Consider the following 144179-nt stretch of genomic DNA (forward strand, 5'->3'; position numbering starts at 1 on the left):
AGTAATGAGATACTGAGCCCCTGAGCTCTAGGTCACCACACTGAATCTGGTCCAGGTCAGTAGAAATCAAAAGCTGCTGCTGCTCAGCGGCCTTCGGGAATCAGCTGGTGGTCCCACCCCAGCCACCTCTGGCAAAATATCTATACCAACACTAATGATAACAGTTGGCAGCACTTACAGGGAAGGCTGAGGGCTGGCACAGCACAGGAAAAGTCTGAGCAGAGAAAGATGTCCCTGCAAGCACATTAGCCTGTGACTCAAGAAAAATGAGGAAACGAGATCCCTCATCTTCTACAGATTTCCAGTGACTTGGGGCATGAAATTGAGGATCCTGTTCCAGAAAACTCTATTTCCTCACTGCAATGGTCTTTACAAGGCATTTAATGCCTAAACATCTCTGAAGCTCAGACCCCCACCTTTAAAAGAAGCACTTTAAAGTGCTTCTGCAGGAAGATCCTGAGTAATGGGGGGATACAGAAGCAAAACAAGAAACCAAGACAGGGGAGCAAACCCTTTCCAAGTAAAATCAGCTCCCCTATCTCCAAAGCAAGGCATTTGCTGCATATGCACCCATTCACAAAGCTCTGTGCTTCAAGTGCTTTAAAAAAAGGAAAAAAACCCAAATTCCCCTTACAGCAAAGAGTACCCCCAGAAAACCCCAAATTTCCACTGCTGCCCAGCAGAGCCACATCAAAGAATCCAGCTGCTCCCAGCTTTTATCCCACCTAGGATGAAATTCTAATGTGTTGTGCAGGAGGTCAAATAGATTATCATAATAGCCCCTCTGGCCTTAAAAACTATGAAATTGGAGAGTGAATCACAAGACATCAGTCACCATTGAAGGCAGGATGGTAGGCGGCAGAGCTCAGAGATAAGGTGCGATATGGCAGAGTAAATCCAATGTTCTTAGGCCCTGTGAAGCTGGGAAAGTGACATTTTGCCTTCTTTGTTGCCCCTTTGGGACACAGCGAGATGTAGGTTATTATAATAATAAGCCCAGTCCGCTGTCAATGCAGCCTAAGAACTCTTACGGGAGTGAGTGCGTGAAGGATTGAGAAACACTAGTTATTTTCAAACTGGATTAAGTCTTTCAAAAGCTAATAGGTTTCCAATGAGCTGTGGTGTTGCTGCTGCAGCTGCTCTAATTTGAGAATAAAAGAATGCAGGCTTTGTGCCTAGGGACCTGTTATTGATCCGAGCAAGAAGGATGGGAAGGAAGGGGGTAGAGGAGGGTTATCCTCCTTTCAGCTGGGGCAGGGGCGTTCCTTTCAAAGTCACATTATCTGCTAGTAACAACAAAACCTACCATGACATGCTGCTCTATACAGGATTGCACTTGTTGAGAACTGAAAGCATCAGAGGAAAAAAACCTCCACTGGCAACCTCGGGCAGCAAACTGCATTGAGGGCCCACGAGACTCAACAGATGGGTCTCGAGACTCCCTCATTAGAAACGTGCCCATCCCCGTGCATCTGCTGCCCCGCTCCGTGCCACGCACTCATTAGCATTGCGGGCCCACAGATTCCTTAGCACGTGCTTCCAATAAATATTGGAGAGAAAGGAGGGGACGGAAGGCGCTGCTCGGAGCAGCGAGATGAGGGGTCACCCACCAGGCTGGGAAACCCTTGCACACACACACTGCCCTGCAGCCCCGCAGCAGGGAGGACAATAAAAGGCAGCCAACCACAAATGGGCAGTTAAAGGGACAGGTGTGGAATTGCTTCTATTCAAGTTGGGGCAGATCCTCATTCGTTCCTCTCTGCCACAGTAAATAAAAATCATCATTATATATAGGAAAAATCCCCACAATTCAGGGCAACACACAGATTGTGGACCTACAAGAGTCCATGGCCCCTTTCAGACAGAAAGCTGGAGCACACTTCAAAGAAGTTAATTGGTTTTAAGGGTCCAATTCTACAGCCAGCCTCTTTTTCTTTCACCAAGTTGTCCTGCTGCTACAGTGCCACAAATAAGGGATGACCTTCACCCCACCTGGAGTGGTCCAGCCTCAGGGCTGAGATCAGGAGCAACTGAAGAGAAAAACCATCTCCCCTGTGCTTGAAGACCTTGTGAGACAAAACAGCTGTCAGAGAGGAAGGAATGGAAAACCTTCCAGGTATTGTGGCAAAGACAAACCTTTACCCAGAGAGGCAGGGTGACTGGGAGCTGTACTTGCTCAGACTCCCAAGAATAAGTCCCTTTCTTTGCCACCTCTCCCTGACACCCCTAGACTGTTCTTATTCCAGTCCTTCTCTATTTTTCACTATCCTGCTGGAAGCTGCAGGCATTTTGACCACAGCTAACTCCAGAGTGGGACTGGAAGAGTCTCAAGTGATAAAATGTGTTGATACAAATCTTGTCCAAAATACAGATTTTCAACACCAAAATTCCCAAATCAGTGCAGACTCTGATTGTTCCAAATGCTGGTGGCTCTAACACCCAGTCTTGTCAGATCTCTCACTGCATGACCAGTGACAGAAAAGTCCTCAATGCACATCTGCAGGTAGTAGCACTGCTGTGCCATGCAGAATGGCCAGGAGGCTTTTTTCATTCTTGTGTAAAGGATGAACACAGAGAAAGACATTTTTTCTCCCCTTTAGGGCCTTGTCTTTATCTGTACTACCGAGAACACCAGCCACCCGCCTGTACTTTATCTAAAAACATTTAGCTGATGCAAAAAGGTTCCTTCCACCAGGGAGGCAGCAGTGCCAAGGGACCAGGTAAAAACAGGCCACTGTGCACATCCCTAGCTCCCTGAATAAAGGGTTTCCCCTGCAGATCAGCAGCACCACTCCCATGCACTGAACTTTGTGGCCCAACCCACTGGCCACTCCAGCAAGTTACTTAAACACATCCTTTACCTAAAGTTTTTCGTTTCTTGATTTAGGCACATCTCTATTTTGGGCTGAAATTGGATTCTAGAAATCTTAATGTCTTTAAAAGTTCCTTCAGGCCAAATGAAGCAACTCCCTTTATATCCTCCACACAGGAATAAGTAAAGTCAAGGCCCAGAATATTAGATCAGCCAGGGAATGATGGCAGGCAAAGGCAAGAAGTCATTTACTGTACATGCAAATTTAAATCTGCTAATCACAGCTCTCTTCTCTTCAGACATTTCCTTAGCTAAATGACACCCCTGTGTACTTCAGTCTTGCACCTGCAGGCTAATTTGTGATTGAGAACATATTGAACACATACTTTCACGTGCAATTAACAATGAAAGCAATCTGCATGAGAAGAGAAGTTCGGGCATTTTGATGCTGTCATGACAAGAAAATGAAACTTAGTCTGAGCACTTCCTCAACAAAATTGGCTCAAAGAAGCACCTTTGCAGAAAGCTGTGAGGAAAACACTACTTGAAACTTGGAGCTCTTTAAAAGCATCCCATTGTTCACTGGAGATGGGGCTCAGCCCAGGCTTCAGCGCAGCCTCTTTGACAAGAATAGCCGAGTTGCTGCTTATCAAATGAAAGTGTGATCTTGTCTGTGACAGACGTGCCAGCACTGCTCAGTGTCACAGTCTTTGCACCTACTGCGAGCTACTCCACCTTGATAAGCTGTACCCCTACCCAGATCTAAAACCGCAGTCTCAGCTCTTCCCTGCTTTTAGAAAGTGGGGATTTGAGATCACATCACTGCTGCACAGGAATCCCACCCCTGGGGAGGATAAGTGAAGGACAAAGCAGTTGGGTCCACAGGTTAATGTGGAGGCATCTGATCCTTGAAGGGTTAACAGAGAAACAGCCAGAGAGCAGGTTTTATGTGCATATAAATAAAGGAAACTGAAGGAAAAACAGCACTATTCTCTGGAATGGAGTAAGGTCTCAATTTTAAGCTGTGGCAGAAAGCAATAATGTTATGGATTCCCTTAATTACAGCTGGATAAAACATAAAGGCTCTATAACAGACGTATTTTTTGGTACAACAACTTTAACTCTTTCAGGGACTTTACTGGTTCTCACTGCAGTAATTTCTGAGTACCCCAGCATCTTTTTTTTTTTTTTAATTAAATTGTTCTCGGAGTATCCTCTGAAATAGACTTCGTGCCTCACTTTCATTCTGCGGAATGAAACACTTCTAACATACAGAAAAAACTAAGGCGGGAATTTCACAGTGACAAAATGCACATGCACAATTAACACAGTGCAGCTTCTAAATTTTAGTTGTCTTAAGCAGCACTCCAGGCAAACGGGAAAGTAAGGGAAAGTAAGGGAAAGTAAGGGCTTGTGACAGCAAACTGGATTTGGGGCTCTGGTTCCCAGAGCATCTCCTTCTCCAAAATCTTTTGTCACATTTGGAAAGCTTGTCTGAAGACACAGCTTCAAGAAATTGCCTGACTGGGGAGAACTGAAGCTTTCATGGAAGTGGGAATGCACTCTTCAGCGCTGGGTAGACCGTGCTCTTTCTCTAACCTCCGCCACTTGCTCAACTTTCTCATCAGTGGTAGTTCTCTCCCCTGCTCCATTTGTGAAATAGTCTAACACCGGGTGTGGCTTCCCCACAAAACGCTTCCTAATTAGTTTCTAAGCTTTAAATGATTATGGAAGCGCAATTCCCATTCCACTCAGGTGATGAAAAGCTTTACAGGAGTTCAGTCTCACTTTGTAATTAGAGAAATTAGCCTTCTAAGTTTAGATCACTCAACTGTGCAGATGGGTTCATCTGCTGGAATGTGTTGCTCCGAAACGCGTGTCAGCCGAGCGGCGCGGCGCGGTCCCTATCTCTGCTCCGCGACACTCGCCCAAGTGGGCAGGTCACTGCCACCACCGCCAGAGGAAAATCAAGCGTTGTGGGTGTATTATAGGAAAGGCCTTATCTAAAAGCTCACTCATCCGTGATTGACTGTGCCGATACGTACCTCTCCTTGCAACAGGGAAGCTTAACTCCTAGATAAAGGATTAGCCGAGTGGATGAAATTTCACTCTTCCACTCAGCTTGTCCAGGCTTACATCTAACACTGCAGCAAATTTATTTTATTGGCTAATTTCAAGGAGCAAAACTACTTTTTATAAAAATCTGGAGGAACAAAGGGCTCCTTTAGCCTCTTCATTTGCTGTGAAAAGAGGTCATTGAGCTTTATGAATTCTTTATGACCACAGATTCCACATGTCAACAGATTCTTTTCTGGTAGTCCTTCAACTAGTTTATTGAAGGCTGATGCAGTGTCAGTGCCCTATGATTATGCAACTGTCTTGATCTACATTACAGTAGTAAACAAAAGTTTAGTCACCGACTCAAAAATGAGATGCATCAGGTCCCTGAACGAAGAACTTTTCCAGGGGCGCCATTCCAAGCTTACCTTCAGGTATCACAAATCTAAGGAAATCCTGTGGGATTGTTCACAGCCATGGCTCCATGAGTCACTGAGCTTTAAAAGGAAATTACAACTTTCCTCACACAAAGAATTGACTTCACGACACCTGACCCTCGTAGGCCAGACACTCCCTCTAAAGGCTGTGATCCTGGTCCCACCGAAGTCCTGGGCAATCTCCCAGTGGCCTCAATGAACAGCTCTATATTAGGGAGCTGATCCAGGCCCAAAGCCTGAATTGAAGCACTGCCTGTAACGCTGGGCTTTGGCACACTCCATGTCTGTAAGGGCTTCTAATGTGGATGTGATCTAATTACGTCGGAATAGGAAGATTAGCAGGAAGTAACTTTACGCAATGTAAAAAGCCAGTGCCAGACGCTGAAAAGTTCTTCAGCAGCTACAGAGGAAGGCACGTCGGCTCCACACCTCATGAGACGTGCAGGCAGAGCCTTGCAGCAGGGATTTGATGTGCACCGGTCCCGGGCTGCTCCAAGCAACTGCAGTGCAGGCCCTGTGCACACACAGCAGTTTGCACGTTGCTGTGGCCCTAGTGAAAGGAGCATCCTGAAAAGATGCTCGGGCTGCAGGCAGTTGTGCAGTGGCTGCAGGCACCTGTGCAGTGGCTGCAGGCTGTGCTGTGCAGGGGCTGCAGGCACCTGTGCAGTGCTCAAGGGGGCCACTGGGTCTCTGGGCTCTTGACAGCCCGGAGGAAAAAAAGCAAGAGGTGGGACTCCATGGGGAAAATTCTAGATTAAATAAGTTTAGGGGGGTTTTACTGCTGACTTCCATGAGGTCAACATTTCTTTCAGGGCTGCAAGGGAGAGGGTTTGCAATGCGCTTCTGCACATGATTCATGCTCTGCCTTGCTTTACCTATCACTAATACCCTCCATCTCAAGACACTGGGAGACTTAATTCATTAATGCTTGCAAAGCATTTTAAGTTGTTGGACAAGTAATTCTGTTTGAGGGCAGCGACACTGCTGAGTCACAAGCACTGTGGGAAAGAGACCTCTGGATTTCCTAAACACTGGAGTCAAACAGGTGGAGTAACCTTTTACAGAAAGGCCAACTCCAGACCTGCCCTAAAGATATGGAGCATACCAGCAGCAGCAGGGTGTTTAAAGGCCCAGAGGAGCAGATGTGTGGCACTTGGGAATGAATAACATTTAACCAGGCTGTGGAAGCTAACCAACACGCACTGGGGAAAAAGAAGAGAGGCACTGGTATCACCAAACTGCAGCCACGTTGCAGATTAAACACCATGATGGTTTACCAGCCTTTGAAAAGTTAATGAATCCAGTGAGGTACAACCAACACTGCTGGAACCTGGGGGCTGAGCGAGGCTGGAAGGAGCATCCAGCACCTGCGCACCTCACAGGCGTGCCAAAATCACCAGAGTGTGATCTAAGCCGTGAACTCACCGATGGGAACAGGATCTGCAGGAGTCAGGTGAAGTCTGAGCACAGTTCTAAGGTGAGGGGCCCAAATACCATCAGCTTTCCAGCCTGGGGCACCCTATAATGGGACAGACCTCACCACAGCAAACAACAGGCACTTTGCTTTTGCCATAGGAAATGAAAACAAAGGATATAAAATTAGGTTAGAAATCTTGTTTTCCTCTGTACCACTGACTCTAGTGTATAAAATAGACATTCACACATCTACTGCGTTAGACCAGGGTGGAATAGATCGGGACATAAGAATAGCTGTTCTGGGTCAGACCGAACGTCATGTAGGCCAAGTTCCTGTCGCCAGTGCCTCAGGAAGAAAGGGACAGTGATGCAGTGAGTTCCCAGCACAGTCACCCAACTTCTAGACCCGCAGCCCAGGGACTTCCCAAACCAGAGACAAAGCTAGGGGTGGGGGTTTTTTGGGTTTTCTTTTTTTGTTCAATGCCCTTTGATGTGTGCCTCTTCCTCTGGGAACCAGTCTGAACTCTTTTTGCTACTGTGCAAACTTTTGGGCTTCTCAGTAACCTGTGTCAGGGAGTCCTTTAAGTAAATCACCTGGCTGTGTGGCTCTGGACCTTGCTCCTCAAAGGATGTGTGGCAGAACAACACCAGCACCCACCTGAAAACTGGGATGAGCCTCTGCAGCGCGGGCACAGGGTCCCTGATGGTCTCGGCACTCTGCCAGCACTGTGCTACCGGTACTGATCAGCTGAGGGATCTTTCCTCCCACTTGGAGCGCGGGAGGCCCTCGGCGCCGCGACCTCGTGTCGAGGCGGGCACGAGTCGCACGGTGGCGACTGCCACCTCCGCTTCCCTAAGGACAGCGGCCGGCCGGGGCTACCTGAGAGTCGCGGGCCGGCCGCGCCGGGCCGCTCCGGCAGCGCCCGCGGCCCGCCCCGCCTCAGCTGCCGAGGGCCGGGAAGGGCGGGCGGCCGCCGCCGGCCAGTACCAGGGCAAAGGTTTCACACCGCAAAAAGTGTCCCCCAAAATGCTTCGTGCTTTGTTCTTCCTTCCACCGGCGCCGAGGAGGCGCGGAGGAACGGGCTGCGGCTCCCGGGCGGGCAGGACCCGCGCGTCCCCTCAGCGAGCGGCGGGGCGGGAAAAGCCCTAGGCCGCGAGCGCCGCTGAGGGAGCGCCGGGGCCGCCGCAGCGCGGCTCCTCCTGCTCCAGGTCGCGCTGGAAGCACCTGCGGAGCGGCGCTTCCCCAGGGACGGACCCTCGGGGCGGCCGGGGCGCGCCGCCTCCCTCGGGCGGGGGAGCCGCCGAGCCGCAGCTCCCTCCATGTCCGCCGCCGCCGCCGCCTCCTCCCACCGGTACCTGCCGGCCCGTGCCATTCCCCTCCTCCGCGCCCTCCTCCTGCTGTCCCCCTCATGCATATGGATGGGCGCATGCGCCTGCCGCCCTGGGCTAGATGAAGCGGAGCGGCGGCGGCGCTCCCAGACGGGCGGGCGGCTGCGGGGCGGTGCGTGTGCTGCATGTGCGTGTGTGTGTGTGAATGTGAGTGAGAGTGAGTGTGCGTGCGTGCGTGTGTCTCGGGGGGGCCAGGGGCTCCGCCGCAAGAAATAAAAGGACTGGGATAATAATCGCCATAATAAAACAAAAAGAAAAAAAAAAAGGAGAGAGAGAGAGAAAAGAAAAGGGAAAGAAAAGAGGGGAGGCGAGAGAATAAGGCGGATAAAAGGAGGCCGGGCTGCTTTGCATTGAAGAGCGGGGCGCTATTGAAAGCGCTTGAAAAGCGGCGTTGTCCGGCGCGGGTGCGCCGCGGTATATTAGAGCGGGGCGGCGGCAGCGGCGGCAGCAGCAGCGGCGCCTCCTCCTCCTCCACCAGCTCCTCCGCCTCCTCCTTCTTCTCCTCCTCCTCCTCCCTCCTGGCCCTCCCCGTCCCGTCCCGTCCCGACCCGGAGCGAGCGGCGGCGGCGGCGGCGCTGCAGGCGGGCGGGCGGGCAGCGCGGCGGCGGCGGCATGCGTGCGCCCCGGCGGGCAGCCGCGGCGGCGTGCTCCATCCTCCTCACCCTGCTCCTGGCGCTGCGGGCCCAGGTACGTACCGGGCACGGCCTCCGCGGGGCCTGGGGACAGGGCTCCGGGAGATCCCGCAGGGCGCCCCTGCACGGCTCCTCCGGCCGGAGCGGAGCTGCTGCCCTCGCTTCTCTCTGGAGGTGGCCAACGCGGGAGTGCGCCTTGCAGCGAGGCTTAATTCCTGGCAACGAGAAACGCGATTACTGCAAACCGCTTTAATTTTCCCCCCAAAATCACTTTTTTCCCCTTTTCTTTTTCTTTTTTTAAATACCTATTTTTTTTTAATCAACTTATTAGCAGCGCTGCCGGGGTGATTAATGAGCGGGGTCTGAGTGTCAGCTGGGCAGCTCCGGCCGTGCCCTGCTCAGCTGCACCCCGGAGGAGGCACAGGGGTGGCCGGGTGCCTTTCCAGGCGCTGCAGTATGAGCTACTTCGTTTTGCTGGTTTGCTCCTCGCGTGTTGCACTCTTGGTTTAGTTTAGTTTTATTTCCTAACCGCTTGGAAGCCTTCCTCGCGCTGTTTTTTCGGAGCTGGCACTTAAGGTTGTTTTTTGGCATTAATGGCGTTATTTAGTTGGGCTGATTTATGAGCCCTTCTCATGGATGTCTGATACGGGAAAGCTTGGAGTGGTTAGCTTTATTTTTAACATTATGCATGTGCTTCTTGAAAGCACACTTAAAATTACTTTTTCCTGTCTTCAGAGTTGTTGTACATTGTGTTTGGGGAAAAAAAGTTAGGTAACTGTCTGTCTCTTGTTTCTTTTTTTTTTGTTGTTCGTTTGTTTTGTTTTTTTTTTTTTTTCCTTCGGTTCTTTCTTGGGATTAACAGGTGACTTTAGCGTCGGGACAGTTCGAGTTGGAGATCTTATCCATGCAAAATGTGAATGGTGAACTGCAAAATGGAAATTGCTGCGATGGCACCCGAAACCCAGGAGATAAAAAATGCACCAGAGACGAGTGTGACACCTATTTTAAAGTTTGTCTGAAGGAGTATCAATCGCGGGTCACTGCTGGCGGTCCTTGCAGCTTCGGATCCAAATCCACTCCTGTCATCGGAGGAAATACCTTCAATTTAAAGTACAACCGGAATAATGAAAAGAACCGGATCGTTATCCCCTTCAGCTTCGCCTGGCCGGTGAGTTGCTTGAGCTGCTCTGGCTCTGTTGGATGATGCTTGAGATGGTCCTTAGTGAGCTGAGCTCTAACTTCTTGTGCCAGGGGAAGAGGGAGCAGGATTTGGGAGGGAGCAGGCATCTTGGCAAGAGCGTCGGGAATCCGCAGCACAGAAATGAGTAAAATGTAGTGGTGTTTTTGTTTTTGTTCCCTGGGGCTCACAATGCACAGCCTGTTAAATTTGAAAGTCAGATGTGCAGTGAGGGGGATCTAAATGGGTCAGGGAAGCAAACCCAGTATCTCTGCACTTTACAGCATGAATAAGTCTCTTGAGACTTAGAAGGTCAGAAGTTCATTTTTTTTCTTTTTTTTTTCTCTTAACCAGTGAAGTCTTGGGCTTAAGCCAGAAGAGCAGTGGGTTAGGGGCTGTAGAGGGATCCCGTGTGAAAAGTGTGTGTCATAGCTGGCCTCCTTCCCCGGAGCGTGTTTGGGAAGGCTTCCTGCTTCTCCCAGGGGGAAATCTCACTGCTCTGCTCGCTGTGGATGGGAGCTGCTGTTGCTCTTCTGGGTGCAGTAGTTGCCAGCTTCCCTGGGAAGCTGGCTGTGTTTGGAGGTGCTCGTGGACTCCAGAGACTGAAGACTGAGAAAAGCTTTAGCTTTTGGTGCACTTCACCCACTCCTCCCCAAAGCACACCTTTTCCTGCCTACCTGCCCTGTGTGGTCCAGAGATTCTGGCTTCTCTCTAGTTGGGTGCAAAACTCGGTGGCTGAAGGAGGTGGAGCTTTTGGCCAGGCACTTTTCCACCTTGTCCACTCTAGTAAATACTGGTCAGCCCCTCAGAGCAGAGAGATGGAGGATGGGGGACCCCTTCCTTCGTCGGTGATCCTGCTTTGTTGTTGGCTGTAAAAAGCACTGAGACATCGCTGCTGCTTGTTTCTTGTGGGGTGCTCAGGAGGGTTGAGGCTTTGACGGCCAGCTGTGCAGAGGAGCCCTCAGCTCCCGGCAGAGAAAGCGAGGAGCATCTTTCCCGAAGGCCCATGGTGCAGGCCAGCCCCAGAGAGGCCGGCTCAGGGCCCGGGATGTGTGACATGGACGGTGCCTGGCCTCGGGTGGCAGGAGGTGCGTGGCTTTTGTGCCTGGCAGTGCTGCGTGCACTGGGGGGCTCCTGTCTGGCTCTCGAGCGCTCCCAAATTTCTGCTCCTAAAACTTGTATTTTGAGATCACCTAGGAAACAAAACTGTTTCCCCCTGCCACACACACCCCTTCTCCAAAGGCGCTGAGCAGACAATTTCCTACCAACTGCCTTGGGGTATGTTGATGCTCAGCAGTTTTGTAAATCCAGTCATCCTAACCTAGATGCCTAAGGTCATTTTTGGGAGGGGAGGAGGGCGCTGAATGTGCATGCAGGGGAGGGGTGAATCTCATTTCCTATTCTCTGCCACTATCGCTGCTGGCGAGGTGGAAGCGTGCCTGGGCCCTCCGAAGCTTGGCCCTCCGTGGTCTATGGATAAGGACTGGTTGCTGGGAGGGCCTGGGCTTTGTCTGGGGGGAGGCAAGCCCGCCCCAAAGCATTCCTTGTGCAGACACCCGCTCTGAGGTCCTGCCGCCAAGGGCTGCAGGCAGCCGTGCGCTCTTGAGGCGTCCTGTGCTGCCTCCTACCTGCCTCTGCTCTCAGCCGGACTGGGGAACCGCGGGGGCTCAGAGGCACAGGGCACGAATTAACTCTCCGTTCTTAAGGAGATAGTATTACAGAGTACAATAGCAGAGTTAACAAAAGTATTCTCTGTTGGAAGTACAAGTCTGTCCTTTATTTCTTTCCCTTTTCTTTCTCTTCTTTTTTTTTCCCCTAACATGAAATGAGATAAAACTGTTATCAAATATGCCATCAAAGGGATAAAGGGCTTTGTAAAAATCTGAGGTATTTGAAGCTCTGCCAATGGCTGCAGTGCTTGTGTTGCAGATTTTGACTTTTGTCAGAGAAGTCAGGTACATCGAGGATTTTTTTAATCTAGCTCCCAGTAATCTGACTGTCTTGAATCTATAGGTATGCATATAAAAATGGTGTGAAAACTAAACACGTTCCTTCTAGCAGCCTCTCTCTTCATAGGGTTGGGAAGGGAAATCTGTGTGTAGCGGGTGGGTTTGGGGGGTGGGGACCCTGGGAGAAGTCTCTTAAGCTTGCCTGCATCTTAGTAAAAGAAATGCTTCTATTGTCCTGCTGAATCTCATTCAGCACTGGAATCCTGGAGCAGCAGCAGCAAAACTCCAGTGCAACCTTTGAAATGGGTAAAACTCAACAACTTGAGACGCTTGGTTCATAAGCCTGGAATTTTGGAATAAGCTCTTGCATTTTCCCAGGCAGAAATGCACTTTTTGAGATGCTGATGATAGTCCCTGTGCAATTATCAAGCCTGCTTCCCAGCTTTAGCGTCCACAGGACACAGCTTTTATGCTAGCCATTGTGACTTCCAAATGGCATTTGAACAAAAGAATATCTAATGTGGCAAAGCTCTTATTTGTACTAAAATTGTGTACACAAATCATTTCAGGCATTTTCAAAGCTCTACGGATAAAGCAGTAAACTTAATTTAGTCAGCTCTAATCTGACGCTGAAATTTCAGAACTTAAAAAACTCTTTAGGTGGCTGAATACTGTTGACTTCAGTAAGAGCTTGAGATTAGCATTGCATTTACTCATGTGGCTGGTCACGAGAGGGGATCTTTGAATACATTCAGCTGAAAATTATAGTAGAGGTAATAAGAGCCAGACCAAAATGTTAATCATACTGCACTTGAAAATTCATGCCCTTCTCTGGATTGTGTTCTACTCTGAGGGAGCCTTTTCTTGGATGTTCCAGCTTGAGTCAGTAGTAACATTCAGAAGTCTTGTTGCCTTGACTACTTAAAAAAAAATTAAAAAGAAAAAGCCTCTTCCCATGTCAAGCTGCCCCCTTATGCCATTTGTGAAAAATAGTTGCATTGCATTAGAGGCCTTTATTCATCATGCAGGAGAGGAAGGGCAGAGAATGGGGTGCTTTAAAAGTATTGTTAGAGGGAGCTTGCAGTTGTAATGTAGATTCGAAGTGTCAGAGTCTTATTAATAACTTATGGGGTTTGCTCTTGTCAGTTTTGATACGTTCCCCTGTGAGTAATGGGTGTGGAGACGGTGGGCCATAAATTAATTTAAGTGATGGGAGGTTTGAGTAAGTTGCTAGGAAACAGGGCAGCAGCCCAGCATAAAGGAGCTGGAGTGGATCAGAAAGCTGCCCCTGCAGTAGCTGGTAATTCTTCAGTGCATTGAAACAATAGTGTTGATGATTAAAAAAACTAAAATGCACCAGGGCTTGCTTCTTACATTCATTTTGAGACTTCACTGACTTTCTTGACAGGCAAGCTTGGCTTTATGAAGCCGTATAAAAAGGTCCGGAACAAAAGCGTTTCCATGTTCCACTTGTCCAGGTGCTCTGTCTGAACAAGTCTGGTTCCGAGGCACACACATGCTCTTCTCTCACATGAATCAAACCTCTGGCCTTTCTTAAAGAAGCCCAAGTATGATGGGTGCTGCACCTTGAGGGAGCTGAGCATCAATTAACCAAGCAAAACTTAACAGTACACTTTGCTTTTATGTAAAGAAAGATCTTCTGGGGGTTTGGCGAGACTGAGTAAGAGGTCAAACTTGGCAATTCCTTTGGTATGCATAGCTCCAATTTCAAACAGCTTGTTTATCCCAAAATTATGCTCCTTGTAATTATTTAATATTGGGGCCAATTGCACCAACACACCAGGAAACTACTGAGGTGGAAAAAAACCCTCCAGCATCTCAGTGAGTTTAGCATAAAATAAAATTTAAAAGAGTTTTGAACATCTTATTTCAACTTTAAGATAAAAATAGTCAACCTTAAAAAAATAAAATAGCCCCTTTTTAATGTAAAATCTTAGTGGTCCTGATTCCTGAAAATGTAAAATATGTTTTCTGGGTAGGCATTGCTCTCTGTGGCTACAGAGACATCGTAAAAGAGCTTTAGTGTTTTTTAAGCTTTGTGAACTTATTCCCTCTCTCGATGCAAGGCGTCCAAAATACTAATCGGCAGCTGATATTTAAAATAACAGCCTTTTGAATCTGAGAAAAAATATCAGTACGCTCATCTGCTTTTTTTTCTTTTAAGCCCAGTATGTCACAGTCATAAGACTAAAATTTGGCTTTTGATTTTGTTTCTTCTCTCCTTCCAGTTAACTTCTTGAAAACTTATAGAAGCAAATGCTAGATTATAGTTCAAGCTTTTCTTGAACAAAAAGTCATCTTGGAGCATGGGCAGATCAGAAGAAATTTTTATAATAGCAAGATGCATATTAATTAAATCCATACTCTGTCATTTATTGTTGATTAATAATATAAGAATAAATCTTAGCACTCAAAGTGTAATGTTTTGCTTAGGATTACTATTCAGAACAGAGCTGGGAGTATTAAGTGACATCTGAAGCATAATTAGCATCACAGGGCTGTTTTTTTCCCAGGACTAGAGAGAAGTGATGCAGCCATTCAGAGGTTTTGGACTTCTTACATGTTTAAAGAGTTTTTTAATGTTCCAGCCAGTTCAGAGCTTCACCTTCATGGTAAAACCATTTGACTGTATTAACATAATATGTCTAAAAATAAATCCTCATCTTGCCTGCTCCTAGAATTTTTGTTCTTGTTATAATAAAGGCCTGCTCCAGTTTAACTTCAGTGGCAGCTGGATTGGGCTTGACACTGAAGCTTATTCCTAAACTTTCTCAGGCTACACACATCCAGCGCTGTCAGCTTGTTTATGCAGCTGGAAGTCAGCGTGGCTGAAAAGGAATTGCATAAAATCGATGCTTTATACTGAAAGTTGCAGTTCCCTCAAGGAAACACTGCTTCCCAGTGGGCTGGAGGCTGGAGTAGGAGTCAGCTCTAGAGCTGGGGAATTGGCTCTCAGCTGTTTGTTCCAGCTTCACTCCTAATGCAGTTGGGATGCCCTGCAAAGCAAAAGCCTTAAGCTACAGTTCTTAAAAGTACTTCTCTGTAGATAAGGAGAGGTATCTCTGTAGATAACACAAATGACAGGATTGGTTTTGAAAACTGAAACTAAGCTTGCCTTTGAATTTCTCTAGATGGACATAAGTTTAATATGTTAATTGACTCAGTTCTAATAATTTAACTCATAACCCCTGTGTCTTAACACAAGGAAAGATGTCAAAACTAGAAGCTGTTGCATTTGTTTCTTGTTAGTCTGTGGAGCTCATGGTTCTGTGGTCACTATTCTGCAGCATAAATTACACTCATTATTCTTGTAGTGTTCAGAAGAAACTGCAAAAAGTGGATAGAAGTGGTTAAAGTGGTTTGTAAATAGTCAAACATCCAGAGTCCTTTACCAGCTCAACCCAGTTCTTAGGCACTTAGGTAAATAAGTAGAAAGGCTTCTTGTTCAGGCTTGCTCCATGTGAACCTGACTGTTTTGCTTGGCTGGCTACTAGGTATTCTGTCTATTAACCTTGCCACCCTTTTGTAACTGGTGCATTTAATTATCAGTGGGATGCTTTAAACAGGTAGGGGGACTGATAAGGGCAGGTAATCTGCTTGTTGGGGAAGGTTGAAAGCAACCGTTGACATTTTGGCCTATCTGCTGCTCTTTGACAAGTGGGGCTCCGTGAGAAAATAACTCCGTAACTAGATAAGGTGCTGATTAAAATGCTGCTGTTGTATGAAGCACCCTGCTGGCTGAGATCACTTGAAATCATTAGCTAAAAAAGAGGGAGGGGGAAGGGGGAGAAAAGAAGCTACTATACTTTTTTGTACCTTTTTTTTAAAGAAGGGGTGGAGGGAAGACCCCAAGTCTCCCCCCTGAGCCCAGTACATTGTCCCGTTAATGCATGCTAGTTTTATGATTGGAATACATTGTAGTCCGGCCACCCAGACAGAGGCATTGACTGCTAATATTAACCAAGAACAATAGTGTGGCCATACTGACTGCAGTGAGGATTACAGAACATAATGGGGCCTATCCAAAAATAATGCTAATACAGGACAAGCAACAGGAAGCAGCAGTAGACTCAGCATTGCTCGGCTCCCAGACAAACCATGGACTTACTTCACACAATGACAACTTCAGCACATTATGTATTCACAGGATACTCATTATTCCAGCAGGCTTGCCGGATCAGAGATCAGCCTGGTTTACTGGATGCTTAAGCGTATGCATAGTTTGGATAGCGGTACTTTTGCGTCCTCCATCCTTTGGCAGGAGGGTGGCCATGCACCAAGGTCTTGACTTGGGCTGCTGCCTTCCCTTGCCAAGGCAGGACGGGGGGCAGGTCTCTCCTGGAGCTGCTGACATGGTTCGGTTGGTTTCCATGTCTCCTTTCTGTGGCACTGCAGGGTTTACTGGCACTTAGAGCACCAAAGGAGCTGCTCAGGATGAAGCCTAAAGGAGCAGCGTGCTGTGTTTTGCTGTGGGCATATTCTGATGAGGCTCTTGGCTGGGCTGCCTGCTGGGGTTCAGCTGAGCTCTTGGCCATAGGCATTGAGGCATGAGAGAGATTGCCACGGCTTGGGCTGTGTTTGTATTCACTGGGTTGAGGGAGTGACAGCTTTGTAGAGTGTTGCCTTGTCCTTACGTAGGCTGTCCCAAAGAGGAGCTTCCTGATGATGTTCCATTTCACAAAAGGTTAAGAGGGTTAGGTGGCTTTGCTCCTTTTCTGGAGTACACTTGCATATCCTCTGGGTGAGGAGCCGCTTGCCTTTAACTCCTTTGAAGGATGTTCGGTTGTCCAAGCGGACCGTCTGTGGCACAGTGTGGTGATGTGTCTGCGCAGTGTCATCGTGGAGTGACACTGCTGGTGCTGGTCAGAGGAAGCGGGTTTGTGGCTAGCTTTAACCCTGCTCAGACGCCCTCCTCCCTGGCCCCTGGGCACGCTAAGAGGTGCCTCAGTTTCCCTCGTGCAGGCGTCACAGCTGGACACCTCTGGCCTGCCGTGCCGGTGTCCCCGGCGTGCGCCCTGGGTGCAGACAGGGTGTGTGCGAGCGCCGTTCTCAGGCTGCTGCTCACAGCTGTGCAGGGCGTCAGGAGAGGGCGGCTGGGCTTAACCTGCTCTCCTTGTTTGGCAGAGGAGGAGCGGCGCTCTGAATGCAAAACTTCCCACTGCATTTGTCTAGTCATGGTTTCACATGCTCAGCAAAGCTCTTGCACGCTCTAACCACAGGGCTAGGAGGGAAAGGAGTTGGACGAGTTGTGAGCCCTTTGAAAACGGAGCAGCGCTGCAACGAGGAGCCGGGTGTTCTAATCTTGCTCTGGCCCACTGACTCGCAGAGTGCCTTCAGAAGGCAGAGCACAAAGGCACCTCCTTTGGGTGGATGTCTGGGTGAAGGCAGGGAAGAGGGCAATCAAGCAGAGAGCTTTAAACACCTGTTTACTTGCAGCTGCCAGGATTCATTTAAATAACCAGAAAGGAGATTGCACTGCTCTTTGAGATCCTTAAAAGGGACAATTTCTGGTGGGTTTCAGGTCTACACAGTCTCTTGAGCTGTGTTATCAGGGGATCAAGACACAGTGTCAGTGTCTTGTCATTGAGGAAAACACCTCTTGCACACTGATGCTTGCTTTGTTTCTTGGAGAACTTGACCATTTCCATCCTCTCCTAGCTCCACTCACAGAAATTCTGCTTAAATTTGGCCATGCTGCCTTTCAAAGCCCTCATGACTATCTGCAAAGTTTAAGAATTTGCTGTTCCTTTCAAGCTACCTTTCCTCTCAAGCCAGAATCCCTGCCTTCTGGTCAAGCTCAGGTTTACAGTGGCTAATTGGGTGTGACTCTGGAGAGTTCACTGCTGCCTTGTTGCCTAGACATGGCTTTGATGGAATAAGGTGCATGATGTGGAATTCTTGTGTCTGGATATATATATTTATTCAGAGATGGGCAGAGGTCATCTATGGGCATGGGAAAACTTAAACCTCCACACTGTAAGCAGTCATTCCTGAGATATCTGAATCCTTGATCTATAGAGTGGGGATGATATGCACTTCTAAAAAATCTCAACAGTGCAGCTTTGCACAGAGCTGCTTTTCTGGGAGGGCTGAGGGCATTAGCTAGAGGTATGTGATAGTTGGATCGTTGAAGGGGGTTTGCTACTGCTGTGAGGCTCTGGGTGTCAGTGTGGCTTTTGTTTAAAAGTGTCCCATTCTGAACACAAAGTCTTGGGTTTTTTTGGTCTTTTCCCCATGCTGAGAGGGACAGAGCCAAGGGATCAAATGCCATTCTTTGTATCACCCCTTTTCAGGACAGGCACTCTTCATTTAATACATTCAGACAAAATGAGAGGGGGCAGTTAGAAACAAGGGAATTGCCAGGGTAGTTCTGTTCCCCCTGCATTGTGTTTCCATCCAGGTCAGCTGAAGCATCTCCTCTGTTTTAACCAAACTCCTGTGTGGTAGTGGAAAGTGGTCACACAAGTATCTAGCAACAGTAGCACTCACAGCTAGGATTCAGCCTTTCCTTTCCTTAAGGGCTAGGTGTGTTGGTAAACAGTCCTGAGAACCAGCAGGGAACTGTTGCTATGAGTTTAGACAAAATATCTTCCAAAACAATTATGCAAGGCCGAAAGGAAAACATCCTTAACTTTATTGGAAGTAGTGCTAGTTGTCATAATTCATTCTCTATATCATAATATTTTTTGTCAAGCTTGCAGTAACATGTTGAGCTTGTGCTGCTTAATGTTGGTAATTAAACCACTGAGGAAGCACCCAAGATAGTGCAATCTGCATCTGTAATATGGCTCGGGAGTTCTATTCTGGTTTTGTTTGTTTGTTTTGGTTCTTTCTTTTTTTTTCACCACTGACTTGTGCAAGGACTTCTTAAATCTGTTTTAAGTGGTGTTAGATGATTGAGTTGCATTTCATTTTGGTTTATTTGATTTTCAGAGTTTCTTTCAGGTTGTCAGACTTGGTCTAGAATAGAAACAAGTAACATATAACTTTTCATGAAATATTAACCAAAAATGGTTCAGGCCAATGGAGCCTCTGTGTAGAAGTTTGGGTGCATGTCTTGGCTTGCCCAGCTTTGCTTACTTTTGGAAGCATTTTCCCACAGTTATCAGGAACGGAACGGAATCCTGGTTTGAATATGAAACATATTTAGGCTATACAGCGAGCCGGTGTCCATCACAAACTGGGTTTTCATTCAGAGCCTCATGCTGTGTCCAGTCGTGAGAAAGCAGTCTGCTCCAACTCTTGTTCTCTTTTTTCTTTTTTTTCCCTCCTTTCTTGTTTCCCCTCCTCTTCAGAAGTCTGAGTTCTACCTTACCCCCGTGCACCTTGTAGCAGCTCACTCTCAGGAACTGTATTTTGGTCTCTGTTACAGAGAGGCACTGCAGACCACAGATGAACAGCCTGTGACTGAACATGGACACAGTTAAGGAGAAATAAACCTTGCAGTGCACAGTTTCTATGGCAAAGCATCAGAACTCTTCACGGAATTTTTATTTGTAGTGTTGTTCTGCTCTCCAGAAAGATGTTACATTTATTGCCTTATCTGTAGGTTTTTTTTTTTTTTTTACTTTTCAAGTCATATTTTTTGCTTATTTTTCCTCAGCTCTCTCCCCCCCACCTTGCTCCTTCTGGAGAGGAGGTGTTTTGTTTTGGTTTTTAATCATTGTGTAAGTTTGGCTGGCTCAATGGCAACTTTGAAAGATACAGCCTGGATAATAATATCTCGGGGTAGAGCTGGAGGAGGAGATGTTTTAATGGGTCTTGTTCTCAAGTTAGGATTGAAGATAAAGGTGGCTTAGATGTAACAGCTGGCATCTTTCCAGCCCATGGAGTCACTTTAGTCAGTTTGTGCTTATGATTATTATTGCTGGAGTGCTCCAGAGCTCATTGGCAGCTTGGAGCATCTGTGGAAGGGACACGGGTGGAGAGCCGGCTTCCCTTTCCCGGCTCCTCCGAGGAGGCTTTCTCAGCCTTTGTTTTACAGCGCTTCTCTCTCACCCCACCCCCTTCCATATCCATCAGTGCTTCCCTCGTTACCTGATACTTGTGGGAGCTGCGATGGCCCTCGCGCAGACAAAGCTTTCAAAGGGGGTGCTGAAAAGCAAAGTCCCTGGAGATTGCGCTGTCAAGGCAGGGCACAGTAATCTCAGCAACACTCCTTGCTTTCAGGAGGGCTGGGGGAAGGGACATCCAGACTATTTTTCTGTAACTAGAATTCATTTGAAGCAGTTTTGGAGAGTGGGGGTTTGGTTTGGGGGTTTTGATGCTGCTGTGTTATCCTGGTGCTTCCTGTCCTCCATGTGCAGTTGTCCCACATGCTGCATTTCGGCTGCAGTGCAGTGTCAAAGGCTGCACTTCCTGGTTAAGTACATAAGATGCTTTAATGATGACAAAGATGAGCTATCCAAGGTGAAAGGTCTTCTAAGTCAGACTGGATAAGGTAGCTTACTGGGTTTCAAGAAGATCATGTTTGTCTCAAGCATAATCTTTTACCTATTTCTGTGTTCAAGTATCTGCTTTGGGGTAGAGACCGGAATTTTTCTTTTTAATTAAAATTGTTGACAGGTTTTTTTCTTTCCCTTAAGAGGGATGTGTGGCTTTGAAGTCATGTGTGGCTTTGAAACTAACTCTTATTTCTCTTTTGCAGAGATCCTACACACTGCTTGTCGAGGCGTGGGATTACAATGATAACTCCACAAGTAAGTATTCCTTCCTCTGGCTTATTTAGTTCTGACACCTGTGTGTCCCGGGCACTGGAAGGCCTCTGGGAGCCTCCCCAGGCTGCTGTGAGCTAGAGCACAAGGAGAGGGAAAAGCTCTCCCCCAGAGAGCTTGGAGCACTTCCTCCAGGCTCTGCAGCAGCCTGTCTCACTCACACTGCCTGCAGAGGGTGAGTAGCTTGCTCACCTAGGCACCAACAGGGTGATGCCTAAAAATAGATGCTGTTAATTCCTTCTTTCACCTCTGGGAGAGTAAAAGCCAAGGGATTTCTTCAGGTTTCTTTGTTTGGTTTCTTTGGTCTTGTTCTTTTTAATTAGGACCAATATTCAGAAGCCTGAGTCTTGTTCGCCTGAGACCTCTCTATAAACTCTATAAGCACGTCTCAAAACTGAATGTACTGCTTTAAAAAAAGAAAACAACTTAAAATCTGTGTAAGATTTGATATCCACATCCATCTAATGACTAGATGAGAAAGAGGAGTTACTACAAGCTCTTCCTTGGGAGTTGGATGTCTGGGGGTTTGTATGCAGGGGCTGAAAAAATATTTACCAGACACCACCTGGTAGGGCTGGCTGAAAATCAAGGGTGGGGATCTTTCCCCTGGAATGTCTCTGGTTGGTTTCAGAACCGTTCTGCTCAGCTTTTCCCGTGGCTAGAGGAAGCTGCACAGGGTCTCTTGGTACATGAGCTGTTCCGCTTTTTGCCTGCTGTTACTCAAGGAGGTGGGCAAAATCAGCTCTATTTCAACCTGGGGCTTTAACAGTGTGTGTGTGTGGTAAAAACCACAGGAGAGAGTGTGAATCTCAACTCATAAAGCTTTTGTTGACACAACAGACCTTTTCCTTCAGCAAGCAGGCAGCAGCAGTGTGCTCCATCTTACAGAAATCCTACAGAGCTTCTTGCAGTCTGCTTTGGAGTGCTGAGGTGGCAGCCGTGCAGGAATGAAATGGGCTTCCTGCCTCGTGAGAGGGAGGCCTTGGACAAGTGTGCGCAGTGGTGTGCTTTTATGTTTTAATTGGTGAGGGGAGCATAGCTTGGGAACTACTCTGTGCTCCTTATGTTTTTTTAGATGTACATGGGGTGTCCTGTTAATTTTTCATTCCAGAAAAAAAGCAGTTGTTGCTTGAGACAAATCTCATGGCCTGTCAGGGGTAGCCACAACCAGCCCCATTCAGCACTGCTGCCGTACCTGTGATTTCAGACTCTACCCCAGCACAGCCATGGAGCAGTGGCTGGGGGATTTCCTGGATACAGAGTTATATGGAGAAGAAAGTAGATGATGCAGCAGCAGTGAAATATTAAAAATGGAAGATGCTTGAATTCAAAATGAAAGTCTTGTTTATAGTAGGATCTGGGAGTTGTTTCAGACTGGGTCTCTGCCACTTTTACTATTATTAGAGCTCATCTTTTTTCATGAAACAACTTCATTTCCAAAGCTACACAATGAACCCTTTCTTTGCTTTCATGTTCTGGAAGTACAATTGTCTTCGGACAAAATTGCCTCATTTCTCAGCAGTGCATTAGACCAAGTGCAGACATGCTCTTGCATATGTTCCTGATCTGCATTCCTGCTCCAGCTTTGCTGTCACTTACCCATCTGTAGGTCACTCCAGTCACTGCACTGCACAAAACTTCTCCTTTGTGCTGCACGGCTTGACTTAGTCAGCTTTCCCAGAGCTGCAGAGTAAGGCTTGTAGAACCAGTGAAGAAAACGATTACAACAAAACAATTGTCATCATATAATGAGAAGAGTGGGGTTTTTTGATGTCCAGGATTTTCTTTTGCCCTAATTGCCACTGAATCGTAAAGACCCCATGAGAGCTCTCAACAATAAAAGTGGGTTTAGTAGGCCTTGTGTGACTTTTCAATAGCTCTGAAAGCATCCTCTGATCAATGCAGTTGTTAGAAAATCCTCGAGTGGATGCTTCCTTCCCCCCTTACATTCCACTCCTCCTACGTTCCTTTACCACATACTCTCTCTTGTCTCACTTCCAAGAGTGGCTTGCAGTTAAATTCTGGCCCTGTTGAAGTTGATGAGAATCGTGCTTTGTTGGAGCCAAGATTCAACTCAAATGGTTTTCTTACTCTGGTTCTTGTCTGGTTGCCATCTTGCTACTGTTGCTTCATACATAAAGCTAATGGGCTGACATTGCATCTCAAACTATGTCAAAGAGCTATTGTAAATTACTGGTATCAGTTGCATGTGAATTCCAGGCGGGCATAAGAGACTTCACAATGTAAACCAAGCCGTGGCTGGAAGTTGTCTGAAACAAAGACTTTCAAAAATAACTGTGCTGTCCTTGGCCACCCAAACTGCTCAGAGAAGTCTGGGCTCTTTCTGTTGTTGTTTTTGCTTCCTGATGCTGCATAGTTATAATTGCCAGACATTGGAGCACTGAAAGGCAAAGGTGGGCAGTCAAAATAGCTCATTTCCTTGTGTCTAAAACCTTTGATACAGTTGCCCACTGAATAAAAAGAGGGATTTATAGCTTTGAAGTGTAGCCACAAGAAGTGAATAAACCCAACAGAGTCTCTGACAGTGGAGTGTGGAGCGGAAGCCCGAGATGTACAGAAAGCCTCTCTTCCACTTCATCAATTTCTAATGGGTTAATGCTTCCTCTAACCTTTCTATCAAAGCATGGGGTTCTGAGTCAGATGAAGGCAGTGGAGTTGAGAAGATCCCTTTGTCTCAAGCCTGGCTGACTGCTCCTTTTTATTTACTTAACCATTCTGCAGTGTTGGGAGTGCTTCCTATAAAGCTGAAAGGGTGGCTGGTGCGGGCTAGGAATGGCAGGGTTGTTGCAATGCCTCCCCTGGAGTCTGGGTCAGCACCCTTGTGTAAGTGCACTCTGACAGGTGGGAATAGGCAAGGGTGGAGGAGCTCCAGTGCAAGAAGGAACATGCCAGCGCTTCATTGTGAAAACTGTGGGTGCTGGCTAATGGAAAGGGAGCTTAAACCCGTGAGGCTGTGTTTGAATTCAGCTGGATGGGGGTAGCTTTAAAACGTGTATCCAACGGGAGACATTTTATCCCTGATCCAGAGGGAACCTGCAGCTGGGTTTCATCTGAGCACCTGCAAAAAAAAAATGAAAGTCCAGTGGGCTTAAAAGGGTGTTTCCATTTGAGTTCAGGCTGTGGTTAAGGTCTCTAAAGAGCTGATGGCTGGAGTGAGAGGTCACAGACGTACAGCAAGGACGAGCTTCCTGATGAGCTGGCAGATAGGAGAAGAATGGAAGAGCAGAGGCAGAAGGAAAGATCATTTTTTCAAGGCAACTCCCTTTCTGATGCCAAGGACTGAAATAGTTGTCAGTGATGTGTTCCCAAGGGGGAACAGGAAAAGACTGGAAAAGCAAGAACGAGTGTGGGGGTGGAGGTGGGGGGGCTGGTTTGCAAAACTAAATTGAGTGTCGTTCTCCTTTTCTTCTGCCACTTACAGGAGAGGATAGAGTTGTTCTACTCACAAGGAGCAGGATGTCTTTATGCACACTCGGTGTTTGGGGAAGTGCCTTTGCTTTCCAGCTGTGCTGTGCATGGAGTGTAATCTTGGCAAGTGCAGCAGAGCCATCTCCAGCACGCATGAGTGGAACTGTAATTGCCAGACTAGCCCCATTCAAGACAAGCAGATATGCATCTGCTTAAGTACCTCTTAGAATTAGTCAATAATCTTGCTGATGAGATCTAAGAGCCTTACACCTGCACAGCACAGAGCAGTGATGTTGCTCTGGATGTACCAGTATGGAAAGGTCCTCAGGCATCCACATTACCTGTGAATGGGATTTAAATTAATAAAGGCCTGCCTGCATTTGAAAGTCTGACACATAGTTGTGGAGTTGGGGGCTTAGTGCCAATGAATAATAAAAACTGATTTAAATGGAAAAATATTATAGAACCAGAAATACCAGAAGGTGAACAAGAAGTTGTTGCCCTTAATTTTGCACTGTAAACACGTAAGGAATGCTGTAGTCTGAAGTCACAAATGCCCCCAAAAATGGGCAGATGCTCACAACATGTGAGTCTTGACACTCTTTTGTCAAGAGCTTTGACTTCATTCCAAACTGCAGGCAAGCAGGCAGGACCCAGTGGTGGATCCATAATGGTATCTGAGGCTTGAGAAGTCTGTCAGGAAGTTCTTTTTTTTGAAAGCTGCAAATCAAAGGTCCTTAGCAATACATTTAAAAGTATCTTAGATTAAAAACTGCCCATGTGTCATCTTATGGCTTTAGTAGAGACTTCATTAGTCTTCAGCTCTGCCTTATGTAAAATCCCAGAAGGTTCTTTTGTAGTTGTTGGAACAACAAGCACCACATCAGTACATTTGAATTCTTAACACTCAGAGGTGCCAGTACTACACACGCTGCTAACACATCACTGGCAAACTGCCTTCCTACCTCAAATTCTCCTGTCGCTGGATTATGCTCCCATGTACTCACTGTTGGTTTTGAGCTCAGTCTGTGAGGATATTTTGGCTGTTGTATGATAAACTTTCACTCAGCAGTCAAGTGCTGGGTAGCAGCAGGTCGCAAGGCAGTGTCAGATCGTTTAAGTCACAAGACCTGGACTACAAAGTGAAATACCACAGATATATACAATGTTCCAAGCAAATGTGAAATATTGTTATTTCAAGCCATAATTCAGACAGTTGTATGGCTCTGAAAGCCAGAAGACTTTTGCCAGAACTAAATGTCAAGTGCAAATCTAAACTGTAAAATGCTCTGTAGAGAGGAAGGGGATCCATAGCACATATATGCAGTAGTTTGAGTCTTCTGCTTTGAGCTCTGGTCATCTTGACTTTGTACTCTCAGGTGCTGTCTGAAGACAGGGCTTTCATGGCATTTGTCAGCCAAAATCTGGTGAGATTGCCCATGTCATCTGAATGCTGAAATTGGTAGTTTTCAATTTAGTGTTTGCACATAAGGAAAAGGCTGCAAACCTTTTGCAGTGCCGGTGTTCAGCCTGTGGACGTGGCTTTATTAGGCTATTGTAGTATGTTTTGTTTTTGTAAATGCTCCAGTTGAGAACAAAACTAGTGCCATTAATGAAGGAGCAGGGGAAAACATATTTTGCACCAGTGTGTTGGAGCCGAATTTTCTTTAGTCGTGAACTGTATGAATTCTTAGCGGATGCCCTTACGCTGCAGAAGGGGTGAGCGATTGGCAGTAACTGAACAGTGCCTTTTGATTTCGAGCTTGGTTCAGTTTGATAATGCTGCATGTGCGTTTCAGTTAATGGTTTGTAGCTCCGGGGCAGCCTTATCTGACCGTCTGGAACAGCGTTAATAAACCAGCTGGGTGCCCTGTGAAGCGGGAGAGCTGCGCTGTGGGGTCGGTGGGGAGAGCTGCGGGGAGGTGTAACGCTGCCGTCTCCGTGCCCGCAGACCCCGACCGCATCATCGAGAAGGCGTCGCACTCGGGCATGATCAACCCCAGCCGGCAGTGGCAGACGCTCAAGCACAACGCGGGCGCCGCGCACTTCGAGTACCAGATCCGCGTCACCTGCGCCGAGCACTACTACGGCTTCGGCTGCAACAAGTTCTGCCGGCCCAGGGACGACTTCTTCACCCACCACACCTGCGACCAGAACGGCAACAAGACCTGCCTCGAAGGCTGGATGGGACCCGAGTGCAACAAAGGTTTGTGACCAATGCTCGGCCTGCAGACCGGGGGCACTGGGAGGGATTTGAGGGCGGCCTGTCCAGGGTGCATTGGGTGGTAGATTGTGCAGACGGGGGGCTACGGACTGATGGGACAGTGACCAGCTCTTTACACAGAGAGCTGGGGGCAGGAGAAGAGTAGTTTCTGCCTTGCCTTGAAGTCTCAGAGAAGTCTTGGAGGGAGACCCGGGCACTTAGCAGATGTATTCTTTCTCTGATTATCCGCATCTTTGCCCTTGGGAAGAAAACCCAGCCCACTGACTTCAATGGGAGTTCTGCTGCTGACTTCAAAAACGATTTCCCCTTTGGTGCAGAACTTCAAGACAAGCAGGAAGGAGAGACTTGTTTTAGAGCTGACCTGGCAAGTGTAAAGCTTTGGTGTTTGAAAAGTCTCAGGCTTGTTTGTTCCACCTGAGATCATGTTCAACATGTTTACTAGGGAATGGCTGCTACCTGGGTAATTGGGGAAGGAGAAAGCAGGACTTAGGAACAGACGATCAGCTTCTCTTAATGACTGAGTTTACCTGCAATTCGAATTGCTGCTCATCTTGCTATCCCATCTGTTCAGAGATACAGCCAGAACTAAATCCAGAGTAGTTAAAAGCTGCTTTGAATTAGGTGTAAAGCCAGGGAAAGTGGTCCAGATCACCTGCAAAAGAGAGAGAAGAAAAACCTGTAGACTCCAAGTGACCTGAGCTCTGCAAGGCATGATGGTTTCTCCCACGTGAAAACAGCTCTTTGAACAGTACTAGGAGTGATCCCTCTGCAAAGTCAGAGGAACAGATTTCCTACAGAAAGGAAAAGCTGATGGATTTCCTATCCCAGGGAGACACCTTCCTTAGTTTTCCTTCCGGTAGACTTGATAGGAGATACTGGTTAAAAGCTTGGATTCAGCAGGATTACAGTGCTGCTAGAGATTAAAACGTTCCCACGAGTGTGGAGGCGCCGGAAGCGGGCAGTGTGCTGATACTCTCCTTTTTTGTTGTTTTAACAGCTATTTGTCGTCAAGGATGTAGCCCCAAGCATGGTTCTTGCACAATTCCAGGAGAGTGCAGGTAAATGCTTCCTATCCCTCCTTGCTTTGCTTTCCCCCCACCCCTCCCCAACTAATTAAACAAGTGATGCTAAGCACAACAGGACTGGGGAAGGAGGGCGTTTTGGAAGTTGTGGTTTTGAGCAAGACACATTATTCATGCTGACTTGCCCAGAATAAGGGGGGGGGGGCAGGCTCTTAATGCACTGATAATTTTAAGAAGCTTTTGGTTTGTGAAGTGGTGGCACTGAGGGAGAGGGGGCTATGGGATAAATCACGTGAATGCTGCCTAATGAGCACTAACTAATTGTTTCTGCATAAATAGTGCAAATGTTTGGTGGCTATGTTTTTTCCAACAGCCTGATTAATAGGTTTTTTCCAATTCCAAGCCTAAAGTACAGTGTGGCTTTTCTCTCTTCATCTCCCTTTCAGTGTTTTCCCCCTCCTTCCCTCCCACCCCCTGGTTTCTTCCATCAGTAGGCAAAAGTCAAGCATTCTTTAGAATGGGATTAGTTAAATCTCTGGGTTCCTTTCCCATTGTGAGCCTGGCTCCGAGTGCTGAGAGGTTAATGGCTGGGATGAAATCTTGTCAGTGGGCTCTGATGAATGCCGAATTTTGTTGCCGTGCTTTGAAGTCCCTTCTGTCCTGGCAGGGAGACAATGGAAAGCAGATTTTATCCATAACCCAACAATTAAATATCTGGAATGCCTTAAAGTATGCAGCACATATTTACAGCACAGGGAAGTCTTGTCCCTTACCCTTAGAGGCGCAGTGGATATTAAATGTGGGCATTCTTTATCAACAGGCAGGTTCCAAGTTGCTGCATGTAACCCTTTATCATTTCTGTTTACAACTGAGAGCTTCTGAGGTTACAAAAATATTCATATTGATCCTGTGTAGGAAGGGTTAAAAGTGAAGTTTGGGTATTTCTAAATAAGACTCAGAAGTTTGAAGGAATAGAAAGTAATTTTTCTGCCTAACAGGCATATTGGTGGATCCTGTGTTGCTGGAAACCTTTGCATGAAGTGGACTAGAGTTCCTACAGGAACTGGATCTGGAGTGTCTGGCAGATTATTCTATAAGAATTCAGCCTAAGCAGCTGTAGTGGCTCATTCATTTTCTCTGCTTCTGTAATTCATGCTTCAAAACAAAACAAAAATTACCTGGGAACCATCTGAAAGTGAAGTGGAAAGTAACCTCTCATCCTCACAGAGCTGTGGCAAAGTGAAAGTCTAGCCAGGGGATGAACTGTTGTCACTTGTCCTGTGATTTTAATGTTCAGCAGCACTGATATAAGCTGGTTAACCCCCAGAGCACCAAATCTAAATCTTTTTTAATTAAAAAAAGCCTAACAAGTAGTAGGAAGTGTGGGGGGGGGCAGATGGTGAGAGGAGCATATCAGTCAGGGCTACCAGTGATTTGTGCTGCTGTCATCAGAATAAACATGCCTTGTAGGGGTTGCTGTCTCCTAGTCAGAACAACAGGCTTTGTTTCCAGATTTTTTTTTCTTCCCTTTCTCTTTCTAAGTCTGTTGCCTCCCACTCACTGCCCAGACATGCACTAGTGCTCTTATTTACTTAAGGTGCAACTTTCCCACACTTGATTTGCATAGTCTTGAAACAATGCTGTCCTTCTGGTGCTTTCAGATAACTTCTGCTTGCCAAGTTAGACCACTATCTTTAAAGTGAACACAGAAACAAGATTTTATTTTCTTTTAAGTTTTGATGAGTCATATAGCCTGTATGCTACAAATGCAACAGGGTTTAAAAATAACATCTGAGCAGAAACTGCTCTGTGTTCTGGTACAACAGACAACTTGCAAATGTTCTTAAAATATCCTTTTCCCTTTCGCTGCCAGTCACTTTCTTCAATGCAGGCCGGCCAACTAAACCATTTTTTACTCATGAATCACTATACAAGGAAAGTTAACTTTAAATTTCTCATGAGAAACTGCTGCATACATATTATTAAACCTCAGTTAGTACTGTGAATCTTTCTCTGGAATTGATATGCCCCTTTTTTTTCCCCTAAATGCCCATAGCCTTATCCAATTTTGTTTGTTATGTTTTGAAGCTGATGTTTGAAGTAGTACCTTTGGCTCTAAAGTTCATGATTTTTTTTTCCCTGTGTGGTGTGGGGGTTTTAAATTATTTTGCTTTTTTTACACTTGTTCTAAAGAAAACAAAACCCACCACCACTTTGATTTGATGGGGGTAAAATCAATCCTCAATTTGGATACCTGCTTTTGCAGGTGATGTCCCTTAGTTCACCTTGTGTGCAAGCTCAGAGGCAAGTTGCTTTGTATGCAACACAAATTAAAAGGGTCTGGGCCTAAATTTTGATCTTTGTGCATTCTTAGTATATGCCCCGTACAGAAGGATTTCCCAAGAGGTACTTGAGGGGGGCTGTTTTGCCTTATCTGGGTTTTTTCATGTTCTTTGCACTGACTGGCTTTTTTTAACACACACACTAATAAGAATTTCCCATTGACTTTGGAAAGGCTGCTATTGTGATAGCTATTAAAGAAAAAAAGTTAATTAGGATGCAGTTTGTCACCTGAGATTTTTAGAAGGGAAGTCAGACTTACCACTGGCTGTGTGTGATTATCCATTGGATAGATCCTTCTGGCTTTTTCCCATGAGAAGAAATTACCAGCAGAAGAATGGTGGGGGGTTTTACAAATAGAAAGCTTAGCTGACTTCTGTAGAGCTGAGGTTTGTTTTCATAATTTAGTGACAGCTTAGTGCATAATTGCTGCTGATCAATTACTCTCAGGACCTGTTAATGAAATACAGTACCTCAAAAAGCCCTTGCTTTTCATTTTCAGCTTGTTTTGCTTGTTCCTATCTATAGATTCACTTTAATATGAAGGATCCTTGGTCTTGCTAGTGAGAACTAAATGAAAGCCAAAATAAGCTTTCCCTTAAGGAGGCTTACTTCAAAAGAACATCTTCCTTTTAAGTAGAGAATTCAGGTAGCTCATTGCTGGTGACAGTAAAGAATTCAAATAGTAGTAAATTCTCCAGACATGAGTGTTTCTCAGAATTGGACATGATTTAGTTGTTCCCAGCAAAGAGGTTATTAGCACAAATCAAAGGCAGAAGCACACTGACAGCTGATCTCTGAGCACGTGTAAAGCCCTGCCGTGCTTTCTTCATCCCCGACTGTGGCCCAGTCCATACTGGCCCTGTGTGTGTCAGCATTCAGAATAAGGCTGCCTTCTGACAGAGCAGGGAACTCCTCGTGTTTTGCTACTGCCTTGCCAGGGGCTCAGAGTTGCTGCTTATGGTTTTGTTTGTCTTCCTGCAAACCCAGCGTGGCTGAATCGCCTGGAACCTTGTATTCATGAGGATCTCTGCAGAGCTATTGTTTCCACTGACTTTTTCTTCCCCCCTCAATTTATAAAGCACCCTGTCAAAGTCCAGAGATTGATTTGTAGTGCACACCCACCCTCTCTGCCACATTTATATGAGGCTCCAAAAGAGTGTTATTGTGCTGAATGGCCTCATGCTGGTTTTCTCAGAACAGTTATTCTTTTGTCAGGAGGCCGGCTACAGAGACCCTGGCAAAACTACCAAAATGTTTGTTTACAAGAAACCATCAAACAATCCTTGAATAGCTTCTCCCCTCCCCTCATCCTGCCCTTCTCCCCCACTTCCCAGCCTTTCTTCAAGCTTTGGAGTTGCACACTCACATCTACACATGGCAGTTATGATGAGTTTGGGTTTCTTTTCCTGTTCTGATTTTTTTTCCCTTTTTTTTTGCCCTTTTACCGAAGGTGTCAGTATGGATGGCAAGGCCAGTACTGTGATAAGTGCATTCCACATCCGGGATGTGTCCATGGCACTTGCATTGAACCATGGCAGTGCCTCTGTGAAACCAACTGGGGCGGTCAGCTCTGTGACAAAGGTATGCTAATGCCAGAGGGCCTTGTCACAGGGGGTGTCAGCGCTGGCAGACTGTGCACATGGGGCTCAGTGAGCTGCTGAAACGTGCTGGCAGCGTGCTGGCCCTCAGCTGCTGCCCTTGGCCCACTGCTGTTCAGCATGGTTAGCATCTGTCCTTAGCTTGTCCCCATCCTGTCCCGCTCCTCTGTGGGCATGCATTCTGTAAGGGCTCTGGGAGAGCAGAACAAAGCACGTGGGGTGTTCCTGCAACCTTCCGGCCTGGCTTTAACATCCTCCCCTCCCGCAGATCTGAACTACTGTGGAACCCACCCGCCCTGCTTGAACGGTGGCACCTGCAGCAACACTGGCCCTGACAAATACCAGTGTTCCTGCCCTGAGGGCTACTCGGGACAGAACTGTGAAATTGGTAAGTGTTGGCTGGAGCTGCTGAGATTAAGCGCCACCTGACAGTTCATTCTTGCCAGCTTTTGGTGCCTGGTTTTGGATGCGCTGTATGAGATGGAGGAAAACTCAGTTTGTAGCGTACCCAGCCAGGGCTGGGTACAAAGATGCAGCCTTTCCTGTTCTCATGCTCTGTCATGACTGTGTGGTGTCTCTGGACATCAGCCTTCTGCTCCCTGGGGAGGTCACTGCGAGCCACCCTGTGTGGCCGTGGCCCCAGCAGGTGCCAGTCGGTGTGCTGGTGAGCTTAGCTGGAGCGAGACTTTCTGCCAGCCTGGAAACTCCTGGCTCTTGCAGGAGCAGGGGTGGCTTGTGGTGGCCCTGCTGTGGCTTCTGCCTGATGTCCTTGTGTCCCTGTGCAGCGGAGCACGCCTGCCTCTCCGACCCTTGTCACAACGGGGGAAGCTGCCTCGAGACATCCACGGGATTTGAATGCGTGTGTGCTCCTGGCTGGGCTGGACCGACCTGCACTGACAGTGAGTCCTTTGCAGTGTTTATTCAAAATGTGCCAGTTTGTTGGTTTTGATCAGTCCTTCTAATCCCTCATCACCTTACAGGGCAGACTACTTAATCTTTCCCAGCCTGAGCATTGCTTTCAGCAGCCATTTACACCCCTGTGCACTCTCTTCCCCCTTGCTTGTACCAGGGGTTTTGTCAGCTACTGGGGAAGGAATAGCCCAAAGCCTCCTGAAAGAAGTGGAATGCTGGATTTTTGTAGCATTCTAGCAGGTTGTTAAAAATGCTGCTCTGAGGGTCTTGCTGGATCCAAATAGGACTTCCATTTGCAAAAAGGTCACAGGGGTAAACTTTTCCCCCAGTGCATTGAATCCCCTTTTCACATTACTCCTCTCTTTAAGTGAGGCTTTTGCTGAAATCAAAGATAACCTGTAAATTCCAAGTAGAAGTCCTGTTGTTCTTCTGTTCCTCAGGGAAAACCTGAGTAGCAGCAACCATTTGTCAGACTTGTCAGTTATTGCCATTGTCAGTCTGGTAGTGGAGCTAAGCCTCTCCTTATTCTGCATTACAGATATTGATGATTGTTCTCCAAATCCCTGTGGTCATGGAGGAACTTGCCAAGATCTAGTTGATGGATTTAAGTGTATCTGCCCACCTCAGTGGACTGGCAAAACATGCCAGCTAGGTAAGAACTGCTTTCTCTTCATCCAGTGTTGTTCCAGAGCTGGAAAAGATAAATACAAAAGGGATCATAGTCCTGCATTACTCATGGTCATGTTTCTGAAGCCTGTGGATGTATTTTGGCACATTGAAGACATTCAGTGTCTGTTTGCAGGACTGAGGTCTAGGTCAGCGTCCAAGAGCAGTGTGGCTTCCATCACCTTGCTTCTGCATGCTGGCACTTGAAGGAAATAGTTAACAGAGACATCCTTCAAACCAGAATTGCCCTGAAGTGGGGAGGCTGCATGTTGTGCCTCCCAGTCCCGCCCCCACATGTGCTTCTCTCCCTTAGCCCTGTGAGAAAGTTGCTGTATCTCCTCAACCATGTCAACTCCTCCAGACCCAGGAGCTCCCAGCTGGGTTCCAAAATGGGGATGATCTCACGGAGAGTGAGCTGGCTGCATTCTTTACACAACACACTCATCCCAGTGACCAGGCTGCAGCATTCCTCCTTCAGAATGCTCAGCTGAGATGCGTGTGTGGGGGCAAGTTGCTCTTAATGAGTGGCTGGGTAATTGTGAAATAATTAGCGTAGCCTGTATGTTCTAATTGCAGAGAAACTGAAAGAGCCTTCAGAGGCTGATGATGATTGACTTTTGTTCCTTCAAGTCACGCTAATCCCGGCTGTATGCTGCAAGTTCCTCTTAGCTCTGGAGGAACTGCTGGTTATTGCTGGGGTGTGGGCTTCTCCCTTCCCCCCTGAATGTTCCCCTTGGTTTTCCAGATGCCAATGAATGTGAGGGCAAGCCCTGTGTCAACGCCAACTCCTGCAGGAACCTGATTGGCAGCTACTACTGTGACTGCATTACTGGCTGGTCTGGCCACAACTGTGATATAAGTAAGTGTCCATACCCTTGGGTTTGTCAACAGCCAGCTCTTTGGGCATATGCGCCCCTGAGTTCTGAGCTCAATTTAAACACTGGGCAGAGCCCCAGCAGTTGATGTTTTTAGAAAGGGAGTAGTTGGTGCCGAATGAAAATACACAATTTTATCAAAGTCATTAGCCTGTACCATAGCTATATTCTGATAAAGGGACTAAAACAATGATGTGAAGTTTTACTGCCTCCCCTAGAAGAATCGCGAAAGGTTTCCCACCCATTATAATAACCTTATCTCAAGGAAGGCATGCAGGAAACTTGACAAAAAGTTTATCTAGCTGCAGTTTTAGAGAGACCTGAACTCTCTATCTAGTGTAAATATATTTTTGCCTTCTAACCGTGCTAATTTTATTGCAGATATTAACGACTGTCGTGGACAATGTCAGAATGGAGGATCCTGTCGGGTAAGCTGTTCTTGTTTTACCTTGGTTTCCCCAAGGCTTGCAACGGTAACTAAAACATTTGAACCTAAGCACAAAAAGTTTGGAAAATAGCAAATAGCTGGTGCAAATGGTCATGTCCCCTTGGGGGAGGGCCTATGTCATGCTACAGCATGTTGAGATATGTCTGTAGAACAGTAAGGGAAAAAAAGTATAACTTCAATAAATGACTCATTTTCACTGCCAATGTCACCAGTGAACGAGCTGGTGGTTGTGCAAACTACCTACTGGAAATGCAGGCACTTCCCTTCAACCTGTTGATTAATGTATTCTGCCTGGAAATTCAGAATGTAAACTGGGACTGGGTGGTCTCTGTGTGTGTGTGTGTTTGGTTTTTTCCCCTCTAAATATTTTGGACATTGAGATGATTTTTTTTTAACTTTTAAAAAATTATTTTTCTTAATAAGAATATATCAAAGGAGGAACAACATTAACTCTGAAACTTTTTTATGTTCTTTCCCAGGACTTGGTTAATGGTTATCGGTGTATCTGTTCACCTGGCTATGCAGGAGATCACTGTGAGAAAGACATCAATGAATGTGCAAGTAACCCTTGCATGAATGGGGGTCACTGCCAGGATGAAATCAATGGATTCCAATGTCTGTGTCCCGCTGGTTTCTCAGGAAACCTCTGTCAGGTAAGAAGGCCGGGTGAAAGGCAGGCCCTCAGCCAGTGCCGTTTGTTCCAACGCTCCGGATCTGAGCACGAAATGCCTTGCATCCAGTGAAGCATAGTATAAAGTTGTACTTGATATCGCTGTCAGTCTGCCAAGAAACTGCTTGATTAATATATATTGGGGCGGGGGAAGAAACCAACAAACCCCTGACAGGCTGTGGAGGATTCTCTTTGTTAAGCAGACAGCAGAGTTTGCACGTCAGGCTTTGTGGAGCTCTCAATATTAACTTTGGCGGTTTAATATCGAGAGTTGTCTGCCGCAATAGTGGCGAGCGGGACTAAACTCTGTGTGCTATGAATGATTCTTTGAGGCCGCAGATAAAAAGGTCAGATTCCACAATGTCAGCCTGTCGTGGTGAGGGAAAGCCATGATAAACCTCTTTCACTCAGCTTTCCCTCGCTCCCTTTCCCGCCCCTTCCCATTTCCCTTCCCTCTCTGTGCACTGCTTACAGCTGGACATAGATTATTGCGAGCCAAATCCGTGCCAGAACGGCGCCCAGTGCTTCAATCTTGCCATGGACTATTTCTGTAACTGCCCGGAGGATTACGAAGGGAAGAACTGCTCCCACCTGAAGGATCACTGCCGCACCACTCCGTGTGAAGGTTCGTGTTGCTTTGGGGGTGAAGGGCTGTGGCTGCCAATGGTTCCTGCCCTGCCCTCACTGGGGCCCTAATTCAGCTCCAGCAGGGGAGTCACTGGAGTAGCTCTGCTATAAGGAGGCTGAATTTTGCCCTCTGCCTTAGGCCTCTCCCCGTGTGAAAAGATAAGTGATGTTTGTAAGTATCAGCTATTAAAGACAGCATTATGTCCATGTGGACAGAAAGCACAGGTAGCAAATAGCCTGATGCATTTATTCCAGGCCGTGGATGTGTTCCAGCAATCATCAGATAAGATGCTGTGATTATTTTATGCACAGTTGGCAGAGTCCAATGTTATTTTAAAGCAGCAAACATATTTGTAGTCATATGTTTATGGTTTCATTCGATGATCTTAAAGGTCTTTTCCAACCCAAATGACTCAATGGCACAAGTGTCTTCTAAATGTCCGTGGCTGGAAGTGAAAGTGTTGCTCTTGAGGAACTGGGTTGCATGAGTAATTCTCATGTTGGTCTCTGCTTTCCTGCAGTAATTGACAGCTGCACTGTGGCAGTGGCTTCCAACAGCACACCCGAAGGGGTTCGCTACATCTCTTCCAACGTTTGTGGTCCTCACGGGAAGTGCAAGAGCCAGGCGGGTGGAAAATTCACCTGTGAATGCAACAAAGGATTCACCGGCACCTACTGTCATGAGAGTAAGAGCAAAAAAGAGAATCTGTTTTACTGTCCCCCACTCTTACTGGGCAAAGATTCCATCCTTCCCTCCCAGACCCCTTTTCTTCATTGTAACTCAGTGAACCTTGGAACTGCTGTAAGTTTTCATATCCCTCTTGGGCGAGGCAGAGTGGAATTTGCTAGGCCTTGGGGAAGGTTCAGAGCCCTGACCCCTCTGGCCTTGAATTGTATGTTGTTGAAAACCTTATGTATACAAGGTCTGAGGGAGTTAGTAGTGAGGTTTAACGTGGATCTTAAGGACTCCTGAATTTTTTGTTTTTAATAGTGACAGGTTCATCACCTTGTGCAGTTTTTTACTCATTTGTCATCTTGCTTATAACCCTCCCTTTCCAAAGGGTATTATTAGAAATGGAAGTAGTACCAAACAGTCTGCAGTAAGATAATGATTCCTAGTAACTGTACTTCTAGTTTGACTTTTTTTTCCCCTCTTTTTTTAATCCTCTTCTTTCTTCCCAATTGTTGCAGATATCAATGACTGTGAAAGCAACCCCTGTAAAAATGGTGGCACTTGCATTGATGGCATCAACTCCTACAAATGTATTTGTAGTGATGGATGGGAAGGAACATATTGTGAAACGAGTAAGTTATCCATGCTCCAGCACCTTGGGAAAACATTGGGAAGGAATGGCTGGTACTGTCAAGATGACAGTGACCTATGTCAATAAACTCTGCTTCAAAGGCCACAGAGGACTAGGTCCTCCCACCAAGTCCCAATCTTTTGTATTGGAACTAAGCCCAAGTTACAAAGCTGGACTGGGATTAGGGCCTGGCTCTCTCACTATTGAGTTTCCTGCTCTGTCCTTTGGATAACTTCCAGGAAGAAACCCTTTGCATTAGTAGATGCCACTTTATGGCCTGTCTGCGTATCATACTTGCATTTTGTCAATCTCAGGAACAGAGAGGAGTTGAGTGCTCTGCTCCCTTTGCCTGACTAACAGGGTAGTTTATGTAATAGACCTTTTCACTGAAACAAGATTACAAACAAAACGAAAACAAACTGGAGGACTGCGGTGAAACACTCTTCATCTATGTGACAGTGCTTAAAACTTTAAAATACTGACTTAGGCATTTAATCCACAATTGAAACACAGGCCAAAATTAGGGGTGGGTTATGCTCCTTTCAAGCATTGTGTTTGGCAGTTCTGTAAATACTACTGAGCCTGTTTTCTCTCCTTAACATATCCAGATATTAATGACTGCAGTAAAAACCCTTGCCACAATGGAGGAACTTGCCGAGACTTGGTCAACGACTTCTTCTGTGAATGTAAAAATGGGTGGAAAGGAAAAACTTGCCACTCCCGTAAGTTCAGCATTTCCAAAACATACCAGACGTGCTCTGATAGGCTGCATGAACTCATTGCCCTAAGGGAGCACCAGCATTAAGGACAGTTTGGGTTTTCCACAGGTGACAGCCAGTGCGATGAGGCGACGTGCAACAACGGGGGGACGTGCTACGACGAGGGGGACACTTTCAAGTGCATGTGTCCTGCAGGATGGGAAGGAGCCACTTGTAACATAGGTAAATAGCCTGCACAATCGCCAGGAAGCAGATGCAGCGCTGCAGCTCTGACCTCAGCTGTTCCTCTTGGCTCAGGCTTGAGGGCTTTCTAACAACTGAGCGGCAAATGTTGTTTGTGTTACAGCGAGGAACAGCAGCTGCCTGCCAAACCCCTGTCACAACGGTGGTACCTGTGTGGTCAGCGGGGACTCCTTCACTTGTGTCTGCAAGGAGGGCTGGGAAGGACCCACATGCACCCAGAGTAAGTCAGCTCTGCTTGAACTCTTCCAGAGTGTTGCATGATGAGAACATGAACTCATCCTGTCGCCCTTGGAGTCAAGATTGAATCCAGAAGGGAAAGCTTGTTTGATGTAGGCTTTAGCATCACCTGAATCTTTGTTTTTAATGACTTTATGTGATACAGCCCTGACCTGGGCATGAGAAAGTTGCAAATGAGCTAAGTGGAGACAGATGTTGTCTTGTTTTCTCCTGCATTCTTTTTCTACGAGCAGCTCTGTCTGCTTCCACTTTTTCCCCCCCTGTTAGATTCTTTACAAGGATCTCTTCCTGCATACATGTGTTCCACAATGTAGTTAACAAATTTTGTGGTACAAGCCTGGAATCAATTTAGTAGAGAATTTCAGCATATTTTCGTAAAAGTTGAGCTAAGTATAACTTGGGCATTAGGGGAAGTTTGATCATTCTTTACTGCCAGTATTAGCCAAAGTCTACATGTTTAATGCTGTCTGTCTTTGCTTTGCAGACACAAATGACTGCAGTCCTCATCCTTGGTAAGTTTGTTATGTTTATCCTATGCTCTTTTTGTTGCTTTAGAATTCTGGGTTCCTTTTATCTGTGGCAGTTTTTAATGTCTGTGATAATTGTCCACAGTTACAACAGTGGCACTTGCGTGGATGGAGAGAACTGGTACCGCTGTGAGTGTGCTCCAGGCTTCGCCGGGCCTGACTGCAGGATCAGTGAGTGTTCCCATGGCTCTCTGCCTCACTTCTTGTCTCACTTGAATCTTGTTGCAAGACAATCATCTTAATTGAGTTAAGTAGTAGATCAGATGAGTGATAGATGTCTTGTGTCGTCCCTATCTGTACCTGGATCTGTAGCAGATTTGGAGAAGGCAGGAATCACACTGAAAATGAATGAAATTTAAAGTCTTTCAGCTGCAGCTGAAACCTCTTGGTTCAGACGAGTGGGTAAAATGCCCTTTGGGACAGCCTTCCCTTGTGTTTGTGTGGCCCAGACTTCTGCTTGAGATGAAAGTGTGCCAGCCAAAAACCTTGTCAATTAATAATCCACCTCCAAGCCCTGAGGTGATGTATGCGCTTCCCTGTAATTTAATAATAATTATAGGTAGGAGGACACTTTTTTTAATAACAGCCATGGAATAGAAGTCTCACAGCAGCAATAGAGCTGGGAAGGGTTTAACATTGCCATCAGTTGAAGAATCTAGTGGGGGACAAAATTGGAACACATCAGAGGAGAGGAGAGGAAGTGTGTCTGTGTAGGAAGGAATATGTCCTTGCCCTGGAAAGCTCGAGTAGCCACAGGGGTCAGGTTTTGATCTTTGTTAGTGCCACACAGCAGAAACGTCAAAGGACTTTTCTGAGTTTATACTGGTGCTGCAAGCAGGAATCCATGTCCCAGTAGACACTAGAAAATGAACATAAAGCTCCAGTAGGCAATTCTATCCCATGTTTGCTTTTTTCCTGACAAACAAAAGGATACTGTGGAGTAACTGTTCTGTTTCCTCTCCTTCCCATCACAGACATCAATGAATGCCAGTCCTCGCCCTGTGCCTTTGGAGCCACGTGTGTGGATGAAATTAACGGGTACCGTTGCATTTGCCCCCCGGGTCGCAGTGGTGCAGCATGCCAAGAAGGTATTCCAGATGCCAGAGCTGAGCCTAGCACTTGTAGCAAAAGCTGTATAATTGCACATTGGTGGGTTTGTGGTTGTATGGGGTTGGTTTTGGGGCACACTATCTGTTGTTTTTTAAAGCAAGTATCCTTATTGAAGAAGAAACTCGGTGGGAAGTTCACATGAGCTTTGAAAAGGTGTTTGTTTCCTGTTTTTAGCTTATAATTCTGTTCACTCTCTCCTCAGTTACAGGAAGGCCTTGCATTACCAGTGCTCGAGTCATGCCAGATGGGACTAAGTGGGATGACGACTGCAATACCTGTCAGTGTCTGAATGGAAAAGTCACCTGTTCTAAGGTACAGCTGTGCTGTGGTTTGGCTTACAGCACCCTCTGTGCCCCAGGCAGTGGATTCTCACAGTATTCATCCTGCCTAGGTTTGGTGTGGCCCTCGGCCCTGCGTGCTGCACGGCAAGGGCCCCGCCGAGTGCCCCGCCGGCCACGCCTGTGTCCCTGTGCGGGACGACCACTGCTTCACCCGCCCGTGTGCCGCCGTGGGGGAGTGCTGGCCCTCCAACCAGCAGCCTGTCAGGACCAAGTGCAACTCCGACTCCTACTACCAGGACAACTGTGCCAACATCACCTTCACCTTCAACAAAGAAATGATGGCCCCGGTGAGTAACAGCAGCTCGCTGGGCTGAGGCACACACAGACTCATTCCCAGAGCGTGGAGAGATGTTTTCCATAGGGAAAACTGCTGCAAAAGCTGACTCTGCCTCATTAGCAAAGAAAACAAAAAGCAGAGAAGGATTAATATAGCCTTGCAGCCTAAATGCTTTTGTGACTAGAGAAGAAAAATAAGCTAGGTTGGAGGGAATTCCACCTCCTTTTCCCCTGAGAACTCTTACTTCAGGGCAAAAAAAAATTCTCAAACAAATCTTACATCTGTCTGTTCGTGTGCATATGTATTTAAAAAAAGCCAACATCTTTTTTGTATCCTCCAGGGCCTTACCACAGAGCATGTTTGCAGTGAATTGAGGAATCTGAATATTCTGAAGAATGTTTCTGTTGAATATTCCATCTATATTACCTGTGAGCCTTCCCACTTGGCAAATAATGAAATCCATGTTGCTATTGTAAGTATTACTGGAATATTTTTAAATGTCTTAGTAGTTGATTGCTCAGATATGTGTGCAACATGTGGATTTCATAAAAATATTAATTCCTGGCTTCGTTAGCGCTTCTTGTGGTTTAGTTTCCATCCTGATGCCCTTTAAGAACAGGAAAGGAATTCTGGGTACATGTGTGTACCTGAAAGCTGCCGTCTGGGAGCAACTGTAATAGGAGGAGTAAAATATTTCTCTGTTATACTCTTGCTTTCGGGGGGTTTTTGGTCTTCTTAAGGATGAGGACAAGAATTCAGAGTCGTTAGTTTCCGCCCACAGCAGGCCATTTTGCTTTGATTCTGTTTGTTATAGATGAACAGTAGCAAGAGCCTTCACTGCCTGTTAAGGTTTATAAATAGCAGGTTCCCCTGTGCATCTGATGTGGTGTTAACTGTGTGCCTCCTCCTGCAGTCTGCAGAGGACATTGGGGAGGATGAAAACCCCATCAAAGACATCACAGATAAGATCATCGACCTGGTCAGTAAGCGCGACGGGAACAACACGCTGATCGCTGCCGTCGCCGAGGTCAGGGTGCAGCGGCGGCCGGCCAAGAGCAGAACAGGTGAGCTGCTCCTCGGCCCAGCTCCTGCAGGGCCCTGCCAAGGGCAGAGCCTGTCCTCCCTTTGGACACTCCTAGCAACTCCCTGATCATCAGGAACAATGGGGAGGCTTTGCACACAAGGTCTATTCATTACTAAAAACCCTAAAGAAACTTGCCAGAAGTTTGCTAAACCTGGCAAAAGGGCTGCTGCCCTTCCATGCTCCTCACAGAGAAATGCGGGAAGTAACAAGGCATAAGAACTGAGATTTGTTTTCTGTGAGACATCCCCAAGTGTCCCCCATGGTCTGCAGCAGGACTAACTGTCTCCTGTCTCTTGCAGATTTCCTGGTGCCCTTGCTGAGCTCGGTGCTGACAGTAGCCTGGATCTGTTGCCTGGTCACCGTGTTTTACTGGTGCATCCGAAAGCGCCGGAAGCAGAGCAGCCACACCCACACGGCCTCTGACGACAACACCACCAACAACGTCAGGGAGCAGCTGAACCAGATCAAAAACCCCATTGAGAAACACGGAGCAAATACTGTCCCCATTAAAGACTACGAAAACAAAAACTCTAAAATCGCCAAAATAAGGACACACAACTCTGAGGTGGAGGAGGATGACATGGACAAGCACCAGCAGAAGGCCCGATTTGCCAAGCAGCCAGCCTACACTTTGGTAGACAGAGATGAAAAGCCCCCCAACAGCACCCCTACAAAACACCCAAACTGGACAAATAAACAGGACAACAGAGACTTGGAAAGTGCACAAAGCCTAAATCGGATGGAGTACATCGTATAGCAGACGGTGGGGTGCTGCCATGCAGGGCCTTTGAGTATCGATAGAAAGGCACTCAAGAGCTTGTAGTTCTTAAACTGTTGTGTAATATTTGAGTCTAAGGCTATTATTTACTTAGAATCCCTGTGTTAATTTAAGTTTGGACAAGCTGGCTTACACTGGCAATGATAGTTGCTGTGGTTGGCTGGAATACCAAGTGCTGCATTTCACATATATGCAAAACTAGTCAAAAGTGCCCTCTTGTAAATTCAGCTGCAGCTGATCCATCACAGAAACGTTCCATAAGGTATTACATAGCCTTATTACTCTTCCTTAGTGTTCATTTTTTTTTTCTGCCAGATGTTCCGATTTATACAGTTTCTTTAGAATAATACATTTTATTTATATTTATTGAATTTGAGTTTTTTGTATATTGGTTTTATGGTGACGTACAACTAGTTCTGTATTTGAAAGTGCCTTTGCAGCTCAGAACCACAGCAACTATCAAAAATAAGTTTATTATTTATTTTTTTATTGTATTTTTGTTGGGGGTGGGTGGGGGGAACTTGTCAGCAGTTGCTGGTAAATGAAGAATTTAAAGAGGAAAATGTGTCAAAAATAGAAGTTTGTATAGATATGTAAATAATTCTTTTTTTATTAATCACTGTGTATATTTGATTTATTAACTTAATAATCAAGAGCCTTAAAATATCATTCCTTTTTATTTATATGTATGTGTTTAGAGTTGAAGGTTTTTGATAGCATTGTAAGCTCGTGGCTTCTCTATTTTGAATTTATTTTCTTGTTACATGTTGCCTATATGCCAAAACTAAGGTGTTCTAAAATAGTTTATTTTTAATAGGATGGGCTTTCATGCCTTGATGCTGGTTTTTGTACAATGTCAAACGTTTGAAACACCTTCCATAGTATCACTTTAAGACTATTTGTAAGTACTGACTGAGGCAGTTTAGAGAATTAGACTAGAAAATTTTTTTTGCTGCTTTAGACTTGAAAACCGAGTGACAGGCAGATAATCTGCTAAGAAGCAGTTTAAGGGAACAAAACTGAGCTATTACTTTATGTAGATGAAATGTGAGTGGTTGCATGTAATTAAAAATATCAAATTAGCGTGTGAAGTTGGAAACACAGCAATCTTATTTTGTAAATTCTAATTATTTTTTTCTCACCATGAATATGTAATACTGAACCACTTGTAGATTTGACTTTTTTTGTAATCTACTGCATTTAGGGAGTATTCTAATAAGCTAGTTGTTGAATACTTGAACAGTAGAATGTCCAGTAAGATCACTGTGTAGGTTTGCCATAGATTACACTGCCCGCCTTAACAAGTGAGGAAATCAAAGTGCTATTACGATGTTTAAGATCAAAAGGCTTATAAACATAGTCATCTCAGTGGTTAACCATTGAGATCATGAAGATACCTTGTATTGTGATATTAGTGTTATATGAAAATGCATCTTTGATGTGTTGTTCCTGGCAATAAATCTTGAAAAGTAATATTTATTAAATTTTTTGTATGAAAACATGAAAGAGCGTGGAGATTATTGAGCTTGGAGGCGCTCCCGGCCAGTCAGTTGTGCAAAAGCAGGGGCAGGTGCTGCTGGAGGTTTCCAGGCCCTGCCCCTGCCTTTGGTGGAGTCAGTTTTTGTTAGCTGATGACACGTTCCCCTCTGGCTCCCGTGGCACCGAGGAGGTCTGAAAGCAGCGTGTCCCTTGTTCTCACTGCCTCTTGGCCAATGTCCCTCGGTGCTCTGAGGGTGCTGTGGCTGCACCTGTGCAACGAGTTTACCCTGCACGGGCCAATGAGCTGCCCCCAGATAGGAACCAAATCTAAGCAGCTAGGCAAGATCCAAAGTGCTGACCTGGATGGGAAGGGATCCATAGATGATGCTGATTTCTAATGGGCAAAAAGTGCTTTGTAGAGCATAAAGTAAACTCTGAAAGTATTCAACATCATGGCTTTGAATGCTGAACTAATGCTGCCCCTCCCACCTATGGGCAGGGGCTGGCTGGCTCAGGGTCTGCTCTGGTTTTACCATGTTCTGATGAAGCTGCAAAACTGTTCTGCTAAGGGGCTACTGCAAAGCTGAAGGAACAATTAACTGTGTAACAAGTTCATTGAAAAATAGTTGAACCAACCTGCTGCAAGGCTAGGCCTTTGCATCTGTATTTGTTTGTAATAATAAACAGGTATTTTATATACAGATTGCTGCAATATGAATACACTGAACGCTAACAAAACCTGAGAGTGAGAAATACTTTCTTCTGTACTTTTTTTACAGCTGTCAAAAAAAAATTGATAAAATCTAATTAGTGTTACTTTTTATTTTGAACTCACTTTAGAAGATTTCCATCGTGGCTACTCTACTTTGGCTGGGTGCTGCTTTTACTCTTCACACTCACACACCTCACAGGGCAGGTACCGGAGCCTGTTTAGTTTACTGCCTCCTGAAGGAGAAGTCAACACCATTAGCTTCAGCTGACCACTTCAATAATTCCTCATCAAACAAATCCCACGAGTATTTTATTTCCCTTTGTTCCCTGACTTCTAAATCTGGAATAAAGCAAACACGTCATGTCCAAAAAAGCTACTTAAAGATAATGGAATCTTCCACCTGCCTCCAAAGGGCAAAGCTGGGCTATTCCCTGACTGCTATCCCATACGTTTAACACTGAATTAACCATCTTCCTGCTGTCTACTGTTCACATGGGTCTCAAATTCAAGGATACAGGAAGTTGAGCCCCTCTTCCAAAGGGCTCAAATATACTTGAATTTATAGGGATTTCTAAGAGTCTGCTTTCTATTAACCAAAAAAATAATTAAAATAGGGCATTTTCTATTTCTGAGAACAATAGTTGTCAGGCTTCTTGAAAACCTACTGAGGCCATTTCTAGTTACAGACTTACTCATTTAACAATATGTACATGTAGTGACAAAGTGTTTAGGTCTCTGAAGATTCAGTGAAAGCAAAACCTGGGTTCCTCAAGCTTCAAAACATGTCAAAGCCCTGAGATCAGGGTTCCTTTATTTACTTCCAGCCCTTCCTGTGCTCCATGCAGAGGTTTTGCTACTGCAGAGCTCCTCCAGACACACCCTGCTCTTCCCCACGGATTTTCCTCACTTCATCACTATCCCATGGTGTTGGAAAATTAGAATCATGCAAGTTGTACAGGGGGCAGTCAGAAAATTCTACACAATTGCCATTATGGTATATTTAATTAATCGTCCTGTCTCAGTGGTAGCTCCACAACTTACACTGGTGACTGTAATACAAGAACAGTCCCCCAAAGCCCAGATCTATCACCAGGCTGGGGGCTGGTCCATGAAGTGGTTTCCGTTGCCATGAAAATAAATAGAAACGTGAACTTTAGGGCTTCCCTCTTAGAATACCAAGGCACATTTATTTTTGTGGAAATCATACTTTGCCAGGTCACACTTCTACTACTAAGGGAAGATACATTCTGTTTAGTCATGAGAAGTTTCCACTGGTAATGTAAGTTTGTGCTTTGGATCCTTCTTCATCTAAGCATTGAAAAATGTGTGCTTCCTGAGCTGCCATTTAAGCATACAAGAAATGAAATGAAATAGAAATGAAATGAAATGGTTCCCCTTAGCACTCTGAGCTTTGCTCTACCTAGAGCTAAATGAACCTGCTGAATGTAGGTTTGGTTCAGCCTGGCTGAACACGGCCACATCAAAGCCCTGCACCTCCGCATGGAAAGGGCCCATCTTGCACATAGGTACCTGGGAAAGGTGCTGATGGAGCAGGTTACATCAGCCTTCTCACAATACATTCATGTCACCGGGAAGGGAATGCCAGCCTCGGGAAGGGCTCCCCCTGCAGTGCCGGCAGGAGCCAAGGGCAGCTGGGAGCGCAGGGACCCGAAGCCCCTCAGGCCAGGGGAACGTGACCCAGGCTGGGGCCCAAAGGTGGGACTGCATCTCCAGCCGTGCCTGGTGAAACCATTCTGTCTTGCACAGACACACCTCCTGTTCTCACACCAGCTGACACCTGCACAGCAAGAGGTAATGGTATTAATCAGCTCCCTGCCAAGCTGAGATGTACAGGGTTATGCTCCCTGCTGCTCCTTGAAGACTGCCGGCTTCTGCTCCTTATCTGCCAGCCCTCAGGCTAGATCCAGCCCTGCCTCCCAGCAATCCCAGGTCCAGGGTGCTGCCCTGCCACCTGCAGAGTCACAAGGCAGAGCCTGCATGGTTTTTAGCAGTGCCTGCCAAGATGAGAAGTTCTGACAAGGGAAGTACCCAATTCAGCCTTTTCCTCCCCAGAAGATGGAAGTGATTGCGTAACCTCCCCGTCCCCTTCTAACGGAAGCAAGAATATTTGAGTCTATTTAAGAATTTTTTGGCTTCCTCCTTTTTAAGCATTGACAGCAATGGCCATGGTGGTTACTGTTTGCCAGTGCCCACTGAGCTTGCTTGCCAAGATCGGTTTCCCAGTAGAGGGAAAACCCAGTGAAAAAGCTGTGCAAACTGAACTGCAGTTTCTGGGGCAGAGGAGGAGGAGGAGGAGGAGAGGGGTGCAGGCTCTGGATGGCTCAGCAGTGCTTCCCTGGCACTGGGGCAGCAGCAGGGCCACGCGGGATCAGATGGCGTCAGGCTGGAGTCCCAGCCCAGATCTGCCGGCGAGCGCCTTCTGTGATGTGCAAATTGTTTCAACCAGTTTCCCTACAGGGTGGAGAAATAAATCTCTATTCCTTTCATTCTAGCACTATGAGATCATATTAATATTAAAAAGGGGCATGCCCAGCTCTAGAATTAGCGCTCCAGATAGTCTTCTTTAAAGATCTGATGCATAAATAAAAAAGATAATTATTATGCCAGCAAGTAAGGCAGTTATGGAGCTAGAGTACCAATTCCTACTGCTGTACTAAAATATTTAACTTGGACAGAACGGGAGCAAACTGAAATTTTCCTTTACAAAAGATGCACTGTCAGCTCTCACAGGAGCAGATTCCCAGCTCTGGAATAACTTAAATGGATAGTAAAGAAGGTAGGACAGTTGTGGCTAATTTCCTGAACAAATTCCAGGTTATGGCTGAAATGCCTTGTGACACTCCATCACTTCCACGACTATTAGGGTTTCCCAGCATAAGGCAACACTAAAGAACCAAAAAGTCCCTACCTAAAAATGTCACCTTACTGCCACTGTGTAAAGGATGAGGTCATGCACTATCAGGCTCGATTTTAACTATCTGGGGGAAACAGGTGGATGAAAGGACTCGTGTGAGTTGATGAAAGAATTTGCTGCTCCTTACCCAGTTTGCTTTCCCTTGGGAGCAGCTCTTCTCTCAGTGCTGCCCCAGCTGTCAGAAGCAGCACTGCCAGCTCCCTCCAGGTTCAGTGGAGCGCTTTGATATCCTGTGATGAAAGGCTCCGTGCACGGCTGTTCCCTCAGCCCACATCTTCTCCTGCACCCGGGTTACTGCCAGCGAGTTTATGTTTATTAAAGGAGAAAAAAGCACAAAGCAAAGAAGTGAGGAGTGCCTTTTATTAAAGCTAATTTCTGAGGCCAACCCACACTTCCCACTGCTGGCAAAAAGGCTCAGAGTTATTTCCTCTGTTTGATGCAGCCTGTTTGAATAGAGAACCTTTCCCTGGATACTGATAAAGCCACAGAGATACCTACTCCTAGCATGCAATCTGGGAGAGTCTATACTTCACATCTTTCTTATTCCAAACAGAAAAATATTTCCCTCCTTTTTTTTAATTTTCTTTAGGAAGAAACCATTTTCTAGTCAATAGCCAATGAGATGATGATGTAAATGCCAATTGCAACTCATCCAATGCAATCCACATGCTGAGCAGTGAGAGGGAAGGAAGTTCACACTGACCAAAGAAATGCCTTCAGAAGCTACTTAACACCTCACCTGGTCAAAGCCTTCTGTAGGAAGGGAGGTCTGGGTGCTTACCTGGCAGGTAACACCAGAACCTGCACAAAGCTTAGCACCCACAAGATCTTGGGATACTTAAAACCTTCCTACCAACCAGCACTGGGCAAGGGAGAATTCACATGAGCTGATTCCTCTTTATAAATGATTATGTAAAAGGCTGGTCTAGCTTTTGATATGTGTTTAACCATAGAAGTCCACTAAACAAATATTTTTAACTGCTTTGATGTAAAGAATAATGGAAACAATAATCTGTACACATTAGAGAGTGTTTCACTAGGAAACAACTGTTTCATTATCAGCAAAAGCATAGACCAAATGAACCAGATGATTCATTAAAAATAATAACCCACCAAAGCTGGCTGGTTTAGGATAAAAAATGAACCAAAGATATTGTTTCTGGGCTTCAATGGCAGCTTCAGAAGAGAACAGATATTCGGTATTCCCTACTTTTACAGAAAGGTATGCTAGTGCTGCTCAGAAGCAATTTGATAACAGAAAGCCAAGACTTGCAAACTGCTAATTTTACTCCATCTCAGTTTCCAGTTCCCTTTTTCCCCTCTAAACCTGATTTACGAAATCAAATTTGTGGTTCTAGAGCATGTCAGACCACACCTTTGCCAGTCCTCTGGGTGCAGGTGGATGGGTGTTGAAGAAAAAAGCAAAGTCTAAGAAGATGACCCTGGGCTTGAAGCAGAGAGAGGAGAGAGACACAGACACAGCCTCTGTGTCCCAGCACTGCCAAAGCACCACCAGGTTTGCAAAAGACCAGCTGGTATAAAAGTCCTGCTGCACAGACAGAAGAAAGTGCAGGTCTGAGCAGCAACACCTTCTAAAATCCAGAAATGACTGTGAATTCAAAGTCTTTTCCCTAAATAGCTGCATTTCTGGGAGGATCCAAGACACAACTTTTGATAGCAATGAAGCTCAAAAATACACAGCTGCACAGAGCCTACAACTTATCAAGACAGTAAGGACAAATGGAATAACACCACCGTGGACCTGTGAGAAAGCCCAGCTTTGTTCTGACTCCCCAGCCTATAACACCCTCCATCACCTCTCATCTCTCACTGTTGCATGACCACTGCTTTGAAAGGGAGATGTTCCCAGGCAGCAGAAAAGAGATAAAACCAGCATTTTAAGTAACATAACAAAATATCCTAAAGGAAAAATCAAGTGTTCTTACCTACACAGACAACAGTTTAACCTACCTAAGCCCCCTTTAAAAGCATGACCTTCATTTGAAAGGGTGCAGGCAGGTATGTTCTTCAGACAAGATTAAAACTAGAACTTTAATTATAAGGTTAACACATATATATACATATATATATATATATATATACACACACACACACGTAATAACAGTGGTGATGAAAACTGGTGTGATAAAAACTAGATGTGGTTGCCCTCTGGTTTCTGATACTTGAATTGTCTATGCTAAGACTTTAATATAAACTATCAAATTATTCTAACTACTCTCATTTTTCTGATAAATGCTTAATGTACTATCCCTGTACCTCTTTCAAGTCCATCAAAAAAGGTGCTTTTTACTCCCTTCCTGGCCCAGTATCTCCAGTGCATAAAAAAGCCAACAGCAAACATACCTCAGGCTCTTCTTCCTCCAAACCAGGTTCTTTGCAGCCTTGGTTTTGTTGGTGCTGGGAAAGAGCTTTTAGCAGAGCCTGGAGCTGGGTAAGGATTTGCAACCTGACTGCAAAGCACTGAGAAACATCACCCAAAGAGCTGAAAGAAAAAAGAGAACATGTCCTCCAGACACCTGCAGAATCTTCTTCATTTGCAGCAAGAGCAGAAATCACTTCCAGCAGGAGGAAGCCGCACAATCAGCAGAGTCCCGCTGTCAGCTGCAGAGCAGCTAACTCTCATCAGGACCTGGGTTACACCACCAACTCTAATGCTCCTGGATGTGAATCACCTCCTTAACCTCAATGAGGAGATCCACAGTCGTAAATAAATGTCACCGAGATTTTTCTAAATTACTTCACACAAAATCACAGAGCACAGGATATGCTGAGGGACTCACAAGGACCATCAGAGTCCAGCTCCTGGCCCTGCACAGGACACCCCAACAATCCCACCCGTGCAGGGGAGCACTGTTCAAATGCTTCCTGAGCTCTGCCAGGCTTGGTGCAGTGACCACTTCTCTGGGGAGCCTGCTCAGTGCCCAGCCAGGTTCTGGGTGGAAAAGCTCTTCCTGATATCCACGCTAAACCTGCCCTGACACAACTTCAGGCCATTCCCAGGTGCTGTCATGGTCCCCACACAGAGGAGATCAGTGCCTGCCCCTCCTGTTGCCCTCACCAGGAGGCTGCAGCTGCAGTGAGGTGTCCCCTCAGTCTCCTCCAGGCTGAACAGACCCAGTGCTGCTCCTCACAGGGCTTCCCCATCCTCAGGCACTCCTCTGGAAGTTCTCAAACACCTCTATATCCTTGTTACACTCCAGTGCCCACAGCTGTGCCCAGCCTCGAGGCCAGGGCAGAGTGGGACAGTCCCTCCTGTGCCTGCTGCATGCCACGGGCATGGCTGGCCCTCCTGCTGCCTCAGGGGCTGTGTCACACTGAGCTTGGGAATGAGGAAAGAAAATGGCTTATACATTTATTCTACACATTTTAAAAGACAAGCATGAAATAAAAAAGGTACATTTCCTTAGCTCATTAGCATTTAAATTCAAGAAGCAGTATGAACAAGCACTGTGAAATTAAAATTTATCTTAAAATGAGATTTAACTCTAGTGTTACTTCCACATGAAAACCAGTGTGTTGCCCTTGCACACAAGCAAGGCCTCATTTTGAAACATGTATCCATGAAGATATACATACATGTTTATATATGAACTTCACCCAAGAACAATGTTTGAAATCCAGGTGTAAACATATGAATCTAAATATATAAAAGAAACCTTCATTCTTCCCCAAGACTGAATGCATGACGACTTGTATCCACAACATGGGCTAGAATTAAATGTTCATATCAAAACTACACAAGCAGAAACTATAGTTATTTTGAAACTTCTCTGAAAAAGTGGGCCTCAAATCATCAGCTATTAATCCTGGTTAAAGAGTTATCTGAAATAAAATTAATTTGCTTTATTGCTGTAAAGATCATGTGAGTAAACCACAAACTTCCTAATATAGAGAAAGGGTAAATTTTTTACTAAAATAAACTACATGCTCAGAACAGATCACACAAGGAGTTTTAACTTTTGCTGTCAGCCGCTGATATGACTTTTTAATAACACTAAATATGTATAAATCTAAAATTTTGCTTAGTAAATAGTATTTTATAAGAGATTTTTCTTTCTATAAATCTGACGCTGTCTTGTGTAATAATCATGACTAATTCCTAAAGACTTAAAAGGATTACCTGTATTACAGTGCCAAATGACTAAGATCCTTAGTTAACTAAATTTTCTTATTGTGTTCTCTAATTTTGATTTTGTATTTCTATTGTTTTCCATCATTTTGAATTGCTTCCTGCACTTTGCTTAGGCACAACCTTGGCTGACCACCCATGCTATCAAGGCAGTATTTCAGATTTTGACTTCTTAAGCCTTCGCAGTTTTAACTTCCCGAGACCATTTTCCACATCTTTTTTTCTTTTTTGGGAAAGCTTCTCTGAAGACACGGGGCGCAGCTCTAGACATGATGCTGGCACCGCAGGCAGCTCTTCAGGAGCCGTGCTTGGCTCATTTGGGCTTGTCTGCACTCCACTGCTGCTCACAGAAAGAGACCAGGAGGGGTTTTTTCTCAAAGTCAATGACTTCTTGTCAACCATAGTCTCTGTCACATCTTGCTTTGAAAACAACTTGGAACTAAGAGGTGTCGTCTCCTCCAGGAACGGACCCAAACAATTATCATCACACTCACTCATTTCTGTATTGATGTAAGTTAAAGGAGTCCCTTCCGAGGACACTTTTGTGAAATGCTCCAGCTTTTGCTGTGAGCCACAGGTCTCGAGCTGAGCCTGTGCTCTGGTCACGCTCTGGCTTTGTTTAGGAGCCGGCGGCGCTGACTCAGAGCTGCACGGAGGGCTCTCACCGAGCAGCCTCGCCTCTGGCCGCTGCAGAGAGCGAGGTTTGTGCTGGCTGTGAACCTCCTCTGGCTGTCCCTGATGAACATCCTTTCTCTGCTCTGGCTCAGGAAGGCCCAGGCTGCCCTCAGCTGTGTTTGTGCAGTCCTTCAGCAGGCCTGGGCTCCTGCGCTTCACAGCACAGCCAGCACTCAGAGAAGCCTCACAGTCGCTGTTTCTGTTCTCTGTCTGTGAGTCTGCCCAGCCAAGATACACTTTCTTGGAGTCCTTGCTGATTTGAGGTTTGCTTGCACTACTTCTCCTTGGTTTTGTCCTCTTCACACTGCAATAAAAAGGAATTTTGTTTTTTAAATTAAAAAAGAACCTTTACTGACTCCATTTACTGTTTTTCCAACTCTGAAACATCACTTGGGCCACCCTCTTTCTGAACATGGAAAAAATCCCTGTGTATCATCTTGACAAGCAGCAATGTTTGTCTAGTGTGGATAATATCAAGCATTATCCATCTGATTTTCCACTGTTGTAGGGGAGAGCCCTATTTATTAATGACTAAGCTCCGAAAGAGTGAGTTCACACTCTTTTCCAGGCAGAACTGAATTCATTACCAACGTTAAAGGTCAACAGAGCAGAAGTATATTGAATTCCTTTCTGAACTGGCTAGATAAAACAGCATTTCCTAAGTGCCTAAATGATTGCAAACCATTCCCATATACCCACATGCATAATGCATATCTACAGGACAGAGGGAGCAGGCGGGAGAGGCAGTGAGTGTGCCTCTGTGTGAGAGCTCCTAATCTCTATTTTAGAATGTTCCTCTGGAATTTTTCCCAGGACATTTCAAAGCATTGCTTTAAAGTTAACCACTACTCATCTAGTATCAAGCCCATTCATCTGGCAAGGACTTGGGTAATGCAAGTAGATGATATTCTGAAAGGAATTACACAGGAAAATGGGATCACAAGGGACCTGACGGAGTGGCAGTACATAAACACTCCTCAGCAGCACGCTACCTAAGGGCTGTGTGAAATCCAGATCCATAAGATGAACTTTATGCCCAAGTCCTGAAGCTGCATTTGGAGTCTAAACACACAGTTGCTAGAGACGGCCCCAAGCTGAGACCATGTTCTGCTGCCCAGCAGCTCCCAGGACAGAGCATCCAACTCCCCTCAGAGAGGGCTCACCCAAACCAGGTAGAGCTGGCATGCCTCCAAAGCTAATCTCATTGCTAAAGGCAACACATGAGACAACTGTGGTAAAAAGAAAAGTTGCCAGGGTTCACAGCAAATCCCTGATTTCACAGGTGATTTGGGGCTGCTGGCATCTCCCACAGCTTGGGATGGGGTCCTGCCACCACATGGAGCAGTGACAAGTTCAGCTGATCAGCTCATCCTCCTCATCCACCCAAACAGGGATACTCTTTAATTGTGACTATTGATCCAGAGTCTCAAAATGAACAACAAAAAACATTTGTGAAGTGTTTTTCACCCGATTCAAGCATCACATATTTATTTTGGCTCAGAGCTTCATTCAAGGAAAAACAGCCTGTTTTGACTCTGCCTAGTGCTATGTGTTACATCTATGTGGGTTGTAATAGCTTTCTCCATGCTGTAAAAAACATCAACCATTTTATGTGCTTATCCACACTACAGTAGTAATCTTTCAGTAATTTAAAACAATCTTTTGTAAAGTAGTTTATATTATTTAAAATTTTGTATTATTTAAAATTTTATTTCATGAGCTAGATTCTACCAAATAAAAGTTTACCAATTATAAATTCAAAAGCTTATAAAGAATAGTGGCATACATTTTTCTCAGGATGTCTTGCTTTATTTGTTCACTCAGACTAATCTTAAGCTTCTTGCTCTCAGCAGATTCAGTAAAATATTCAGACGTCCCATTGGAAAGTTCTTCTTTCTGCTCCAAAATAAAATACAGGTTTAAAGCATGACACATCAAACTGTGATTATTCAACAGAAAGCTCCATTTCTAATACTAAGATTTACAGCTGTTCTTTATTATTTTGATCTAAGCAGTCTAAAAGAAACAATCATTTTTAATCTTTTAATATTTAGGAGTCTAGTCAGTTCCCTCCCCTTGACTCTCAAGCAACATATTTTGTATGCTAAAATACACCGCAAACAAACAAGGCTGCAATGTAAAGGACGTAGCTTTCCAAACCATCTGAGGAAACTGTTGGCAAATACTTGACATCTTTGTGGCTCAAACTGTGACAAATGCCAGGAATCTCTCTTGCAGACAGGAGCACGCTTGTCAGTTTTTTTCTGAAGAGACTGACTGGCGCAGTGGTCTATACACTTATTCTCAGAGGAATTCCCATCATTTTCCATACTCACAAAAAACCATACACAGCGTTATTTGCTCACTGAACAAGGCAAGGGTTAAAACTTTTAATTCTGACATTTAAACGCTCGCAGCTTGTAGTGGTTGGCTACTACAGGACACCAGGGGAATTCTTTCTGGTCTCAGCTAACAGCAGCACCATCCTTTTATATAATATGAGGTTGAGGCGAGCGGGAGGGAAGGAAAATGCTCCTTTTCTTCAAGCTGTGAGCACTTCCCTTCGCAATGAAACAATCTCAACCAGAGAAGGGCTGTTTGCTGATTTCACCATTAACTACCACACACTCCAAAAAAGTACTATCTCTGAGGCCACGGAGGAGAGGAAAAAGAAGTGGCGAAGTCAAGGGGCGAAGAGGCTTTGTGCATCTCCTTGTCTTTGAGAGCACTTTTCTCCCTCAGCCCCCACGATGCAGAGTGTGACAGGGCTCCCCAAACGCAGGGGAGCTCCAGCCCATTCCTTGGTGAGGCACTGGAGCCAGGTGGTGTGGAAGAACTGAGGGACACAGAGACAGCCAGCAGAGGCACAAGGCCACAGCCCGTGCATGACCCCTGCCTGGAACACCCCTCGGGAACCTGTCACTTAGGGGAGATCAAGCCCTGCCCATTTTTATATCTGTTTTAGAGGAGAGGGCAGGGGTACCTCCATGCTCTTTCCAGAAGAAATAGCCAGTGGAAACAGCTTCCTATTTTGCAAGCAGATGGCGGGTAGTCAGGCAAAGAAGTAAAGCCATTGTGGCACTTAAAAAAGCTACAGCTGTTCTGAGCCTTCCTTTCAGAGATAAGTTACACAAATGTGCACATTGAGCCACGTATGAAGTTCTGTCCACTCGTGGTGCAACGAGTGTGTTTACAGCAGGCAGAAAACAGCATACATGCAATGTGATCCCAGCCTCAGAAATCAAGCTTAACTAGTTTAATCTGAGGGATTAATTGCTGCTTCTATTCTTGCTGGAGGTAGATTCTCCTAATTTGACTAAATATATTTTCATACTTTGTAAGCTATTAAAGAAAGAAATACTACTAAGATACTCGAGCCCTATGCTAATTTTAAGAGAAGGCAGAGACTGCAAAGTCTGTAGAAACTATTTTGATTTCCAGTAACAGCCACACAACTTGGAGGCTGAAGGGTCTTGCACAATCACCCTGCATCAAAGCAGCTGGAGAGCACTCACACTTGGCCAGAGAGCCCATCTGAGCTCCTGCTGGGTGGAAATGGGTAAGGTTAATTCTGTTAACTGTTCTCCAGCCCCCAGCGTGCTGACCAGGCCAGGATCAGCAGCCCACTCAGGCAACTCTTGGCACTGTGGCAAGCAAGGCATTCAAAGGAGCCCTTAGTACAAAATCCAGCGGAGGACTGGGGATAGCGCATGTCCCCACATACTCCCTACTGCAGATAAGGAATAAGCCCCAGCTCTGACCTGCCTCTGACTCCGGACCCTGCAGGACTGGGATGGTCCTGCCAGGCTGAGAGGAGCAGACCCTGCAGAGAGGTCAGGATCAAAATCACAGCACTTGAGAGTTGAGTCAGGCTGGAGCTAATGGCCCCAAGTTGCAGGGCTAACACATTCCCTTCACTGCGCTGTCATCGACCTTTTGTTTTGCTTTCACATAACTTATCACACTAAGCAGTGACAGAAAGGGTTAAGGCATCAAAAAAAGTAAAAACCAAAATGATTTATATGTGAAACACTTCTGAACATGCCCTCTAAGTACAGTAGATTTTCCCCTCGGAACCACACCCTGTAAGTGCTGTATTTTGAGAGCTGAACAATTAACATAAGGCATATGAGTCAGGCTCTGAAAGACACTGTGGGAACCAGAGAGCCTTTTGCTATTAGTAGTGATGTAAACTCCCTAAGGCTGGAATAAGTCCACAATAGAAGGCAGAGGGAGTCATAAATAACAACAGTGGGCACTCCATATACTACTAAGACACACAGCCATTATTGGTGATACTTCCTTTATTTTCTTTATTAGGCTTAATAATTTTAGTTAATTAAAAAAAAAAAAAAACACACCGTCTGTTGTGAGAATACTATTTATTTCCTATGGGAACTTCAGGACTTGCTAAAGAAAGAAAAAAAAGCTAATCTGCTCTCATCCTGTCTAGTAATCCCAGATTCCTTTTAGGCAATGAAATAATTAAAGAAAAATATTCCAGGCATAAAAGGGAGGACAGCAGAAGCAGACATCATATAAACAATGACACCATGACAGAGAAAAACGTCAAAGCACCGCCAGACTTGCGACTCGACTCTGAGAGCTGCAGGGAGTGGGATCGCTGCTAACAAATTAAAACCACATTTCTTGGCAAATTGTTAAAGACAGACATATTTACATTTGTATAGAGACTGGGTGGGCACAAAAGATTAAAATGCTTCTCTAGCCCTTGAACTGCCAAGTTCTATTAGAAATATGTGCTCTTAAAATCTCAGGGTAAGCTCAGTCCTCTTTGTCACTAAAACTGCAGAGAAGGGCCCGCAGAAGTGAAGCTTGCAAAGTCTTACCAGCCTACCTGCTCATGACACTGGCCTCCCCAAACCTGAATTCAAGGTCCTTAACACTTATCCAAAGAGATGTTTGGGGGAAGAAAAATATCTATCAAAGCCTACAGAGAAATATCAGGCACACTGCTAGACATGGAACATGCTTCCTGTAAGGTTTATCAAATTGAAGATTCCCTTTTTTTTCAGCTGTCTTACTCCACTTACTACACACTCAAGCTGAAAAAGAAACCCTGAGAACTGGAGAAGTGGCATTCACTGCTGTCTCCATCTCTCTCCAGGACAGCTGAATTCAGCAGTACAGCACTAGATATCTGTTAAAGAGCTACCCATGGATGGGCACTTGTGAGGGACCCTTACCCTGAAGAGGAACTCATTACCCTGAAGCAGAGTGGAAGCTCTGGCCTTTCCAGCATGACAATATACTCATACAAATACTCTTTTCTTTTTTTTCTTCCAGTCTAATACTGGGTTGAAAGAAAATCTTCAAAGTGAACACTGCTGCCCCCCTTTTGTGCCTCTCTGGTGTCATGCTTGCTTGCTGTCTCTCACTCTTCTCAGTGCCACAAGCTTATAAAGTAAGACTAAGAGATAATTAAATTTCATGTCTGGTTCCCAACCCCATCATACAAAACACAGTTTTTAAAATGCATTTATCAATGTGGCTCATCAAAAATACTTAATAGAATACACCAGTGGGTTCAAGAAATCAATTTTATATCATGGTGGCAAATGGGAGGGGACTATAAAAATAAAATGGGCAAAGCTATGAACTAACGTATTATCCCAGGTCCATACAATAAAATAAAAATTAGTGAGATGAATAAGACAGAAACCCTTACTGAGAGGACCTTTAAGTAAGGTGGCAATTGGATGATTTCTCTCAGTGTCATTCTAAGCTGTATCATGAGCTCAACCATCAAAGATAACCTTTAGGTTTCAGAGGTGTCCTGAGAGATGATGGGCAGATCAGAGAGGTCAGACAGGACTCCTTCCAATCTGATAAGCAAAAAGGGCTCCTTAAAGCAAGTGAGGAGGCTCCTGAGGGAAGGACGGATCAGACATTACAATCTAACTGATAAAAAAGTGACAGAGACAGGACTTTGGGTCTCGCCTCCTGCCCTCTCCCAACCCACATGAAGGAAAAGCTTCCCACAGTTTCAAGATGCAAATTTTTTTGCATTTCCAATGTAGTGATGCATCAGTCCTGGCAGTTCTACACATGAACTCCAACCACATCATAAAACACTTGTAGAAGTTTTCCAAGTACAGAAATGGATATTAATCTCAACCTGAAATACAGTTCCTTGATCAGATTTGTAGAATATTGATCTACATTTTAAAGACTGTCTTGCTGTAAAAGTCAGTAAATTCCAGTAAAAACCATTAAGGTTACACTGGAATACTGGTATTGCCTTTGAAATAAGTATTTTTAAGGAATGCTGGTGGTTTTCAAAAAACTCCAATTTCAATCTTGAAAGAATGTAACAACCAGAGCAAACTGCATCTGTCCAGGAGGAGCAGAACTGTTCAACCTTCCCATGACCTAGCAGAGAAGGCAAAATCAAACTCCTGGATCAGCACAGTCTTCATCATCTACCACCAAAATTCCCTTGAACGTGACACCACAGATTTTCAGTCCTGATGCTCAGGAGACCCTATGGTCTGCATTATTTAGTCCAAGCATTGGCCCAGTCTGTTACAAGCCCCTGTGATACACATTCCCCTTTCTCAAAGCACAAGGTGTGAACCCAAGTTTCTCACTCAATACATAAGTCCTGGCAATTGCAAACATTCCAAAGGTCCCCCAGGCATCACCAGATTAGTTTAAAGCATATGACTTCTATGAGGAAAATGCCCTCTTCCTTTTGAAGTATTTCGTGCAGATTTTAACTGTATTTCACATATAGGAGGAATCCCAGACTGTTCTGAGTGTTGGAAATTCAGAGCTCTCTAGATTTGCATTTGAACATCCACTAAAGAAGAGAAAATAGAAGAATTCCTGCTGTAAATGGCAGAGAACAAATGAAATGTCATTCTTTCTAAAACTTAGAGCTGCAGGGGGGCCTTTTTATAAATCAGACCTATGTGCAACACAGGGAGCAAATACCCCATCACACTTTCTAAAGGCACAGAAGTGCTCCCAGAATAACTGATTTATTTACATACTGAGCAGCACGTGACACAGGCTGTGTGCATTTGCTTGAAGGCAAGAACAGCTAAAATTAATGTTAAGTAATTGAGCTATTAATCATTCTGATTTTATAGACTGATGCTACAAGACTCAGATTCTATCTTCAGAGAAAGTGTCCACTGATAAGAAATGGAGGAATAGACAACAGCTTTTCAACCAAATTAACTTCTCTCAATGACACTAAAGAAAAATCTGAAGCACAGTGACAGTGAATTTTAAAGGAAACCACTGTTTTATAATCATGCATCTTCAGCCAGCCATTTCCATCAATTTTTAGGTTCCTGACTCCAGTAATTATGAAAGAGGACATGCATGCGAGACACACATTTCATACTTGAAAGCGATTTTTATAAAATAAGGGAATTGCAATTTGCTGTGGTGCTTGACCCCTTTCTCCAGCTTACAAATCAAGAGAGAATACCTGAGGCAGGCCCTCCTGTAATCCTGTACTAGAGCCTTTCACAGGCTGGCATGAGGATCCTCGGTGTGCCTGCCAAACCTCACTGGCTATGGGTCAGCCAGCGCAGATGTCCCTCAGCTTCACCCACCAGCAACACGGAAGCAAACTGTGCATTTGCCCAGGCATAGCATGGGTTATATGACATAAGAGAATACTCCTTGAAGCACATGATGTGTACAGTGTGATTCAGATGCCCAACGCTTGGATACTTACAGGAAAAAATCTGGAAAAAAATACATCAATTTTATGCTCTTCTGTTGTTCTTATGCAATTACAATATGCAGTAACACCCAGAGGAGATGTTGTAAAGAATATCTAATACTCTTGATTGCACTGATTACACAAACCCAAAATATGTAAAACAAGAATAGCACAGCTCAGGAAATAATTACTGTTCAACAGTGTAATGTTTTAGATTGGTTTCCAAAACCAACACCAGTACCACCACCCCGAAAACCCCCAAGACTTCTGAGCCCACACTGGGGATCTGTCCCTCCAAATAATTTCAAATAACTACAAATCATTCAAAAATCCTGCCGTGAACTTTACCATCATCTATTTCACTTCCCTCTTCAGTCAAGTTATGAACTTCCTATTAGTTCTAAGAGATTTCTGCTGAAGACTGAGGAACAGATTGCTCCTTGAAACAATTTTTTAAAATCCTGTCAAATATTTTTTGCCCAACAGGAATATCAAGAATTACTATCAAAACCTTAAGTAAGTTCATCCTTTTCAAATCCTAGAGCCACCAAAATCTCACAGATGCACCACAGACAAATAAAATCTTGAGCTCCCTGCAGTTTAACGTGAGCCCTGCCAGCCTCCCCGCTGCCCCTCTGCCAGGGGGGCCCGTCCTCTCCAAGCCTGCAGAGAGGAAGGAGCAGAGAATCAGGTCAAATCCACATGAAGCACCAACATAAGCTGGGACAGCAACAGTGAGAGGGGAGAGGAAAATGAGGGAGGTGAAAGGATGATGACAGATGATAATATCTTAAATAACCACAAGGCTTTGACAAATGGGATCTTGTGAACGCTGCTAAGTAGTGAGATTTAAATCAACTGGAGGACTCATAAAAAGCAACTACCAAAATGAGTAAAAGATTACTCAATTTGTCCCTACTTTTTGAGGATTGCTTCATATGGAAATAATTTTTTACAACCTTAATCATTTATACTGCTGCTACAGGACCATCCATATTTCTGCTCTGCTTCACCTGATTTTGCATAATGAGGTACTCGTTTATTGAGGATGTATTCCACTTACTTTCTGGATCTAAGGCAAAAAATATTACTTTTTATTTCATTCCATACATACTCTAATATTCTGTCTGCTTTTCAGATAAATAATGCCACAGAACAAAGTTTTCCAATCAATTCCTTGCAGCAATATCTTGGCCTTTTTCCAGCCATCACAGTTAATGCACTCAGCAGTTTGCATGAGCACAGCAATTGCTCTTTTCAGTGAAAATACTGTGAATTTATCAACAGACAATTTTCATTTACAGCCCTAGTGCCTCTCTACCCAGCTCTGGGAGGTTTCTCTGAAATTCTCCAAAGCCTTCTCTGATCCTGACTAATTGAAATAATTGTGTCAGTTTTCATTTCATCATTTGTCCACTTCTCTGGATAGTTAATGCAGCAGACAGCTGCGAGACGTTTGCCATGCAGAAAATAAATCAGTTTGGAAGCTAAGAGAAGAAACTGCGACAAGTTCAGACAAATCTCACGGAGGCAATTCCCAGCACCAGCGCTCTCAGGTCTCCTCCCTGGCCTCCCGCAGGAGCTCCTGCCCCACTCAGAGCTGGCAGAAGGGAGCGCACACACACAGAGCCCAGCTGCTCCCACCCAGGGCAGCTCGGCGGGCACCAGCCCCAGGACTGCGATGCCCAGGAAGGGGAGAGGCAGGAACACAGCCCTTCTGGCAGCCCTGCTGCAGGAGAGGCAGACAGCTGGCACAAAAGGGAATACTGGAAAGCTGCTGCAGCTTTCTTTTTATGACTGAGTCAAAGACTTCGGGAGCATTCCTGAGATGCAGTTTCTCAGGGACAGCAGCCTAATGACTGAAGCTAATTGGAAGTTACACCAACAATGAAAGGGAAGTCTCACCCTCACCCAACATGTGGTCCTGCCAAGGATCAACCCCCAAGGGATCTGGCTGAAAGTGAACCACACAAACAACAAAAACCCAAACCAAAAACACCCCTTGTTCACAGAGGGGTCACTGGATGACCCCAGCACTGTTCAACACTGAAGACAAGTATGCCCAGGGAAGCGAAGGTAGGAGGAGCACAGAACAGGAAGGATGAGTAAAAAAAAAAAAGTGACAAGAGCTTGAGGTGTCAAAAGTGAAAACTCACCCAAGCAATTCTTTGCCTGTTCTACTAATATGGAATTTGGCTGAAGTTCATTAGTCTGCAGTTTCCCCTCTCTACCTTTTTGAAAGCAGTAGTGAACCCTGTTCATATTTACCAACTACAGCTTAATGTTTTTCTCCTGTTTACTATAGTAACTGAAAATAATTCAGCACATTATCTAAAATCACAGAAAACTAGATTTTGTAAAATTCAAAAAGGACAGTGACATAAAAAAGCCAGCAACAAGACAAATATTACAAGAAATGTAACATTAACATGTTGTGGATGTTACTTTCAAACCCAGGTAACTCTAGCTGCTACCTAAAGGTTGCTTCAGCTCCATTCATCCAAATCCTGGCTGCATGCTCCTGCAACATTTTTTTGCATCACAATTGGCAAGTGTGTGGGTACAGGATGAGTTGGTTCAATGAACTGACATGATGGAAAACTAATCCTCCAACGAAAAACAGAGAAACTTCACAAATAAATCGTTTTCTGCTAGGTCAAGTCAATGAACTAATTCATTCTCAGCCGAAGAATCACTCGGTCCATTGTACCCAGAAAGGAAAGGAATATGTGGCTGGATGTAGAGGGGATGTAGAGTGACCTTTTCAGTAGCAGCCCACCAGCACAGCAGCTTCACTGTAATATTTTATACACACATATAGATACACACACCCCAAGATTTATACTTACAGTGCGAACTGTGCAATTCTATTTCACAGCATTTCCTTCCTCCCCTACCCAATCTGATATCACTTAACAATAAGTCTTAAATGCTTTAAAGATAACTAAATTCCACATAAAGTCCTATACTAATCTTTACAAATTGCTGCTATCTGAAGTTTTCATTCTACATTCCAATAGACACACTATTCCAGCATACACTCCAGTGGGACAGATCTGTTAATTACAGCTAAGTTTCATGTTTGCATGAAAGAACCAGAAGCCTCTTCCCAGTACAATCAAAACCCAAGCAAACCCTTGGCTAAGGCTCTCAGGAGTTTTAACAATGAGAATTCTCTAATGCTCCTGAAAAGTATTACAATGACACAATCTATAAGTCATATATATATGCATGAAGAAGATGAAATAGGCTTTTTCCCTGCTGGGGATTTAAAAAAGCACTGGGCACATCTTTAGCACTTTTTTCTCCATGTGTACCTGTGAAGGGGTTTTTTTTTTGGCTAGTTTGGTTTTTAAAGTGCAATATTCTGCTGGAATAGAATCGTTATTTTTGTCTAATATTCTCTGTAATTTAACAAGCTCAGTGGAAAACCTGAGACCTTTTTCATAAAGACAATCTTCTACTCCTCACTTTCTTTTCTGATTTTACTGAAACAGTAATTTCAAATTTCCACTTTAATACCATCTTTAGCTTAACCTCCTTCATGCTTTCCCTAGAAGTGCTTCCTCTCATAGGTTCTGGTATAAAGCCGATGTGGTTATCAATGAATACTCCATTGTCTGCACATTTTCAAATGCCCACAAGCCTTCCACCCACTTCCATTTCCACTGTTTCCCCAGATAACCCATTTCAAATTTTCCATTATAGCTCCCTACATAATAATAATCAAGAAAATGTCGTCACTGACAAAGATGGCTAATCTCTCCAGAGCTCTTATATATTTCCTTGGGTTTCCTCTTTTGCCATGTTCCCAAAACTGTCTTCTTTTTCAAGATAAAACTATTCAAGATAACAAACATAGTTTGGTAAAACAGGAAACAATGGTTTTATGTTTAAACTTAGCATTAATCACTCAGCCTATTCTTCCATCTTTTCCTTAAGACTTCCGATTTGCTTATGTAATTTCAATAACTTGCTATATTGTTTCTTTGCTAGAGATTTCCCTTCCTCCAAGACGCTATTACTGCCTGCAGCCTGTGTTTTAAACATAACCACGGACACACCCGTTTATAAATACATCCTAGAAAATTACATGTCGATAGATTTTCTTCTGCTTTATTTCATCCCTGCTCCTTAGAGGTGCTCTCAAATATTTTGTTTATGCTCAAAGCTAATTTGACAGAGACTGTCTAATCCACCCTAACCTTAGTCTTACATGAGGCATCACAGAAGGATTAAAATTGGTTCTCCCAGCAACTGATGCTGAGGTTTGTGCTTGTGAATATCTCAAAAGCAATCCAATTATGATCTTTCCTGAGGTGTAGGACAAAGATTTCATTTCATAGCTGGCTACATCCCCTGAAACTCGTTGTTTAAGCACAGCCTATTTCGGAGATACACAGAACAGCCTAAAAGGCAGAGAAGAGGCAAAGAATGAAGGGCTGAAGACAGGTGAAGGACCAGAGCTGTGGTCAGTGAAGGAAACGTGCACCAGGCTGACATAAAACTGGCTCCCAGTAAGGGGAAAGGGGAACACTTAGCCTGATTTGTCTTGACAGAGCTCAGGAATGAAAGCTTGACCCAGACCATAGACCAGCATAAAAACAGTTTAAAAAACCACATAATCACTAAGTCTTGACTAGGTCAATCACAGTCACAGCAACACAGGAAAGTGTCAAAGTCTCCATTAATGTATAGTTAACTGCATTTGTAAAACACAAACAGGCCCTCAAATCCAAGGGTGCCAGCTGATTAAAGGTTTAAAAGAACTCGCATCCAACACTGTGGCATTATTCAAACCCAAACAACATGGAGAAGAAAACAAAACACAGCCTCATTTTCAGCCCATGACAGACTCTGCAGAGTGTATCAACAGAAAGGTCTTCTGGGTGGTCTTTTGTAGGGCAGAGTTTAGAATTCCAGCCTACTCACGGCTCAACTGCATGGAGAAAAGCAGACACACACAAAGTGCAGATTCTCTGCCTTTCTTTTGCAGTGCCAAAAACTTGAAAAACTCTCAGTGGCAATCAAACACTCCCCCAGTTTGGCAAAGTACTCAGCTGGAGTATATGACAAATCTGGTCCTAATGTGCATTAGGAACCCTGGAACAACAGAACACTCTGGAGTGGACCCTTTAAGTGAGAGTGGTAAGAATTAAACAGATGCTCCAAAGTATTTGCTGAGGGTCTGCTCCCATCTTGCCAAGTTCTTCAAACCAGGCAAGATGCTTAGGGCTAACTTTCTTTTACTCCCTCCTACCAGCACACTGCACTGCCCATCCCAGCCAGGGCTGTGCACACACACTGCATCTGTAAGCAAAGCAAACTCCCAAGACTTTATTGTTGATTGGGCTATCAGCTCACTAAGAGATGTTTGTTTTCTTTTAAAATATAAAAGTGTTTTAATTTGCCTTTTAAACAACAAGCAGTTTCCACAGATCAAGATCCAATTTTGAAATAGTAAAGCTCAAGTCCGTAACATTGAATTTTTAAATTTGCCTTCTCCTTCCCACACAAAATCACAAGAAAAACTAAAGAAAACTTCTCAACTCTTATTTTATGGAAAGATGAAAAATACCAAATGAGGGAATTGGGTATTTCATAAGAGTTACTTAAGCAATAAGAAACCCCATAATTATTACTCAGTCAAAATGCAGAGATAGAATTTTCTACTTCAAGCATTAAGCAGTTTTCAAGACAATACTGAAAAAGTAATAATTTTCCAAAGAGCAAAGTACTTCTAGAGCAGGGAGATCTTTTTTCTGAGAGTGCCAAAAACATTTGCTTGATTCTTTGACACTTAAGGCTATGTACCAAGTTAGGAATCGAAACTAGAAAATCTGCATTTAGCATTACAAATATAAACACACTGGCTGGTATTGGAAAAAAAAAAAAGAATTGAATGAGTAAAAGAAAACACGTTTTTCCAAGGGTCAAATAAATGTTAATACATGTAAGATCAACTCCTAAAACCCACCCAGACCTCAGGGTGTAATTGTGACCCTCAGCATGGGGCACAGAGAGGCACCTGGGCCCGTGTGAGCACTCCTGAGACAGCAGCACTTAACTGCAGGATAAAATCCAGAAGCCTTTGACCCTGATGAAGCCTTCAGGATGAAATATTTAAGGAGAATTGCTTATGGCATTTAACCACACCCCAGTGCCTTTTCCTCCACTACTGTTTGGTGATTTTTTTTCCCAGCAGGGCCAGCACTGATCCGCTTGAGTTGCTGCGCAGAACAAGTGCTAAGAAAACATACAAGAAACCCAGGGACATTACAAACAGCTACATCAGAACTTTGAAAAGTAAAATGTTACAAGGACAAAATATAAAGGGAAAAAAGATCCTTAAATCAAGGTGCTAAAATCATATCCAGCTTTCTAAACACATGGTCTCCAAGACTTATAAGGCTCAGAAAATGCTGAGCTTTTAAAATTTCCATTTTTGCCTGCATTTAGGTTCATTTCAGGATGCCCTTTTGAATACTTTGGCTCAACTGTTCATGTGACTTTCTAGTGCCAAGATGCTAGTAACAAATACTTGCATAACTACATCTATCTATATATATAAATATTTGCTTCATTTCTATTAAAAACCCCCAAAATTAATAGAACAGTTTTGTACCTACCAATCCACCATTGTCACATGTCCAAGCACTTGGATCAAAGTCAAGTTTACTGACACAAACGATAAATTTCTCTGGAAACACACGGAGCTCTACACAAAAAGAGTTGAAAAGAGGATTACAAAAGTCATAACCACTTTCAAAACCACTCACAACAACAACATACATGTTCTTTTAGTACACAAAATTTCTTGTTTTTTTAATTGCACACTAACTCATTTAATGCACCTCTCTAGCTTCTCACCTACTCTCTTCCACATGCCACCCCTCCTTTTGCTTTGTTTTTATAAAGCATTCCAAAAAATCAATAAGTAGAATAAATGGAGTTCTCAAGAGGACAGTCACGGCTGCACATTGGTCACCTGCACCCCTGGACAGGAAGCCCAGACAGACCCAACAGACAAACCACTTAACAAGGATTTCTTCTGCGCTGCTCTGTGATGAGTCTTCCCATCACAAAAGCTGTACACCGGGTTTGCAGCCCACAACAACATTCAGCCAGGGCTTGGCACCAAACCTCAGCGTAAGGCCAGGGCACACAGTTTCACACTCTGCCTGCAGACATTTCTGAAGTCATTAAACAAAGTGGTTAACTACTACTGAATTACACATTTTACTCACAATCACATGGGTTGTTATGAACACAACATAGTTTCTGTTTACAAAGGATTAAAAATGGAAGGTTCTCAGATTAGAACAGATGAGACAAAGCTTTATTCAGTACCTGGCAATGCTATGGGAAGAGCACAGCTGGATATTTTCTTGTTTACATATGGAATTATTTCCAGATCAGTATCCTCATATTTTCAGCTCAGTTGGTTTTTTTTTTTTTTTTTTGTTGTTGTTGTTGCTGGGTTTTGTTTTTATAAAAACAAAATTAAAATATTTTGAAGTTCGTTGTATTTCAGAATGAAGCCATTACACTCTGTTTTTGTGGGACAAGAAAGAGACAAGGCTTGCAGAAATAAACTTATGAGATTGATCTCACAGATGTGAAGAATTGTAGAATTGAAGATTAGGCGAAGTTGCTTCCAGTAAAATGCTTTTATTGCTACATTTTATAACAATCTCATCTGCTGGTTAGCAAAATGCAGGTGTCTTTAGGTATTCATTGATGCTTTAGAACAGTTCAGATTTAATAGACAGCAAACCATGTTGAGATTCCAATGCAGAAACTCTGAAATTCTAATCTAACAAGACAAGTTTGATGAAATATTTAAAGTCAACACTGATCTCTTCAGCCAATATAGACTTAGAATATAACCAGCTGGCATTTGAAGACAGATTTAAAGATTTATGATTACCATGAATCCCTATAAAAACAATAAATGATTTTCAAATATCCATTCAGTTATTCAGTATTGTTACGGACTTGGCTGTTTTTGTTTAATGCCAAGAAGACAGAGCAGAGGGCAGTGATCATTGCGGCTCCTCTGCGTTGGTGTTGGCAGGAGAGCACTGATCTCCCCTCCTCCCAGAGCATCCTGGTTGAGAGAGCCTGAAGAGCTCAGGCTACGTCAGGGCTGCCCGGGTGTGTGGGCAAGGAAAGCCTCTCCTGCATGCACTTGTACTGCCTGCTGATGTCACAGGGCACTCCAGCAAGAACGGAGTGATTCATGCTGCAGCCTCTGCTTGATTCACCCTGCAGAGAGTCGGGAAAATGCTGAGTCCCGTCATACTCACAGAATTTGGTGAGCCTTAGCTGATTACCCTGGGGCAAGGCATGCACAAATTTAAAATTAAGTTAAAAAAAAAAAAAATCCACCTTATCTCAAGAAACACTTCTCTTTTTATTTTTTTTTATGTTTTCAGGAAATCATCTTTTTAAAATGCCCACCAAAAAAACCCCACCAAAAAACCCAAGCTCTGAAAACAATTTTGATTTAAGTAGATGAAAATCTGACAGTGTCTTAGTTATGCTCCCATTCTTTCTCCTCTAAGTAAGTCTGTAAGAAACTGATTTCTTACCTCGATAACGTTTCCCTAGAGCACAACGGAGATTAACCCATCTCTTCATAAAGTAGGCAGTAATGTGCAAACTGTTGGCTGCAACATAAAACAAAGGGATAATAGTAAGTGTAAGGGTATCTTGGGCATTCTGGACTCAAAGTGTTGCACATCTGCTAAGAGACTGGATTGAGAGAAAGCAGCTGAATGATACAAAGGAAAAAGTAACTTTAATGGAATATTTTTCAAAATAAACTGCTGAACTCCATACTGAAACCTCAAGAAACTAGTGCCTGAAACAGGGCAAAAATCTAGACAAATTAACAACCACCAAGTAGTGGAACCCAACCTCAGAAATTAAATTAATTGATCAGAGGTGTCATTTGATTAATAGTGTGGTGTCATGGTCACTTAATAGTGCGGTGTCATGCTTTCAGCTACATTTTACAGGAACACCGCAGATATCCATTCACTTAACCACCTTCTAGGGGAAGGTGACAGACCTGGTAGGGAAAATAAAAAAAGGTAACTACAAAGAAACCCAAGCATCAAAGGGCTCAATTGCACAGTTCCATTGAGTGAGGTGAGAAATGGCCACATTTGAACTCTTCAGTGTGTACAGCAGCCCGAGCTGGCCTGGCTGACTCAGCCGTACCTGTAACCTCCAGAGGCTTTTTCACTTTCTACTCCCAAGAATGACAGAAATCCTTGTGCATCAGCGGCGTAGGAAGTGGACAGAACAGACTCTGTTATGGCTGAGAGAGTATTAGGACATCAGCTTTTACTTTTGTCCTACTTAAATTCCCAAATGACCCTGGTGAATCAGTTAGCACTTCATTCATGAAGGTATTTAGCGGCCTGACTCCCACTGAAAGTGCAAAACCTGTCATCTGTGACTCATCCTCCCCAGTCTCCCCGTGCACCTCACTGAAATCACACCGTGAAAGAGGGATGGCGATACTTCCCCTCACTTGGATGGGGTCTGCAACACTTAAATTATTGATGCTTTGAAGACAGTCAGGCACCCTAGGTGCAATTAGCACAGATAAGCTAGAATTTGAAGTGCTACTGCTGTTTTTATAATCTAACCATTTAAAAAGAAGGAAAGCTTGCTTGTTCCAGTCTCAATCCCTACAGAGCAAGTGCCAAGGCATGCCTTATTTCTAAGTATAAATGCACGTCCTCCTGAAGGGCTCCCCTCTCTTCTACAAGATCTTCTGGAGCTCACAATGGAGTGCCCTTGAGCCTCAGCTCTCATTAACAACTACAGTTATCAATCACAATCAATCCCTTTGAAATTTATCTGCCATCTTTTTTCCCTCCCCTCAGGAAGACACCCAAAATTTGACTTCCTTTTAGAGATCGAGTCAAGATGCAACAAGTTGAACCATCCCTTAAAAATGATGAGCACCAGAGAAAAATTTGGATGCAATCCACCACCTTTATTAACTGTTTACTTAAAAGAACAATTACGGAAAATTACTCCAGTTTGGCATCCACAATTCTTTATCACTGCTAGTAGGCTTAGTCAAATCAAAGAATTTGCCCTGTATATAAATAAGTTATTAGTGTGATAACAACATATGCCACTGTGACCTTGGAAAGCTGAGAAAGTAGCATTCCTAAAAGTACAGCTTGGAAAACAAATTTTCAGACAGTAAATATTAAAAGTTTTTCTTTCCACCTCCATTTGTTGGCGATAATCCACATGTTTTGGGTTTTTTGTGAAAGGCATCTAAAGTGAAAAAAGTGTGAATTTTTGTTTTTCACAGGAAAAGCTGGATGCTTATTTTCTTGAAATTCTTTTATAGATCAGTGACATCTATATCTGTTTATTTTATTTGCTGTCCTGGTATTCTCTGAGAGGCTAAGTGTTTAATCACATGTGCTTGACTGAACAAAGTTTCAAATTCTCCTTAGAGGTTCTTGATTCAGCCAGCTACTGTTATGTGGAAGAGAACACCTACCTCAGATCTGACAAAATAAATAATTATGTAAGAGATCAAGACACCTCTACAAACTATTTTTGCAGCATCAGCTCAAGTCTGAAAGTCTTATAAAGCCTTCACAGGGAATTGCACCTGAGTTGATAAGCTCAGCCCAGAGGGACTAACACTAAAAAATCATTTTAGTTTCCATGATTATTTAATACTTTGCTGAAAAGGCCTGAACAGATATTTGCTGTTACTTGTTGCTAAGCCTGAGAAAATATTAAGATGCACTACATTTAAGATACCAGCACTTTGAAAGTATCACACAGCTACACTCATTAAATGTTCTGAAACCCTCTTGCACATGACATATGATCTACTCTGTAGTCAGCTGGAGTTTGAAAACTCTCCCAGTCCTAAAGCTGTCAGAGTTACTGCAGAACTATAAAAATGGTTATATCCTCTTTCAGCTTCCCTCTGGGGAAATATACTATCCAATTACCTATTCTGCTTCATGAAGAAAGAAGCTTAAAATTAAGACCCACCAGAAAACCTTCTTCTCCAAGAAGTCCATAGGCTCGCAGCTTTTCAAGGTTTCTACACAGTTACCCAGAATGAGTTTACATCTGTTTGTAATCTCATGGAAGAACAGACCAACCGATACATACCAAATGCTCCATCACTAACTTCTTTTGAGCACAACACAGAAGTCTGAACCTCAAGCTACAATTTTTCTTCCAGTAATGTAGAAAGTTCACACATCCTGGGCTCAGCAACTGCACCTAGCTGATCCCATCTTCAATTTCCTCTTCACCATTCAACACAAAGCTCCCTTTGTGGATTACCAGCACACAGGCAGAAATAGAATTGTATTTAGTGTCTCGAAGTTTTGTTTTTGTTTCAAAACTGGGCACTCTAAATCATCAGATCCAGGGTCCAAAAACAAAACAGAAAAACAAAACCAACCAAACAAACCAACCCCAAGGAAATAAACAGACCCTGAAACACAAAAGGAGACTGCATCAGGCAGCAGTGAGCAGAGCCTTTGCAGGGAACAGCAATTTGCCCACTCGCTGCACTGCAGAGCGGCACGGCAGCGAGGGAGCCTCGGAGCCCGGCCCTGCCCCGGAGCGCCCCGCAGCACTCGCTGTGCAGGGAGCCCCCGGCAGCCGCCAGGAGGGCTGTGCTGCCCCGTGCAGCGCTGCGAGGCCCTGCCAGGCTCCGCCGCACCTTCCTGGGAAAACGCCTCGGAGTTATCTGCAGCAGCCTGGCAGCTGCTCCCTCCCCAGCACCACCTGGCACCTGCCTGGCTCCCTGCTCCGCTCCAGGCTTGGCCAAAGCCTACGGCCAACTGCCCCCAAAACGCTTCCCCGGCTGACACGCACCCATTTCTCATCACGCACTATTTTTATATCATACCTATTTTCTCTCCCAGCCCAGACACTTCCCATTTTTGAAAGGCTGTTGTGGATTAGGACTGACTCTGCTTTTGGAAAGTAACAACAAAGTAAATCATTACAACGCACATATTAAAAATATAAAAGGATAAATTTCTAGTGTTACAATGTGAAAGCAAATACATGGGTGCATTAGACTTTCTAAAACACTAACTGCACATTAAAAAAAAAAATCTACATTCAGTTCGTGCTTGATTAATTTTTCCACACAGATTAGGCTATACCAGTAATAATGTTTACAGTATATAGAGCTTTTCATCTTCAAAGTGCTCTGCAGACATATTATTACACTGCCTTTTAGCACTCATATTTCTCCACTTAAAATTATTCACCACAGAATCAAAAGTCCTGATTGTTTGTAAACAAAACAAAAAAAAGGAACATTTCATTCTAAACCTACTGTTAATTGAGAAGCTTTCCTTCCCAAAAATGTCCAACTCCATACCATGTGCTGCAGAGTAGGCTGCCATTTCTAATTTAGCAGAGATTCAAATGAAATATTGGCATTGAAGTTTAAAGCCAAGTCTAAGACGGGCAGCAGATGCATGACATCACATACAAAAAGTTGCTGAGATTTCCACAGCCTTTTCTGGAATCCACTTGATATTCTTTAAACAAGTAGCATCTTCTCCAAGTTCAAAGTTTTATACAGCAAAGAATAAGCTTCAAAACAACTGAAACATGTCAGGATGACATCCATTCTTTCCATACAGCCTGCCTTCAGCTCAAAAAAGATGGAAGAATCCTCCCTGCTATCAGAACCTGGATAGCCTAGACACAACCCACTGTCTAAACCATTCAGAGTATGAGCCACAAACTGCAAAACTGGCCCGAGTAGTTTTGAGAAATCCTATAGCAGGGTTGTAGGGGTCTCCTCTAGCAGGAGAGGTGTGGAATTCACTGCAAAATGAGAACTATCTTGGCCAAACTGGATCCAGGACAAGGCATTTCTCAGGCTGGCTGTCAGTGCAGTTCTGGAGGAAAGAATAAGGAAAAGCACATCTGAGACCATCTGGCTGCAAGATGAGTAATGCCTCTGATGGAGGTCCTGGGAACACACCAGCTCTGAAGGAAAAAGACCATCTTCCCCTCACTAATACTTAGGGATGGAGAGGAAGGCTCATCCATTCCTGGAAAATCCATACCCATCCATAATGTATGAGCAGTAACAGCCAGCAGCACCTGCCAAGGCGTTCAAGCAGAGAGATGCAGAGCCATAGATTCAATGGTCAGTGCACCTTTGCCACAGCAACTGTTTTCTAACAGGACACGAGATTTCACTTAGCCCTTTTGTTGATCTCAGACTCAATAACCACATTATTAATTGCACATGATGGGCACAAACTGAAAGCTATTTAGGAATGCTCGCTGTTTTGAACATCTAAACTGTATTCCAGAGAAAGCCACGTGCCTGGACTTCTTTAACCACTGGAATGAGCACAACAACCAAGAGAAAGGCTGAGAAAGGCATCTGTTGCTACCAGCCAAAAGGCAGAGGGAGCTGGAACACAAAGCCTGTGGTAAGCACTGTCTGAGCAGTCTGCAGCCCAGGAGAAGCCCAAGTCCCCTCCAAGCGCCTGGACTGCGATGGGGTTCAATTCCATGGGCTGGTGCCACCTCTGCACATCAGGAGGAGTCTGTCCCACAGACTGGCCAGACACAGCTCTACCCAAATGGCCCAACCCCTCCCATCACTGAACTCCTCACAGTGATAAAAGGAGGCAGGTTCTGGCTCAAATGAGACACAGACACTGTGATGGACCCCAGTTTGACTCACAGCACGCTAGGGAATGCATAATACAGCACAGAGTATGTCCTTTCAGCCTGGCTCTGTGGTTTTTCCTTGAAGAAATCCATGAGTGCAGGAAACTTTTTGATGCCATGAACTACTTGAAATGGAGGATTTTGCATTTTAAGGGTGAGGAATCTCTACAAAACATGGTCTCTTCAAGCACAAAAACTCAACCAAAATGTGGAAATGAGCCTCTTGGAATTTATCAGACATGACTGGTTCCCCTTAGTGTTCATGAGAACAGCAAAATCACTGGTGCCAATATTAGCATGCTGAAGGATTTTCAAATAAAGTCAATCAAACCTTTCACAGGTCTCCAGGCACCATTTTTTCCCCTGGCAAGAGGAAATAACTTCTGCAAAACTTTTACCCCCAAGAGGAAAGGGTTTTAACCCTAAAGCTCCTACAGCTGCCAAGACTTTCATCTTCCACCAATAACAAGGTCTCCAGGCAAGGGTCACTGGAAATGTCAGGAATATATTCTATCACAGGGCTACAACACCTCTGGGCTTGGTGACAAAGCCCAACACCGCCACCGGAGACACGATGGGAGAGAATGAGAGGGAAAGACCAACCTGGAGCAGGTATATTCAGCAGAACTTTAAAGCAGTAGCTTAAACATGAAAACATTGTTTCTTCTTCAAAGGTCTTGATATATAGCTACCTTTTTTTTTTTTTTTTTTGGGATTCCTGTTAGGAGATCCCAGTGGACCTACGAGGTAGATGTTGATGGTCATAACTCCTTTCCTACCCTAACATCTAGAGGACACTTCAAAAGAACATGACTTCTAAGAGACATGTGTGGACTTGAACCTGCAGTTTCATGCTGTTGTCTGAATAAAGCAAGCTGTGCCAGAGGTTAACAGCTTTTTGTCTTTTCACACAACAGACTCTTGTTAGATTTGCAACAACTCAGAACAGAAGGAAATTCTGGGGGATAGCAAATAGGTGAAAGTACCACAATAGAGCCTTCTGTGTTTTGTCTTTTTAAATGCTGGCAAACAGACCCTAACTAAGTCAGCTGCTGAAAGGCTCTATTTCCAAAAAAATCTGCATGTCCTCTGGCTCTCACAAGCTCTGATGCGAAGAGGATACCACTAAAAGAGACCAAGAACAGCCATGATTGGAAGCATCTGCCCACTGCCATCAGCTCAGCTCTGGTTCTGGTGCAAGAGCGAGCTGGAGACTGATTGCAAATGGTTTGTATTAAACCACTCATTTTAGCTCACTCAAGAGCATGGTGTTATAGGGGACCACCTGAATGGCACAGCTCAGCAGCCTCCATTTCTGACATCACCTTAACAGATGCCAAGTGCAAAGAACAGAAGTACACAGAGCATCCTCTTCCTCAAAACTAAATAGCAAATTTAAGGTCTTTTATGCAAAAGACAAACTCCACAATCCTCTCTTTTGCATTGGCAAGAAAACAGCAGACAAAAGACAGGCATTGCCCATACCCTATGACCCATATATGTGCACATATAAAACCCCCACAAAAGATACTCCATAAACAAATACAGAACTGTCATCTAGTAATCTCTGTAAGGTAACTTTTGGCATTTAAACATGCGTTCGTACAGTGAATATGGAATGTTTCTCCCTGAATATGTGTAATTTGCTGTGCATTAGATCATCTCTGATCAGTCTGAAACTGATGGATGCACCAAGTTCTAAGCCCACAACCCAGTCAAGATTACATTGAACTTTTTTCCTCACATTTTCAAGGAGAAGTCTATTATTTGCTACACTACTATATTTTTATTTAATTATCTCCTTTTTTTACTAAATTAGGCATGGGCCCTGCAAAGCTTTGTGGGGTTAGTTTTGTTTGTGGTCTGCCACTGTGCCTTTGTAGTCCACAGAAACACTTTGTGTTCAGTAACCACAACATACCTGGTACTCAGTGGTGAATCAAACACCCAGAATTGCTCTCACCAAACTACTAACACAGAGAATAGAGCCATAATTTTTCTCAGGATTTTGCCCTCCAACTCTAGCTGGACGGATTCCCATAAAGACTTATAAAAATTTTCCAAATATGAATAAACCCACAAAAATGTTTGCAATTTTAAAAGCTGTAATTTCTACCTTGGTCATATGATAATGAAACTTAAGAACAAAGGAGAGTATTATTGTGTAATATGGTAGCATGGAAAGTTTAAAAGAAATTCCTACTCATATTTAACAGTGAAATTATACCTCCAATTACTTCCAGTTGAAATGAAAATAAAAAGGACTTCAATGCTCAATACATACCTGCAACCTTTTTTTTTTTTTTTCTTAAAATATCATGATGATTTTTCTTGTGCTGTTGATTGCTTGCAGACTTTCAATGAGACTCTTAGGTAAGGTAAGGGTTAAAGATGTATAAAAGAGATTTTCTCACAGTTTAGAGAGAGCAAAACAACACATTTAGGAAGCCAGACAGCTAAAAGGTCAAAGCGTTACACTTCCAGGTCAAACTTCTGGTTGCAATTAAGTAAATTCCTCTGAATGTTTCTAGGGAATTCACATTTCTTTCAGGTTTTATTTCAAATCCCTATTCTTTCTTGTTTACATTTTAACCAAAACAATATTGCTCTCTTCAGAAGTGTTAAATAAAGAGCACTTTTTTCCAAAAGGAACCCCATAGTTAATTTCAAGGTAAGAATCAATCCCTTTCTTGTCACCTCATTTAATGTACAGTTGAATTACAGGCAAAAGACTATTAAACCTAGTTAATTTTTAGAATCACAACATTTCAACCAAAACAGGGAGCACTCCAGAAACCCCAAACCTATGCAGCGCTAGTGCTTAGTGCTAAAGCAGGTCCCTGAGCTGCACCCTGAGAATCCATCCTGCGCATTCCTGATCCCAAGGGACGGGAGCAGCTTCAACCCTGCAGAGAGCACACACAGAGAGCACCTCCAAGAGGGAACGATGTGGCAGAGAGGAGTAAGGCAGTCAAGTAACAAACAGTGCTCAGGGACAGATTTTCAAATTGGCTTCATGTGCCCTCCAAAAATGCTGAATTCCCACTTGGAACAAGCATGCCAAGGGCTCTTTCCAAGGGTATGTTCCCTGGCCTAGATGAGAGTCACTTTGATATTCTCAGGTGAGTATCAAATCAGAAATTAAAGGTGGGGTTCATCTTGCCTAACTTGAAACACCTGCATCAAACTAGTACCCTAAACTTCATTTTTAACTGATAGAGATAAATTACCTATTAACTTCCAGCCAACTCTGAGAAACTGAGACACACCACTCCACTTTGTAAAGACACATGATTAATGGATGCTGATTTTTTGCCTAACTATAGAAAGAAAACTCCAAAGATAAACTTTAAATTTGCATAAATATCTGTGTCATTGCATAAACTGTAGTCCTAGCAGCAAATTCCCTCTGCAGAAACATTTGGATGATGAAGGGAGACCTTTATAGTTTACATAGATATGTAAGAGAGTAGCTGTTTGTGCATGCAAGCACAATTTTTTTTTGCACACACACATAACTAGGACTTATTTTCATACTATTTTTTCTTCTCATAAAATGAAAAAATTCATATGGGAAGAAGAGACAAACAGAAATGAGATGAAAGCAAGAGAAAGTGATACAATCCATTAAGGCAGAGAGTATTTTAAGGCTAGAGATCAAGACTGTTTTTAAAACCAACACCAAATTCTTCCTTTTCACAAGAATACACCGAATTAAACAACTGTCCTGTTGCTTTTTTCAATCCAATGCTACCTATATAAACCACTTTATTAAGGACATCTTTAAATAAGTGTGACATTTCGCGAGGAGCGGCCACCAGGGAAGAAGCAAAATTTGGAGAATTTTGAACCCAGCTGGTGCTGCAGCTGCAAATATCCCCCGTCAACCAGGGACAGGCCCTGCTGAGGCCTCTGCCAGTGTCAGTGCCGCCACAGGAGAGCCTGCCAAAGGCACATGCTCGAGCCCAGGCCGTGCAGGCTCCTCCCAGCCTCTGACTGGATGGGGCTCAGCTGCAGAGGGGCACAATGGCGAGGAAGGCCACGCAGGGAAGCCCAAAGGTCACTACAGCCAAACACCTACAAGGGGACCCTAAAACACAGGGGCCGAGTGCACGTGGTTACCTCCCTGACACTCTGCCAGGCTCCAAGCCCTCTGAGCTCAGGCCTTTAGTGCAGCACAGGAGATTCTGCCCCCTCCCTGGAACACCCTCCCATGTTGCTGTGGATGCAGTGCAAGCCTTTATCATATCTGTTATCCTTTGGCAAAGAGCTCCCCGGCTCTCCTAACTACCACAGCATTTCCATTCATTTGATACGCCCTTGCTCTCAAACTGGAAGGGAATGAGACAAGAAATTATTTCACAAATCTTGGTTATATTCCCCATAATTGATATATTTTCCAGGCTGAAGAGTCCAGGCATATGTAACTGTTCCCTGTATTGCATTTCCTCATCCTAGATCATCTCTGTTGCCCTTCTTGGCATTTTTCCCAATTTTACTACAATCTAAGGTAAGATAGGAAAAAAAAAATCACAAAAAAAGAAAACACTCAAAGAGCATGTAAGTATGGACATTTCTTTCGTTCTTGTCAAATGCCCATTACCCCGAGGAAAGGACAAAATGACAAAAACAAGAGTTCAGATATATAACCTTGACCTTCTAGAAGAAGAATGCTTTGGTGAAAAACAGATACCTTTATTCCCCATTATCTGGCTGTAAAAAATGGGGGGTGGGGGCAAGGGAAGTAATCTAAAGCAAAACCAGGAAATATTAGATACAAGATACTAATCAAAACATTTTTCATAAGTTATTGCATAAGTTACTGCATACTTCAGGGAGCTCTGTTGTCACAGACAGATGAATGTTAGTTTAAAGTTCACACAGATCTGCAGGACTTGGCCACAAATCATAAATGAGTCCATTGCAGAGAAGCTGCAATGTAATTTTTTTGAGAGACAGATATTACAATGTGCAACTCCAAATCTCAAAGTTCATAGCAAAGACTCCTCCCCAGACCCCTATGGCAGCACCCATTGAAATGCTGTAAAGCTGCTGTTCAAGCAAGGCCAGTGAAAAGATTTTAATTCAGACCCAACCAAACAGTTTCACAGCAGAGGAGTGTGAGTTAACAGCTGGGAGGGTGGGAATAAATCAGTTTTGCTGTTACAGGATTACAATGTGGGACATACCCTATGAGCATTTCCCACAATTCATGTCCTACAGCAATACTGAACACTCCTAAAGCAAACTGGGGCAGTCTGAAAAGGGTGTTTCCCTTAAAAACATCATAATGTTCAAATTAAAATGCAAGGCCAAAAGAGTTTGGAATATTTGCCATCATGATTTATTGTATATTTTTTGTGTGCTTGCAGGAGCCAAAAAAATTGTTTCATAAGCAAGAGAAATATATTTTCTTATGAAATTGCATCTTATGCGTTTTTCTTTATACTAAATAAGACATGAACTTTGACTCCAGATCTTTGTAAGGCTGAACTACTCATAACTTCCAATTTCTCATTTTAGTAAGCTTGTCACAAGTTAATGTCTGAGAATTTCAAGTCTGAGATGTCCACCTGTTAATAAAGTACAGTCACATTTGTAAAAAGCAACTGGGTCAAAAGATGGAGTCAGGAAACATGATTACAGCAAGCCCCATTTCATGAGAAGAAAGTTAAAAATATATAAAAAAAGTACACAGAGTCCCAGGGAAAGCAGATAAAATCAAGCTGGGAGCTCACTGTGCCATGTGACAGCATGCTCTCTAATTATTTTCACTGTAGAAGAGACTGTACAATAAAAAGATCTGAAATCAGAGCAAAAATGTCCCACCCTCAAGCCAAGAAAAACAGCAAGGATGCTAGGGAAGGAATGAGAGTAGGTCTGAATATTACTTGTAGGAAAAACATAGTTACCTTTTTCCTCCCTCAAGAGGGGGAAGAAGGTCAGTTTACAATATACCTTCTTCCTTCCTTCCATTTCTAACACTGACATTTTCATCAGCCACATTTTTTTCACTTCTCCTTATTGTTTCCTCTGTGCCCATGTAAACCTCACCTTCTTCCTTATTGTTTTCAGTTCTCCCTTTGCCATTTCTCCTGTACTTAATTCCTCTACTCAGACCTCTGTAGTCTCCTCTTAATTCTCACTGCTCTTGATCAAAACCAGATACTTTCTGTGGAATGTGAACCTTCAGATAATGCAATCACAAGCCATACCTGGCTGATGCCCTTTTGCATGATTTTGGCCATGCAGATTGCATGCAGGCAAAATTCACCTTTGAAAATCCACCCCATTTTAAATTTCTCTTTAAAAAAAATAAAATAAACCAAAGTCAAACACATTCGGACATTAATTAAAAATAAGAATCAGAGAATTTACACTGAAGCCTATGTCCAAATACTAAATTAAAGCTTACTTTGGCAAATTGTTTGTACTGGCCATTTGGGAAGGGTGTGGAAATTGTTCAGACAGAAGGAAGAATAGGAAGAACTTGCTTGTCTTGGCTACTTTCTCTCATTTTTCCATTCTTTCCTTCTTTCTTTCTTCTCCTGTGTGTAACACCCACAGATTTCCTAATGAGCTGGTATGCGACCCACCACACACTGCAGTGTGGGTGTAACTCAAATGAAAAAGAAATGTAAATTAACAAGTAACTCGCATGGATATTTACATTAAGTGTTACAAAAATTGAAAGGTAGTGTCAAGTAATACTAATATTAAACATAATATAATGTTAATACTAAAAAGAAGCTGTGATAGGTGAAAATTTTCTCTTCAAAAATGTTATAGTAGTGAGGAAGTAGAGGACTTAACAAGTCTTAAGGTAGCTTGGCCTCTAGTTCTGAAATGAAACCTAATACATCATGCCTTGACGTTAAAGGTAGTGTAAAATCTTATTAGTACAGGTCTCATAAGTCTCTTTTCTAGAAGTGTTGAATACATCCTTCCGTGTGAACAGCAAATAGTTAAAATTGACTTGAAAAGATGCAACTCCAGGCAGGGGTGGAATGCTGACGTGGGACACTGGAAGGAGTAAGCCAGCAGTTAATAACCATGTGCAGGATCCCTCTATGGTTACACACCTCTTTACAAGAGCAGGGGGCTCACAGCAGTGCAACTCCACGCAGACTTGGATCACTTGGAGCAGCAGAAACCACACAGAGCTTGAAGACCTCAGAAACTCCTGAGCTCCAGAGGCAACAGGAGCTGCAGCTGAAGCCTGTTCCCAGCAGCACCTCCATGGAGCACACGGGGCTCCTGCACTCCCCTGTGTGGCACTGCCAACACAGAGCCACCCCTGTGCTGCAGTGTGGCACTCACCTGTGTGACAGCACAGAGCCTCCTCCCTGCAGGCCACAGACAGAGCCCTGCTGGGGGCCCAGGAGCAGGCACAGCACCAGGGGCACTGCTGCAGCCCCCCGGCTCAGCTCCAAGGGTCAGTCCTTGCAGGCAGGGCCCCTTGCCCCACTGAACACCCACCTATTCTGTTATTTCTTTCCCAGGTAAGCACAGACTCCAAGGGAACTTGAAGAAACTTGATTCTTGGGCTTGAACAAAGCGCTCCTTTCTTACAAATTACAGCCTTGAGCAAGGCAGGCTGAGAGAAAAAGAAAGAGTTGGCTTCGGAAGTGAAGCTGAACATGAGTGTTCGTTATCACAGCCTGTTTTCTTCCTTTAGTTCTTTATTGTTAATTAATGACGGTGAGATTAACTGCAGAAAACTGATGGAACAGTCATTCTGCCTCATCCAAAGTAAATATCCTTTAATCTAACACTGTCACTGATATTACTGATGACCTTCTCAAATGCATTTCCCTAAGTTTTTAATTTTCAGGAAACAAGGGGAAGAGTCAAGCAGAAGAACAGCTCCCAACCCTGGGACAGCACATCAGTATTTTCACTGAAAAGCTCATGATGTGAAAGAAAATAGAAGACTCTAAATTCTAACAAACACACTTAAATTAATGTTGCATCTACCCACATATATAACAAACAACTATTATGTCTGGCAGTTTTACCTTATAAAATCATAACTTTTTTCAAAACTTACTTTTTACTACGGCAGGAAACTTCAAAAAATAAATAATAATAAACATCCCTTCATAAAAGAAAACACATAAAAACCTCAACAGATCTTAGAAATTCAGATCCCACCATCTGCAATGTTCACTCAGAATCAGAAAAGTACCAGGGTCTGAAAGTTCATGTGCTTGACAAATAATAATGATATTTTAAAGGGATAAAATGTAGTTTCAACTTGCAAGGAAGAAAAGGGTTTGGAAATCCTTCAGTGGCCTGAAGCACCTCTTGCTTATGAGGTATTGTGTTCCTGAGGGGTGGGAAAAAGCCCCTGTCATGCCAGAAGAACCTGGCTCCCATATATGCCTAAAACGTTGCAATATGAAGCCAACCATACAGTATATAACTTGTGTTTTATCATTATTATTGACAATAGCATGCAAAACTGCAACCACCAATCACCATTCTATAGGAATACACCTTTTTCAACAAAGGAAAGCATTTTAAGAGGCAAAGAACTTGTTCCCAATTGGAACTGTTCATCCAATACATGTTGAATTGTAAAATTTACGAGCCTGGTGATGATATAATACAAGTATGTAATCCCATGCATTGCAGAAGCCCTTCTCCAGTAGAGATCTCTCCTGGATTGAAGGAGATGTGACAAAGCATGGCCAGCACAGAGCTTTACTGCTGCAGCCCTGCTCTTCTGAGACACGTTTATAACTGCTCCAGGCTAGTAACTAACACAGTAATTTTTTGCCTAAGAACTATTTAAAGATAAATTGCTGTATAAGACCAACAGATGAGCCTGTCAACTGCAAACCCCACATTATGCTAACAATGAAATGGTGGTAAACAAGAACTGGCAGCCATTCAGCCCCAAAGCTGATCTAGCAGTAAGGCCCAAGCTGCACTGACTAATAGTACCAGCATTATGTTCATTTTTAAGCAACACAGAAAATTAAAATCCACTTAATTTTTTCACTAACATAGCTGAAGTAATTCCAGACCAAAACATCAACTATTTCAGGCCTTGCTGATGGCAAATTTCTCACAGAAAATATAAAGAACAGCATTTTCCACGGCACTTTATGGCACACTAAGTGAAATAATTTCTGTTACCGGTAAGAAACAAAGGCCCAGATGATCCCTGTTCCGTGGGCTTCCACTGACCACGCTGTTTACGTGCCTCCAAGTAGTGTTTGACCCTTGACGCAACAACTTCTTCCAGCAGCCTGCAGACCTCCTGAAAGAGAAACCACTGGCCTGGTTTGATCTAAATTTACAGAAATGCCTTCAGGCACACAGCAGAAACCAATACAAAATTACCCCCTCTCCCATTAAAAGGAAAAACATCGAGGAGAAACACATGAATTAGGAAATGGATGGGAACGAGGAAGGGAATCACACAATTTTTCTAAAGAACAAAAGAGGAAGTAGATTATGAAATTCTTACTTGGCAGATGAAATACATTATATTACAATACTAACTTTTTAAAACCAGAAATTAGTTTCACATGCATGCAAAGTAGGAAAAAATACATGTTAAAAATGTATCACAACATTAGGTATTGAAGCAAAATTTTAGTAAAAATCCTCTCAGGAATTGTCACCACACTATTTGTGTTTAAGAATCCTTATAAACAACAACAGATATTTTGCTCCAATTCTGAGTAATTTGGGGGGGTGGGGGGAGTGGATAAGACTGAGCAAATTAGGTCACAGCAACTTAATTGCTCTAATTAATTTAGATTTTTCTGCTCCTAAACATAACTGTTCATATCTTTCATACTTTCTTCAACAAAGCACAATAAACCCACAGACAACTCAGGAAGAGCAAAACCTTCTGCCAGAATTAGCCAGGAAAAAAAATCCCACTTGGAGTAAAAATCAAAAGTTCATCTCTTGGATACCAGAATAAGTTTTAAGCTTAATACACACACACACACATCTGAGACTTTTCCCTCAGTATTCTCATTTTCCATTGTTCATAACTATGTGCTCACAGCAATGATACTTTGTGGCACACAAAAATATAATTTTACCTCTAAAATGTGTTAGGGTAATAGATAAAATTATATAAGTAGTATCTAAACTATCTTGCCTTGAAATTTCCTTTTGATTAATGTAGAAAGCACTCAGAACAACAAATTTTTAATAAAAATCTAAATGAAAGCAGGGCATATACATTAGTCAATCACAACCAGTACTTTCCCTTTACAGTAAGAAATCCATTTTCCGTTCTGCTTGTAGAGCACGATTATAAATTTCTGTATTTGCTTGTCCTTCTGTTTAACTCATTAAAGTGCTCCCATTACACATTCCTTCATGGAGTTACAACGAGAAGGTCTCAGAAGCAGCAGAAACATGGTGTGTCTTTGGTTCCTTCCACAGCAATAAACATTACCTTGCACTTCCTTCATTTACATGGAACATATTTCACTTGTTAGCCTTATGGAAATGTTATTTAAGCGGCTCCCCACAAAGAACCATACAGACCTCAGAGAGCAAAGATAAAACTGTGACTTGGCCATTCCAGGGGAAAAGGGGCGTGGAAGAAAGGGCAGGGAAGTTGGCAGGGCAGAAAGAGGGGAACCTGCAGCATCTCCCAGCAAGGCCAGGAGCCCTCCCCACGCAGCCGGCCACAGCGGTGTGCCACGGGGCCGACTCCAGCCCCGGCTGTACTCCCTCGCTCCAGGGCCGTGCCTTGGGCACTGGGGGAGTTCCACCCTTCCCTCCACAGCCCGTGCTCCGAGGGGACAGCAGCACCAGGCTCCTGGAGCTCAAGCTGATGACTTCCAGCCAGGGTAAGCAGGGATCAGCGGGAATTGTTTGTTACAGAGGCATCCACATTTCCCACAGACAGCCGGAGAGGGCTGCGCCACCACGAGCATTTTTCAGAGTTTGGAAACAACAAAAATGCAGAAAACCGCTTGGGATGAACATGTAAAAGCTCTCGCAAAAAATACATTGAAATAATCTTTCTTTAGGACCTTTTCTCCCCTCACTTTCACAGAGATTCTGCCTAGGACTTTCAGGAAGTGAACTGCAAAGCTATTTGACTCACACTTCTCAGTTGCTGAAAATATACAACCTTTGTACTTCTCTTGAAACATGCACTCATAGAAATGCACCGAATGCTGTCCTGTCATGCCTCTTTATTAAATCAATCGTGAGCTAATTTCCTGAAATTCATCTCTTTTGTTTTGGCAGTCTTACAAAATACATTTTGAAAACGTTTAAAACTCAGATAACCAGGACAGCAAAACTTGATATAAAACAGAAAAGGTAATGAGCATTCATTTAGCCATAAAAAAGAAATCCGAGCGATTTTTCCTATTTTCTTATTCCTGTGCTTAATAAAGCACAAATCAGATGAACCACATGCTGCTAAACGCTGTGCTGTTGCTCCCTCAGGATCCGAAGGCACTGTTTCTTTCAGCTCCGGTGAAATGCATGACTCTGGGATGTCTGGGGCTGTGCAGTGACAGGTTAATGATGGCATTATTGGGGAAGCTATCTGCTGAAAGTGCGTAAGGGAGACTTGCGGGAAAGCGCGCAGGCATCCCAAACACGTCCTGCCCTCCCTTTCAGCGGAGCAGGGAGCTTCTCACGTTCCCACACGGGAGAGCTCCTGCCAGACACAGCACGAGCTCCTCTGAGATTCCCTGCAGCCTGATCAAAGCTACGGGCAGACTTTTGCTGCTCACTGATTTCCCACTATTTCATCAGGATATACACGTGACGCTTAAAAATAATGGAAGTTTCTTTTCATACAAGGCAACAGTTCTACTATGGTTTATCTTACATATTTATGTTTTCTTGCGCTCTCTAAATGCAACATCATTTACAATTCTCAGAAAGAGGAAAAAATTATTAGGAAGATATTTCACCATCAAAATGATACCTGCCACAATCTGGTTTGTATCACTCAGGATAATTTACAAGCATTCATGAGAAACATTTTTAAATTAAAAGTTAAGTCACAAGAATACACACAGCACACATGCATGCATAAATGTGCACACACAGAGTTTAAAAATTAAAAAGCAAAATCATTGGTGACCCAAATAGCACATATGGCTGACTTAGGGGTCCCATGGCAACAGCTGATGGTTAGGTATAACTAACAATATTCTCCTAACACTGAAAAATGCTGAACAGTTCACGGCAATCCAGCTTTTTCCCTGCAGCCATACACTTTTGAAGTAGAATTGATATTTGTTGTACCTCTTTCTCATGATCTGAAAACCAGCTGGTGTCTTTACTGGAGCCTTGAGGCAAAATATGGACATCCACCAAGACAGCAAAGTTCCCACACTGGAAAAAAAAAAAAAAAAGAAAAAACATGTTGAACTGTAGCTACTAGGAAGCACATGTCGAGCAGACAGGGAGATAATCAGGTAAGCACATGTATCTGATTCAGAGTTACAGCAGGCAGAACATTAAATCATGGAAGCTTATGAAGTATGGAATTACAGATTTATCATTGCTTTTGGACTTTACAAGGAACAAGAGCACCAGACCTATCCTGGAGAGCTCACTGAAGTGTTCATATGACAAGCACAAGTATGTGGAATTTACTTCTTCTACCTAAATGCCTCTTTTAAATCTGAGTTCAAGCAAATTTTAATGTGCGAAAAATTAGCCATTCCTTCACCAAACTCACATAGTTCTACTTCTGAAAACTTGGCACCACATTAATTATCTGGTTGGTGCTTGAAATTTATTATCTAAAAATTCAGCATCTTAGAAGTGTTTTCCTTTCTCCAAGCTACCTTATGTAAAGAAGAGCAAGTCTGAAGGACTTGTCAGTGGATATCTGGCACTTAGCACATCTGTCACCTGCACTTTGAATGGTTCAATAATCAGGCTCACCTATTACAGTTATTAGGATGACACAGCTACTTGCCAAGACACATCAGCTATTTCTGAAACTCCTTGATAGGTGCACCTATATCTCAGGCTTATGCTGTAGCACAAGTACAGTTGCTGAGAGTACCCTTACCTATACCATTAGCACTAAGAGCAAAAAGATTTAGCATTAATTTTACTGATCATAACAGCATATTCGTTAAATTTAAAATCTCTTGGTTAATAAACACTAAGATCTGTAAATCAACTGCAAACAGAAGTTTCTAAATAATGATTCAAATATAATTAAAATGTAATTCATGGCCAATATTGTGTTGTAGCTACAATACAAAAGTTTGGCAAACGAGACAGGCATTGTGAAATAACTTTGAGAAACTTCTAAGTTACTTATAGGTATCAGTCACTGAAAGAGCAGAATGCTTTGATCTATTGTATCAAAAGGCTTCTCTTTCCTCCAGAGAACCAAGAATTGCCAGATGGCTGCCACAGCAGGCTTTTCCAAGCTTTAAATGGATGACAAAATATCTCACAAAAATCTCTGGTGAATCATTAGTCAGCTCCAGCAAACTTTAAATTGACTACTGAACTTCAAAGTTAGCAGACGCTGCAGATTATATAGTGAAAGCCAGTAAATTATTCATGGTTCAGCACTAATAACAACAAACAAGTATTTGATACATCAAGAAAATTCAAGTTATCAAATGCTCCATGTTAACTGGTATCATTTTCTATTGACTACAAAACTTTATACACAGATACAAAGTATAGACCTGTTTTTCAAGGAGACAGTGTTTGTAATTATTTTCTTCTGAGTGGCACTGTTTGTCTCAGTCGCCAATCTTGAAATGATTGGAAAAAAAGAAAATAACGAACCACATTCAAAACTATACAATGGAGCAGTTAATATTATCTTGAAAATTTTACAAACACAATAAACATTTGTTGTGCTTCAAAGAAAAAACAGATATAAATAGCACATGAATCTTTATAATAGTCAAGGTTTCCCAATGGAAGGACGCTTTCTCTCCCTCTGAGCTTTGGAGCACTCTTCTTTGTACACAGCACACCTGGAAATATTTCAGTAGCCACAAGCCAACAGCTTTGCCCCACAGTCAGAGCAGCTTTGGGACAGGACACAGGGAAGCACCACTGGCACAGGCAAAGTGGAGAAGGGGCAGTCAGAGAACAGGAGCGCAGCCCCTCCCGAGCCTCTCCAGCTCCTGTTCTTGGTAAGTGCTGGACTGATCTGAGTGACAGCTCCCATGCAGGCTCCCCTGCATTCCTGAGCTACACCTGCATTTCTGCTTCCTGTGCCTTCACAGGCTACAGCTCTGAGCAGCTCAATACAACCTGGGCTGCTCCAGCAGCAAAGGACAAGTACACAATAAATGCCAATACAAACAATGGCAGGGAACAGAGGCAAGTGGAGGAAAAATGTACACGGTTTATATTAGAAGATCTGATGCTTTTACAGAAGTTTCTGGTTTTATTTTTATTCTGATGACATGCAATTCCATGAAAATACTCGCTTTTATTTTAGTGGAAATGAAGTGTTTCCAGTCAGTGTGGCTGCAAGATGCAACTCGTGGCTCCTAAATACCACAACTGAGAGGCAAACAAAAAGAACGGCAACTTTTAATTTCACGCTTTCAACATCCATCTCAAAATTTGCATTGAAAATTATTTTTTGAGGTGTTATAGTAAAAACTGAAACTTGAATGCCTGATTTGATGGGAAACACATTTGTCAAGAATCAATAGGAAAATGTTTCACTCAAAAATTAAAGACAGAAGGAGATGCTCCAAGTTGATATCCCCCATAATTCTAGGTTTCAAAAACTCTTCATTTTTACAAGCTGTTTTTAATGTTCACATTCTTACTGTAACAGTCTAATGACATTCATTGTGTTACTAAACAAAGGGCTTTAAATGATCTCAGAATGTTGTTAGTGTATTGTTGTACAGCATTGGCATTTAATTCAGAACATCTTTTCAGAAATGAAATTGTTTATACAAATACATCAAACACTTCATAGACTCTACAAATTGAAAATATAACCAGACATGTAACGTAAACAGAACAAAACCCAACACAAAGCGGTCATTCAAGCAAAGTCATCTGCCCATAACCTGCTGAAACCTTGAAAGCAGCACATGCTAGATGGTGAACTGTTGTTGCAAAACCCAGAATGAGTAAATAAACCCAAATCAATACTTTTTATTGCTATACCCATTTTTACAATCAGCGGGCTTCAACATGGATGCTGCTGTTTCTATAAACTGCATCACACGAGCAGCATCAGAGCAGTCCTTATGCCCAGGGTGGGCTTGTCCTCAGTTGCAGCACTCCGAGCGCAGAGCCAGCCTCCCAAGACACATTTCAGGCTGCCCACTGCTGGGAGGATGGATGGGGACTGGAGGGTCAGAACTCACCGAAGCTCAGTTGGAACAGAAACACCAGAGTTTGGCTGGGCTTTGCAACGGGCAGGAAGGAGCTCGGCTGCAACCCTCACACACTCAAAACTCCAGAACTGCTCCATGATGAACATACAGGAACTGTTTATTTCTACTGCTCCCTCTTCCCTGAGCACTGTGCTACTCTGTTGTTACAGAGAGAATTTTACTCCAGTCTTAGATGATATCTACAGTTAAAAAAAAAAAGATAGACTTGATCCCAATGACCACTCCAAAAATGTCACTGGAAGCCCTTTCTGGCACTGTGACAAAATTGATAGGACATATCATCACTCTCCAGAATGCAAAAGCAGGGCCAAGAGATTTTGTGGGAAAAAATAAAATAAACCACACATAAGCTTATGCGAAATATCTTGTCTTAAAATAAAGAGGAAAATTTGAATATTTTCCATCCTAAATTCTTTCTGAAAATCACTAAGTGTTCTGCACTGAGTCAAGTGAGTTCTAATATCTACAACATAGAGTATAATTATGACCAATTAATCATTGGTCTATACTGTGCCAACTGTATTATAAAAAATTTACATTTTCCGGGCTTATTAGAAGTTTATTCTCCTCCTTTATCTTTGCGATCCCAAAGAAAATGATGTGTTTTCCTATTGTTTATACTATTAGCACCAAGGATTTGCAATCTTTTGACTTTTTCCTCTTACACAGCAATAGCAAGAGGCAGCATAGTGAGCATACAGCACAAAAGACATATTTGTCATTATACAACATTAAATTAACTTTCTTTTACAAGATTTGAGGTTATACACAGTTTCTCAAACCACAGGGACACTGTTCCAACACTTAAAAGCCTCAACCTGTATAAATACAGGAGTTAGGATAGGGATTTATGCCACCACCACTGCTGATGGCTATGAGATGATAAAGGAATTTTGGTGACAGCTAACACTGTACATTTCTCATTCTTTTAAGTAGATAAAGTTACAATTTGATATGTGTATGATTTTTCCACATATTTTTCTCAAGAATCTCAAGGGGTTTTTTTGGGGGGGGGGGGGGGTGTCATACTTCTAGGGAGAAAAAAAAGGCAAATCAGAGGGAGAAGGGGGAAAAATAACACAATTTCTTTTTTCCCACCAGGCAGGAAAGTTGCATGAAAATAGCGTTTCCCTGGTTAATGCTCAAAGCAAGATATTTCTCGAACTCTCTGTTTCAGAGGGAGGAGGATTTAGGCACTAACAGGTCAGCAGTGAATAGTTTTGCTGTCACCAGATTAATCAGGAACTCACCTAACAAGAGCAATTGACAATTACAGAAAAAATTTGCAACAGCTGATACAAGAGCAGAGCAGAACAGATGAGAGAAGCCTCCAGAAGAAGCCAAAAGCAGAATCCCTCTAGGAAATCATGTAACAAGTCCACTCTTCAAAATGCTCAAGTAATATGATGCAAATGTCAGAGAGGAAAAGGGGTATATTCCACTTCTGACCTTTTTTCTGGATAAGAGCTGCTTGTTTCTGGAAATTGTACAAAGCTTGTACTTTGTCATAAATTTATATCCTGAAGTTGTAGAACAGTTTCAACAAATAAATGCTTCTTATTAAAGAAGGATTATAGCCATCACCTAGATCTTTACAATTCCCTGCTTTCAAAGACCTATGGGGTCACTGCAACAGTAAAAAGGGAGCAGCAGATCAAGGGCAATGCTATGATGGTTCTAAATAGAAGATCTATCCTCAAAGATAGCTGCACTAAATTATACACAGATTCAGCAGGAATTGGACAATCTAAAATGCAGTGAGGAAATTCCCCTTTTACAACCTGCATACAAATTATATCTAAGTAATCTTTCACAAGCAGTTGGCTTGCTTTTTTTAGAAGAACAGTTTATGTATGAGGAATTCCTGAAAGGAGGAGTGTTTAATTTTCTGGTGTTTTAGTAGAAGAGAAGAAGCAGTTATCTGAAAATTCAATCAATAAGCTATAGGCACATTAAGATCCCATTGAGAGGTTTCCATGCCAAGCAAAGAGGTGTAAGCAGAGAACAAGCCTTTAGAACAATCCTCTGATAAATGTGGCCTGACAACTCATGAGACTAGGATGCAACATCAAGGCAGCATTAGACTCTTAACAGATGCAGATGGACAGGATATTAAACTTAAATGATGGGAAAAAGAAAACAAGAAATACTTGTGAGTGATTCAACCCTTAGGAAAACAAAAAACACTAAGGAACTTCAGATCTGCTGGAGCTGCGTGTGATACTGGAGACTTTCAAACTGAGGACTAACACACTGTTGTTAAAGCACGTAACAGTGAGCAATCCACCCAAATACACAGATTCAAATAAGTTAATGAAGACAACTCCTTCAGAAAACCCAATACCTGCTGAGGGAAAGGAGCTGCATGTTTCTAGCAAGGTAAGAATGCTGCAGTGCAAACAGAGCCTCCAGTTCATCACCCACAGCCAGGCTAAGCAGTAATTACTTAATCTAAACATCTGAACTGGTCCTGGAGAACTGCTCTATCAGGTACAACGTTGAAAAAGGCCTAAATTGCATGAGAGAATTAAGCTTAATTTATGTTGTCAATCTGTGCTGGTCTGATCCCAATTCCGTAGGAGGTTTTGTAGCCCACATATTGAAAAGAGGCATATAGTTGGAGCTCAAACAATTGCAAAAAGCAAGTTTTTCCTTGGGGCTAAGTCTCCAAGTAACAGTGCAATCTCACCATCATTTTGAAAGGATATACCATGTCCCTGCCTGTGTCAGGACTGATCCAGAAAAACAGAAATAGCAGCACACTATTTGCTCAAGATAATAAAAAGATAATTTGAGATTCCAACAAGCTGCTTTCATCCTCTTGTTGTGAAGTATTATTCTAAAAACGATGGTATTTTTTTAATCATTGTGAGCAAGCGATGATGAAATACCTATGTCTGCAACAACCCGCTTTCATCCCACTGCAAGCTGGGAAAGGTGAGTGGCCATATTAACTGAGGAGGTGAAAATGTTCACAATCTACCCAAATACAATTAACTCTTAATTGTAAATTTTTAAAGACACTTCCTAGGGCTTGGCCACACCAACAGAGTGCCACAGGATACCATACTATTGTTGTATCCCTTGATGATAGGTAAGTGGGTGCAGACAAATATTATTACCTTACCGAGCTCTTACCCTGAGCTATCAATAATAATAATGACAAAAACTTGCTCTTATGGATTTGGTAATTCATGAGAAGAATTGCTTTGTCATTGCTGTACTAAACTGGAGTTGGGGACATTCTTTCAGGTTCTACAAAGTCATTGTAGATTTTGTTTCTTCCCCAGGTGGAAAGAACAAGGAACTTGTACAAAACACTCTGCGTGGCTGAATTATTCGGTTTGTAATTATCAGATCCTACAGCAATAGGGATCAAAACAACTGCAATGACTACTAAAGCTTCCAGAACTCCTAAAGACGGCTAACTGTAACATGATAATACCTAATTTTAAAAGAAATTAGAGCCAGTAATAAAAAGGTTTGAGGGCCTTTTTCAGACATTCAACTTGTTAAATGATTTTCACAGGTTTTCCCATACATGCTTTACAGACTGTATTTTAATATTAATCTGCCAGACTTTAAAGCATCAAAAAAAGATCACCAAGTATGTATTGGCAAGCTACTGATGGATTTGCTCAGCATGAAAAGAGCCACCATACAAGAGGGCTGAGGAAATTAGCAATGTACCACCTGATTTTATGACTTTTTGCATATACCAGAAAATGAAGTGTAATAAAAATTAGGTGGAGACACCACCCTCAGTATCTTCTGATGTAAACTGTCAGAGGAAATAAAAGCCCATGTCAGATAGCACGAAAACACAATTTACAAGCTTCCTGTAAGGTGAAGCAGAGGCAAACCACAATGTTTGTTTCACAAGGTAACGGGCCCATTGCTGGGATGAAGGAGCAGCAGTTCTCCAGCACATGATGCACCCACGAATGTATTTCTGAGTTATTTGTCCAACAGCTGCAGGGATGGGCTGACTTCCCTCTCACAAAAACAGAACGGGGAAGTGAGGGCAGGTCCCAGGCAGGAAACTGTTCCACGTGTCCAACTTTGCAATTATTTCAGATTCCTTTTTATTCTAAGAGACGAGGCCTCACCTGCTCTGGAACTGCCCTCCCTCCCTGCCTCTCGTGACAGCCTTACCTACCGCAGCACACAGCTACTGAACGGGGAAGCAGGAGGCAGCACAAAACCAAACCCAACATCTGCAGCCCATGCTTCAAGCTAAAATATCTGCAGATGCTCGGTCTTCATGCCAAAATAATTTAACAGATTCAAGATAAATTAATTGCACATGATCAGATTTTAAGACAAATACATAAAGCAGAAGTATTTTTATTTGCGAAAAAAGTGTAGCAAGCCAAACTTCTTAATATTGTTAAATTTACTGAAATGGTTGAAATGTTACATTTTCCAAGTACGTAAAAGAAGTACTTTTAACTCTCTATTTTAACTAATTTGTCTAAATCCAGCCAGGAAAGTTTCAGAACAGCAAGAAAGCTTTTTCAGAAACAGCATAAGAAAAAAGTGACTCATGCTGAAAAAGGCATATTACACAAGTGACACCCTTTGGACAAAATCCTTCTATTAAGTGGGAGCATATTAAGTCAACACAGGGCAGAAGAGAAAAGTTCAACAAAATATTTGATGCTTTATCCACAGAGGTACAAGGGAAGAAACAGATGAGTCTTCCAAAAGAACAAGCGATGTGCTAATCTTATTGCTGAAAAAGCAGAATCAGATGATGGAGAATCCATCATATTTCAAAATGGAAACAGATCACCAAAAACCTCAAGGAATTATCAGCTGGCAAGCAAAGGGATATAATTTTTTTAATGTCCAAGAAAAGAAAATAATTTAATCTGGCATTGAACAGAGTATATAATAAATAGATGTTATGCTTAAATAAAAAGAAAAAAGAATAGGGGTAACAAGCAATTTATAAAAATATGTAAAATATGAACAGAGTTGAACACTGAGGAGTTGGTGAAAGGCAAGAATAGACTGTGGAAGGTAGCTGTTGGAGTGTTTGTCAGCAGAAAGGCTCCTGGGACTAAAACACGACCTGCTAAGGGAGCTCCTTCCCCATGTGTCTGTCCTTGCTCCTGACTGCCTCTGTCTCACATCTCCCACAGGGCAGCACCAACCAGAGCTGAGCAGGTGGAAGTGTCCCCCGCCTCAAACAGTTTTGATTCACCATCGGTTGTACAAGGCAGCCCAGCACCTACCGAGTCTGAGAGCAATAAACAGGGAGTGCCTATTCAGATATCCCTCCTGACAAACTGAACTGGTGATCCCTGGCAGGAGAGCAGGGCAATGAGAAGCAGGTGCTGCATGACAATTAACTTTAATCAGATGCAGCTGAAAAATGCACCTGACTGTGCTCCAAGCACGGCCCTTCAGGAGCCCCAGGAAGCCACGCTGACCTCTAAGGGAGGCAGGTGAGTACAGCATTAGGTGCTGGTTAACCAATATCTATTTACGTGCTCCCAGCAGCCACAACAAAGACTTCTAATTCATAAAAGTGAATCCTTCTGCAAATATTCCTCTTCCCACAAACTCAGTTTCTGAGGTTGGGAAGTTCTGACCATTTGTCTTCTAAAAATTTATTAAAATCAGTTCATTTACTCCAGTCTCTTCCAATAGCAGAAAGAAAGATCCAAACAAAGTGTGATTGTTTCTAACATGAAAACAAACATTTACAGAAACAAATTCAGTACTTTACATAAGCAGAGTGTAATCTCTAACTGGCTTTCCTGGTTTCTTTAATTCTTTTTCACACTAAGTGCACTGATAGGTATTATATTCACACATGGTCAATCACATCATGAAAGCCCAAGGAAAAACACTTGTGAGAAACACAATATACAGACATCATGGGTAACACATTGCTCATTTTCACCTATTATGAAGAGTAATAAAAACAACATGCTCCCAAGACTTCAGAGAAGCATTTTACAGAGGGAGAGGAGTGGAATGGCAAGGAGGACTGATTTATTCTCAAAAAATCATTTTTCCATTTCACTGGGATCAAAAAAACTGTTGCCTTAAAGAAAAAATGATGTAATTTTAGTACAGTCAAAAAGGACAACCAGTACCTAGGATTTCAACTGCTATTTGGGAATACCTTTTTTAAAAGTTTAAGTTTTACATTTCAAGGTCTTTGCATTATTTTTTCCCAAGTTTTCTGTGGATTCCGTTACTAATTGGAAATATTTCCCACAATTAAGTTTAGAAAAATGCCAGTGATAGTTAGCACCAACCCTCATACATGTGGAAAACATTAAAATCACTGAAAATGATAAATAGCATTGATTTTACGCAACAAAATGTAGACATTAAATATATCAAATATTATATTGGGTCCATACTGACTTGTATGCTCTAACAGCAACAGAAAGCCTACAGGAAGAGGTAAAAACATAAACAAATAATACTTTCCTCAACAGATATATTGGACTTTTGTCAACATGAGACCCTGGGTTTTACATCTCATAGGCTGCATCTGTATTTGGAAGTCATCAGTGATTGTTTTCTTCCAGAATTTGTGAATTGGTTTAATAAACTGCTTGAATATTTCAGATCCTGTGGCAAATCCAATCACAATGCACTAGGAATCACATGTTCTAGTTCATCATCATGTCATTCAACACCTGGGGACTTTCTGCACAGTTGCATTCTAACCTTCCATACCTCAGCTCCCTGCTCAGGGCTGGTACAAATGCAGCATCTGCCCAGAGCTCCATGTTCAGGGCTGGTACAAATCCAACATCAGCCCAGAGCTCCATGTTCAGGGCTGGTACAAATCCAGCATCAGCCCAGAGCTCCCTGTTCAGGGCTGGTACAAGTCCAGCATCAGCCCAGAGCTCCATGTTCAGGGCTGGTACAAATCCAGCATCTGCCCAGAGCTCCATGTTCAGGGCTGGTACAAATGCAGCATCTGCCCAGAGCTCCATGTTCAGGGCTGGTACAAATGCAGCATCTGCCCAGAGCTCCATGTTCAGGGCTGGTACAAATCCAACATCAGCCCAGAGCTCCATGTTCAGGGCTGGTACAAGTCCAGCATCTGCCCAGAGCTCCATGTTCAGGGCTGGTACAAGTCCAGCATCAGCCCAGAGCTCCCTGTCCAGCTCCAGTGCTGCCTCCACCCTTCAGCCAGGGAATCTGTGCATGGACCTTCTCCCTCAGCTCACCTTCAGCCTTTGGTGAAGGCCCTTGTCCATCCCCTCTGGAGGATCTGAAAGGGTTATGGCAGCCAGATTTCCTGTCCTTGCACTCACTCCCTCCTGTAAAGATGCCAGAGAGCTGTGATGCATATGGCTTCTGTTACAATGCGTGTTTTGACTTTTTCCCAACAGGTTCCACTGATTCCCATATCATTCATTCTGCCCCCTGGAGTTTGTGCTAATTTGCCCAACACAGATGTCAGACACTGAACTGACAAATTTCTATTCCTATCACTCAAGGCACTCTCACATACGTGGAGCAAGGATAGTTTAACAGGAGCAACATCTGCCAAAGTTTATTCTTCACACATATTCTAAAAGGTGGCTTTCTGTGTCCTTATTCCAGTGCAGAGTACAAATTAACTAAGACTAAATAAATTCATAAACTATATTAATACCCGTTGTTTCTTTTGCAGCTAAGAACATGATGATACTGGAAAATTAGTTTCCAAAGTTAATACATATGTATCAAAAAGGTCAGCTTTTTAACATACAAGTAAATAGCAAAATTCTACAAATGCATCTTAGCATCCTGTCCTGTTGTGTGCAAATTCAGAGAATCATGCTTAAGCTAATGCCTTCTCCTTCAGGAGGCTAATTCGGCTTCACTTGTCTTCCATATTCCCCCTATAATGAACTAAACTGCTGAAAAAATCCCACTTTCTATAAAACAGTCCCTTAAAATTCTTATTTTTATCATTTTCTATCAAAAATTAACATATATTTGTACATTCGTCAGGTTCTTTTTCTCTCTGCTCCATCTGTAACCCTATTGCACAAAACTCTCATAAGTTGCCTAATTCTTACATGAAAATTTTCCTGAATTTAAATTTGACCTTTTCTATACCTGCCAAGGTCAAAATTCCTCCTTAATGCATCTTCTAAACAGGCAAGGGCTACAGTAAAACTGACAGCACAAAGCAGCTCAATAAATTCAGCTATGTCATCTATTATCGGGTATCTAAGATGTCAACTGGCTGAATTAAATCTTGCTTAATTGCAATGTTTATGTCTACCCAGCAAGATGTTAAAATGGAAAATTAAAACTGAATCACTTAACATGTCTGCAGCACACCTAATTTCCCATAACCTGTATCCACCTGCTTAGCTCTCCAAGGGTAAAAGAAATAGAGTTTAAAGGCAACAAACTTGCCTGCTTTCTGTACTGAAACTTAATGCCCACAATCAATAAAAATGAGAGAACCAGCACTGTCAACTGCTTCATCTCTCCTGAGTAAGCAAATCATTATCATCAGTTCCAATACTGCTCCTCTGAAAAATGAAATGTTGAGACTGATGCAGCATTTGCATTAATAAAACCAGTGCAACAATCAGTTGCTAGAGATGTAAAAGCTAGGCCCAGATTACACTCCATGCCAACACAAACAACTGTTCCTTAGCTTCTTAGCTTGCTAGTCCTTTCAATTTACTGCCATAGCATGGAGATATAACTCCTATTTGCAATAAAAAAAAAAAAAAGAAAAAATTGGTGCATCAGCCCAAGAGAAGACTTTTTTCCCTGCTTGCTCAAGTTCTGGTCTATATCACTCTCAGTTCCCAAGCCTCTTTCCACTTCTCCTTATCTCAGTCTTCATTTTCCCACTGTCAAAGCCTGTTTTTCCAGGAAGGAAAGTTATGGTAAAGATGAGGAATATTGTTCAGCACCTCTTTGCCCTTTGGCACTGCTATCAAACACTGGGATTTTATCTGCCACATTAGCAGAGATCTTACAAAAAACACATTCCTTTTTGTATAATGTACATGGTGGTCACTCAAACAATAACCAGTAACAGATGTCTGAAGTGAGGAGAATGGACTATTTAAATAGAACTTTATAAATTCTGATGATCCCTTCCCAGATTTGAGACCTTGACACTTAATTTATAACTATCAGTATGGCCTATCCTTCCCTTTGTGTGTTTATTTCTAGTTCCAACCTGGTAAGGATCCTTTGCCCATCATGCCTTAAGTTTCTCTGTGACCTTGCAGATAATCTTACCCTCAACTTGCCTTCATTTAACAGTGCAGAGATAAAAAAGAAAAAAAAAAAACCCCTCGGCAAAGAATCCTGCACCCAAACAAGGAATTCTGTCAGGGCTATGAACTCACATGCTCACATAAAATTACTGGCTTCATTCAGCACCCTGCAACGACCACCTGGGAATGGTTTTCTTTCAAAGGAAACACAGAAGTATGAAAGAAATGTAACCTGCCAGAGTCCACTGAAATTTTGATGGTACGAGATTTGTATTTAAGTCTGCTTTCCCGGGCTTTTCAAACAGTGCTCTCACTCAATATGCATGGGAAATTAAGTAGTAACTGCTTCAAATATCCTTACAGGTCAATATTACAAGAAAGAATGTTAGAATTGGAATTTTAGAAGAAAATTCTCCATAAATCTATAGCTGTAAACCTTATCTGCCAACAGCACTTTCACACATATAGAAACAGCAGAACTAAAGATCCATTTGGTATAGTACAGAAGCAGATTTTAAGATTACGGTCTTTATAATGCTGCATTATGTTTAATTCCCTTGTTTTCAGAATTCCTTTTAAGTTAATAAAGATTTCTGTAAGCACTTCTGGATATAGATGCTTAAGAAAAACTATTTTTTTAAAATGTCATTAATGATCCAATCCATGTCACTAAAACAAAGGATATCACCAATAGTAGAAGCAATGGAAAAAAACCAGATTTTTAAAAGACATGGTCAGATTCTGCCATTGTAACAGCTTTGCATAGATGCAGAACAAGTTTACAGCCACACACAGAGACTGTCAATTGTTGTACTTGTGGACAAAACTTATCCTTCAGTATCTTTAGGCCTGTAGGTCCAGTAGAATTTTACATTCCTGATTAAATTTTTCAAACAGTCAAATAAAATTTACAATAATCCCGGAAAATGAGGAACTCTCAACATTTAAAAACTTTGCAATCAGCTTCAACAGCAAAACTCCACATGCATTTTGCTGATTTCAGACAGGAATTTCACGATGATTTGTAGGAAATAGAGACTTCCCCTCTCTCCTAAAGGCAGTGCAGCAGTAGGATCTGCCCTGTGCAGGCAGCAGATGAACAGACCTGTGAAGCATTTCTCCAACTGACAGATAATATTACAGGGCAAAAAGTTTCTTTCCTTCCTGGTACAACGCTGACCTGTACCCCTCTACTGGAAATGCACTATGTTCCAGAGGCCAGGCTGCCTCTTTGTACACAGCAGTTACACTGCTGATGGAACCTAAGCAATGCCTACCAGCAGTCAGGAATTTCACACTAAAACACATGACAGCAGATGCTACAAATATTATCTGATTTCACTGGTTACAAAACCAACCCTGTCATACAACTTTAAGTGTGAAAACCACAGGGCGAATCCAAAGGATGAAGCCTCACATGACAAATCACCTACCAAAGACAGGACTGTGCAAACTAAGGAACTTTGACAATATCTGCAGAGCTAGAACAGATATGGCTGAGATTTCACGTCCTGCAAGTCTGCATCCTTTTTAAGGGCCACATAGAAAAGTGTACTCTGGATAAATTAGGTTTAAAAACCTACATTTTTTTCCCATTAATTTCAACAGGAGAAAAAAAAACAAACCAAAAAACCACACCTACTTCACAGATTGAAAGGGGATTACCCTTTGGAAAGCAACAGCTCATTTTTTAATTTAAAAATTGATAGTATGCTAGCTGCACAACTGTCTTTGGTAAAAGGAATGAAAGAACAGAGATGACAGCACCTGACAGATTACAGCTCCTGGATGTCAGGAACCACAGAGACAGGAACAAGTGATCACACCATCCATTTAATCTGATTCACATTAATAAGAGCAAGACAAAAAGAAAAAAGAAAAAGACTTAGCTTTAACATGTCCAAGAACACTATTAAGCTTTGTTATAGTCACCTATGGCCATATATTTATCTTTATATTATTTTTTGCTTGAATTTAGTAACCAAGTTCCAGTCAGGGCTTTTTAAAAAGATGGAAAGACAAGCATTTGTACATAGCAAAGGCAGCAAAACCACATGTTATTCAACAATGCATAAGACCCACTGTGTTGCTAAGGGACACAGATAAATGAAGAGGAAATATTTCCTTTTTTGCCTGATATGAAGAATGAACTTGTGATCTGCTGTCATGTAATTAACATCAAAGAGAACAATAGAGATCAGGGTGTGTAAACATTTAAATTCATTATTATTAATGATTACAACATGGTAGGAGTGCTAGATGCTCCAAATCTTGCTGGCTTTAAAGTTTTTCAATATGCCCTTCAGCCTCCCTTCATTAGGTTTTCAGAGAAATACTGAAGAGTAATAACAACCCACAACAAAACTTCAATTTTATCAACCAAGTATTTGTCCAAAAATTCAGGTAAATGTACAAGTGTTTAAAAGGTGTCATGAGAAATTCACCCTTTTTGTATGAAATATTTTCTATAACTGTATGAAAATGGGCAGAGCGAAGCAGTGCTATAATAGAACACAATGACAATATCCTACAGAATGACTTGCAAAAAGGCCAAGGACACCACCCATGCTGCTTGATGACTACAAGTGCATTTATGAAGTTAAACGGTCTCTGAGTACAACCTTGGGAAGGGCAGGTGGAAAACTGATTAAGGAAAATCTGCCATCTGCTGACACACTGACTCCCACCGGGAAATGGGCAGGACTGGAAACCCACAGACACCTGCCCTGACTGGATCAATACAATTAACGTGCAGTAAACCATCAGCCTTCCTTTGGATTAGTACTGGGCAAGGATAAAACATTCTGCCACTCTGGGACACCTCAGGGGCCTTGCGTTCTCCTTCTGGGGCGCACAGGGGAACATGAAACATAAACCAGACAGCTGTGCCCGTCATCCCTGAGAATGTGCACCTTCCGACATCTGGATATTCCTGCTCTCCTCCCTGCTCCAAGTGCCTGAAAACAGCTTTTCAACCAATTCATCCTGCCACCCGAGATTTTTCAGCAGTTTGAGTATCCTTTACTGCTCCTAATCCTCATCTCATTATCAAGCCACTATGAATTCCTGCTTTACTCCTGCTGCTCCATGCCTTGTCTCGTTCCCAGCCTTCTCTGCACCTTTTAGTCCAGTTCTCAGCTTGACCCTGCCTGCACATCCCTGCTCCAGCACTGACATCCACCCTCCATTTTCCCCTCACTCCTGCTCCACTGCTCTCCTATCACCAGTTCCTCACACAGACTGCTGAATATCCCTGTAGCCCCTCCCGTGCCCCCTACCCCCAGGCTCTGCTCCGTAAATAACAAAGATCTTCAGCAGGCTTTTTGCTTTTTGTTGTCTTATTTTCATTTTGTTTCAAGAAATCATCCCACCCTTTCTCCCAAACGGAACAGGCTCAATCTCCCCCCTTCTCATCAGCAGTGCAGCAGGGGCCACCAAGATCACAGGAGATCCCCTGTCAATTGAGGGTTTTCCTAAATGAAAAGTGAATCTAAAAACTGATTTTCCCAGAGGTGCATAACTTGGTGGGGAGATATATAAACCAAGGGCAAAGAGCTCATCACAAAACTCCATCTAGAATTACTGCTGCTTCTTAAAGCCTGGGATTTGTTGCAAAAGACTTGGATACATAGCTGGTAGATATGTCCAAAATAACACCTTTGCAGGGGAAAAAATAAGTCAAAAATTCAACTAATTTTTTACTAAACAAATTCTTAGCAGGAAATTCATCATTTAAGCTAAATGCTTACAATCTTGGAAAACAAAACTAGTATCAAGAATTTAATTTTAACTAACTGATAGAGATAGTTTTGCTGCCTCACTTTGTAAGATCTATTTATCATTTCTTCATCAAAGGAAATGAAACTGGACCAGACAGCAGAACAGGAATGATGAAACACATAAATTCTCTTTGTTCATATGCTGTTTAGGAAAACAGTATCTTAGGGTTTACTGGGCAAAAGATTAACTTAAATTTTAACAAAACATCTGGTTTGAGCGGTGCCGAGAAAGGGCAATAGAATTTACGCATTTAAGAGAGTGTTTAAGTCTTAAAAATAAAAACACAGTGATCTACAAACTGAAAGCTTTCCTAATCTCCTGCAGTAATATTGACACATTTATTAAATACTTTATTACAGTGACTAAAAATGCAGGTTTGCCTTTTAAGAGCTTCATATAAAAGCTTATTCTGTCAGGTGACTACCCCTAAAACTGAACTCCCCCAACAATTTCCCTTATCCATATTACAGTGCCTGCATTTTGAGATTTATTAAAGTCAGTATTATGGATCGATGAGCCATTATTTATATCTCTTAAGTAAAATACTCATAGAAAAACAAGCACTTCAGAATTGTAGAAGGTCATAGAAAAAGCTCAGGTGAAATATCTTAACCAAGTGCCCCTGAGATCACAGAATTAATTAATGGCAATTTTCTGAGGAGCAGTGGTAAGTTTAACTGATTTCACAGCCTACTTCTAACTAAACAAAAAATTCTTACCAAAGTCCTTCACATTTGTCTGATAAGTTTTGGAGATCGTTCTTTTTGTTACTTGCAAAGCCACAAAAATACATTGAAACTAAATTCATAAACATGTTAATAAATTATCTCTGAGAACAGAGATAAAGACACTATATAAACCCAAATATTTGTTACTTGAAACAGACATGTTGTCCATTAAAATGCTTTTATGCCATCTTACTCTTAACTCCATATATCTCCATACGAAGAACTTGTCTATCAGAACGTGTAATGCTCAGTCCTTTGTGATGAAAACGATCTGGCACTTAGATAATACCGCACATGACCACTGCACTTGCAGTTCCTGATGGTAAGAAGAATGCTGAAAACATGCATTAATTACACAAAAATAAGCAAAACAAAAATTCCCAGCTATGTTGAGGCCATGCCAGGTTCTCACAATAACTGAGGCTGAAAGAGATGTACATTCCTGTCGCTATAGCTAAATTCCTGTCAAAGAGTAGCTACAAAAGGTTACTTATGTATTGTACCTGTGCCTACCAATATCAAACAGGTATAAGTACAATATTTATGAAAATTATTGCTCCAATGGCCCTTTGAAGGTCTCAAAGCCAGCTGGGGAGAAAAACATCCTTTGTTTTACTAAAACCACAGTGATGATGCAAAATAACTCTTTGATCTATTATATATTTGAAAGCACTAAGCTAAATGCAGACAGTAATTGCTGACAAATCCCAGTAGTAAACAAACCAGTCTCACATTTTACATATTATCAAGAGGCTACAGAATTAATGGCTACAGCCAAAGAAATGTTGACACAGTTGCAGATTAAGCCTTAACATGCTGATCATGTTAAAAATACTGCACAAGAAATATTTTTCCACTTTGTAAAAAGCCAGACTGTTTACATGCGTAAGTGGCTGGAGATCTTGTTGTCTGTGTGTGGTCTCAACATTTCAGTATCATAACCATGAACATAAAGAGAAACAGCATGAAATAACCTATTATACTTACAATCAATGCCAGACTGCAAATATTAGAAGCACTGAGTTTCTGAAAACGAGCATTACAGCATACATGTACCTACATACAAAGTTTTTACCTCCTTTTCTACAATATAATAAAAAAACAGAAACAAAGCTTTTCTAAAAGTAAACAGAAGACTCATATTTCACAAAAATTAAGTTTTCTTCCCTTTACATTGCTTAGAAAGGAAAATAAAATTAAGAAAAAAATAACAAACATCTTCGCTAAAAGCCGAGACATTCTGAAACTATGGTAATTTCACTTGTATTGTTTTATCACATGAAATGTATTAAATTACTCTAATTTGTACACAAGTATACATATATCACAGCTCTAGTTCCTAATTGTCTTAAATGTCTAATCTGCTGATTCTTAGCTGATTTTTGCTAAAAATTGCTGTTACTAATTTATGTAGGAATCACTGGAAAAATCCCCTACAACAATTTTTTTTCTTTTTGCTAAAAAGCAAAGCCTTTCAGAGGAAAGAGAGCACTGTGAAATCACTAAGAAGATGCTCCCTGTACTACAGGGACACCAATTAGTAGCTTTACTATTCACACACAGCTAAGGACTGCTAATAGGTAAAGGGCATCAAACTGCCCCACCTTCCCATTCCCTAAGTCTAGCAATCAAACATGCAACTTTAAAGGGCAAATACGCAGAATAAACAAAATATATTTACTTCAATCACTCAATGCAAGAACTCTCAGTATTTTCCACACTAATTGACACTTCCTGCCACAGCCAGCAACAGAAAGCAGAGGCCCTCATCCTTCCAGCATCTATCTGTGAACCTCACTACCCATGGCTGAAATTCCTAAGATTTCAGTGGAAAAAAAAAAAAAAGGATTGAAAGTACAAGGTTGTACTGAGAATGCACTTGTCCAAAGGTTTGAGACAGATTTCTGGTCCTATTGTTCATTTGCATATTTGGGAAGGAGAAATAACTTATTAAGTTTTCCCATGTTCATACCCTATTGATAATTTAATACATGAACAGAAAGCAAAGTTCTTCAAAACAGTTTCTTCTCTAAAATTACAGGATTAATGTTAGAAGAGAAAAAAATCAGGAGCATAACTGATGGACAGAATGAACACTGGGGGATCATTCTAATTCCATTTGGGACACACATCCCTCATGAGGCTGAGTTTCTGTTCCATAAGCTTTTAAGAAAAACAAACATGTCACCGAAAGTCTTTCAAAGTACACTTCCCCAGTTAGAGAAGTGATTGAGGAGCCAATAGAAAGGCAATATGTCTGGAGGGTAATTCCCTGCAAACACAAACTGTAAATGACCCTTGCAAGGGGTCCTTCTGAGCTTCCTGCAGGAAGCAGCGTGGCTCTGACGCCGGGCAGAAGGGCAGGGCACTATCCCCATGCCACTCCTCGGAGGGGGCTCCTTGGCACAAGTGTCCCAGGGGCAGAGCCAAGCAGCACTGCAGGATTGCCTGGGCTGTCAGCCCGCCTCCTGGAGCCTGCCTGCTGGAACCCGTATTTTTGGGTAAATAAAGCATTATGCCGCACATTTCTTCAGTGTGGAATTATTTGTAAACATCCAGCTTTTGCTCCAGTGCAGAAATATTAATAGATTGGTTGAGGACAGCTGCAAACAAAGGAAGGCCTAAGAACTTATTTTGTTCAATGCCAGACTGCAAAATCTTCTGTACAAGTCACAGAGGGAAACTCCAGAACACACAAGCATTCTGTGGCAGATTGCCTTTTTCTTCAGGTACTGGAGTGCTCATTCCAGTCCCATCACCTGTTCGTGTGCAATCTGTTCCTCAGGAACTTAATGGCAATTTTTTGCATTTTTATGCTTATGATCTGCATTTATCTGCAATTTAAAAAGTCATACAGGCTCCCCTGCAATTCACCATCAGTCACACAGATGACAGCTGATGCCACAGTTACTCCCAGCCCATGGGACAGACCTTCCACAGCCTGTTCCATGACCCTGCCACTTTTCCCTTTACACCTTCCCCCTAGGTCTGTCTGATTTTTAAGCCCTTTTACAGTGCTGCTGTAAACATGACAATAACAACAAGGGAGATTTTCGCTGCTGAGAATGAGCCCTCACAGAAGGGAATTTTCACAGTGTTTTCACTTAGTGGAAAAACCTGGAATCCTCACCCATAACACATAGGAACCTCCATCACACAGCCCACAAGAAAACTACAAAGCCTTGCTGGTTTTCACCACACTAGTAAAGCAATGGGTAACACAGCATTTAAACTGAATTCTGTTTTAACAGATTTGGACTAATGTCTAACTACTTTAACATTTAAACAAGTAGCATATGGAGACTTTGAGGAAAACCAAAGCATTACTGAGAACACAAGGGAACTAATCCAAACATCTTGAGGGTCACTGAACTGACTTGCAGATGGTCAAATGAGAGAAGTGAGCAAGCCACTTGTTGATCAGGGCCTAAGCCAAATCTGTGTGGCAGTCCAAAGAGAAAGAAGGGGTATTTCAAAACCAGTACCAGTGTGATGGCAGCCAGCAGCAGCAGAGATCATTTGGATTAGGGCACTGCTACAGAGTAGATGCTCTTGGGGAATGAGCTTACCTTCTTAAGTACCATTATCCTGCCTTTTCTGAAACTACCACTTGCATCAAGTTAAAGTCACCAGTATCTCTGTGGATAAAATTCTTGAAGTATTCTCTCCTTCCAAGCTAGTTTCCTATCTGGAGCCCACAGTGAACATCATGTACTCTATTAGGTTTTAGCAGTCTGTGATCATCACTGGTACTCCTACCACTTTGTAACAGCTCAAATACCCTAGCCTACTTACAAATCTGGAAATTATCTTTTGCCAGCTTCATTTTCTCTGCTTGGAGTGTGAATGTTGCCTCATAATGGTAGATAAAAAAGTTACCTCCCCTTGTCACAGCACAGCTACCAACAAGAGAGCTTTAAGCGACTTTTTAGGTGTACAGCTTGAAATACTGCGATTCCTTGATGCTTGCCTAAGATAAAGAAAGGCAAGTTCTAATGATACCTGAGTATCATTTCACTTCTAAACTTACAATATTTTTTTATTGTATTCTTCATCTCTGGATTTTCCCTTCCCCAAATCTATATCATATTTCAAATAGGAATTTACAAAACCAGAATAAATCCCAACAGTTCCTACATGCTTAACAATGTAGGCCTCTCCAAAATAGCAACAACAAATGAACCATCTCTAATAACCCTACAGAAAATAGCTTCAAATTAGCAAAGAGTTTTCTGAACTATGTAGAATATGCTGAGCATCTGTAATTAAATCTCTTTCCAGTTCATAATCAAAAACTACCCCCTAGTTGTATCCTCCAAATATTCTACAAATCAAAATTCCTGCCAATTATCAGGGTGAAGGGATATAGACAAAGACACATTTTCCTTAACATTATTTTGTCCTTTGAGGTCATCTCTACACACCACCCCGCTTCCACCAAACAATAAAAGCAAAATTAAATATTCAGTTCAATTTAATGAACTACACATAAATTGACATATAAACATTTAAAACTAGTGACAAATTCTATCAATTTCCTGAAGACATCTATAAACCAATGTTGCTCTTTTATTCCACACATGGTAGCCAAAGATTTAATCACTGCTCTCTGCTATTCAGCTATTTTATGTTATGCATCAAACTCTCTGTAGTCATTGTTTGAGATGAGAATATGTTGTTGTTTGATTGCTCTTTTAAATTATGGGATTAATTTTCAACTTTTGATGTGTCAGGCTTAATCCTATCATCCAAGTTGTTTGTAAATTCCCTGAACCATGGATTGTGACTGTGTCAGTTTAACACCCAGGCAAATAAGAACCAGAGACTTGCAGACAATACCACAGAGGGAATGAATAACTCTTTGTACGTTTGTTTTCCACTGCTGAAGATTACCTTATTATGGCAGGGCAGCACACTCTGGTCCAGCTCAATGACTCTCCTTCCTATTTTTATGCAAGAGGAATGTCAAAATAAAGAAGGGAAAGTTATATTCTGCATGACCCTACTAACTGTCACATCCTAGGATTTTGGCATTGAACAGAGCCTCTTTAATGGCCCAAGAGTTAGCTCTTCCCCAACTCTTAAGTTCAGCAAATATTTTCTGTTCAGATCTATAGGTTGCTCTTCTCTCAGACTTTATCTGCATGATACAAAGCAGGATAAACCACAGCCCTGTATATTTGGTCCATTATGAGTGCTATTAAATCATTGGGCTATTCAATGAACAAAGACACTCGTCAGAGTTTACAACAGGAGAGCACTGGCTCAAGCTTGAAAGGCTGTATTTAACTATACCTTATATAAACTATTGTTTCACCAGCTGAGTGGTGTCAGATACGCCAGGCATTGCACTAATCCTGGAAACTAAGCAGGGATGTGCAAAGAGGACCTTGCACACAGAACAGAGCTTTGTTTGGCTTACTTACCACATAACTTTTTGAAGTAAAATGAGGATAAAATTATTGAAGTAACTTTGACAAACCTCAGTCATCAATGATATGAAAATGCTGAGAAAATGTTCTGTGGCTATGACACATTTTCTTGGGTGGAAACCACTGTGTCATTCTTCCTTATCTCTGTTCCCACTCTCCCTCGAGACTAACAACTGACTATTCTGCAACCAGCTTTGATAAAACATTTTTACGGTGATTCTCCACTTGAATGCTATCTCATATTACACAGCAAGTTACACAGAAAAAGGAATAAAATCTCAGTTTTTCCAAATTCAGGATTTCCTGCAAGAGGATCTGTCTGTAAAACACACCTATAGCAAAACCAGCAAAGAACCCTCAGTGAAGGTCAAAGACAAAAAAGTACAAACCCAAGAAAAATGGCACTTGCCCTTAAGGCTTCATAATGGACCCTACTCCCCTAGCAAAGTGTACACAGCCAAGAGTAAAACACAGTAGTGCAGATTTTGGTGGTTCAAAACGTCAGCACCCAGTATAGATCTGAAAAGCTTTCAGTTAGTTGCAAACACCGCTGTGTACTAAGAAGGCAGAGCTGCCTCTCGCGTAGGCTTCATTCAAAGCCCTGCACTCCCTGGAGCAGGGAAATAAAGAACAGGGCAGCTCCACACGGCAAGGGCCAGACACCAGGGCCTGGCAAGAGCCACCTTCACTCAGCCATCTCTCTCTGAGGAAATGAACACACGCAGCTGACCTGACTCCCAGGCCTTATTGAGAGGCGTTTATGCTTTCTGCCCTTTGGCCAAGCAACATCACACAAAGGCAGGAGATGGATTCTGTAAAAAACAACACCGCACAACAACAGAAGGGCTCAGATGCAGACACACTGTACAGGAATTGTGTTCTGCAGTGAGAGTTCTCCTCTGTCAATCGTGAGACCTCTTCACTCCATTTTGGGGCTTGAATTTCTAAGGGGTTTTTAACATTATTACTCAATTTCTTTATTAGATCTGCAACTGCCTTTCCATTACAACACTACTTGTGGTAATGAAAACGGTGGAGAGGTATTCAGGGGATAAAACAAACACCACCATGCAAACAAGCCATGACTTTCCCATATGTAATTTGCTGACAAAGTTTGTATGACTGATTTTAAAACAGCTAAGAAATCTATCTTACTTCTACCTTTTTAAAAAAATCTTAAGATAATTTTCAATTCTGATGAGACCATTCTTTTTCAAGCTAGGCAAGTTTTTAACACAAAATAAACTCATGATGTTCATCATCTAAGATAAAATTAATCAGTTGGAAAATAAATGGGAAAAAAGCCCAAGCAGAAGTGAAGATGTAATAAATAAATAAAAAAACATAGGAGTTTGCATGTTAAATTTTAAAGCATGAATTACTTAGCCAACATCTATTTATATTAGTCGTTACTGTAGCAAGTTTCAATCATACATGTTAGGTGACTTTCTTAAGCATTGTGTGTCAGAAATATTTCCAGTCAAAAAAGAGGGAAACTAGGTAAAGACAAAAATCACCAGTCAAACTCCCAATCATGTAAGAGTCAGTGACACATCCTACACTACCCTACATTCAAATCCTTGGTGAGAACCTTTTTCTGCCTTATAACATAAAATCATCCACATGCAACAGGGTTTTTTCATATTTCTATTTTAATTCACCCATCCTTTCACAGTCCCTGGGGAACCACAAGTCAGCAATGCAGAGGATTTAATTGTCCTTGTTTCACACTGGAATTAAAATCCATTTATATTTTATTATTTGGCTGTATTCCTTTTCCATATTTTTCCAACCTAACTTCCTTACACACTGACATTACAGACAAACACAATACATTAAAAACACAGATAAACTGGACTGAGAAGGACCATTTATGGAATGAATTAGCATGTCCTCAGTTAAGCTACAGCATGCTACCAATACACTTCTACAGGCTCTGATCCAAAACACATGGACTCCAGTGAGGTTTGGGTCAGATCCACTGCAAAAAGAACTTAATTCAGTAGTGGTAAATTGAATCCAAAATGTATAATTTGATTAGAAATCACTTCAAGTAACGCTGTGAAGAATGTTGGTGACTGCTTCACAGCTCATACAGATTTTAGTTCTTAAACTATTATTAAAAGAAGTCTGGAATTCCAATTTTTTCCAACCACACTGTCGCACTTAATTGGGCAGCTGTCAACTGTTAGAAAATAACTGCAGCATCATCTCTTTTAGAAGAACTAGTGTGGGAAGTGAAACACTTCATGGGAGCTGAACTTTCTGGAGTCATGGTAATGAATCTGTTTTCATCAGGTGACCATGAGTCACCGTTTTATCAGCAGTTTAAAGGGTTTTCACAAGAGCTGAGCGTCATAGGTGCCCGTGCACAGCCATGACTGCAGCACCACAACCAAACAGGGGCCATGTGCTCTGATACCATTAGTCAAGGAAAAGTCTGGCTACTGACTCAAGAAAAATACTGCAAAGTCATGGCTGAGTAAGCTCTGCAGGGAGCACAAAATGTCCCCAAACTGGAACACAAAATGTCCAGAAACAAAGCTTTTCTTTGAGAATTGAAACTAAGAAATAATTTCGCTATTAAAAATAGATGCCTTTTAAGGAAGTTGTGAACTACACAAATTAACCATCAGGAAAGAACGAAAATGTGTTGTCAGTCACTCTTTTCCCATTTACTCCACAATCCTGTCAGAATACACTCTTACACCAAATATTCAGATAGCTCCCACATACTAGAATCCATCTACATTGTCCAAAGGAAAGAGAGGCTACATGACAAATTACCAAAAAATATTATAATAAATTTTCATTATCATACCATCAAGAACAAAATCTGCATTTGCCCATCACGAAACTGTTTGTACCAGGTGGTGCATGAAACATGGCTCTCTCTACCTCCCAGCCTACTAACCTCCATCTGAACCCAGTGGAAAGAATTGAAGAATGTCACCTACAGTGTAAGCTGAAGCCTCTCCCAGGACCTAAAGACACTCGGTGACCCCATGCAGCATCGCTGCTAAGCCCTCATGTTTTGCTGGACTCAGGGAGATTCAAGTCTCCTTCCAAGTTTCCCATCCTTTCTTCCTTCAGGGCTGGACTCTGGGGTCAAGCAGGCAGCACCACCAGGATCTCCACAAAGCCAACAGTGGAGGTGTAAAATCTGGCAGCGCTGGTCAGAAATAAAGCACATGGCAAATATCATGGAATTTACATATCTGAATTAATTAGATTAAAAAAAACACCCCACATTACTTAGTATGGTGGGTATTTAGAATCCCATATCACTGCCCCATCAGTATAGTGCTCACAGTTAGCAAAAAAACTGATTTTTATGCAGAAGTGGTACTTTAAAAACTAATCAGATTTGAATTACCAAAAGAAGTAATGCAAGTTGAATGATCCTTTTATTCCTTATTTGAAGTGATCCCCATGAAAGCAGTGTTTCCACTATTGTTGTTTATCCCTCTGGCTTCCTATTCCTTTCTCCTTCTGCTAACACTTTAATCTCTCAACTCTTCATCCACTCATCATTTCCCTAGGCTTGAAAATTAATCCTCTGAGGTCAGTGAGGAAACTTCCATTGACTCCAGGAGATTTAGAATTATATTGTACACTTAATTTTCCTCCCCCTTCTACCTCCCAACTTCCTCTTTTGTTTCTTCTGGAACTTATTTACTCATCCCTTTAGCTGTTCCATGTCTGGTCCCATAAAATTGGGAATTTACTGGAGCATTGAGAAAGAGAACTAAATAGATGTCCCTCCAGCCATTATTATTGTTTGCACTTCCTATTTTAAGTCACATTCCCTCCTGCCCCTTTTTCATCATCTTCTTTAAGACTTCTAAGCCCTTTTAGACAAGTGTCCCATATTATCTGTTTATACAGAAACAAATATGACAGTGAGTGAAGTGTGATGCTACTTGATAATGCCAATTTCAACCACCTGTATTTCCAGCTGTTCTGAGCAATACCACTTCAGGAAAGTTCCATCTCTAGAAAACCACTATTTAATGGTTAACGTAACCATGTCTTCGTTTTTAAAGACCCAAACAGCAAATATAAGAACACACAATACTTGCAAAACTCAACAACCCTTAATCTGTTTAGAGAACACCAGCACCTCGGTTTTAGATTTAGAATCCTTTAGGAAATTCTATTTAAATCACAGAAACCTAATCTTAGCATGTTTCTATTGAAACATTTGAGTACTCCAACCACAGGAATTTCACATAAAAATATCTTCATTTTGCAGTGAAGGGGAAAAGAAATGAACATCAGATACTGTATTTATTGGTTAATTTAACTAAGTACTCTCAAAAAAGACTAATTCTCAAACCAAAACTCAGAATGCTAACACGCTCACAACTATGTACACAAAAAAGCAGCTGCAGAATCAGTCTCATAACTCTGAGCAGTCACATTATATAAAAATTTACTTTAAATATAAACAGCATTCCTTATCCTTGCTCTCCACTTGAGAGCACTGCACTCATGTATCTGTGGACTTAATATAGAAGTAAACACATCTGTTATTCCTAATCACTCACTAGATCGGATAAGAGATAAATAAAAAAGCAGGTAAGAAAACCTACTCATCTCCAGAGTTGTTTTCTCTCCAAACAACTCCCAAGAAGAAGAAAACACATCATTTTCTCACAAAAATATTCTGGCTTAATGGTATATTTACAGGAAAATAGATCAGCTAACTCGATGGACATTTTCACAGAAATGTGCACTTTAGTCTGCCAAGCCCTCTGAGATGTCACCAAGAATCATCCAGATGGGCACAACTGGTGGAGAAATCTTTGCCAATGTACTGTCACTGTATTACATTTCAGCTGGTGGCTAAAAAAAAAACCATTGCAAATATCATAATTAAGTCCCATCTTGTTTTTCCACACCCAAGCCAACCCACAGGTGTGTGAGCAGACCCCAGAATGGCCCAGCCAGGGCTGTCAGTCCATACGGGGACACTGTCTGACAGGAACAGGCCTTTCCCCTTCCTTCTACCTGCTCTTCCAGCCTATAATGTGTTCTTTTGCTACACACATTTTCTTTCATGGAGCACTCCTAAGTTCAAAAGACAGATGTTAGGATGCCTTTGGTTTTAAGTCAGTTTCTTAATGATTACATTAAGATACATCAATGTAAAAAAAACAAAGTATACAAACTGATCACATTATGATCCCACTGTCATCTTCCTGTCCAATCATTACCAGTATTTCCATCTTTGCTCCCAATATGAAACAAAAAGCTGTGCTTGCTGTTTCAAATGAACTTGCCACTTAAAGCAAGCAAAAAATTAGTAGGAAGGATCAAAAAAGTTACATAAATGTCCAGCATGCAGTAATTTAAATTGGTAACAAGGAGCAACAATGCTAAAAAATCAATTGCCGAGTGAGCTGGATGACCAACCAGAGGGAACACTAAAACTACAATGATCTTAATCCAAGGCCTACAAATTGGAGACAGAACAGTGCTCCAAGTAGGAAACAAAGCTTTCCTTTGAGCTGAGCTATTGAAATGCAGTAACAAGTTACTCTTCTCTCTTTGGCAAATGAACAAATTGCAGAAAACAGTAAATGAAATTTTTCTATTGAAGCCATAAAAATTACTATATTTAGTTCTGCAGCTTGGCATGAACAAAGTCAATTTACACAATTCTGGAAGAGGAATTCTTTCTACTTTGTCCAAAGTTTTAAACAAGGCCCTAGTGATATTATTTTTGAAATCCATATAGAGTTCAAGATTTTGCTTTAAGCCTCACCAATTAAAGTTAAGATTTATTTCTCAGAACAGCAATAAAATATTTTAGCAACACAGAGAAAGATTAATTAAATTCATATGGTGGGGGGTATTTTACCATGCAATGTTTATGAAATATCAATATAAAATAGAAAATTGATGATCAAATTAACTTGCATGAATTATTATCTATTGCAAATGATAAGACTGTATCATCCACCTGCTTGGTAGGTGAAGAATGTGTGTTTAGGACCTAATGTAGTTTCTGTGTTAAGGTGTAAAGCTACTTTACTGCATCAATTAGTTTATTTCGATCTCTCTTAACGGCCCGTAAAGCCAAGTTTATGCTCGCCTCTCAAAAACAGGCCAACTGCTCCCTCCTCTGGAAGTCACCGACCATTGCACCGGGGTGCCGAGATGCGCAGATAAAACGCGCATCAATCAGAAGCTAAATTAAATTACAGGGGGTTTCCACTCAATCACTTGATAGTCGGCTAAGATTTGACAGACTGATAACCTGCGCTTTTCATTCTCTTACCAGAAAGATTCACATACACAGGTTTACAAAATCTAAAAGCTTAAAAGTAGAGAATGTAGAAGACAAGGTGGGGCACCTGAAACATGGAATCATGGGGTGGTTTGGGTTCAAAGGGACCTCAGAAACCATCCCTTCTCCAGTTCTAACGTCCTGCCAGGGCCAGGGACACCCTCCACTAGACCAGATCAGGCTGGATGGGGCTCTGAGTGGCCTTGGACACTTCAAGGGATGGGGCACCCACAACTTCTCTGGGCTACCTGTTCCAGTTGTCACCATCCTCACAAGGAAAAATTTCTTCCTAATATCTCATCTAAACCCACTCTCCTTCAGTTTAAAGCCATTCCCCTTTCCCTGTCACTACATGCTCTAGGAAATAGCCCCTTTGCACCTTTCTTGTAGGCTCCTTTCAGGTACTAGAAGGCCACAATTAGGTCACCCTGAAGCCCTCTCCAGGCTGAACAACCCCAATTCTCTCAGCCTTTCCTCACAGGAGAGGGGCTCCATCTTCATGTCCCTCCTTGGACTTGCTCCAACACATCTGTCCTGAACATTTTCAGACTCAGTAAAATACTCCCATCAGCTTTAAACACAAGGAATCTAAAAGAATAGAATATTCTCTGTACTTTGCCTGCAGTGACAAGTAGGAATAGTGTTTAATGGAGAATCTATTGCATGGGGATCCTCTGTGCAAAACTTACCTGAAAGCTGAAAAGTCTTAAAAAATGAAATACAAATCCAGTGTGTTTAAAGAAGCAAAACTTGACAAACAAAATCCGTGACCTAATAAGTAAAATGTTAATCTGTGCACAAAGTGAATTTCAATCAGGTCAAGGTAAAGTTAATTTTCAGCATTTGGTACATGCAAAACCTTAAAAACTTACTCTCATTTCTCACCTACTGTAAGAAAGAAAAAGCTGCATTCCATTATCATTTTCAAAAGCTTTATCTGTGATACTCTTACCTACAGACATGCTCAATGAGAACCTAGCCCTGCTCAGGCAGTCAGGGATGCTAAACTCAGCGATTGCAAGGTCCATGCTGAATACCAGTTACACATCCCTGCTGAATAATGAAGCTGTAATGATGCACGTCAGAAACCAAGAGTCTGCAGGCTTTATATTGAGTGAAGACATGCCAACTCACACCACTTTTTTTATTGGGCACTTACATGAATATTGATGATATCAAGAGTTCTCAGCTGAGAAAAGCAATGCCTTCAGCCTCAGCTCCTGTTGTTATCCACATCAGTGGTGCACAGACTCAGAGTATCAGCTAAAATGTGCTCAAAATCAAATATATTTCTCCTCTAAGTCCCTCTATCAACTCAGCAGCAGTGAATAACATGATACTGTTATCCTTCGGGAGGTTTACAGTCCTGTTAAATAGTAAAAATATAAAGCAAACATGCCACTAAATGACAGCGGTTTTCCTTGGAAAAGAACATGCAGCACACAAAAATTAAATGCCTGGTGTTCTCATTAAACAGGTTGGTTGCCCACAAAACCAAGCTTTGACAGCTTCCACAGCCTGATCACTCAGGAAGGATTTTGCAGTTGCCCTCCAAAAAATTCCAAGCATACCCACAGAAGAAAAATCTGTTGTGTTCTGAAAACTCCTGGAAAAACACTTCCAAGAGAATAATATGTTGTGCTAATCACAATTAGGTTTATTTATTGATTAGCTAGTATAGTTACAGTAGTAGAATTATGAAGTGTTATGTTTATTACAGAATGTTTTGAAAAGTTTTGCTCTTCAGCTCATAACTAAAAGTATGGGACTGTTTGCAAAATGAACTTCAATAGCATTTTATTGCACACGAAACAATCAATCCCTCAAAATGGAAAAAGAGGCAGAAACAAATAAATTAATACTTTAGGAACATTGCTACAACTTAAACCAGGAACCCTCAGAACTGGGAAGTACATAAATAGCATTACAAGATCACAGTAAGAAAAGAATCCACCCAAAATTTTACTTCAGGTAGCAAAATAGTGTTTTATTGAGAATTCATGCAGTTTCTAATTCTCGCTGCACAACTGATCACTTTTAGTCACAGCCTTTTAATCCTCAGCTGACCCCAGACACACTCTGCCATGATACAGCAGCAATTCCAAGTTTGCTTCCAGAGGGAGAGAAAAGCTCATATAAGGTATGCTACCATGACCAGAAACCTGAAGGATGCACTTTTAGTATCAACAGACACATTCTAAGCAGTATTACAGACTTATTATTTTTTGTAAAGCTATGACATTCTGCTTACCTTAATGACAAATTTGTTGGATGCCATGATAGGTCAGTGGAAGCTGGTCCTATAAAGAAACCAATTAAAAGTGATCTCTACAGAAATTGAGAATGAATTTCACACCTGTGGCCCATTCCTTCATGACTACTGTTCTTCAAACTGTACACTCTGATTTTAAAAAAACAAGGGAAATTCTTGTTTAAAGGACAATTACTTAGCTACCTGTGTTGGTTTCTTTAATTGAACCTCACAGGAAACACAAACTTAGAACTCTCTCAAGTAAGAAACTATAGTTTTTGGCTCGCCTGGTATCCATCCATACACGTTATGTATATTTAAAATTTTATATTACACACATAAAGCAGCGTAACCCAACTCCCATGGTGGTTGCACAAAAGTAAAGTGAACTTAGAACTTCCTCCTCCCTTGCTTATCCCAAACAGGACCTAAATCACTCAATTTGGGATCCTAAGTGAAAACATTAAAAATTGAGGAATGTGTACACATTTCTCATTGCATACTTCAAATCATTAAGTACTGTGAGAGAGCTGTCAAATTTCAGGACCCAAGTCAGGTTGGGGATATGTGTTTCTGTCAGGCACGACACTTACATGTTTCAAAATGCAGTTGTTATCACTGTTTGACTTCAAAAAAAGTGCAAACCAAGATAAACCCCCACTTTAAAACTACACAGTGTAGCACAGATGATTTTAATCTTAGGATCTCCAACAGTCCTGCACACAGAAGCTGAAATACCATCATGCCTTGTGCCATGCTGCTATCATTCTCCCTTGCACCAAACAGCCCTGGAAACGTCTCCATTTTATCAGATTAAATCCTGACAACTTTACTGATGGCAATTTTGAGAAACACAATGGAAGGAACAGAGCTCTGGACCACTTCAAACATCCTAGTTCAGTTCAGTCATGTAGTAAATTCAGCTGAACTTACCCTGGATCACTCATTTCTTTCTGGTAGCAATTTACTTTCCAGAATAATACTGTTGCACATGTCTGCTACTACTCATGTGAGAACTGCTGGCAGGCAGCAATCCCCTCCAAATACAATTTACAAAATAATAGAAGAAAAACATAAAAAGGAAAAGGACGCACAAGAAAAGTTAGCTTTGGTTCAGTTTGCTCTTCCTGGGAGTAAGCTGACTTTGGGACTTTGCCAACTACCCCATTCTTTGCACTGACCACACAGATAAGACAAAGGAAATAGAGCAGACAGACAAAATGTAAGCAAATCCGCAGAACACAAAAAGGAAAATATTTTATGTGTGAACCATCAGGGAAATCACTGAAGTGACACAGGTGAAAAAATACTCAATACTAAGGCATCAGAAGATGAGGAAAACCACTCATCAATTGTTCAAGAAAAAAACAACAACTAGTCCCAAAACAACTAACCCCAAAATACTTTGCCATTTCCTGTGTTTAAAAAAAACACCAAACACACAAATCTGTTACAACTGCTACTGTTAGACAGCAAGATTCTGTCTCATGGAATGCTTTTTGTGTTGCAAACCTCTAAAGTAAGCGCCACATAAGGACATATGAAGTTAAGCAAATATGGCAGAAAAACTCCTCACAAGACTATATATACATATATATATGTGTGTGTACAAAAAACAAGTCCTGATGTGGGATGTGTAGTACTCCAAGGCCTAAAATGTTGATACAACCTGTGCATGAAGACATGATTTAGAATCAAACACATAGGTTGCCTGTAGCTAGAGTGAGACACACTTTAAAAATAATGCGGCAGAATATCTTTCTTTCCTAAATTTGAGTCAAATGGAGCAGTGGGGTCTCCGGAGAAGCCAGAAAACACGGTGACCCAGAGAGCAAGCTCAGGTGTCCTCTGCCAGCTGATGATCAGCATCTTACCTTAGCAAAGCAGCTTCCTGTGGTGAGCAAATGCAGAGCTCAGAGGGAGGAGGAACTGAAAACTCCTGGCACACACTTGGAGATACAGCAGCAAGCTTCACACACGGCCCATCCCCGGGTGGGGAGAGGGGGCACCTGAGGACAGCAGAAACAAACAAGCGCTCACTAAGGAACTCTGTAGGGTAAGTTGATATTAACTATTTTTGTAGTATGAAATGAACTATCACAACATAAAAAAAACCTTTCCCGTCCAGCACTAGTCAGTTTCCAGGAGTGGATCCTAAGCTTGGGGTGAGCAGTGCAATGCTCAGCTACTCACACATCCCCTAAAGCATCCCCAGTGCTGAAAAGACACACCACAATCTTCCCATTTGCCATTCAGGATTTCTATGCCCACTGCTGCCAATTACTCCACTTAGCCCTTGAAAAATACTCTTCCAGCCAGTCAGCGCCTTTTCTCCTCATTGTTGTTCACACTCCTTCATTCACAAACTGCCCATTCACCTTTAAGGCTCAATAAGTCACCACAGAACTACCTAGAACTAGAGGGAGGAGAGGTTCTGAGGAGCACCAGAGAGCCACAAACAGGCACTATTACCTTTTTTAACTTTTGTGGAACAGTTGAATGCAATTAACACTGAAAAATTACTATAGAATTAAAAAATTATACTACTTTCTGCGTGAAGATCAGACATTAAATACTTGTCTTTTGGCTACAGTCAAAAACTCTGCAACTATAAACGAAATTGAAAACAAACCCATTCAATAACAAATGAATATAAAACGAGATATCCTTGACTGACTGCATGAGTAGAGAGAAGAGTGAACACAGGAGAAGTATAAGTGTATTCACAGGAGTATTTCTTGTACTTACAGGAGTGAATACAGAAAAGTGACTACAGGAAAGCAGAAGAGCTAAGGAAAAGCGGAGGTCAGGGAACAAAGTTATTTGAACTTGTTTTGGCCGGGGCACTTCTGCCCGCCCACAGGAAGCCTCAGACGGCTGGGCGAAGGTGTAAGGCGGAGTGGCTACAGTAGCAGGTATGCAAGGAAGAAAAATCTGAGATATATACACGTATTTTTCTGCCTGGCCAGGCTGGGCGGGGGTGAGGAACGGGACAGAGCGGCTGAGGTGACGCCGGAGGCGGCGGCTGAGGCAGGCTCGGTGGGAGCCAGCCGGCCGGCACCACCGCCATAGTCCCGGGTGCCCGAGCCTCCCCTCAGAGGTTTAACCTAGGAGAGGCGCAAAGCCAGAGCCCAAGGCACGACCACGCGAGGCGGGCGGCATTAAGTAGCCGCGTCCGTACCCCTCCCCACGCCGTGCCCGCCTCCCGCCGCTCCTCTGCCCTACCCAAAATGGCCGCGCCCGTCGCCGCCGCCCGCCCCGCGCTGCCCGCACGCAAAATGGCCGCCGGCGGCTGAGGCGGGCCGCGCCGCCAGTGACGCTGCGCGCGGCTAATGGCGGGCGCGAGGGGCGGCGCGGCACGTCCGGGGCCGTGCTTCCCGCAGCGCTTCTCCTTCCTGCCGGGGCGCGTTTGAACGCGTGAGGGCCGGGCGAGTGCTCTCCTCCCCGGGAAGGCTCCTCGGTAGCACCTTCCTCACTCAGTCGCTCGCTCCCGGGGCGGGGACACGCCTCAGGTGCGCCGTGCCCGCGGTCTGTGCCCTCAGCCGCCCGCGCCTCAAGGTGGCTGGGTCCGGGGAAGGAGGAGGAGTGGGCCGTGGGGGCTCCGTAGCGCGATGGAGGGAGGGGTGCTTGGTGGGGCGGGTTACACCTGCGAGGGCCACGGAGCTGGGCCGGGTGTGGGAGCATTTCCTCTCCGAGATACAGCTTTGTAGCCGCTCAAACCAGTGAGGTGTTGGTATAAAACACGAGTGTCCGTGAGAAATCCCATGGAAAGTAGTTTTTTTCCAGTTTCTCATTACATAAGGATTAATTTATTGCTCTCTTTGTGATGGTGCCACTTCTGAATACTATAAGGTGATCAGGCAAAGCTGCACAAAGGTGAAGTGGTGTCAGAAGCTTCACACCTTGCTTTGCCTGCAGTTTCAAAGTTCTGCATTGCCGTAGGAGCCCAGCTACTCATTGAATTTTATTAACTATAGGGGGGAAGGTGGATTTTGAACCTGCTTTTGGGCTTCTGATGCTTACCATCTGGGCAATAGTGGTTGTAATTAGATAAAGCTTTGTTGTGTTTAAGATTTAGCATGCCAAAGCTCGAAGCAAATGCAGCAATTAACATTTCAAAATGTCTGAATTGAAGTTATTTTTTTTGGTTCACAAAGTAAGGCTTTTTGTTTAGTGTTTTAGTCATCTGCTGCGCTGCAATTAAAGGTATTAACATTCAGCTTCATCTGTTCAGTATTGTTATTGTAGAGTAAGAAAAAAAGGATTTCTAGAATATGTTTAAAATAATAAATTATCTTTACCTAGGTAGATGCCAGTTTGCAATGGGTCTTAAAACCTTCTGGAAGGACAACAAAGTTCTGATTGTTATGGGAGCTAGCCTGGGGCTAGTGCACTGGGGCTGGTATTACTTGAAGTCCAGTCCTATTTTCCAAGTGAAGACAGAGGATTTTTCTCCAGACCGTGAGATTCTGGCATTCATGATGCAAACTGCTCGCAAAAGTAAAGAAAAATAGCATTAGTACTTTGATTTTTGGGTAAGTTGCCTAATTAGTTGTATCTGTGTCTTTGAGGGAGAAGATGAATTAATTGGGAATTTTCAAACATACAGCCTTGGTGTTCTAACTTTAGTCTTTTGGAGTTTTATCCTCCTTTGCAACTGAGTTAGTTTTTTGTACCTACATGGACCCAAAAAGTGCATCATAAGTCTCAAAAACTACTGCTAAATCCCACATGAGATCAATTAAGTGAGGGTATTATATGTCTTAAAGATATTTTAAAACAAGCTCCAGTAACTTCAGGACAGCGATCAAACTCGTGTGACTGGATCTATAACAGTGTCCTTTTAGGCTTAAAACTGCCCAGAAATAATTGTGACTGTACATAGTAACATGTTTTGTGTTAGTAGGGATGGTGATTGCAGCAGAGAAACAAAATAAAGTACAAGTGTAAATACTGTAGAGTTCACATAGCAACGTAAATAAGCACTGATTTCAGTTTTACTGTTGTAAGAACTGAAAAACTTTCTTTGTGGGCCTCTTGAAGTAAGAAACCTTTGTTTGAGCCAGAGTTCTTGAAGGTGTTTGAACATCAAGAGCTGTTGTTTTTGTTGCCTGGCAAGCGCTGCTGACCAGTTGAGTTCTTAAGTTCTTGAGTAAAATCAGGTGGAAATTGCTGTAGTTTTGGTACTTCCATGAAGTTGTGTGTAGCCTACTTACAGACCTGCTGGTAAGAGTACAGACCAGTGGTCAGAATTGAAGTTATTGATAAACAGGTATAATTGATGCACTCTCTGTGTTTGTAGCAAAACCCTATTAGTAGATTTTCTCAGTTAAAAAGCATTATAGAATGCATAGGCCAGTGGAGGTTCAAGAGGCCCAGTGCTGTGTCCTGTGCTGGGGTCACAGCCCCATGCTGAGTTACAGGGAAGAGTGGCTGGAGAGGTTCCTGGGAGTGCTGTGACAGCAGCTGAACGTGAGCCAGCGTGTGCTGACAGTGCCTGTCCCCTGCGCTCGGCACTGCTGGGGGGCACTGAGGTGCTGAATGAGCCCTGAGAAGGGCAGTGCTCCTGTCAGCAGTGCTGAGGGAGCTCCGGGTCTCCAGCCCAGGGAGAGGAAGGCTCAGGGCAGCCTTATTGTTTCCTACAACACCTGGAAGGAGGCTGCAGGCAGGTGGGATCAGTCTCTGCTCCCGAGTGACAAGTGCTAGGACAAGAGGAAATGGCCTCAGGTTGCACCAGGGGAGGTTTAGGTTGGATATTGGAAAAACTGTCTTCACAGGAAGGGTTGTCAAGCACTGGCACAGGCTGTCCAGGGAGGTGGCTGTGTCACCATTCCTGGAGGTGTTTAATGGATGCATAGATGTGGCATTTGGGTACGTGGTTCAGTGGTGGCTTGGCACTGCTGGGGTTACAGCAGGACTAGACTTCAAAGGTTTTTTCCAACCTAAGTGATTTTTTTGATGCAGTATTTGTCCTTCTGTGACTTTTTCTGGTGAAAACTAAAATAGGTCAAGCTATACAATATTTTTGTAAGATTATTTGTTATAACTCTGACTTAATATTCCAACAATTATTCTAATATCTTTCTGGTTTTTATTGTAGGTATAACTAAGCTTGAAGGTTTTCATCTGTGTCTGTTGCCAGAAAAGATGAAGAAAACTTCCTGGAGTAGAAAGAACTTTCTGCTTGTAGCAGGACTGTCACTTATAGGTGTTCATATAGGAAGCATGCTTGTAAACTTTGTTGCGAAAAAGTCTGCTCTATCTCATTCAGAAGCCAGAAGAGATCGTCCATAATGAAATAGCTTCCTGCTGTCACTATTCTTCTGTTTTGCAACATGATTTAAGCCTCGTTTTAAGAGAGCTGTGATGAGTAGTTTCAGGAATATTATAATACTGTTTCTCACTGAAAATAATAATCCTTACCTGCAAAGAGTTAAAATGTACCACTCCTAAAATTTAAAAGTGCAATGAATTATAGATCCAAGTAAAAATGCAATGTGTTTTTGGCTAGAATTAAAATCTTACCTTCAGAATGTCTCGCCTTGAAGCTAAAAAGCCTCCGTTATTTATTAGCGAGCCGCTAACTAGAGATGCAGTGAGTCAGTCGCTGTCTCTGCTGAGTGGGATATTAAAATCTTCCTATGGTCCTGCTGGTCGACTCAAGCAGCTGCACAATGGTGTGGGGGGCTGTGTTTGTACCACTTCCCAGTCCTCAGCCCTCCTGGGGCGCCTTTCCCTCAGCCAGCCCGTGCTGCGTGTCCTGACAGCCTCTGTACGGAACCACGTGTCACGTTTCAGTGACTGTGGCTTGTTCACTGCCATCCTTTGCTGTGGCTTCATTGAAAATTTCAGGAGCCTGAATGTTGCACCTTTTACTGTCATTAAAATAAGCAAGCATCTTCTGAGTCTGTGCATGGGCCATCTGAAATCTGAGGCCTGTGGTTGCCGAGTGTCTGTGGATTTTAGCAGTGTTGAGACCCTTGTTTGTTTGGTTCGGAGCATTTTAACAAGCAAACCTGCTTGCATGCTGAATAAAACTGAAGTTGATCATCTCACCTCACTGGTTTTAAGGGCTTTTATATTTACTGTTCCATGTCACGTTGGGACTAATGCTGTTTTAGGGAAGTGTGTGGTAATACCTGTGAAGGGTAGAAGAGTTGTGGATTCTACAGTTCTTCCTGGACTGCTGATAGAAGCACCAGAAGTCCAGCTGGGAAAACCACTTGCTGTCAAAAGGACTGGTTCAGACATGATCAAGATTGCCCTTTTCAGTGTGTCCATGTCAGGGGACGGCTCTAACCCTGAGGAAGGAACTATAGCGGTCCATCACGGAGTTTCTCTGGAAGTGTCGGAGCTGAATCAGTTGCTGAACGTGGGGAAGCAGCTCGTTAAGGATGAGGTGGGCCTGGTGGTGTGCCAGAAGGTGATGCATCCCTCCTTGAAGCAGTACCTGAAGGAGCAGGGTGTGGTGGCTGTGGACAGGGCCGGGCTGTCCCTGATGGAGCCCCTGGGCCGTGTGACAGGTAACAGGCCAGTTCTCTGCCGGAGCCATTGTCCTGCAGCTGTCTCTGTGAGGGGAGCGTCACCTGCGCTGGTGTCATGGCAGAGGAAGGTCTCTTATTTCCCTCTACCTTAGCCACAAGCAAGAGTTGCTCTTTTCTAGTCCACAAACCATTTTTCAAGGTGACTGGGTCTTCTGTGCAGGCCCTGATGGTGGCATACCACAGGTGTTATTACTGCTTGTGGAATGAGGGACATCCAGTTCCAGTTTGTTTTCAAACCTTGATTCAAGGCAAATGAAACAATTACTTTTTCTAATCTCAAATTGCCACCGAGTCTTGCACTCTGAATGTGTTGCTTTCTTCCTGTGTGAATTGAAATGACAGGTATTGAACAATGTATATAACTTAAAAAGCCAAGAGGAATAAAGGTGATGCCTTATGAAATGCATCAGCTAGCTGTTCTGACGCTGCCACATACTGTTTTCTCCTTTTTAATTGACAGGTTCACAGCCTATAGCTTCCGTACATTCGTTGCCTCCTGGCTGTTACGGCAGCTTGAAAGATTTGTGCGTTGAGAGTTTTGCTTCAAAGCGTTTTCTACATCTAATTCCTGGGGACACGGTTATCTGCAGCCTGATACTCTGTAACAGAAGTGAAACAGCATGGGATGAGTTGAAGGTAGGTAAATTTACTTCAAATATTTTCTTGGAAAGTCATGTTTTTAATAGAAAAATACTGAGAAATACGTAATACATTGAGTTTGGAAGCATAGTTTTTTCAGTACATAAATTATTTGTTTCCAGAATTTCAAAATCCTTGAAGTGCTCATGTTCATTTAATGCCTCTGTTTTAATACAGGAAGTTAGGGACAGGTACATCTTTACCTGTCCTTGAGGCCAGTGCTGGATAAATATTCTCATTTTCATTACTTGATCTATGAGAACATTAAAATCAAAACTGCCTAGCAAAAAGCCAGCAGCAACACATACAATGATAGTCAAGCATTGTTTTGCATTGAGCATTTGGTCTGGAAATGTCATTGATACTGATTGACTTTTTATATATAGCCCTGTTTTGAAAAAAGAAGGATTGAAATGCTGCTTTTTATTTCTGCTTTTCCATAGTGTGGACAAATAAAGACAATTTCTTATTAAGTGAACAAGGTGTTGGAAATCTCTCAGCAGTTTTATATCCACATGTAATTCAACTTTATGGAATCTGTAGCAGAAACTACTGAAAATTTTATTCTGGTGTTTTTTTCAATGGAGACAAATCCTATTAATCATGGTATGTTTAACAAGAATTTCATGTGATTTTCAGCGTGTCTGTGAAACTGCAGAACACGTGTTGCAGTTAACAGTGAAGGAACCTTTGGCATTATTAGGAGGGGGCTGTACAGAAACTCACCTGGCTTCATACCTAAGACACAAGGTAAGTAAGATGTAAGGGTTTCAAAGATGCTTAATATATTTAAGAAACAAAAATTTACGTAGAATTACTGTGACAGTAAAACACTTGTCTTTTTCTAGATTAATGTGGCATTTTTGCTAACTACTAATATGAAATAAGGGGTCTACTTGAAGCACTCAGTTTTAATTGTATCTTTTAAACTTAACAGTATATTTGTGCTTGTTGATCTTTCTTTAGGTATCTGTTGTAGTAACTGCATGTTTTTAAGTGTTGAAAATATGTAGAGTTTTTATATTGAAAGATGATCATGCAGAACTCTGCTTTGACTCTTTCCTATCGTGGGATAATAATGAAACATTTTTTCGTTAGAACTGAACCATCTGTTTTGGGGGGGAAAAAGCAGCAGTATGATACACGCTTAAAATTATTTCTGTGAAACAGTGTTCTAACTTTGCTTTCCTGGCTCTGGTTTCTTTTTCAGAGCTCCAGCCTGCCTGCCAGCACTCTCAGAGACCTGGGTTGTTCTCAGACACAGTACTGCCTGGTTGCTGAGGGGTTTTGCCGCGCCCTGGAGTCTGTAGCTCGCGCTCTGAGTCACGATGGAGAGGAAGTCCTGACAGATGTGGTGTATGGGCACTGCTGGTTTGTTCCCCCCGGTTCTCCCTGTGTCTCCAGGTGGTCAGATTTAGTTTCCAAATGCGGCTGTGGGGTGAGTGGTAGCACAGAGGACCTTGGCTGGAGCTTTTTGCAAGGCCAGTCTGGCTCTCCTGTTTTACAGGGCTGCCCTCGAGAGCCCCCAGTGAAGGCTGCTGACCTCCGGGTTCTGGATTGCTTTGCTGCCAAGTGCAGCGGCCTGCAAGTAGCTCTGGAGACAGCCAACCTGATTTTGGATCTCTCGCACATAATTGAAGATCAAAATTAGCTCTGATCTAACACGATTTGTGTTGTTCAGCAAGACAACACTGAATTGAAGGCAGGCTAATGTATAATGTGTTAAAATATTTGAATGGGTTAGAGGGTGGACAGCAGACAGAAATTTTAAATTCAACAGTTGGCCATTGAATACTCCTCTCATTGTTAATCTGCTGTGCTCTCAAGCAGTTTCAAATGTTCAACCTGTTCCCTCTGCATTAAGGAAAGTTTTGGATGTTGGTTAGCTCTGTGGCATCTTCAAAGGAATGGGAAAAATGGATTCACTTGCTGAGAAAATGTTATATGTTAGGATTTATAGTGTCTCAACAAAAGCTTTACACATCTAAAGAGACTTTTATATTACAGCAGAATTGAATCACTGGTATTTTTAATTTTGTAGGTAAAAAAGGCTTAGCAGATACCTTAAGCCACTTGTTTTTAATTTTGTCCTGAAGTTTTTGTCACCGTATACTATGTGCAGATGCAGTCTCTATTTCTAAATTGTGAAATATTTAAATTCATATATGTAATTTATTTAGCAAGTTACAAAAACTCAACCTGTAGCTCTTAAGGTAGCAGGTAGGTAATAGAAGATTTGAAAATAAATGGCAGACTGGGTGGAAAAAACTTTTGTGAAGTGGACCTTGATTATCTTCTGTGGAATACAGGGCAGTCTATAATGAAGTTTCTATCATTCAAGCAAAGCTGCAAGAATGTCCCACTTACCATTCAATTAACTCTTTGACTGTGCATGGCTTCTTTTAATGAAGTAAGGCTTTAAGCTGTTCAGACTTGTTTTGATCTTTAAATAAGACTGTAGACTGAATGATCAAAACTTTTTCTTATTCTCAGCTTGCATGCAAGATCAAACAGGGTGCTACATTTTCTTACTTAAGCTCATTTTCTTCGCCACTTTTCTTTTCCCTCTTTGTTTTCAGTCACAGGGGACAAATCATGCATGGTGCATTTCCAGAAAACGTCCGACTCAGTTGTTGTCTAGTCTGCTTATTTTTTCCTGCTGTCTTAAGATTTTAATATATTTATTTACTGCATATAAGCAGTAGAATTGTTATATATAACTCTGTTTTGAAATATGTAATTAAAACCTGATCTTTACAGGCCTTTTGTACAAAGTTCTTTTAATTTTGAGAACATAAGTAATCATTTTCTCCCTGGGAAAAAAAATGAAGACTTATTTAAAGTTCTTTATCTTTTTATGACCTGAAATGATTGCTTCAGTGCTGTAAGGCATGCTTTGGGGACTTGTGCAAGAATGTTACAAGGGTTGGGAATGGAGGCTGCTGAAAGCTGGTTTGAAAGCTAATAAGGCTGCTTTCATATCTTGGTCCTCCCATATGCCATGAACTATCTGAAAACATCAGGAATAATGAAGCCAAATGATGGTGCACATCTAAAGGCACAGAAGAATCTTGGTAATACTTCATCTAATTATGACTCTCCAGCTCAGAGTGCTGAATTATACTATTTGACTTCCTATAATAGCAGCTTGTTATGCAGTGTGGAAAATGTTCAGTTTAGTGACTACAGCTGTGACGTGAAAATTAAAACAATATTCAAGCAGAAGCAGTTGTGAGTGTTCTTTTGTCTTGGTATCTGAAGGTCGAATCACAGGTCTTGAATCAGAGCTGACAATGGTTTTTATTCTCCCCCCAAAAGAAAGTCACAGATTAAAAAACTGAAAAAATTAAATTTAATTTTTGTTAAGTAACTACAAATCATTTATATGTGAACTGAAGATTTTTTAATATATAGATAACTTTAATAAAAATGAGTTTTTGCCTTCTACTGTAACTAAAAAGGATGAATAAGCAGCTTGCTCTCCTGTTTATGGACAGTATAGGTTGAGTTCTCAGTTGTACTACAGTAGGCTTGAACCTTTAGTGTTTATTGTTGCCTCATCTTTGAGGGGTAACATAGGAGGACTACAGCTTTAGATAGTTTTTAAAATGCACGTAAAAAGAATTTTGACTCAAATCTAACAGCAACATAAAGTAACTTTTTTGAACTTGATGTTTTCTAATAAAACTTGGGTGCAAAAATTGTTGGGTTTCCCTCTGTGTTTCAAAGTTGACAGAATGAAATATGCTCAGCTGTAATGCCTCTGAGAAGCCGCTCTGGTTTTTTTCCTGTTCCCCTTGGCATTTGTTTGGAATTTGAGATCAACAATATCAGCAATATCAACAATCCTTACTGTATCATGTCTTCAAAGTCTGTGCTCTGCTGTTCAGTGGATGTTTGTGTGATGCTAATCCTTGAAGACAGGCTAGAAACAGGTTTGTGACTTTGGGAAACTTCACCTTACTATATTGGTGGCATAACACTGTTTTGTTGGTTTAATTATTTTTGGTTTTTTTTTTTTATAATTCAAGTGTTTGGGGTTTTTTAGGCTGAGCAGCCACTACAGTGTTAGATCTGTCCCAGTAAGGAGGGTATTGATTGCTGTCAAAGCTTGTAAGGAAAATAGTGCCTGGAACATCACAGGCACAGCAGAGCTTGTACAAAACAATTCACACCTTACCCTAAGCCTGTACTCTTGAGTTTTACTTTTGCCCTTATTTTGCTCTGCTGGTTAGCAAAATGTGGTATTTATCACATTTTCAGCAGTGCCATGAGATCTGAGTCATGTAAGTATTACACTCTTCAATCTCAGAAAAATCAATGTCTTTGAGTCAATGTCGTAGGAAGAACTTTAACTGGATCTGCGTTTATTGCTGTTCTGAAGATGCAGAAACAGTCTGACTTTATTGCAAAGGGACTGCCTCCAGCATGCTTACAATCTGCCAGCCAGACTTTTTGAGAAGCCATATTACAATGGGTAGTTCTAGAATATTAGTAGCTTCTATCCATTATTGTAAATACAAGTCATTTCTATGTTTGTCAGCAGGGACAAGTTGCACAGTACTAATAAATAACTTTTTGACCAGTAACACTGTGATCTTAAATTCTCAGTTAAGGAATAACTTTGCTTTTTGTCTGTATGCATTGCCTGGTTTAAATTAGTCTTGCACATCATAAGCTCAGAAGCATATACAAATTTATTCTCTATGCTGGAAGCAGAAATGTAGTTACAGTGTTTGTAAGTACAGCCACTATGTCATTATTTCAGGCACCAGTAAAATTAAGTGCAGAACAGGTTCCAGGATTGGGCTGCTTGACCTAGTCATTAAACACATTTTATTTTCACACCTTACTGCAAACATCTTTATAAACTTGAGCTTTTAAATCTGCTTGCACATGAAAAGCTTTTATTCAAGCTTTTATCATGTGCCTTGAAGGCCCCAGCTGTTTGTGTCTGCCTTCTGGAAACTGATTACTAATGTCCTTGTTATTTTTTGTCTGGACAACATCAGCTCTCTTCAGGTACACATTAAATACACATTAAATATTAGCTGCCCTTTTTTTTTTTCTTTTTCCTAATATTATTACATGATGTCTGCTAAGCATTTGTGTGGCAGCACTGCGATGTCAACAGCTATTCCTGATTGGTAACCCTCTTTTTATAAACCATTATATTTAGTCTCTTCAAGGCTTTATGACATTGGTAGACCGGTATGTTATCCCTGATAAAAAAACTGTGAGGTGTGGGGAAAACTGAGTTCCCTAATCTGTGGCAATGACTCCGAAGGACCCTGAGTCACCATTTGTGTGTGGGCTGTGCAGGCCCTGCTGATGGATGGTGCACTTGGGCAATGGCTGAATGGTTTTTTCAGGGAATTGTAGCAACTATGGTACCTTCAGTTCTTGGAAGATTTCATGACTTATTTAAGAGCCAGAAACAAAATTATTTCACCCTCATTTATTACTTTGTAACTAATATTCCTCCTGCCACACACCTGCCACACACCTGCCCAGCCACTTGCTCATGCCTCAGCTCAACAGAGGGAGAAAATGAGATGAAAAGCCTCCTGGGTCCAGATAAGGCTCTCTTGCTGTGTTTCCCACTCTTCTCCCCTAAATTGCTCACTGCCAAGTGGCATTTTGCCCTTTTTTAGATGTGTTTAAGGAGAGCCGCCACAGGCGCGGGGCAGCTGCTGGAGCACCCCCTGCTCCCCACAGGGCTCCTGAGGGGCCTCACGGGCGCCATTTTGAGAGCCCTCACGACGGCTGCTGGAGGGCGCGGAAAATCGCTGCGTTTAATGAAACCTGGAAATCACTAGGGCTGCCAACAAAGCCCAGTCCTGGGAAAATGGGGTTTTTCCTTGTGCAGTGAGTGCTTCAGGAGGGACAGGCACCCTTGAGAGCTGACCTCAGAAAAGGTAGAGACAAAGAAAATCCCGGCTCCTTTGCCAAGGGTGGTGTGAAGCCAATGGTTCCTGATGGCGGTTATGCAGGGCAGCTGTGACAGACTGCCCTGCTCCCCTCAGAGATAGATCCCACCTGTGGAGAAGCAAGGGTGCATGGTATGCTGAAGGACTGGGGAGCTTTGGGGATTTGGGCACTTTGTGGGAAGGCGAGATCGCTTCCCAGTGGCTTTGAAAACGGGAAAGGCCCAGCAGCGCTTCATGAGGGAGCTCCCACCGTACGAGCACCTGCCCACAGCCATGAGGGCTCCTCAGGAGTGCCTGAGGACAGGAGCATGGGAGAGAGACAGGATTGACCCACGGCCCCTCCATCATCATGTGAGCTGCAGTCTGCAGGGTGACTCCAAAAAGTGAGTTTTAATTTACTTACATTTACATTTTCTTTGCACCAGCACTGTGCCTGCTAAGCAAGTAGTTGTGTGACATGGCTGGCTGTTGATGCCAGCCCTTTTCCTCACTTTCTGCTTTCCATTACTTCATTTTTAAGCAAGGAAATATTTTTTTCTCTAACTAATGAAGGTAGGAGAAATTCTTCATTTGCTTTTGCATACCTTAACCTTGGTATGCTGTATGTGTTTCTTCTTTGGGATTGCCAGCAGAAGTGAGGAAAAGAAAGATTTTCAGTTTTTTCTTGAGTTCTTTTTGGATATTTAAAATCATGATCCTGGGAAGCATGTCCTGAAACTGCCTGTCCTTGCATCACTGAAGTGTCATGTAGTTGCGATCAGCATTGCACTGACTTCCGTGGTTTGTGTTTGACCCAGATATCTTTGCTGAATCAGGTTTTGAACTGTCCTGTCATGATGCTTTACTTGTAATTGTGAATTTGTCCATAAATTATTCTGTCTTGTTCCATAAATTGTTTGGTCTGGCCAGTCAGATGTGTTAATGTTCTACAGCTGGAACATTTCTAATTGAAAGTTGTTTTCAGCTGAAACAAGGTTATTTGGGTAATAGCTCTGACAGCTGAAGATGCTCTTGCTGTTTCTTACCTTTGAAATTAACTAGGTAGAAGAATATAATACAAAATGCTACAAAAGTGGAATACTTGAACCCTGTATTGAATAATCCAGAGCAGAATTCTGAGGGGACTGTGAGTGCACATGTCCTGGTTTTAGGTGTTAAGAAGATCTGTTGTGTCTGTTTAATCCAAATAGCTGCTAAATGAAAAATCTACAACTGCATGCACAACAGCAGATGTCACTCCAGTTTTTAGTTGGGCTCCCAGAGAAGGATTTGCTTCACTGCAAGAATAACTCATGCATGGCATTATTGCTTAGGTTTAATATCATGTGTTGAGGAATAGATGGAACACATGACAGAATTTCAGAGATTAACTGATGATTGCTGGGGTAAATACCAGAGAAATGCTGTGTTTCTGGACTCTCTCCATTTGGAGCTGAGTGTGTTGGCATGGGGTGGAACCAGTTTGTGAAGAGCTGTGGGCAGTGAGCATCAATACACACCCTGTGCATGGTGTGTGTTTAAGGCAGTGGGGCTCTCTGTTAACTGAGAGGAATGTGCAGCTGCATGGCTGAACTGATCTAAGAGTTTTAAGATTGTATTATAATTAAATATATTTTAAGCAAACTACAGCAAACAGTCTGAAGGAGCACTTTGTTTCAGTGTTCATACTTTGGTCATAATAATTGCTAAATTTATCCAAAATTCATGTAGGATTTCAAGTTTCTGGAAGTAGTGCTGATTGAAGCAGGCACATCTTGTATGACTTTATATGTACTATGCGTTACAAAAGTGTACGATGTAAGTTTTTATCTGTACTATAATATTTTATGTGTACTTTGTAAATGTACTATCTAAGTTTTTATGTGTACTATGTGTTAGGCCAAAAATCTCATGGCAAGGTGGTAGAATAGGTTTCCTGAACACAAAAAGAAACATGAACATCCACAATCTTAAAAATGTGGTTTTGGTTGGGTTTGCACACTGGAAGGGGATCGAAAACCTCCCCTGCTACTGGCCCTAAAGACACTACAGTAGAAAGCAAGATTTTTTCTGTATCATAGGTTACTTCTAGTTGCCTAAAACTATGTCTTGTGGGCATAAAGTCATCCAGAGCTACATCTGTCTGAATCTAGTGCCTGCAGAGAAAGGAAGGTAGTTGTTTTTACATCAGAGGAAGAAAAGAAAAAAAAATTTATGATATTAAAATGCATTTTAGGGGGGAAAGGAATGGTTGTACCTCTGCAAAAATGCAGAGGTGAGTTTCCATTTTGCTGACAGACATTTTGCTTGAAGTTTTGGGTAGTGAAAAGTGCTGCAGATAGTTATCTTTGTAAGAGGTTAATATGAAATGTCTCTTGAATGTGCATACCACATACAATACAAGGATGACTTGCAATATTGGGAAACAGATTTTTTTGCCATGATGCTTTGGTCATACCTAGCATTGCTGCAGGGTGCCAGGCAGGTGATATTAAAGGACTCAAAATAAAATACTTATCTATATTTACAGCTTCAGATAGAGAATATTTGCCAGCCTAAGTGTGACTGTGTGTAGTGACTGGCAAAGCCAGCAGTAATTGTAAGGCATGAAATCAATTCCATAGCTGTAACAAACAGTTTAAAAAACAGCCATGCAACACAGAGCAGAGTGGATTTGGAGCCACCGGCCAAGAGATAATTTCTCTATAGGGTGGAAAGAAACCACTCAATTTTATCATAATTGTGTAGTAAGGCTCCCTGAATAGAGAATTAGATTGATGTTTTCAGGTAGAAAAAGCATAGAGTTGTTTGGCAAGGCCACCCTGGTCATAACTGTGTGTGTAGTAGGAAGAATACCTGGACAAAAATCAGTTTATTGAATATATAAGTTTGAACTTCATTGGGTAAAGATGGGCAAACTCTGTCCCACATGCTTGTGATCATTAATCAATGATTGCACATGTCGCTCGTGGTCATTAATGTTTAATCATGAATTTAACCAAATTCCTAGCCAGACATGCTCTCACTAGTTGTCACAGGAGCGAAAGAAGGTCCCTGCCTGGTGCTCTGGCTATCAGGGAAGTTCCAGCTGAACAGGATGTTTATCTCTGTTAGGGACAAGTCACTTAGCTGAGAACTTGTGCCATAATGGAACAGCCAGGAGCAGAAATGCTGTACTTCAGCCTGTTCCTGGCAGAATGCTCGGGGACACGTTGGTAATGAGCAGAGCTGCCGAGATTCCCTCAGCAGCAGCAGGTTCTGGTGTGGTGAGTCTGAAGGTCTGCGTGGTTCTGGGGGGTGTCAGGGCGAGGCAGGCCGTGCTCTGCCTGCCCAGCTCGGGTGGAGAACCTGGGGGTGCTGCTTGGGAAGCGCCTGCCTTGCAGAGAGCCCCAGGCCGATGGGGAGAGTGGGATCTGCTGCCTTCCCAGACACTGCACAAGCACTCCCTGGTTTCTTTTGGCTCTGCACAGTGTGCCAGGAGGTTGTTGTCATAGTGCTGAGTACTCAGCTTAGCTTGGAGGAGCTGGAGTTGATGAAATTCTGTCCTTTCCAAAGAATAGTGTGCTTGTTTTTATTGAGATTGTTTGTGTTAAGCTGTTTTTTGCCTCCTTTTCTTGAAATGGTGGGATTACAGTGACTCGTCAGGTAAGAAAACATAAGAATCTGATTTTTATACCAATTTTTAAAAAATGGAATATTCAAAATTTGGGCCAGATCCTAGAAATGTCTGTTTCTTTTTGGTTCTGGGATATGAAAAGGTGTCATTTTCCCATCACCATGTTGAAAATTTGGTCTGTTTCTTGACACTGTTTGAATACAGGAAGAACTAAGTAAGATACAGACCAAAAGGACCATTTTCTCTGCCCTCAAAAGATCCAAGTGATGATGAGACACAAGGTAAGCACACTCTCAGCTGAGATACAATTATCTTCATTCTCTACAGTGGCCTTTTAAGTGCTGAGGGAAGAACAGCAAGAACTCTCCTGGACAGCTCTTTTAGCTTCTGGCAATCAGCAATTTAGGGACTTCTGGGTCAGGCTGCATCTGGATTGTCAGTTTTAATGGGCACTCATAGGGTGATTTCTCAGTAATGCGTAAATGTGGGTGTCTTTAGGTTTGTCTTTATTTGGAGGAACTAAATTCCAGCTCAGAAGAAGAGGACAAAACAGCACTGAACTGAGATTTCAGATCATGAAGGAGCATGTCTAGGGCTGAGCATTTTTGTGTGAGTTTTAAGAGCAGTACCTAAAAGCCATGGTGAAATACTGATGTGGCAAGATGAGATCCAAAAGTGTATATATGGACTGTCTGTGAGCCCCTGGGTCACGCTTCAGTGGCAGAATTTTAGTCTCTGTTTTTGTCAGAATGGTATGAAATCATGGAGGTCACTTTTGTCTGTGTTGGGGACAGAGCAGAGGGCTGAGCTGGAGAGCCAGAGAGATTTATTGCATGAAAGCAGGGAAAGAAAGATGTGCCTGTCCTGTTCTTGAGTTCTCTAGGTGTCTGTGTTTTGCCCACCCAGGCTCAATGCCATCTCGTCAGAGCCCCCAGCATCAGATGGTAAGTCATAATACAAATTATTTAAGAATAAAAAAGAGATTTAGAGTTGAAGTTACCCAGGGCACTTACTTCGTAGTGGATGTGCTCCAGACTGGGGTTATTCTGCAATAGCAAGTATTCAAAGTGATTTATGCTCCTGATGTGTAGATGGTCCCATTGCTCTGAATGAACCAATGCAGTGAGTTACAAGCATGCCGTGTTACATGGTACAAGCAGGCAAAACACAGATTAAAAAATACAACTGCCAAGCACGGTGTAGGCTGGACAAATGACCTGTGGTGGAGTAGTGAGCTCTGTGCCAGGAGCAGCCTTGAGTCATTCTTAATGGGAGTGCCAGTGGTAAGAGACCACAAGCTGAACCTGAGCCTTTTGAGAGGAAGAAATACATGTTTATTTCTGGGTTTTATTAAAAAAAAGGAAACAAAAAAAATTCTTCAGTCAGAACTGTCTGCATATAAAAGAAGAGGGGCCCAGTGAGGCTCACTTAGATAATCCCTACAACAGAGCAAGGGTAGGGAGATGTGGCTTCCCATTGGGTTAGAAAAGGAAGCCTAATTTAGGATGCTGTAGGTCACACCTTAGGTAGGAGGAGGTGATATTTGATCTTTTGTCTCTTGAGTCCTAAACTCACATCGTGCCTACAGAGGGCCTGAATTTTTCTACTTTACATCCACGTCCTTATGAATTAAAGTGTGTGTGTTTGATCTGGGCGTTTGGGATTTGGCAGCTTTATATCATAGCTCTCCCATACCTGTGTGTGAAGTTAATACTGAAGTCCACGCTGCATTAAAGGTTGAAACCTTTGAGATGCCCTTGATATCGAGGATGAGAGATTCCATTCTTCTAGACTTAGCTTCTTTTGCAAATTGTTAGACTGGGGAAACCATTAGAGAGAAAATCTGTGCTTTTTGCTGAATTTATGCCTGGAGAAACTATGCAAATCAAAGAAAAGATTTGCTGCTCTGCTTTTCTCCCCTCTGCTATTTGTATCCTTTAACACTTCTGTCAGCTGCAGATGGGCAATAACTGAAGGACGGAGAAAGTGGCAGGTGTTCAATCCTTCCAAAGCCTATCTGGTTTTAGTAGAATAAATTTAAAAAAAAATTGAAAAATTTGGTTGCTATGATAAAGCTAATTCATCAATTACTCCACCTTGCTGCAATGCTGTCATGGGACTACAGGCAGACTGCTGTGGCAAGGCAAGCACCTCAGTCCCAATCCTTCAGTTTAATTTGCACAAAGTGCTTGTAAAATTTGGAATGTTGGTAGAGTTGGGTTGCAAATGTACGTTTTACATTTCTTATGGTACTGCACATGCCTGTTTCCAGAGCAGCTTGGGCCTTAGCAGTGTTTCTCCCTTGACCCCAATGCACCAGTGAAACACTTCAGTATTGCTTATATTGGTAATATTAAATGTACAGAACACGGCCGTTGAACTTGGGTTCTCTAAATATTTTAGTTCTGGCTGGTGGGTGGGAATAGTGAGACCAAAGAGGTCAGCACCCCAGTGCTCTGGCCTGTCCCTGTGCTTTCATTGCTGAGCTCCAACAGTTTAACCCACAGCCCTTTGATGCACTAAAACAATACTGAGCAATGAACTGGGGTTTCAGTAGCTCATTTGTAGATGTTTCAGTCCATTGTGTAGTGGGTGTGGGTCAGCTGTTCAACAGATGTCTTTGAGCCATTTTCCATGCCAGCAGTCAGCCTCTCCTCTGTCTTTCTAGTTATCCTCTTTGGAATAAACAATTCTGTTCTCAGGGAGCTTTTTTGCTTTGCTGGTTTGTTTTGGCCAAGGACCGTTTTTGGAAAAGAAGAGCCAGAGTAGTATAAAGTTGGTTTTAAGCAAACCATAATGACACTGTAATATTTTGCACTAATATTCAGCTGTTGGCTGTCTGTGTGGCACACAGTGCTCCAGGGAAGATCTAGCCTGGATAAACAAAGGGAGGTAAAGCTGGAGAGCTTGTCTTACTGAAAGCTGTTTATTTGGAGCTCTATTTATAACTGTTTTCTTTAATAAATACCTCTGTTTAGGAGGTACTGTTATGCCATATGTTTCAACAAATCTCATATCAAGCAAGTCCTGATGGATGAAAAACATTTTATGAAATGTCTAGTCTGTTGGGTTTTTTGCCTGAAAAGGTAAAAGTAATATATGAAGTAATGCACAGTGTATCCAGATGTTTTTCTGAGATGTACCCAAAAAGCATGGATTTCTGATTATTTTAAAAGCAGAGAAGATAGAAATACACTTCATTGGTCTGTCCAGTATGAATGCAAATAGCAATTTCCATAATGACAGTGCAGAATTAGTTCCATCTTTTTTTCCTGAGGTCAGGTGAATCCACTGCTTTTGGATGGCAGGTGCTATTTCTTTCACTCAAAGTTTTGTATCGAGGACAGGTTGGATGGGACTCTGAGCATCCTGGTTTAGTGGAAGATGGCTCTACCCATGGCAGGGGAGATGGAATCAGATGGTCTTTGAGGTCCCTTCCAACCCAAACCATTCTGTGGTGTTCAATGCTTCTATCATATGCAGGACAATAATCCAGCCTTGGAGCAGTGCCATATAACATGCAGCATCCGACTACTCCTGGCTCAAGCAAATCAGAAAATAGAATCAGGTTGGAGGGGCCTTAAAGGTCATCTGCTTCTGAGCCCCCTGCTATGGGCAGGCAGGGATGCCACCCACTCCATCAGGCTGCTCAAGAACTCCTTCCAACTTGGTCTGAAATGTTTTCAGGGATGGGGTACATCCACAACTTTTTCTAGGCAGCCTGTTCCAGTGTCTCACCACCCTCACAGTAAAGGATTTCTTCCTAACATCTAATCTAAACCTATTCTCTGTCATTTGGAAGCTATTCCTCCTTGTCCTATCACTCCATGTCCTTGTCAAAAGTCCCTCTCCAGCTCTCCTGTAGTTGCCCTACAGGTACTGAAATGCCACTGTAAGGTCTGCTTGGAGCCTTCTCCAGTCTGGACAGCAACCCTCCTCATGTAACCCGTTTGTTCTCTGTGTTAAAATGTGTGTTTCCATAATTCCTCGCTTCAGCAGGTGCTTGTTACCGTGTTTCAACACTTCTATTTTTGCATGCTCATCACAAAGGCAGTAGCTGGTCATGGACTGTAAGTCATCTCATAATGAGTCATTTTGACCTCGTGTATTTCACAGGTAAAGTGACTGTGACTTTACGGCCAAAGGGACACAATCTCCAGAAGGCTCCAGCCATTATCTTTGTAAAAGAAACAGCAGCATTCAGATATCTGCACTCCTCACAGCCTGGTTCAAAGCAAAAACCACCAGTCATCTCTGACAGTCATCCCGTGGTAGGCTTGTGGTTTTCTAACTGCTTCACACCCACTCACAGCTCCCTGGTGCTGTGACTCAGCTGCAGGAACGCTTCTGTGCCTGGCCTAGAGCTACAGGTGTCACTGTGCTGTTGTCAATCCACATCCAGGCAGCGCTCTTGCTTCTGGCAGATTTTGGTTCCTTGGTGCGCCCTCTGAGCAGGGGGAGCGGGGAAGCTCTGCACAGGCTCCTGCTCGTCCTGAGCCTTCTGTGAAAGGGAAGGTGCTGGCTCTTTTGTCCTTGCTGAGCTTCCTGAGTGCTCCAGCCTCTCTGCTGCCTGACAGGCTGTCTCTGCTGGTTTTTCTCAGTTCCCTTGTGCCTAACAGAGCCAGAAACACATCGTTTCCTCTGGTAAAAAATAAGCGCTGTGACTCCCCAGTTTCTTGCATGTTTTCTCTGTGTGCACTTCTCCTCCACCAGTGGCGCTGGGGTGTCTTATCACTGTAGCTGATCCTGTGCTTGAGTGTCTTTGGTGTTTTCTGTATCAGTGTATTGTGTCAGCAGAACTTCATTGGAAAAAGAAGAAAAGTGTCTTTATATTTTTCCTGGATAGTTTGTTCCATCAGCCTTGTTAATTGAATGTGGGAATCTTGAGGGCAGAATTGACAAAAGTCAACTATTCAATATGCTCTCAGAATTCAATGCTATAGTCAATAAACTGCTTGGTAAAAGAAAAAATTCTGGGGAAATATATATTTTGTTGCTGAAGTGTTCTTGTAATAAAACATTGGAGTTTTGCACAGAGAAGAACATAAAGTAAAACAAAATAGCAAAGTCCTTTTTGTTGCTGCTGTTTTAGTAGCATAGAGCAAATGAATGTTTAACGTGAAAGAAAATATAGATAAGATTAAAGTAATCATTAACTAAACCACTTCACTGCGGGAACTTGATTGGATCCATTTGAGACTACTGCATTGTGATATCTGCCTCTTCAGCCTGTGGGCCTGGTTAAAATACAGTGGAGCACTACTCCATCACCCAAGGATATGAAGAAAGTAGGATTACTGCAGGGGTTTTGAGGAAAAGATCTGGTGCTCTGTAATTTGAGTGTTTAGACAGTTTGAGTGGGCTCATTAAATTAAAGGTTGCTTAATAAGAAAGAGCATTAAGTGGCTGCCTAAAATTACTATATAGCAGTTACAAGAATTTTTAAGGAATATATTTTATAGGTGTATTTGAAGGTAATGGAAAGTTTTGGTATAATTCTGTTTAAAATTCAGGTAAGAAACTTGTGGAGAACAGAACTGTATGGAGCTAGAAGGAATATCAGATATTGCAGGACACAGAATTGCTTTTACCTTTCACAGGACTCCGTAATGTGCTTGGTTTCAATGAGTTGATCAAGAGAGTTCCAGGCTTAGCCAGCCAAAACAAGGATGGGTTTGTTTGCTGGATACCAAAATAACTTCTTCTATTGACTTTTGTTGCATTTTTCTATCTTAAAGTATTAAATATTTTAATACAGATATGATATAGATGCAGGGGGAATTCTCTGTTCAGACTGCTGTGCACAAAGACGCAAAATTCCTTGGCTTGCATCCTCAGGAATACAAAAACATATGGGCAATCACAGAACAAATTACCAGGATTTCTGGCCCAGTGATTTGCTGGAGAAATGAGTGTTGAACATTCTTCAGTCTTTTATTCTTCAAGTGGTTGCCAATGTTGCCTCTGCTTCCTATCCAGACTAATCTAACCTTTTGAAGTAAAATTTTCAAAAATGCTCCTTGTCAGTGATCTTCTGAATTTAGACATACTTTAAAATGCTGCCATTTCTTCTCTAAAATAACTGAGGTGGTTTTTGTCTGTATTTTGGGACTTTGATAGTTCCCTTTTTGAACCCAAATCAGTGCCTTCCTTTTTTTCTCTCCTTACATTGCTCTGACCTCGTGAAAGACATCCAGAAGTACAGAAAGCCTGACCACATCCTTAGAGCTCTCTGAAGATCTGATTCTCTTCATCCCAGTAGTAGCTTGACTATTATTACCTGTACTGATCTTGGTGCCTTGATGTTTTTGGGGAGCTGCTTCAAGTCCTGTTTGGTCTCTCTGCATTCTCAGATGCCTGTTGTACATTGTTGTTCCTAGGAAGGCCTCTGAACCGTTGTAGTGGCAAACACAGCAGAAAGGTCGCAGAGAAATCGGATTAAAAGGGCAGTAGTGTGCAGGCAGCTTTGTTTAATGCACAGCAACATCTGAGGCAGTACAGGACCCTCTTTGGCTGTGATTGTAAAGCATGAACCACCAGAAGGCTGCTGAACATTGGACTGCTCTGAGAGTTGGGACAAAAGATGAACCCTGAGTCTCTGAGATCTGTGTCTGGAAACTGGAAAATCTGTGACTTTGGCTGAGATACTTCTCTATTCTTTAAGAAAATTCCATTTTGGAATCAAACCACAACAAAAAATCATAGCTGCGGTACTCTGGTAAAATATAAAAAAAGAAAGCCTGATTGCTTAAATGATAGAAACTAATAGTAAAGGTCAAACTCAACCTCAAAGAAGTAACAAGTGAATTAATTTTGATTCTTTCTTCTCAGTTAGGAGAGGTGCCTCCTTTTCAGTTGGACTGCTTTACTTTACCTGTGTTTCATCTTGTCCTGTCAGTCTTCACACATCAGCCAAATGTGTTCTGGGAAGTTGTCCACTGCACTGACCTTCCTAATTGTTTGTTTTATTTTGCTTTCATATATGTGCTTGTATAAAAATGTACATAAATGTTGTTTGTGGTTTGGTTTTTTTTTTGCATGGAGCTCTAGTCAAGAGAAGCAGTGGTCAGGAAATGTTAATCTTTGGTTGACTACAAATCATGTCTACAGCAGAGAATCAAATTTGTTAATGTGCTCAAAAATGTGATGTTTTTGACATATTTGGATCATAAGTAAGGTCTTCCTTTACTTGTGTGCTTGTGCAGCTAATAGAATTATAGAAAGGATATTGTATGTGCAACAGACTAAATGCAGGCATTGCACAGCAAGAAACCTGTCCCAAATTCCTGGTTTTCAGATAATCTCTAACCTTAGTTGCTAAAATACACATATATTCATGCCTATTTCCTGATCTTGAGTGTCCTCTGGGTTATTAGAATGTACATAAAGAGCCACACAGTTGCATCTTTTGATGGCAGTTTTATTGTATATCTTTCTAGTGTATTCCTTATAAACCACGGTGCAAGTTTCCATTCTTTTTGCCTGGAAAGTCTGGAGTACTCATCTACTGCAGTGTTAATTAAGCAGGTGTAATGATTTAACTTGGCAGATACACAGAATTTAAGATTTCTGTTTTGAAGCAATAGAAATAGGCATACCTATACTCCTGCAAAAAATTCCATGAGCCTGGCTTCTTCCTGCAGTTGCAAACACATGGAGTCCCAGTTTTCAGTTTAAAAAGAAAAAAAAAACCAAACAAGTGCACTGATTGCAATGCAGAGAAGCTTGTAAATATGAATCTGACAGTTTCCAAGCAGGCAAAAAACTGTAACTATAAAACCAGTGGTTTGGTCTACCCTGTTATGAAGTGGGTGCACTGGAGTGGCATTAAAGGTCTGGCATGACTATGATTGGTTTTAAAGCTGTTAGACTCGTGTGTGCTGGAGGACTCAAGTGGGGAAATCACAATGAGTTTTGTCCTAATGAGGCATGAGAAGCACATCTTCTTTCCCCCCTGACGTGTGAAGTGAGACCCAGCACTGCTGTGTCTATTTGTGGTCCAGCTGCTCTGGGGTTTTCAATTATTTTTTACTTTTTTCCACTTCACACTTTCCAACCTCACCATGTCCATTGCAGCTTGAGGAATTGGACAAACTGCTTTCTTCTCCCCGTGGGCAGTGAGTCCAGCTCTTCCTGGAAGTGTGAGCCATAGGAAGCCCGAAGAACAGGCTGTTCTCCTCCACTGTGGTGTTACATAAATAAGAACCGGGCTCCTGAGGCCTCTGCCGTGTCTGCAGTGAGGGGACAGCTGACTGACTCGCAGCCAGAGCAGGAACTGGATCGTGTAGGGGGGTGGCTGAAGGCCCTGCTGCTCTGGAGGGGATGGCACGTGCCGTTGTTACCCTGATGCTGTCAGACAAGGTCTCTGGTTGGGTTAGGGCCTCAGCAATAACAGACACGTAGTCTTTCACATTTTCTTCTGCACATGAGGAGGTTAAAAACAGAACGAGGAAGGAAAACAGCCAGATCTCAGTAGCTATCCACTTTTAATCCTTGCTGCTTTTCCACATCATCTCTGTGGGAGAGAGCAAAACACAGGTACTCAAATCTGCATTGGGTTTTGTGTCTCCTTTTTCTTTTGAGGGAGAAGTTGCTGGCTGTTGAAGGCAAAAATGGGTCATGTAGCTGCTGCATCTTAAAAATAAAATCTTTGGCATACTTCCCTGCCTGCAACATAGTGCACTGAATTTCAATGAAAATCACCCAAATATGCAGAGCTCATAGGCAGCTCTGAATTCTGCAATAGAAAATGCTGCAGCGCACATTTCCAGGCAGCTTCCGTGCCATTTGATTTTCTTATTCATAAATCTTTTCTCAATCAAAGTACTATTATTTTTTGCAGACAAATATCTAGGTTCTGAACTAAGCAGCATTCATAATACTATTTCCTCTTCCATGCTCATATAGGAGACGCTAGGTTCTTTGAAAATATAAAATACATTTTTCTGAAAGCTGTCTATTTAAAAGGCAAAAACCAAATCCAAAACCCGTGGTTTAGAAGGAGCAGAAAATCTTTGTTGTCACAATTTATTGATACAGGCAGCTATGAAGTCTTTGTCTTGCTCAGACCGCTGAACATTTTCCTTTGGATATTTTTTTCCTTTTTTTGCAGTGCTAGTGTCGAAATTGTCAAAGATGTGTGGTAGCAATATAGTATTATTGGATTACTGCTGTTAACCAGGAGGCTGTTAAGCAGCTGCTGTGTTGATGCTGGCATTCTTTTCCATGCTAGTTGGAAGCATTAGTTCACTACTGCCACATTACACTTCTAACATAGCATGGTGCAAAGTAGTGGGTATAAACTCACTGCAAAGCTTGTGTGATCATGTCTAAACCATCAGCTGGACTGGGATGAAATCTCCAGAGCTTCTCTTGGATATCTCTATTAACACGAAGTGCAATGGAGCAAAGAAAACATTTGTTTAAATTCTATATTCTTCTGAACAGCCTCAGGTTTTTTGGGCTGTTTTCCCTTCACAAATGGATCTTATCCAGAAGATGTGCAGTAGCAGTAAATTGTATAATCCCAAATAATAGAATGTGTGCCCATGGCTGGCAGTGGAGTCCCTGTACCTGTTCTAGTGACTGAATGTAAGTGCTGAAAGGGCAGGTAAAAGTTGAATTCTGGTGTGATCAGTAAGTGAATTTTGCAGCGGAGGGTGCATATCCTTTCACAGGGAGGAATCTCTCCAGAAAAGCTAAAACTGTTTCAGTACGTTCCCCTGAAGCCCTGCCACTTGTGTGTGGCAAACACACAGCAAGTTCCACTTCCCCTGTCACTGGATAGTGCAGGAGCCTCACAGGAGAGGGGGATGGAGGTGGGTGTGTGTCTGCTTTCCTCTGACAGTCCATTAACATATGATCAGTTCTGTGCCCTAGCCTAGACCTAGGCAGGGGCAGGCCTAAAGTGTAAAGCTTTACAAGAACTGGTAGCTGTGCTTTGGCGGGATCATTTATGAGATTGCTCAGGAATTAACATCTTGGTAGTGGTCAG

The 144179-nt window shown here is 42.6% G+C and overlaps 3 protein-coding genes across 5 annotated transcripts; 2 read left to right on the plus strand and 1 right to left on the minus strand.

Moving 5' to 3' along the window:
• Nucleotides 1-8724: 8724 nt before the first annotated feature.
• On the plus strand, nt 8725-43545 carry JAG1 (jagged canonical Notch ligand 1). Its single transcript, XM_054290117.1, has 26 exons — nt 8725-8799; nt 9607-9912; nt 20539-20590; nt 25986-26240; nt 27256-27316; nt 31074-31204; nt 31490-31609; nt 32007-32120; nt 32672-32785; nt 33545-33658; nt 34056-34102; nt 34602-34775; nt 35267-35417; nt 35941-36105; nt 36611-36724; nt 37332-37445; nt 37551-37664; nt 37789-37905; nt 38407-38434; nt 38535-38620; nt 39424-39537; nt 39762-39871; nt 39951-40187; nt 40518-40649; nt 41091-41241; nt 41561-43545. The coding sequence occupies exons 1-26, from the start codon at nt 8725-8727 to the stop codon at nt 42016-42018; spliced, it is 3654 nt and encodes a 1217-aa protein (XP_054146092.1). The 3' UTR covers nt 42019-43545.
• A 3057-nt stretch (nt 43546-46602) lies between these two features.
• Nucleotides 46603-119760, minus strand: SLX4IP (SLX4 interacting protein). 3 transcript variants are annotated; one of them, XR_008483967.1, is made up of 12 exons: nt 119703-119760; nt 118352-118486; nt 116478-116526; nt 85670-85759; nt 82562-82685; nt 68287-68364; nt 66322-66410; nt 53777-53886; nt 51307-52294; nt 49530-49668; nt 47293-47459; nt 46603-46702 (listed from the first exon to the last, which is right to left on the minus strand). XR_008483967.1 is itself a non-coding variant. In XM_054290363.1 (9 exons), exons 3-9 carry the CDS (start codon nt 116502-116504, stop codon nt 51460-51462), a joined length of 1353 nt encoding a protein of 450 aa, XP_054146338.1. In that variant the 5' UTR covers nt 116505-116526; nt 118352-118486; nt 119703-119760; the 3' UTR covers nt 50386-51459. The 3 variants fall into 3 exon arrangements, 2 of the variants coding, with proteins under 2 accessions (XP_054146338.1, XP_054146339.1); XM_054290363.1 differs by lacking the exons at nt 46603-46702; nt 47293-47459; nt 49530-49668 and having other exon boundaries at nt 50386-52294; XM_054290364.1 differs by lacking the exons at nt 46603-46702; nt 47293-47459; nt 49530-49668; nt 119703-119760 and adding an exon at nt 119226-119513 and having other exon boundaries at nt 50386-52294.
• A 3011-nt stretch (nt 119761-122771) lies between these two features.
• On the plus strand, nt 122772-127421 carry LOC128946583 (molecular chaperone MKKS-like). Its single transcript, XM_054290474.1, has 4 exons — nt 122772-124000; nt 124482-124657; nt 125300-125410; nt 125871-127421. Exons 1-4 carry the CDS (start codon nt 123010-123012, stop codon nt 126309-126311), a joined length of 1719 nt encoding a protein of 572 aa, XP_054146449.1. The 5' UTR covers nt 122772-123009; the 3' UTR covers nt 126312-127421.
• The last annotated feature ends 16758 nt before the right edge of the window (nt 127422-144179 follow it).

The sequence above is a fragment of the Melozone crissalis genome, unplaced genomic scaffold (genome assembly GCF_028551555.1).
Source record: "Melozone crissalis strain CALT ecotype California unplaced genomic scaffold, PUWL_Pcris_2 ptg000081l_1, whole genome shotgun sequence".
NCBI lineage: Eukaryota > Metazoa > Chordata > Aves > Passeriformes > Passerellidae > Melozone > Melozone crissalis.

What these genes read in the sequence shown, in the direction of transcription:
- SLX4IP (XM_054290363.1), bottom strand. Translation starts at nt 116,504, where the DNA reads ATGGCATCCAACAAATTTGTCATTAAG. An exon ending in CCAACAAATTTGTCATTAAG is followed by an intron (nt 85,760 to 116,477) that starts GTAAGCAGAATG and finishes TTTTTTTTCCAG; the next exon opens with TGTGGGAACTTTGCTGTCTT. An exon ending in CATGTGACAATGGTGGATTG is followed by an intron (nt 53,887 to 66,321) that starts GTAGGTACAAAA and finishes ATTTTGGAGCAG; the next exon opens with AAAGAAGAACTTTCCAATGG.
- JAG1 (XM_054290117.1), top strand. Translation starts at nt 8,725, where the DNA reads ATGCGTGCGCCCCGGCGGGCAGCCGCGGCGGCGTGCTCCATCCTCCTC. An exon ending in CGGCACCTACTGTCATGAGA is followed by an intron (nt 36,106 to 36,610) that starts GTAAGAGCAAAA and finishes CAATTGTTGCAG; the next exon opens with ATATCAATGACTGTGAAAGC. An exon ending in CGGGCCTGACTGCAGGATCA is followed by an intron (nt 38,621 to 39,423) that starts GTGAGTGTTCCC and finishes TTCCCATCACAG; the next exon opens with ACATCAATGAATGCCAGTCC.
- LOC128946583 (XM_054290474.1), top strand. Translation starts at nt 123,010, where the DNA reads ATGTCTCGCCTTGAAGCTAAAAAGCCTCCGTTATTTATTAGCGAGCCG. An exon ending in GCCCCTGGGCCGTGTGACAG is followed by an intron (nt 124,001 to 124,481) that starts GTAACAGGCCAG and finishes TTTAATTGACAG; the next exon opens with GTTCACAGCCTATAGCTTCC. An exon ending in CAGCATGGGATGAGTTGAAG is followed by an intron (nt 124,658 to 125,299) that starts GTAGGTAAATTT and finishes TGTGATTTTCAG; the next exon opens with CGTGTCTGTGAAACTGCAGA.